Source organism: Podarcis pityusensis (assembly GCF_964106645.2).
Source record: "Podarcis pityusensis genome assembly, chromosome: 1".
Classification (NCBI taxonomy): domain Eukaryota; kingdom Metazoa; phylum Chordata; class Lepidosauria; order Squamata; family Lacertidae; genus Podarcis; species Podarcis pityusensis.
Genome location: NC_138028.1, coordinates 14498758 through 14642936, shown reverse-complemented (window position 1 = coordinate 14642936; position 144179 = coordinate 14498758). Strand labels below are relative to the sequence as shown.

General features: G+C 42.7%; 2 protein-coding genes and 1 long non-coding RNA gene across 12 annotated transcripts; all 3 read left to right on the top strand.

Annotated features, from left to right (window-relative positions):
* The first annotated feature begins 7189 nt into the window (after positions 1–7189).
* Positions 7190–15785, top strand: EIF5 (eukaryotic translation initiation factor 5). Of its 3 annotated transcripts, none has more exons than XM_080989689.1 (12): positions 7190–7341; positions 7777–7999; positions 9987–10266; positions 10401–10482; positions 11057–11229; positions 12224–12335; positions 13067–13209; positions 13374–13529; positions 13685–13846; positions 14324–14488; positions 15050–15187; positions 15393–15785. In XM_080989689.1, the coding sequence occupies exons 3-12, from the start codon at positions 10195–10197 to the stop codon at positions 15483–15485; spliced, it is 1296 nt and encodes a 431-aa protein (XP_080845815.1). In that variant the 5' UTR covers positions 7190–7341; positions 7777–7999; positions 9987–10194; the 3' UTR covers positions 15486–15785. The 3 variants fall into 3 exon arrangements, with proteins under 3 accessions (XP_080845815.1, XP_080845814.1, XP_080845816.1); XM_080989688.1 differs by having other exon boundaries at positions 7197–7341; positions 7601–7999; XM_080989690.1 differs by lacking the exons at positions 7190–7341; positions 7777–7999 and adding an exon at positions 8805–8946.
* Positions 15786–50037: 34252 nt separating this feature from the next.
* LOC308471844 lies at positions 50038–62853 on the top strand. The gene is made up of 3 exons (XR_013983181.1): positions 50038–50260; positions 55128–56396; positions 62485–62853. It is a non-coding gene; the product is annotated as an uncharacterized lncRNA (long non-coding RNA).
* A 347-nt stretch (positions 62854–63200) lies between these two features.
* Positions 63201–132421, top strand: MARK3 (microtubule affinity regulating kinase 3). 8 transcript variants are annotated; one of them, XM_081024105.1, is made up of 19 exons: positions 63202–64271; positions 76105–76143; positions 80437–80628; positions 84813–84866; positions 87776–87824; positions 92956–93021; positions 98567–98637; positions 100138–100194; positions 101913–102149; positions 102275–102394; positions 105184–105283; positions 105511–105623; positions 107421–107574; positions 110730–110947; positions 113271–113374; positions 120609–120866; positions 124285–124311; positions 129955–129999; positions 131814–132421. In XM_081024105.1, exons 1-19 carry the CDS (start codon positions 64209–64211, stop codon positions 132157–132159), a joined length of 2313 nt encoding a protein of 770 aa, XP_080880231.1. In that variant the 5' UTR covers positions 63202–64208; the 3' UTR covers positions 132160–132421. The 8 variants fall into 8 exon arrangements, with proteins under 8 accessions (XP_080880234.1, XP_080880236.1, XP_080880231.1 ...); XM_081024108.1 differs by lacking the exon at positions 129955–129999 and having other exon boundaries at positions 63201–64271; XM_081024106.1 differs by lacking the exon at positions 124285–124311.
* The last annotated feature ends 11758 nt before the right edge of the window (positions 132422–144179 follow it).

Here is a 144179-nt window from a genome sequence, read left to right as displayed (position 1 = left end):
AACCTACCGGTCAAAGGTAAAATTCGCATTGTCAACTTTTGCCTGCGGCCCTCAGAAAGTTGTTCCGAAGGCAATGTGGCTCTCAGGCTGGAAAAAGTTCCCCACCCCTACGGTAAGGAGCCCATACTAGGCAAACCAGACGCCCAAGCAGCACCATACATGGAACATTAGCATCCTGTTTTATTTCTTAAGACATTTCTTTTCACCGTCATCCAGTTCAATATGGCACCCTTTCCCTTCTTTGCTTTGACGCTTGGGAAAAAAGTGTGTGGCTGTTTATTTGCTGCACTCACGTTTAACCTTCTAATCGGGTAGTATTCCAGTAAGCATTTTTATACCGATGCACCAAATGCCTGTTACAGTGGTACCTCAGGTTACATACGCTTCAGGTTACAGACTCCGCTAACCCAGAAATATTACCTCAGGTTAAGAACTTTGCTTCAGGATGAGAACAGAAATTGTGCTTCAGTGGCGTGGCAGCAGCAGGAGGCCCCATGAGCTAAAGTGGTGCTTCAGGTTAAGAACAGATTCAGGTTAAGAACGGACTCCAGAACGAATTAAGTACTTAACCCGAGGTACCACTGTATCTGTGGAGTGTATCTGTGGAGTGTGTGGGCAGAGATGACTTATACAGTGGACCCTCTAGTTACGTACCGCTCTAGATACATAACCTTCAGGTTATGAACGCGGCAAACCTGGAAGTGTATACTTCCAGGTTTTGCCATGCCCACATGCGCAGAAGCACTCAATTGCACCACACTTGTGCAGAAGTGGCACCTCTGCCTACGGACTTTTCGGGTTGCAGACGGACCCCCAGAATGAATTTAATTCGTATCCACTGTACACCGCAAAGATCCACGGCAGAGGAATCCACTGGACACACTGCAACCTACTGTGGGATCTATCTCAGAAAAAAAAGGCTGTGATGGGGGAGGTGAGTTTTTTATTGTTAGCACAATGCTATACACTCGGACATGTCACATATGAAAATAGGGACATTCTTGAAAGACAGAGGAGATGAACATTTTTGGCCTGGCAGGCCAGATTGCTACCTGTCCCCACCCTTGAGGGCCAGCTTTGACAGGTGGATGGGACAACCCACCTGTCAATCACTTGGAATCATTATGACATCAGACAACGGACAGGTCCGTTGTCCCACCCATCTGTCAAAGTTCTTTGCGCTGTAATTCCCAAGCGCCTGACAGACAGGTGGTTGTTGTGTTCGTTATATTGTAATTTTATGTTGTGAACCGCCCTGAGATCCACGGATTAAGGGTGGTACACAAATAATAATAATAATAATAATAATAATAATACAACCATGCGTACCACCTTGAGCTCCTTGGGGGAAAGGTGTGGTATAAATGTAATAACTAAATACTCTATCTGTATTGGATCTGTGTCTATATCAGTGTTGGATTTGACATTGTTTTTAGAGATGTTTTTACTTTCAAACGGCTTCAGGGTATTCCACAGGAAATGATTGATCAATGAAACCAAATGAAAGAGTGAAGAAAGAGTGCAACAATACAGCATTAAACATTAAAAACTTCCCTAAACAGGGCTGCCTTCAACTGTCTTTTAAAAGTAGGATAGTTGCTTATTTCCTTGACATCTGTTGGGAGGGCATTCCACAGGGAGCCACTACATGGAAGGCCCTCTGCCTGGTTCCCTGTAACCTCACTTCTCCCAGTGAGAGAACTGCCAGAAGGCCCTCGGTGCTGGATCTCAGTGTCCGGACTGAATGGTGGGGGTGGAGATGCTCCTTCAGGTATACTGGGCCGAGGCCATTTGGGCTCCTGCCCAGGGTCCAGGTGACTCCCCTCCCAGCAAGGTGCCCGCTGACAAGAGCCATCAGGACCTGCTCGCCTTCTTCACTCCTGCAGCCTTATTGCTCATCTGCCTCCTCTGGCCCAGAGGAGATGGGGAGCTGAACAACTGCCATGGTGAGAAGGAAGAAGTCACAGCCATTATCTGCTTGCTCATTGGCTCTGCCTGGCAGGCAAACGGGTGGTAGTAATGATAGAAGCAGAGGAGTAGCAACAGCTGGCCACTAGTGGGTGGAAGGATCTGTCAATCTCAGCTCTCTCCAGTTGCCCTTTCCCCAATCTTAAATCGAGTTCTCCGCATTTGGCAACAATAGGCAATTTTTTATTTTAAAAAATCCTCACGAAAAAGTCTCCTAACAAACACATTTTTACTAATTTTTGCAATATGGTGCGTTTTCGTATATTATTTTCACTAATTTCTTCGTTTTCACGCACACTTTCCCTAATACGTGCATTTTTCGTAAACATAGCAGGGTTGCAAAACCGCATTGCAAATCTCGCGTGAATGCCGAAAAATAGCAATGTTCTGGTTTGCCTACTGCCTGAAAAAGCACACATATGATAGATTTGGCTTTAAATGTGTTACTGTATTGAATTTCTCCTCCACTCTTTGAGGCAATAACAGCTGGGAGGGGTCCCCCCCCCAAAAAAACCTGGAGCCGGCACTGCTAGTATCCTACAACCAGAATTACTTGTGTAATTGTCTGCTTTGCATGCACGTCCCGGGGTCAGGGGTGAGGCTTTGCAAAGTTCACTGACTCAGCGCCTGCAGTATTCAGCAGGGGCAAGCTTTCCAAAGGCCTCTTTTAAGTTAATACCCATTTATTATGCTGTGGAAGAATGAAGGCTGACTGTATGTTCCAGCACAGCTAAATCCTGTTTTGAAATGCTTGCTCATTGTGTCAAGCAGAGGCAAATGTAGGGTAGCTTCCCCCCCCCCCGCCCCCAGCGTTGCATACAATGAAGCGGACTCTGGCAGGACTGCATTTTTTCGCGGCTGTAATTGATTAACCAGAAATGTTGCCTTACGAAACCGAGGGAGACATTCGGCAAATGGCACGCTGCCTGTATAGCAACTTCCCTTAGCAGAGAGGTTCCTTGATGCACTTTTCTGGACGAATGGGTGTTTTGGCTTGCGATATCGCCCAGGTCTTTGCTTATTTTTAGGAGGAATTGTTCGGGAGCTCGATATAAGTGATCGTGTATCAGTCTCTACCTATGTCATGTAGGATCTCATCACGCATTTCAAGGGTGCATTTCGGAGCTCCCTTAGGATAATTCATTCTCTCTCACACACACGCACACTTTATTCCTTTTTTATCCTGATTGAAACAGCATCGCGTGCATATCTGATAGGCTGGCGATCTGCTGCCTCAAGCACTGGGCTGAAAAGAGATGTGTATGTAGGGCAGCAGTCATGGCGGAGGAGGGTCTCTTGCCTGTAAGCTGCACTGAGAGAGAAAACACATATGCATTCTTTAGCCGTGGCAAAGGCTTCTTCAAGTTGTTTTTTCCCCATCAGGGAGTCCTATTTCATAGTCAGTGCACTGCCACAGACAGCAATGTTCATAACCTGGTTTTCTACTTGCCTTCAAGAACACAGCAGAAAAGCCTTTCAATCTTCTTAAACCTATGCCTCATGGAGTACATGGAGACCTCACCTGGAGTACTGTGTCCAGTTCTGGGCACCACAGTTCAAGAAGGACACTGACAAACTGGAACGTGTCCAGAGGAGGGCAACCAAATGGTCAAAGGCCTGGAAACAATGCCTTATGAGGAACGGCTAAGGGAGCTGGGCATGTTTAGCCTGGAGAAGAGGAGGTTAAGGGGTGATATGATAGCCATGTTCAAATATATAAAAGGATGTCACATAGAGGAGGGAGAAAGGTTGTTTTCTGCTGCTCCAGAGAAGCGGACACGGAGCAATGGATCCAAACTACAAGAAAGAAGATTCCACCTAAACATTAGGAAGAACTTCCTGACAGTAAGAGCTGTTCGACAGTGGAATTTGCTGCCAAGGAGTGTGGTGGAGTCTCCTTCTTTGGAGGTCTTTAAGCAGAGGCTTGACAACCATATGTCAGGAGTGCTCTGATGGTGTTTCCTGCTTGGCAGGGGGTTGGACTCGATGGCCCTTGTGGTCTCTTCCAACTCTATGATTCTATGATTCTATGGTTGTTGCTTTTCTTTCAAAGTAAAAAGAGGCAGACCAGCAAAAACCTACAGGTGAGACTTTCCCCCTCAATAGGAACTTTAATGACCTGATTTTAAGAGGCAACAAGGGCCTCCCTTAAACCAAGAAGGCCCAAATTTTGGTTTATGGACCATTTTACAGTTAAGGCTGACCCATGGCACTTTGGGGTCTGGAGCAGAAAACCCAAATGCACATGTGCAGGCATGCACACACTTCTCCCTAGTTCACAAGTGGGAACAGTCCACAGGGAATTTCCTCAGCCCAAGTAAACAACCGGGGCCTTCAGAAGCACATTATTCCGGATCCCCCAGAGGCATTTGCCCAGGACTTTGCCTTACTGTAGGACCACCTCCATTTACAACTCCTGAACCACCAACTCAATCTAAAATACAAACCAGAAAGTCATAGGGTCACAGGAAGTTGCCTTATTGGTCCATCTAGCTCCATCTTGTCTCCACCAGCTGGTAGCAGCTCTCCAGGGATCTTCTGCCGTATTTATTTAGGGTGACCATGCAAAAGGAACAGGTAAAATGGCTGTGTAGTAATTTATGCATTTTGCATAATATACCTAAAGAGTTCAACTCATACTCTGGACAAATTTCAGGTAGCTGACGTTTGGGCCCACCTCAGCCAACGAAAAAGGCTGGATTCCAGTTTTACCACAAAAGCATGTTTTTGATTGGGCGGGGAGCAAATAAGAACCATTAAGACTTGTGTTATCCAAAGACTTCTCATCGCATTATCAGTCGCCATTTTATAAGCAGGAAGGGCTCAAGGCCATGGGGAACCCAGGAAAGTAACTATGGGCTTCACGTTGGCAGGCGAAGTAGCAAGCAAAGAACTTTCTCTCTGATTCAATAAGTTACTGATGAGAAAGTTGAAGGAGAAAACAATGGGATGGTGAACAGAGAAGGACAAGCAAAAGATGATTTAGAGCAGATGTATGGGGAACCCTGTATCGTTCGAGAGCTGAATTCCCTCATAGCCAACCTCCCAGAGGTCAATGCCAGCAGTGGCCAGGGGCAGGGGCAACCGGTATTCAGAGGCCTCTAATACAGGAGGCAGTTGCCACTGATGACTTCATCCTCCACAATAACATCTGCTGTAACATCTGACGCCACCCTGATTAAACTCAAGAGCGGAGATACAGCAAAAGGGGCAAAGAGGAGTTGCAGCAATCTAAAGACAGGATTACGGGGGTGTTTGCTCAGCAATCTCCCGTCCTCTAGCCATTCCAGTTTCGGTTTCTTTGAAAGGGAGCAAGGTGCAGCAGAGATCACTTCTCCGGGAGAGCAGAGTACTCTGCAGTTGCAGCTAGGAAAGTCTGCTGATTAGTGGGCGGCCTTGAACAACATGGCGTAATCTATTCCCAGCACATGGGTGAGAGTATGGCCTTATAGTATGTCTAAAGCAGAACCAGGCGATATGAGTTTGGTCTGATAATAAGTGCGATCCCTGTGCAAAGGGCACAGGAACCACACATAAATTAGTCCCTTGCATTAGTACATCTTGAAGGTATTTACAGCTGAAAAAACCTTCTCATCTCAGTGCATTTCACCTGTATGTATAGTACATTTCCACTCACAGCTCTCTAGACCTTCAGTAGGTACCAACATGGTGTGTAATAGAACTCCTGAGACGTTGGTATGTGCAAGAAGCTGATCGAGTTTGGCCCCACGAGCCAAGAGGACTGGCAAATGTGCCATGAAAACACAGCAGATGCAGGTCCTCCTATCCAAGCATAATGTGTTCTCATAAAATAGTTTGTTAAGCAAGTGTTTGCATAATAGGTTGGTGATTTCCATCGATTCCTATGAGAAAATTTCTAATGCGCTCCCAACCACAGAATTTTTACCCCAAAATGATGTTAAAAACCAGGGGAACCTTCTGAAACCTTGCAGAAGGCAAACATGGAAGGAAAAATGCTCCAATTTGTCTAATCTCTCCCCCCTTTCTCCATGGTTTTCAGTGAAACGGCTGCTGAGGACCAGCAAAATACAAAAAGCAAGGCTTGTTTAAGGCGGCTTATTTGTTTACAGTACTACAGGCAGGTCCAGCTCTTCGAAAATCTGAATCTGTGGTGTGTATAGCAAGGTTTGTGTACTAATTCCTTGTGTTTGGATAATTGAATTTTCGTATAATAAGTGTTTGTATAGGAGGATCTGCGTCTATGTTCCTGTCATGTGTATATATATACCACAGTCCTCAGGCTTTCCTCAGCAGAAGGGTCAATCTGAGCAGTGCTCACTGATGTACATGGGTTAAATGCTGTGACGCCCTTTATCATAAGCTCTGGTTGTATTTATGATGGCCGTCTTCAAATATCTGGAGGGCTGTCACATGGAAGATGGAGCAAGCTTGTTTTCTCCTGCTCCTGGAGGGAAGGACTTGAACCAATGGCTTCAAATTACAAGAAAGGAGATTCCGACTAAACTTTAGGGAAGCTTTTAATGTTTAATAGGTTATTGTATTTTAGTGTTTTGTTGGAAGCCGCCCAGTGGCTGGGGAAACCCAGCCAGATCAGCAGGGTATAAATAATAAATAATTATTATTATTATTATTTTTATTATTACTTCAGGAATAACTTTATGACGGCAAGAGCTGTTCAGGCGTGGAATGATCTCCCTTGGGAGGTGGTGGACTCTCCTTCCTTGGAGGTTTTTAAGCAGAGGTTGGATGGCCATCATAGATGCTTTAGTTGAGATTCCTGCATTGCAGGGGGTTGGACTAGATGACCCCGGGGCTCTCTTCCAACTGATTCGATGATCCTCTCATCTCAAGTTTTGACCATCTCTTTAGTTTCATGCAGTTACTTTTCATATCAAAATTCAAGAGAACAGAATCGGCACGACCTTTAAAAGGATTTAGAGAGGTACATTTTACGTTCTTGCTCCTTAACATAACTCCCGACCCTCTTATCGCGTCTTCACGTTACGAAGCGAGGCGACCAAGAACCGCACTCCCTCCCCTCCCCCATGTGCCAGGCACTGACTCATTCTTCCCCCTCAGCTTGAACTCTCGCGAGACTCTGGCCCCGTCTTGTAAACGCGATGTCCTTTCGGGCGCTGGTAGTTCTTCGATCGTAGCGGCCGGCCGGGGAGGTGGCGCGTGGGGGGGGGGGAATGTTGAGAGAGAGGGAAGAGACGTGGGGAGGGGGAGGTCACCAAGCGCCATGACAGACAGGAGCCCGGAACCAATGAGACCGGCCGAAGTCAAAGCGCGCAGCCAATACCGCGGCGGGGTGGGCGCGTCCTCGCCGGCGGCTGATTGATCTCAGCCTTGGCGACGGCGTTGTTCAGTCGGAGCGAGAACATTCTAGAGGTAAGTGCTCGGCGGCCATTATGGCCTGCCCCTACCCCTCCTCCCCCCCCCACCGCCCTACGATCGCGCGCGAGCTCCCAGTTTAAAAAAAAAAAAAAGAAAGAAAAAAGCGCCTCGGTTGGTTTTGCCGAGCCTTGAGGTGCGCGCGCGCCGTTCCTCCGCCCCCCTCCGCGGCTTCGCGCGCCACCCGCGCGCGCGCCCCCGCCGCCGACCCCATCTAACAATGCTGCCTCAGCTGACTGTATTTCCCTCCCGGCAGAGCAACCGGCACGGCCGCTCCCGCTGATCCCGCCCGCCTCAGGACGCTCGGACCCCCCCTCCCCTCTTCCTGGCGGTTGCGGCGCCGGCCTCCTCCGCCCTCGACCACCGGACACAGAAGAGAGCGGATATCTATATATATCTATATATTTAAGTAATATACGTCTAATTTGAAAGGACTGCAGGAGGAAGGGGAGCAGGAGGAGGAGAGGAGAGGAAGACGAAGAAGAAGAAACGCCACACCGCCCCCTTCCAGCGTCCGGGTGCTCGGTGGCTACACCTCTCTCTTCCCCCCCTCAACCCCCCGACGTCGCTCATCGTTTCTCCTCAACACCGATTCGGCCTTCGTCACAGCCCCGGGCGAGCAGCGTTGGGTTTATGTCTGTATTGGACGAAAACGGTGAGTCGCGAGGGAGGCGGCGGCGGCCGTTTGAACAGGCGTGGGGGGGGGGGGCTTGAAGGGGCTCCCTTTCCTGAGGGGACGCGGCGGTGGTTTTGTGGAAAGGCGAAGCGGGGCCTCAAAGAGGGAAAGAAACGGAGGTGGGGAAAGGAGCTGGCTGGGGGGTGGGGGACAGCGAGGTCGGCGGCCATGGGGCAGAGGCCTCTGGGGCCCCTTTTCGTAAGGTTTGTCACTTAAATGCGTCGCTATGATAACAATAAGCCCCTCATCTCGTTCTCTCGTGGGGGGGGGGGCGTCTGAGAGCGACGTCGCGGCCCCCGTCCCTCATTCCGCGGTAGGATAGTGGGGCGGTAAGATGAGGCGAAGGAGTGTATAATAAAGACGGGGGTCGCCGCTGCGCTTTTTATCCAGGGCTCTTCTCTTCTCTCCCCCCCCCCCCACGGTCGCGGGTTGCTCCACAAGATGGCGGCTGCCAGGTCTTCCGCGCCTCCCTCCCTCGTGATGCTGGGCGGAGGGAGGGGCGGCGAGGGAGACGCGGTGGTTGGGGAGAGTGCGCGCTCTGTGGCGCAGTTCCTAAACCCGCAGCGCCGGGAGGGTGGAGGAGGGCGAGGGCTCCTTTCTCTCTGTCGGTCGGTCTGTCTGTTTCTCTCCCGATGCCTCTCTTTTTCCCGGGTTCAGAGAGCGACGCGGGGCGGGGGAGAGGAGATCGGAGGGAGGGGGAAAGAGGAGAAGCGCCTGCGCGGCACGCTGCCGCCCCTCGTATTTAAGGCTGACTCAGTGCTTAATTGCTGCATTTCTGAGTCATTCCGACGCCTGGGTGAAGGGGAGGTGGGGTTTTTGGGGCTTTTGTTTTTTGCTTTTTTATTAAACCAAAGGGAGGGAGGGAGCGGAAGTGCTCTTTATACGCGAAGGCCTCGTGGCGTGTGAATGGCTTTTCTCCCCAGCAGGTAAAAGCATCACGTTTTCTATTTCCTCCAGGTTCCAAAGTACTTAGTATAAGGGTTTTGTGTCCCCCCCCCCTATTTTTGTTTCTTTTTTTTTACTTCGGTTTTTTTGGGGGGGGGTCTTTTCATGCTGCTGCAGGCACGTGTTTAGGTCATGTGGTGGAAAGGGTGGGAGAGCAAAGTTCCATGCTTGAAACCGTATCTGCTGTGTTACTGGTTGTTTTGGCGTAAACAGCTTTGATTCGCTTAAATAAGCACAGGCAATTGTTCTTTATGGCAGGGGACTTGTGTAATGAGGTGGTTCAGATAAATTTTAGTGGTGCTGATTAAGTAGGTATGGCCCCACTCCAACATTCGCTTACTAGCACAGTATACCCTTGAGGATACAAGAGACTTAAAATATGTAGGAGGTGCCTTTCATATGAACTCCCACTGAGAGCAAGTGCAGGTTCAACGTTAACATTAACTGGTAAAGGTTTAATGAAAATATCCACCTGCTAAATAGGTGCAGAGTGACTATGCAATGGAATGTGACAAGTTATTACTGTTGCAAAGTAAACGTAAGAGTCAACGTGCAACATAAAAAGCTTATAATTGTACCAAGTTCACTGTTCTTGGCACAAGCAGGCATAATTCATTCGTGTTACTTTTACAGTTTAGTTTTAATATTCTATCTGCCCATTTTTGTCAAGCAGCTTAACAACCAAATAGAGGATTTATATAGATATAACTTAGATAGTGTTTAATATTATAAAAAGTTGTTCTTCGCATATGATCGTTTAAAGATACAAAAGGTTCAGTGGACTATTTAGACTTGTCAATGCTGTGTTTTAAGAAAAAACAACAACAATGTAGCCTTTGCTCACACATACTTTTAATTCTGTCTTGGGTGGCAAATGGAAAAAGTTAACAAATGACATTTTGCTAAAGTTGACCTAGCCCCTAAAATGGTTTCCAAGCACTATCTGTTGGCATTGACTGAGTCTTGCATGAATGTTATCCAAAGTGCTACAGAAACTAAATCTTGCTTTTTTAATTTGCAGAGCTGTTGCGCAGCCATTGGTACCTGTATTGGGGAAATATAGCATACAAGCAAGAACCTCACAGCCTCGGTGGCGAAAAATTTTTCATGTCAGAGACCGAGAACTCTTGCAGTCGTTTATGTCATCACGTCTTCTCCAGACAGAAGATACCAAAAAGTTGCAATCAAAGATCTCTCCATCTTATTGATAAAGCTACTAATAAGCCAAAATGTCTGTCAATGTCAACCGCAGTGTTTCAGATCAGTTCTATCGCTACAAAATGCCCCGTCTGATTGCCAAGGTAGTTGCTGCAATATTTAAATTTCTTAAGGCCTAGCTTGAATTTTACCTTATTTAAAACTCCTGAAACAAAAGAATTATTGCTTGAATTGAACTGGGTTGAATAAGTATGTTTAACAAATCTTCTCTTCCTAGGTTGAGGGCAAAGGAAATGGGATAAAGACAGTTATAGTCAACATGGTTGACGTTGCAAAGGCGCTTAATCGGCCTCCTACGTGTAAGTTGGTGCATAGACATTTTACTCTGCCATCCCTTCTTCTTGTACAAGACACTAAAAACTTGGATATGTCCTTTGTTCTAACACTGCACAAATTTGACTTGCACAGAAAAATCAGGCCTTGCTCAGATTGCTCCTGTGTCAAATTTGTACATTCCAAGTGTACTAGTAATTGCCATGCATCAGCCAACATACATAACCTTGTCTTTTTGTCTCATGAAGTCAGTAGAAGCCCCTAAGGCGAGAAGGCAACTGTAAGGAAACAATGTACCTTGACATGATGAACAGTACTTTTAAGATGACACAATGTTTAGTTTCGTGTTGCCTTATATTTAACAAATACAGTAGCAGTACTGAGCTGGTTATAAGCAGCGCTCCTAAATGATGCTGTTGTGGGGAGGGAATTTTGACACTGGTCTTCAGATTGATAGTGAAACATGCTGTGGTTAAAAAAGAGTTCCAACTTCTTTACTTACTGTTATTAATGTAGAAAGAGCCTGCTAATGTTTTAAACCTAGATTGGGGTGGAAGAAAAGCCATTGCAGAGCCGTAATAACTTTTTTTCTTTTATTAGATCCCACCAAATTTTTTGGTTGTGAGCTGGGAGCGCAGACCCAGTTTGATGTTAAGAATGACCGTTACATTGTCAATGGATCTCATGAGGCGAATAAGCTACAAGACATGTTGGATGGGTTCATTAAAAAATTTGTTCTCTGTCCTGAGTGTGAGAATCCCGAAACTGATCTGGTAGGTACTACTTTTAGAATGTTCACAGGTGTATTTTAAAGACTGACAATATAGTTTGCAATGCATTGTCTGAAAGTTGCTAATGCTGGAATGCCACACATTTGTCTAGTCAGTGCCAGGATAGGAGGCTGCCTGTAAATCCTATCTGCAGTGCCAATAAGTTATTTAATTAAAAATAAGAAATGAAGTAAATATACAGCTGAGCTTTCACTGGAGGTTTCCTTTCCTTGCATAGCTTATGCTTCAGCATTTGTACCAGGGGACACAGTAATGTGAAGTCATTGAATACATGACATTGCAATCCTATAGTTGCATATATAGAAGTCTTGCTGAACTCACTGGGCCTTTTGAATAGACATGTATTAGAATTGTACTGTCAGTTCTGAATTTTGAGTATGCTAGTTAAATTTTGTCAGATTTCTCCTCCTTAAGAATAGAAATCACACAAACCTAGCAAATTATAAGTTAACTGAATTCCTTTGCATAGAACAATTGGTTTTAGCTTGCTGTACAAGGGGCCAGTCCAATTGGAGTAGGGGTTTCGGGGGCGTGTTTGCATGCCTCATTCATGTCTTGTCCTGGAACATTGGGTGCTTGAAAAGTGAAATGCAGCATCTTGAACTGAACCTAAAACTGTATTGCCTTCCCCAACTTGAAGTTCTGCTGAGATGCCTCCTTCTTGGGGGGCAGGGGAGTGAGTACCAGCACTCCCAAAACTGTATCTCTCCATTGACTACTATGCAAAGGAGCTTCTTCCGGTGTGTCACCATTTCAAGGTCTCGGAAACTTCCTGTTTCCTGAACCTCAAGACCTTGCTGGGGTTACCACACAAGAGGGAGAAGGGGCTCTTTTGCAAGGTAATAAGACCTTTGAACGTTGAGTTTTCCTTCCCCTCCAGGCTTTTAGAGTAGCAATGAAAAATTCTTACTTTGCATTTAGTGCCAAGGTAATTGGGAAAATGGCAGGCATTAAAACTACTACTTTTTTTTGACAGCATGTCAATCCTAAGAAACAAACCATTGGTAACTCTTGCAAAGCCTGTGGCTATCGAGGCATGCTTGACACAAACCATAAACTCTGCACATTCATCCTCAAAAACCCACCTGGTAAGTGAATGAATTCCTCTGGTTTTGGTGCACCAAAGGACAGATCATAAAATAGGCTACCATTCTTTGAAACTATTTTATGCAAGCAACACTCTGTGGCAGATAACTAGTTGTCTGCTTCAATTTAAGCTTGCTATAGTAAGCATAGTCTGACCTATTCCAGTGGCCTCTGTAGGTGAGGCCATCTGTTATATAGACTCTTGACATCCTAGCCATTGCTGTTATTCTCCATGAGCAAATTCTGTACATCCTGGTCTACATGAGATGAGAGCACTGCCTTCTAGTTTTCTATATTGTCACACAGAGTACTTTTTCTGTAACTGCAAGTAGCTGGTCAACCATTGTCAACACTTCGGGTTATGCTGGATCTAGAAAAGTTTAGTTCTGTAACACACACACAATTAGTAGCACTCTGAATGTTCACTTAGAGGTGATTGGTTTTGGTATTTCTTTTGGTGTCTGACTCAGAGTCAGGTGTTTTCCATGTGTCTTTTCTAAAAGGCAACCTCACAGTGTTGGCTTGAGAAAAAGCTGTTGCCCCAAAAGACATATTAAGCAGTCTGGTCAGCCCCTGGTTCAGATGAAACTTAAGATTATGCTCACCTGAAAACAGTGAAGTAAAATTTCATAAGCTATATTTAGAGGTGTTGGGACAGCTGTGACTGAAACTGAAACGTCAGATGAAACTGTTTGAAAGCAGCTATTGAATGAAGACTTGTTAATGTTTGCAGAGAGCAGTGAGACTGGTACAGGCAAGAAAGAGAAAGAAAAGAAGAATAGAAAAGGCAAGGATAAAGAGAATGGTTCTGTGTCTAATACTGAGACACCATCCCCACAGTCAGCAGCACCAGAAGAGCTTAGTCCTCCACATGTGGTAAGTACACATGGTCAAATTGAATGAGAGAGAAATGTCTTGATCAGAACATATTCCAGGTCATTGCTTACCTATATATGAGAGGTGTGTGTAAGTGTGTCAAAGTGGTTCTTTGTGTTACATTTATGTTCTCACTTGTTGCATTAACCACTTTTACTTTTCAGGATGATGATGATGATGACTGGGGTGAAGACACAACCGAAGAAGCCCAGAGGCGCAGAATGGATGAAATCAGTGATCATGCAAAAGTTCTCACCCTGACTGATGACCTAGAAAGGACTATTGAAGAAAGAGTTAATATACTATTTGACTTTGTTAAGGTAAAAAAGGATATTAGTGTGCTCCTGTTGTGCTGAAATGACATAACCTTTTAACTAGAGTAGCTGGCTCATTCATTAAGTGAACTAACTATTAAGGAATTCAGGTATAGCCAGCATGGTTGCAAGTATAGTAGCATGTTTTTTTGTATTTTCAGAAAAAGAAGGAAGAAGGTGTCATAGAAACATCTGATAAAGATATAGTGGCTGAAGCAGAAAGACTGGATGTCAAAGCTATGGGACCCCTGGTATTGACTGAAGTCCTCTTTGATGAAAAGATCAGAGAGCAGATAAAGAAGTACAGGCGACATTTCTTGCGTGTAAGTTCTACCAGTGATTTATCATACGCCTAAAACATGGTGAAACGACAGCATTTAGAACTCAAAATTAGAGTGACATACCATCAAGCTGCAAGTTGTATTCTGTTTCAACAATTGATTTATTTGCAAAACTCCAAAAAGTTAGTTACACATACCTTCCCTCGTTAGCCGTCTCGTGGTTTCTATGCTGGGTGATTGGGCAATGGCCTGTGTGTCTGGTATGGAAATACTGTGGGTGGTTCAAATTGGATGGAGTATTCCATGCCTCTGCAGGCAGCCCACTGATTTTCATCACTGGATGCGGAGAAGGCAAAGCATCCTCCAGCCCCAAAGTAAAATTCAAGTGTTCTCTTGCTACAGCTTGCTGATTGGTTTGGGTAAACGCCGAGTTGTGTATTGCAGTCTGGAAAGTGGCTAATAAGGCTCGTGTATGCAAATGGATTTCTGTTCCCTAATCCATCCCAATTCATTTCACAGTTCTGCCACAACAACAAGAAGGCTCAAAGATACCTTCTTCATGGCCTGGAGTGTGTGGTAGCCATGCATCAGTCTCAGCTGATTTCTAAAATTCCGCATATCCTGAAGGAAATGTATGATGCGGATCTTCTGGAAGAGGAGGTCATTCTGAGCTGGGCGGAAAAGGTCTGTATTATATAGCAAGATAAATCTCACAAATAATCAAACTTGTAAATATACACCTGTTTGAATGGCAGTGATGGCCTTTATGAATTGTGTGATTATGCAGCAGGATTTTGCTCTTCAATAGATATCCCAGAGTACAGAGGGAGGGAAGATGGTAGCCTGGGAAGGGGGATGAGAAAACTTGTACATTGGTACATAGGATCGTCCCTTGCAAAGTTTGGGGGTAATAATTCAAACATTAATTTCTCATGCATGTGGAATTGTATGCACTGGCTGACCCGCTCCTCTATGTCACATTTCCAGCCCAACTGCCCTCCAAAATATGGGGAGAAGCAAACCTCAGCAACATGAGGCCTACTGTATTCATAGATATTCTCCTTTCATCTGTTTGGCCCCCTAGCACATTTTTTGTATTCTTCCCCCTGTTTTTTTAAAGAAATGGTGAAGCTCCTACTTTGGATCCCATATGAACTTAAATACATTAAGTCCCAAGTTGTTCATTAAATGTTGAGGTAAGGAAACAATGCAGTGCATAGAATTGACATCAGTCTTCTCTTGTAGGCCTCGAAGAAATATGTCTCTAAAGAGCTTGCCAAAGAAATTCGTGTCAAAGCAGAACCCTTCATTAAATGGCTGAAAGAAGCTGAAGAGGAGTCATCTGGCAATGAGGAGGAAGAGGATGAAGATGAAAATATTGAAGTATGTGTTAAACTCAGCTTTGAAAAGTTGGTTAAATCTATCTTTAAAAATATCCGTAGCAATAACCTAATGGCAACTAAGTCTTTGATTTGAAACAGGATTTTGTACTCCCATGCAGGTATATTTACTGTAGTAGCCATCTACATTTAGAATACCTCAAGCTTGTTGACTTCATTGCACTAATGAAACCTACCTCTTTGTGCAGGTGGTGTACTCCAAGACGGCCAGTGTACCTAAGGTTGAAACTGTGAAGCCTGCAAACAACAAGGAAGAGGACATTGATATTGATGCTATTTAAAGTGAATCAATCTAGTTTCCAGTGTTACAGTGCATATCTCTCTGCATCTCTTACCGGAAGTGCAACATGTGTGCACAAGCTGTAATAGCTAAACATCGTGCTACACTTCTTGAACTCAAAATGTATCTTACCATGACTGGTATTGTAACTAAGTTTAACAGATGAGAGGAGTTAATACACCAGCAAACTGATCAAAGTTTGCTGTACAGCATGTTTCTTTTAAACTTTGTCTTGGACATAAATACTTGGAGCACATTTATACAGTTGTGAAAAATAAAGGATTTGGTTTTGGAATCTTCAGTTATGACACATTCCTGGTAGTTCTTCACGGACAACATTGGGTTAATGTGGCAAAGAAGCACATCTAGAATGGGACTCAGTGGGGTGGGCGTGATCTTGCTTGTTGTATCATTGGATGAGGTTTGGTCTACCTGTACAACTCTTTACTTACATTTGCTGCCAAACCTCCTGTGGAGGAGGAGAACTACGGTTGTGGGTGGAACAAAATTTTCACCACCATCCTGACACTTGAGCAGCCTTCCTTGTGTCATCCTAATTTCAGTTATTGGGCCCATTCAAAATGAATACTTCCAGACTCTTGGAACATTATGTAAAAATGGATTGAAGATAAAAAGGATCAGTGGAAAGGATCACAACTGACATGTAGAAAAAATATAGATCTCTTGAAATGTCTGTCATGTAGCCTGTAAGTAGCTATTGATTTCTCAGATTAGGCAAACAATCAGGCCTGCTACTGTTCCCTTTTTCTTTAAGAATGGGAATAGGTCCCTTTTTGAAATTATTTTCCCTCAAAACATTTCAATGTTAACTGAATAAGGACTCATTCTATGTTAGCAACACAAATCAAGGGTGCTTTTTTAAATGAGAAGAACACGAGTTTCTTGAAAAATACGAATGGAAAGCATAAACTACTTTGCAGCTGCTGCACTCCTAAGGATAGTATTTTGCCCTCTCGGGGAGTGCAAACTTGAGTGCCAGACCTCTTCCAAACATGCAGGATTAAAACTGGCTTCTGGGGAAATTCCTTGTTCTTTAAACAAGTCTGCACATGTCCATAAAACAACACTTTACCTTGAAGTTCTGGTTGTCTCCATTTGTAGCGGGATGGATGATAGTATTCAGTCAGAAAGAAGTTTGTCTTCCTCCTGTTCCCTTCATTGTTGTACAGGTGCTATTTTAAACCCAAATAGGTCACTACAATATGTCCACTAAGGAACACATTTTATGTACTACAAGTATCAGGTTCACATACATCAGAATATGTCTTATTAAAGCTTAAACTAATGTCAATAGATTTATTTAGCATTGCACTGTTAAAAAACATTTGGAGATCCAGCAACTCCTTTACTAAATGTTCTTGCAATTATATATTTGCTCAAAAGTTTTGAGGAAACACTTCATTTAACAAATTGGCCAAAGAGCAATCGTAGAATTGTCCAGTTGGAAGGTACCTGAGGATCATCTAGTCCAACCTTCTGCAATGCAGGAATCTCAACTAAAGCATCCATGACAGATGGCCAGCCAACCTGCTTAAAAATCTCCCAAGGGAGGAGAGTCCACCATCTCTTAAGGGAGTATGAGCTCTTGCCATCAGAAAGTTCTTCCTGATGTTTAGAAACAAACTTTTGAAAATTATTTTTAGCCTCTTGCAAGCCTGAGCTCGTTCTGAGTGTTGGCCCGTCTGACCTCTCTGAAACTTGGCTACTCGTGTATACCCTTCGTGATCTCTCAATTCTTCCATTTCTTATAATGCCTTTAAATCTCTGCTCATTTGTAAGCTGCTTGTGGAACCACACCAGTTTCTTTTAGATGCCTCTCACTTTTCTTTATGGAATTCCCTGCATTTGTGTCTTCAGTATTTCACCTTTAGGGATGCGGGTGGCGCTGTGGGTTAAACCACAGAGCCTAGGGCTTGCTGATCAGAAGGTTGGCGGTTCGAATCCCCACGACGGCAGTTCGAATCCCTGCGACGGGGTGAGCTCCAGTTGCTCGGTCCCTGCTCCTGCCAACCTAGCAGTTCGAAAGCACGTCAAAGTGCAAGTAGATAAATAGGTACCGCTCCAGCCAATAAAGCGAGATGAGAGCCACAACCCCAGAGTCGGCCACGACTGGACTTAACGGTCAGGGGTCCCTTTACCCTTATTTCACCTTTAAGAAACTAACTCCCTTCTCCTGAGCATTTACCATGGAATCTTGCCCAGTAGTTTCTTAAGCTTTTTGAAAGCAGCCTAAAAGTCGTGAGTGCATGTTTGACTATACTCTGCTTTCCCTCGCCTGTGTATAATGAAAACGCATGACATGATCGCTTCCTCCCAAGGTTCCCAGTACAGTGGTACCTCGGGTTAAGAACTTAATTCATTCTGGAGGTCCGTTCTTAACCTGAAACTGTTCTTAACCTGAAGCACCACTTTAGCTAATGGGGCCTCCTGCTGCCGCCGCGCCACCGGAGCACAATTTCTGTTCTCATCCTGAAGCAAAGTTCTTAACCCGAGGTACTATTTCTGGGTTAGCGGAGTCTGTAACCTGAAGCGTCTGTAACCCGAGATACCACTGTACTTCGTTGATCACTTCCTCCCCTTGTTGCTTCTTCCAGTTTTGGGGAAATTGACTAGCTCAGCCATACAAAGTTTCATCAAAATCAAGAAAAAGGACAATTAAAAATGCCTCAAATGAAAATTTCACTGTTCTGGGACTGTAGAACAGTGGCAGGATTCGGCATATATTTCTATCTTTTGCCAAAAGAAAAAAAAAAGATCTGCATGAAATGTGCATGTGCCTATTAATAGATGCAGATTATTGGGAGGGGGGTGTTAAAATAGCACTACAATGCTTACCATAGCACAGGGGTGCCCAAACTTTTTTCAAAGGGCCAGATTTGATGAAGTGAACATGTGCGTGAGGGCCAACCAAAGTTGCTGACCTTTTTTAGAATTGAAGTTGTTGAGCTTTTTGGGGATTTTACCCCAGGAAATAAACTGCCACAGGGGCAGGATTAGGCCCCCAAAACGGACTTTGGACATGCCTGCCATAGCAAGAAAAGCTGTGGCCAGGTGAGCTGTGTACCTGCTCAATCTGCTCTCCATGGAACTTTCTACATTTTTTTTTACCAACACCCAAAACACAAACAGTGAAACCCCCCAGGCGGCTGATACATTGGGTATACATAATCAATGATAACATATTCAAATCAACTATATGTACAATTCTATATACCTTAACACTTGTACCTCCACAAGATTTATTTAACTTTTAACATTTCTTTTCTTTTCTTAAGAATAATTTTTTATTAACCGAACAATCACATCAAATCAAACCAAATTACATAAATTCCAAATTACACAGCCGAATTTTAAATTTTTGTTGGGGGTACCCATATTTCAAGTTCCGAAGGGATCCAATCAACTTCTTGCTTCTTACTGCTGTTTTAATGTCCACAAATCTAAGCTTATGATGTTCACAGTACTATCCAGTCCTTTCTTATTATTTTTCCACATCTCTTGTTGTTATTTTCATATATTTTTCCTTTCTCTTTGTGACCTCTGATAGTCTCCGCAAGCTGGTTAGAACAGTTTGTAATCCTGCGTGGATATTATTTTTTTTATCCAGTAGCCATATCCAGACGTTTTCCATATAACATCACTTCCATACATCAAAACAGTCTTAGCGTCATTAATCTTCACCAATCTGCCTCCTTTCTCAAAACCTCTGAGGAGATTCACTAGGAATGCAGTCTGAAAACAAATCCGTTCTTCCTCCCGGCTGTATATCCTTTGGCAAGATGGCGACTCTGAATTAATTGCTGCGCCATTCCCAAAAGCTCTTATTGCTTCTCGGTCTCCATAAAGCATACTTTTGGTTAAAGTTTATCTCCACACAGACCTTAATCATCCTGTTTGGGTCAGTTCAACCGACGGTTCTAATGAGGAGGGGTTCTTGTAAATCACATACATAGAAGGAAAGTAAAAAAGGTCCGTCCCTTTCTCCAGCCTGTCGTCTTCTTTCGCAGAGGTCACTTAAATTAGCAGACTTCACTCCCCTTCTTCACTTGAAATATGTGCATTTGCTTCTTTTGTAATTAATTATTCCAAATTACTGCAACTAGTGCGCGATCAGAGACAGCGTCCAGGAGAGCCGATGTCCACACGGGGGCATTCTGCCTAGGGCCCTCACCCCCTTCTTTCGAATTAGGGGGTGATTTATGGGCACAGCAGGCAAGGGCAGTGTTCCCCATTTCCTTGGGGCAACAAGGGAGGCTGCCTACTCCCATAACAGCCTCTTAATTACCCCTTGTGGGTCGGAGAGATGGTATTGTCGGCCATCTTCCAATGCGCCCCCTAGTGGCCCCCCTAACTTTTAACATTTTAATTGCCCCAAATTGTTCAAACCTGCCCAAATAATTCAATATTTCTCAAACTAATCCTCCTCCTCACTGACCTTAAACCCTTCCATTTTATGTATCTTCACAGATAGTCTAAGATTATAATATTTTTCAATTTTTCCCTCCATTGGTTTACCCCTAGCTCTTCTCCATTTTTCCAATTACTCGCTATAACCTGTCAGACAGGTTGATAGGGAACTTAAAGACCCATTTTCTCTCCCTTTTGAGGGTCCTTCAAACAGAGGACTGTCCCCCATAAAGCTGGATACATAGCCACTCCAGAGAAACTGTCAAACTAAGCTGCTACTTTTGCATCCTGAAAGAAGACAGGAAACGTCTACCTGACACAGATACACATCTCAAGACCCTCTTACAGCTTTTTGAAGTTCACTTCGGCTGCAAGATAGAATCTTCAGGCAGCTGAACAGCTTCAGATCCTATAAGTGACTGAAGCTTCAAAGAGACCTGGAAGGGGGGAAATCCAGCTGAGCAGATCTCTCTCCTGATTTTTTCCCCCCAGCTAAGCAGGTAACACAGCTATATTTAAATATGCTGCACAGAATTATTTAGACAGGTCTGCCTGAAGCACTAATTAGAACTGGATTTATAAAATGAACTGAGCTCCAGAGAGGCTGGAATAGGGATCTTACTGACCACAGTGAACAGTGGTATGGAGAGAGACTGTGTTGTCCAGTGGATAAAGCAGCCACCCCCAAACTGATGCTCTCCCATGTTTTGGATTGCAATTCTCACTCCAAAACACCAGGAGAGATTGAAGTTGGAGAAGACGAAGCAGAGTATCAGTCAGACTAGTCTAAGAAGACCAGGAGGATTCATGTTCAGTTCCTAAGACATGAAGTTAACTGCTGGCTTTTGGCTAATCACTCTATTTCAGTCTAATCTACCTCACAGGGTTGTTGGGATGATGAAATCCACAGGGTGTGGGTAGAGAGAGAGACACAAGATGTGCCAACTTGAGCTTCTTAGAGGCAAGGTGGGACGTGGAAATAATAAAAATCATGCTGCCTGCTATTCAGCAAAGATGGAAATGCAATGCAAATACAGTGGTACCTCAAGTTAAGTACTTAATTCGTTCCGGAGGTCCGTTCTTAACCTGAAACTGTTCTTAACCTGAAGCACCACTTTAGCTAATGGGGCCTCCTGCTGCTGCCGGAGCATGATTTCTGTTCTCATCCTGAAGCAAAGTTCTTAATCTGAAGCACTATTTCTGGGTTAGCGGAGTCTGTAACCTGAAGCGTATGTAACCTGAAGCGTATGTAACCCGAGGTACCACTGTAGAGTTTGTGATTAATCAAAGTGCATAATCCTGGTTTGAGTGTTGATGGAATACATATCCACTCAGAAGTAAGTGTCCAGTCAAGGGATATCATAACACTGCTCTATTCTGCATTGGTTAGACCAAACCTGGAGTACTGTGTCGTTCTGGGCACCACAATTTAAGAAGGATATTGACAAGCTAGAACAGGGGTCAGCAACCTTTTTCAGCTGTGGGCCGGTCCACCATCCCTCAGACCATGTGGTGGGCCGGAATATATTTTTTTTGGGGGGGGGGGATGAACAAAATCCTATGCCCCACAAATAACCCAGAGATGCATTTTAAATAAAATGACACTTTCTACTCATGTAAAAACACGCTGATTCCAGTACTGTCCATGGGCCAGATTTAGAAGGCGATTGGGCCAGATCTGGCCCCAGGGCTTTAGGTTGCCTACCCCTGAGCTGGAACATGTGCAAAGGAGGGCAACCAAGTTGGCCAAGGGTCTGGAAACCAAGCCTTATGAGGGAGCTGAGTATGTTTATAGGCTGGAGAAGAGGAGATTGAGAAGAGATATGAATATGATAAAGGTAAAGGGATCCCGGACCAACAGGTCCAGTTGTGACCGACTCTGGGGTTGCGGCACTCATCTTGCTATATTGGCCAAGCGAGCCGGTGTACAGCTTCCGGGTCATGTGGCCAGCATGACTAAGCCGCTTCTGGCGAACCAGAGCAGCGCACGGAAATGCCATTTACCTTCCCGCCGGAGCGGTACCTATTTATCTACTTGCACTTTGATGTGCTTTCCAACTGCTAGGTTGGTAGGAGCTGGGACCGAACAACAGGCGCTCACCCCGTAGCGGGGATTTGAACTGCCGACCTTCTGATTGGTAAGCCCTAGGCTCTGTGGTTTAGACCACAGCGCCACCCGCATCCCTATGAATACGATAGCTATCTTCAAATATCTGAAAGGTTGTCACATGAAAGATGCAGCAAGCTTTTTTCTGCTGCTCTGAATTCAAGGCAATGGCTTCAAGTTACAAGAAAGGAGACTCCCACTAAACGTTCAGAAAAGCTTTCTGACAGTAGGAACTGTTCAGTAGTGGAACAGACTCCCACGAGAGGTGGTGGACTCTCCTTCGTTGGAGGTTTTTAAACAGAGGTTGGGTTGGGTGGCCATCTGTCATGGATGCTTTAGCTGAGATTCGGGTTGGACTAGATGACCCTCGGGGTCCCTTTCCACTCTTACAATTCAATGCTTCTATGAGTCCAAAAGTGCTTACTCCTAGGGAAATGGATTTAGGATTATTGAACGGTGATCATGTCTTTTGCCTGTCAGGATAGTGAGATACGTGTGTGGTGCATTTATGTCTGCGCAAAAATCTCTAGTTTTTGCTTTGCTCAATTATAGACCACTGTCAAAAGGTCACAGCCATTGCTCTTGCCCCTTTCAGCCTTTGGCCCTCCCCCCTTTGCTGCTGCCCCTTCCAACTCTGGCCTGCAGCTCCCAGAAGTTGCCCCCACTAGCGAGCAACCTTCAGGCTGAAAATGATTTCTGTATCCTGCTTTGACCACCAGCTGCCAGAATTTAAAAACCTGGAGAAAATGCCAGCCCAGATTTCCTTCCCGCAGATGAATCACGCCAAAGGTGTTAGAAATATAAGCTGACAGGATGGAGAATTTTTACTTTGTACATCACTGCTTGTAAGCTCCACTACGAGGATGCTGGAAAGACTGAGAATGATTACGCCTGAGCTACAGGGGGAAATAGTTGCACCTGGTAAAGGCAGAGCTATTTTTCTAGAAAAAGAGGTACTGGAACTCACCATGAACGCCTCCCCTGTTCTCTTATCACGACAATGGCACCCACCTGAGAGATGCTGGAACTGAGTTGTAGTGAATTATGGCTAAAAAAAGAGGCCTTCTTAAAGGTATACAAGGAGGACAATGAGAAATTAGCAATACAAAAGCCAGCAGAAGACAGAGAAGGAAGAGTTGGTAAACATTTCATTAAGAAGAAAAGTCCTAATTAATATTGTTGAGAAATAATAATAATTGGTTTGTTTCCTTTGACTACTTTCCATAATAAACTGCTATAAGCCAAGAAGGCACTAGGGGGCGTGCGTATGGCAAGAGACTTTTATTTGAGTTTGGAAGATGCATTGGAAGCAAATTTGGGCTAGGGAGATGGGTTTTAAGGCTCACACTCTAGTCTGCTGTTTGTTTTTAAACAATTGTTTTATTCATTTTTTGAATTGCAGTTTCAAACTGCACTTTTCTCTGTACTTACCCTGCTTTTCCTCTTTTTCTTACACATACATAAAAATAATTCCAAGCCACCCTTCATCCAAAAGAATGGATTCCAGGGCAATGCGCTAAGAAATTTAAAATTAAAGAATTGCAATAAGATTAAGAGGGATAAAAAGTATCCAGCCAGCTAAAAATACAGCAATATGAAACGCACAAGGGATGGGAAGGCATTTTATCCCATTGTTGAAAAGAATGCAGGGTCAGAGCCAAGCAAACCTCCCTTGAGAGGGCATTCCAGAGTCGGGGTGCCACCACAGACAAGGCCCTCCATTTTATATATGCACATTGTCCTTCTGCTAGAGAAGAGAAAGGCCTCCTGACAATCTTAGTATGCAGGCAGTTTAGTGCACGAGGTGTTATGTTCTGGTCCAATGCTGGATGCCATAGAAACAGGGTTCTTTGTTTCTTTTCCTTTTGTTTGCTTTTCTTTAATACAGTCATACCTCATGATACGTCCGCTTCATGTTACGTTCTTTCAGGTTCCATCCCGTGGCGACCTGGAAGTACCGGAAAGGGTTACTTCCGGGTTTTGCCGCTCACACATGCGCAGAAGCGCAAAAATGATGTCACGCGCATGCGCAGAAGCAGCGAATTGCAATCCGTGCGTGCGCAGACGCGCCGCTGTGGGTTGTGTTTTTTTCATGTTGCGAACAGGCCTCCAGAACGGATCCCGTTCGCAACCAGAGGTACCACTGTACATCTGTAAGTTTAAAAATCAGTTAAAATAGCCTGCAGATTTATCCATCTTTATTTTTTGTAACGAACTGTGTATTCTGTGGGACAACTGGCCTCAGATAACCAACATGCTTAAGCCTAATTAATGCATTAAGGGGTTAATGCCATAGAGTAAGCTGTCCTGTCAGGCTTAGCTCACCTTGGGAGGAACTAGGTAACCAAGCCTTTGTTCACAGTCTACCTGTGTAACTCAATGTGGCTCTCATCGGCCATTCTTGAGTTCATATACCAATAATTTAGGAACTTTCATCACATTGGAACTAGACTAAATTTTACTCCCTGTGCAACCTTTCTGACTGATGTGTGGGAAAGCACATGTCTCTGACCTTTAGAGAGTTTGTAAGTAAACTATTTTTAACTTACTAAATGTGTGGTCTTTTCCTATCCTGGGGGAAGAGGGGACTATTTTGGAATGATATAATTTAAAGGTTTAACAGCCTAGATTTCCATACTTTGCTTTGCTGCATATTTTGTGATGATAGATCTCTGGTAAGGTTCTCTTACCAAAGGTTACTTGCCCTTGAATCCTGGCATCCAGGGAATTTGCCTTTCTATATTTTTTTCCTTAAACCAACACATTATCTGATTCTTTAAAAAACAGCTTCCCTGTAACAGCCTGTGGCGTTTGCCCTCCTAGGTGTGTGACATCGTACTGGGTTCGTAGGGAAAGGGTTAACTAATTGTAAAATGACTAACCAATGGGAACCCAGGGGGCAGAGTTAACTGTGTATAAGGTTTAAGCACAGAGGGGTTTTTTTAGAGAGTTAGAGTTGTTGAGAAGACAGTCTGGAGTTAGAGACAGATAAGAAAAGTCTGTGGGTTGGGCTAGTCTGGTGGAAGAGAGTGAGAGAATTTGTTAAGAGGAGTCAGTCAAACAGTTGAGATAATCAGTCAGAAGGTATTAGGAAGGTATGAGGAGTCTCTATAGGAGTATATTGTATTTTAAAATGGGGTTTCAGAGTTTTTAGGGGTTTTTGAATGTCTTATGTAGATTTTTCAATTTCATTGTTCTGTATGGGACAATGACAATAAAGATATCGTATCGTATCGTATAGGTAAAGAAACTAATGTTAAGATACTGACAGGAATATTATCTGAGAAACCATCAACTTGTTAATGTTTGTAAAATAAACTTGTTTTTTTGGTTCACTCTTAACAACTGACTGGACTCAGTGTTTTACTAGAGAGTATCTGGTTGGTAGCAGCGGGGAAGCGAGCACAGTGGTGGCACAGGGATCAATATACCATTAAACATCCGGGGACCCTGTGTGATCGCCACACAGCCCTTCAGATATTTGAAGATAGCCTATCTCCTCTTATCTCCTCTTTTCCAGGTTAAACATACCCAGATCCTTCAACCACTCTTCATAAGGCTTGGTTTCCAGACCCTTGATCTTCTTGGTTGTCCTCCTCTGCACACGTTCCAGCTTGTCAACATCCTTCTTAAATTGTGGTGCCCAGAATTGGAAACAGTATTCCAAGTGTGGTTTGGTGGGTGTGAATAGCTTCTGGGATCTTCAAAGTCTTTGATCGGCAGCTAAAGCAGGCATTCCCACCAAAATGTGTATACCTTTGTAAAACTGTGTATCCCAGTCTATAAGTTACTAGACTTGGCGCCGAAGCTCGATTTCCCTGCATCTTGTCTCATTTAACATCTAGATTACAGTATGGCTCATCACAGGCAACTAAAACAGATTGCTTCTCTGCACCATAAAACTGGAAATGAAAGACGATGCCTTCGTTGTTTTAAAGTTCAGCTCTTGGCCTTCCGAATGATGCCAAGTGTTAGTCATGTTTGAAGCGATTGCTTTTATGTGTCGATAATTCTGGAAGAACGGTGAATCGTCTGCTTCTTGGAAAGCAAGTCTAACATCTGCCAGAGGCTTTGATGATTTACGACACACTGGGAAAGGGGTGAGTCTCTCTGAGACGCTTTCTCCAGACCCCAGTGCCCTGGTTTTTCTGCTCCTGCTATGCAGTTTGCAAACCAGCAGTTTCCTTGCTGCCAGAGGTGGGGCCCCAGCAGAAGACCTTTTGCTCAGAGCCCCCTCAGACCTGGAACCGCCCCTGTAGATTTAAATGTCTGGTTGAATTTTTTTAATTTTTATTTTAAACATGGTCAGTGTCTGTTTGAAAGGAACAGGGAATCTCCACAAGGGGAACACCCAAAAGCCTACGTGCCCTGCCTACTCTGGACCTCCCTTCTTCTTCCAACAGGCTTTTGGGAATTGACTGTTTCTCATGAAATAGCTCGTGCTATGCTGGTTTTATTGTAATCAGTTGCATGTTTTAAACAGGCTTTTTGGTGTACAGTCGTACCTTGGAAGTCGAACAGCTTGGTTCCCAAACCCGGAAGTGACTGCAGGAGCTTCCTGCAGCCAATCAGAAGCCGTGTTTTGGTTTTCGAACGTTTTGGAAGTTGAACGGATTTCCGGAACGGATTCCATTAGACTTCCAAGGTATGACTCTATATCGTTTTAATTCTATTAATTTTTGGTTGTTTTTCCTAATGATTGTGGTTTTTTTCTATGTTTTTAGAGATTTGTGTTTTTATCTGTAGGCTGCCTTGAGTCCCATAAAGGAAAAAGGTGGGACATAAATTATTATTATTATTATTATTATTAATAATAATAATACCCATATAATCATCCCTATCTACATTTTAGGTTGTGAACCGCCCTGAGATCTGCAGATGAAAGGAAATATACTACTACTACTACTACTAATAATAATAATAATACATGACATATGGGCTCCATGATCACTGCAGATGGTGACAGCAGCCGCGAAATTAAAAGACGCCTGCTTCTTGGGAGAAAGCAATGACAAACCTAAACAGCATCTTAAAAAGCAGAGACATCACCTTGCCAACAAAGGTCCGTATAGTTAAAGCTATGGTTTTCCCAGTATGTATGGAAGTGAGAGCTGGACCATAAAGAAGGCTGATCGCCAAAGAATTGATGCTTTTGAATTATGGTGCTGGAGGAGACTCTTGAGAGTCCCATGGACTGCAAGAAGATCAAACCTATCCATTCTGAAGGAAATCAGTCCTGAGTGCTCACTGGAAGGACAGATCCTGAAGCTGAGGCTCCAATACTTTGGCCACCTCATGAGAAGAGAAGACTCCCTGGAAAAGACCCTGATGTTGGGGAAATTGAGGGCACAAGGAGAAGGGGACGACAGAGGATGAGATGGTTGGGCAGTGTTCTCGAAGCTACTAACGTGAGTTTGACCAAACTGTGGGAGGCAGTGGAAGACAGGAGTGCCTGGCGTGCTCTGGTCCATGGGGTCACAAAGAGTCGGTCACGACTAAATGACTAAACAACAACAACATCAGGGATAGGAAACTTGTGGGCCTTCGAGATGTTGCTGGACTCCAGCTCCAATCAGCCCTAGCCACAGCTTCCCCAGGGAAGTGAATGTAAAAGGAGGGATTGAAGAAAATGGCATGTTTTCTGTGGTGGTGGCAGACAAAAGTTGGATGTTAAGTGTGAAGGGGAGAAGAAATTACAGAAGATGAGTAAAATCTCCAGGTAGGGCTAGCAGCCTGACATCTTGGAGATCTGTTGCTTAGCTTCCCCGTTCCCTGTGGGATTAGATGTCAACAAATATTTTGAGAAGAAGTTGGAAGTTTCCATTTTGGAGAATCCAATGCATGGAGAGCTGAGGTAAACGCAAACCCACGTTTTACATGTCCCCCAGTGGTGCAGTGGGTCTGGCTGTTAACCAGAAGGTTGCTGGTTCAAGCCCACCCAGGAACAGCTGTGGGCAGGATTCTGGCACCGCAGGGGGTTGGACTAGATGATTCTCAGGGTCCCTTTCAATTCTGAAATTCTATGATCAAGCTTTTCTATCAAGACTCCTCCAGGACCGGCCCTGTCATTAGGCAAACTGAGGCAGGCACCTCCAGCAACTGGTTTTGGGTGCCTTGAAAGGGCAGAAAATGATGAGTTCTTTAATTTGTTATTGTTTAGTTGTATTGTTAGTTCTTTAGTTCTTTAGATTATTATGATTATTTTTACTGCCAGGGAGGAAGAGAGGTACTTATGGCATTTTCTGCATTTGGTCAAAATAAATTGGGCAGCTTTATATGACGGTACAGTGTGTCTTGGCTTCTTGCAAGGGGTGTGTTTGTGGGGGGTACGCAGTGCCCTTTGCTCTTCCGCCTCAGGCAGCAACATGTCTTGGACCAGTTCTGCAGCCTTAGTGAGCTAGCAGATAAAAGAAGAAGGAGAAATCAAGTTATTCAGGTTCATGCTGAGCTCCATCTTCTCTCTAATATGGGGGCGGCAGAGGGGGATCACTGACTGAAGTTTCAGCAAACTAACTCCCTAAAGAAATTACCACAAAATATATAATCATCTTTTGCTCGGGGCTGATTTTTTTATATATACTGTATAAAGAAAACAAACTTGCACTCTTGCAAGGATAAGTACCATGTTGGTCCAGGTGCAATGCAACTTTCTTCCATTCAAAAGCAGTAATAATGATTTATATAGCCTGGAAGCTGGTCTTAAATCACAAATAATTTCCAATTTCATTGCAGAAAATGGGTTTCGGAGGTGGGAGAGGAGGGGACAGAAGTGCAGAGGACTGATGGCAACACTGCAAAATCGCGAAGCTACTGAACTCTAACTTGTTCATTTTTATTTGTTTAAGAAAATCACCCTTCTCTCTCTCTCTCTCTCTCTCTCTCTCTCTCTCTCTTTCTTTCTCTCTCTCTCTCCCCACCCAAGGGAATAATGACTGTGATTCACTTCTGCTTTTAGAAAGAATCTTAACAGTCCAGAATAATTGCAGCAAACCTGCTTATTATCATCCCTAACTGTGTTTATCAGCCTTGCAATTAGATTGGACAAGTGGGACCTGCTGCAGCAAAATGTTGCAGCGTATCATCGCTTCCTAGCTGGAGTGTGCCTACTTGGGTTCCAGCCAGTCAGCTCTGCCCTCCTTCAGGATATTATAAATTATACAGAGATCAAACCCTGTACAGTATTTCCCTCCTTGCACATTTTCCGCTCCCTGCTTCCAAAGATACATTCAGCATTCCAGGGCATACCCAGGGTGGATCCACACACAGGAAAAAATGCTACAAATAAGTCGTAAATTAAATTGTTATAATGAAAGGGGGGGGGGAATTGCTATGTAAAATCGCATATAAAAGTTCTGTGCTCTACAGCGCCATCTAGTAAATAAATAAAAATACTTAACTAAAAGTAGAAATAACCAGAATAATTGGCAGGGGAGCTATGAATGTGTACAGAAAAACTGCATTTGGAAAAAGGAGGAATTTGAGAAGAAAGGTTTTCAGCAAATTCAAGAAAACTTGTTTGAGTTTAGATTTCTTAAAACTAAGATGAAAAAGGCGTGTTATTTGTAATTTTGCAAAATAGACTCACTGACTGCCTGAAAGGTACTCCCTGATGTTAATTTTTTATATATATTTAACTTCCTAGTTTTCAAATGACTGCAGATTTTTCCGAGCGCTTGGGGTCAAAAGAAAGGTCTGTATTTAACTTGAATCTAATGCTCACCTGTTTCGGCCAAATAACATTCCAAAAATTGCGGCATGCATTAGCTTTGATAGCACATTTACATTCGCCAGCAAATACTGTACTTCTTTTGGTTTCAAGGTCCTGAAAATTGAGGTGCATGTTAGATTTGATGGCACGTTAGACTCGAGTAAATACGGTAATTTAAAACAACTGTTGTTGCGACATTTCATTCCAAACCTGCTAGGCAGAGCCAGGCAGAGGAATATCAAGGATGAATATCCATGTGTATCCTGGACCCCTCAGTGTGCTAGAGACCTCTGAATATGTGAGCACAGCTTGGAGACGCCACCCCTAGGGGGTGCTGGAGCCCTGCTTCATCTATTCACAGGCCTCCAGCATGGCAAAGAGGTCCGTGAGGATAATAATAATAATAATAATAATAATAATAATAATAATTTATTATTTGTACCCTGCCCATCTGGCTGAGTTTCCCCAGCCACTCTGGGCAGCTTCCAATAAAGATTAAAAATACATTAAAATGTCACACACTAAAAACTTCCCTGAACAGGGCTGCCTTCAGATGTCTTCTAAATGTCAGGTGGTTGTTTTTCTCTTTGATATCTGGTGGGAGGGCGTTCCACAGGGCGGGTGCCACTATCGAGAAGGCCCTCTGCCTGGTTCCCTGTAGCTTTGCTTCTCGCAGTGAGGGAACTGCCAGAAGGCCCTTGGCGTTGGACCTCAGTGTCTGGGCAGAACGATGGGGGTGGAGACGCTCCTTCAGGTATACTGGGCCGAGGCCGTTTAGGGTTTTAAAGGTCAGCATCGATACTTTGAATTGTGCTCGGAAACGTACTGGGAGCCAGTGTAGGTCTTTCAAGAATGGTTTTATGTGGTCTCAGCGGCCGCTCCCAGTCACCAGTCTAGCTGCCGCATTCTGGATTAGTTGTAGTTTCCGGGTCACCTTCAAAGGTAGCCCCAGGTAGAGTGCATTGCAGTAGTCCAAGTGGGAGATAACCAGAGCATGCACCACTCTGGCGAGACAGTCTGCGGGCAGGTAGGGTCTCAACCTGCGTACCAGATGGAGCTGGTAAACAGCTGCCCTGGACACAGAATTAACCTGTGCCTCCATGGACAGATGTGAGTCCAAAATGACTGCCAGGCTGCACACCTGGTCCTTCAGGGGCACAGTTACCCCATTCAGGACCAGGGAGACCTCCACACCTGCCCTCCTCCTGTCCCCCAGAAACAGTACTTCTGTCTTGGCAGGATTCAAACTTGATGCCAAACCTTTGCTATGTTGGGGACGGAACCAATGATCCCTATCTTTTGGGGGGGGGGGATGCTTGTTTGACCTGGAGGTAGGCTGTATGAATTGTGCATTGCTTTGTAATTATTTTAGGGTCTCTGGACCATAATAAAAATTGATGGATTGATATTGGGGACCCGCAAAGAAGCCAGGCAGGCTTCATCGACCTAGGCTGTCCCCAGCCTGCACTCATCGCATACTGGGAGCTGCCAGAATGCTTTAGGTCTGAAAAGCATTCCAGAAAGGCTTTCACCCCAACTGAACTTGGCCCCGGGAGCAGAGCTTTGCCACTTTTTAGAGAAATTGCAAGGCAGGCGTCAAGAGCTGGCATTCCTGGGCACCTGCTGAGGCCCGCAGACCTATTTCTCTGGAAAGGACTACGGTAAGAAAGGAAAGTGAATCAAGCTCTACATGAAGGAGTGAGCCTCCTGCACGCACTGCGCAGGTTTTGTTAAGGCACAGAACCGTGGAATTGTAGAGTTGGAGGGGACGCTGAGGACCATCTGGTCCAACCCTCTGCAATGCAGGAATCTCAGCTAAAGCATCCATGACAAATGGCCATCCAACCTCTGCTTAAGAACCTCCAAGGAAGGAGAGTCTCAAAACATGTATTAGCAAAAAACCGGTCTGTAGGGGGAAACTATCAGTGCTCAAACGTCTTTTAAAGGGGGTGGTGGGAAACAGCTTGTTTTGGTCATAGTTGCATCTTGAATCACAGGTAAATTTGAAGTGAAATTGACAGATTCATTTATCCCTAGGGCTGGCATTGGATAGAATTCAGAATAGAAGCCGCCCAGAGTGGCGGGGGCAATCCCATCTGGCTGGGTACAAATAATAATAATAATAATAATAATAGCAGAAAGTAAAGGCTATTGGGATAAGTTTATAGAAGCCAGAAAACATGTTTCACCAAGAACAATGCCCCCCCATTGCTCAAGCTGCATTGAACTAAGCAGCACCCCAATATTGCAATTAAACTTCGCAACTGTGAGGACCAGATACTTTGTTGTTTTTGCTTAAAACTTTTTTTCAGAAGCCAAGTTCTGTTCTGGTACTCATGTCCCACAGAGTAGCTGAAATATAAGGCATTTTCACTGCCTTGCATTTTGGTTATCTGCATGGAGCAGTCCCATACCCTCCAATATTTATCCAATGAAAATAGGGACATCCTATTCCATCATGCGGACACAAGTGGCGCTGTGGTCTAAACCACTGAGCCTTGGGCTTGCCGATCAGAAGGTTGGCTGTTCGAATCCCTGCGATGGGGCGAGCTCCCGTTGCTCGGTCCCTGCTCCTGCCAACCTAACCCGAAGTACAAAAGGAAGTACTTCAACATAGCATAATAGCTTATAGCTACTCAATGGTATAATTTGCTGCCATGGGATGTGAGTGAAGACAACCAACACTAATAGCTGGTTGTGTACTACTTCCAGGATGGAAGGCTTCTGAATAGCCATTGCTAGGCAGAGACATCACCTTGCCAACAAAGGCCCGTATAGTTAAAGCGATGGTTTTCCCAGGAGTGATGTATGATTTATACGATCTGAAGAGAAACCAGAGTATTCCCCAGGAGTGATGTATGGAAGTGAGAGCTGGACCATGAAGAAGGCTGATCGTGAAGCTGAGGCTCCAATACTTTGGCCACCTCATGAGAAGAGAAGACTCCCTGGAAAAGACCCTGATGCTGTGAAAGATGGAGGGCACAAGGAGAAGGGGATGACAGAGGGCGAGATGGTTGGATAGTGTTCTTGAAGCTACCAGCATGAGTTTGACCAAACTGCGGGAGGCAGTGGAAGACAGTAGTGCCTGGCGTGCTCTGGTCCATGGGGTCATGAAGAGTTGGACACAACTAAATGACTAAACAACAACAACAACAACAACAGGCAAACTAAGGCCTGGGGGCCGGATCTGGCCAATTCGCCTTCTAAATCTGGCCCATGGACGGTCCAGGAATCAGCATGTTTTTACATGAGTAGAATGTGTGCTTTTATTTAAAATGCATCTCTGGGTTATTTGTGGGGCATAGGAATTCGTTCATATTTTTAAAAAAAATATAGTCCAGCGCCCCACAAGTATTGGAGTCTCAGCTTCAGGATCTGCCCTTCCAGTGAGCACTCAGGGCTGATTTCCTTCAGAATGGATAGGTTTGATCTTCTTGCAGTCCATGGGACTCTCAAGAGTCTCCTCCAGCACCATAATTCAAAAGCATCAATTCTTCGGCGATCAGCCTTCTTTATGGTCCAGCTCTCACTTCCCTACATCACTACTGGGAAAACCATAGCTTTTACTATACGGACCTTTGTTGGCAAAGTGATGTCTCTACTTTTTAAGATGCTGTCTAGGTTTGTCATTGCTTTTCTCCCAAGAAGCAGGCGTGTTTTAATTTCATGGCTGCTGTCACCATCTGCAGTGATTATGAAGCCCAAGAAAGTAAAATCTCTCACTGCCTCCAGTTGTTCCCCTTCTATTTGCCAGGAGGTGATGGGACTAGTTTGCCTACCCATTACCTAATCCAACTTCTTATGTGACACCCCCCCCTAAAAAATAGAGGTGATTCCTGCGAAAGGCTTAAATGCTTGGGGACGCCGCTTCTATGCACTTCCTGCTCTTTGCTCCCTCATCGCTCCATAGAATTGTAGAGCTGGAAGGGACCCTGAGGATCATCTAGTCCAACCCCCAGCAATGCAGGAAAATGCAGCTGTCCCATATGGGGATTGAACTTGTGACCTCGGTGTGATCAGCACCATGCTCTAACCAACTGAGACAATCCAGACAAAAAGCCACACAAAAATCCCGCCAGAGTTCTACTATTCAACCCTTCAAAGGATGTGAAATTGCTATATACACACACATATATATATATATATTGCAGAATAATTCTGCACAGATATTATTGCTACTGCAGTTTGTTTAAGAGTCACCCCCTTCATTCTCCTGTCAGCTGCGGGTTGTTGAACTCGGGTTGTCTTCTTCTTGTTCTCCAAATAGTGACATTTGCAGCATCCTAGGATAATTGCACGGTTTTAACTATAAGGTTCAGCTCCTGCCTGCCAGAAATAGCATTTTCTCCTTTCTGAGGGACACTGTTTACAGTGCTGGAGTTGCCCTCATGTGGTTCTAATTAACAGCCTGCCCCGTTAGCAGCTGCTGCTGCACAGCTAATAGCAAACCTCCCCCCCCCCTTATAGCAAGAGGCAGAAGCCTTGTGTCAACTTGCAGTGTGGGGGCCAACAGCCTGCCCCAAGAAATCCCTTGGCTCAGCAAGCACGTTGGTTTCAGATACATTTATTGCATTTATAAGTCTCACCTTGCCATTCAAGGGCCTCAAAGCGACTTGCACAGTCAAATAAAATACCAAAGGCATTAAGATTAAATTTTAAAAAATGCTCTTCTGGCAATGTATTTAAAAGGGGCAAGCCCTGCCCATACCAGAGCAAAGGTCACTAGCATGTCTAGTTACCTGCCCAATTAAAGAAGAATGGATAAAGAAGAATGGATAAAGAAGAATGGATAAAGAAGAATGTTTTAACCTAAAACCAACCAGCAATGGCACCAGGTGTGCTTCCCTGGGGAGAACGTTGAACAAATGAGGAGCCACCACTGAAAAGGCCCTTTCTCATGTTGTCACCCTTTGCACCTCTCTTGGAGAGGGCATGCTTAGAAGGACGTCAGATAATGCCTACAGAGTCCAGTTTGGTCCATGTGGGCAGATAATAATGAAAAAAGTTCATTTTCAATATTTTAAAAACCAACTTTCAGGGATACCAGGTGTACCCTGTTCAAACTCTAAATTAAAATAAATAAATATGAAAGACACACAAATGCAGCTGGAAAGAAGAATACCTTAAAGAATTAGAGGCGCAGCAACTGAAACAATATCGGCAGGGTAAAACAATATGCGTGCAAAACATGCAACAGAAAACAATTTAATAACCAGCAGCAGTAAAATCCCAGCTTTGCCTAGGAAATACCTAGTGAGGCAACAAAGATTAAGAAGTGAAATCAAATCCCGTTATTATATTTCACATATCCTGATATTCTTTACAGAATGTATTTCATTGTATATGGTATTGTATTGTGCAGTTTATTGTATTATAAAGGTAAAAGGTAAAGGACCTCTGGAGGTTAAGTCCAGTCAAATTCGACTTTGGAGGGCAGTACTCCTCTCCGCTTTCAGGCTGAGTGAGCCAGGGTTTGTCCACAGACAGTTTTCCGGGTCATGTGACCAGCATGACTAAACCGCTTCTGATGCAACAGGACACTGTGACAAGTAGCAGAGCGTGGCATTTACCTTCCCACCGCAGTGGTACTTCTTTATCTACCTGCACTGATATGCTTTCGAACTGCTAGGTTGGCAGAAGCTCGTACCCGCCATCATTTCTCCGATGAAAATAGGGACATCCCATTCCATAAGGATAATTTGACTGTTTATACCCGACACCTTACTGGGTTGCCCCAGCCACTCTGGGCAGCTTCCAACATATATAAAAACATAATAAAACATTAAACATTAAAAAAACCCATTCCTATACAGGATTGCTTTCAGACAGCTTGGGGGTCAGATAGCTCCATACACTCCAACATTTATCCAATAAAAATAGGGACATCCTAAGGAAAATTGGGGACGCGGGTGGTGCTGTGGGTTAAACCACAGAGCCTAGGGCTTGCTGATCAGAAGGTCGGCGGTTCGAATCCCCACGACGGGGTGAGCTCCCGTTGTTCGGTCCCTGCTCCTGCCAACCTAGCAGTTCGAAAGCACATCAAAGTGCAAGTAGATAAATAGGTACCTCCGGCGGGAAGGTAAACGGCATTTCCGTGCACTGCTCTGGTTCACCAGAAGTGGCTTAGTCATGCTGGCCACATGACCCAGAAGCTGTACGCCGGCTCCCCTGGCCAATAAAGCGAGCTGAGCGCCGCAACCCCAGAGTCGGCCACGACTGGACCTAATGGTCAGGGGTCCCTTTACCTTTAAGGAAAATTTGGACATTCCGGGATCAAATCAGAAACCAGGACAGCTTCTCTAAATCAGGGATGTCCTTGGAAAATAGAGACACTTGGAGGGTTTGGGAGCTGGGACAGAGCAACGGGATCTCACCCCGTCATGCAGATGTGAACTGCTGACCTTGCAATCGGCAAGTCTATGAGGCTGGATGGTTTAAAGCACAGCGCTTTATGGTATGGGATTGTATTGTATATGGTCTTTTTGTTACGATGATTGCTTGTACGCTGCCCTGAAATTCAAGAAAAAGGATGGAGGGTGGTATAAACAGGGTTTGGGGAGTGCATTAAATAGGGAAAAGCACAGGACACTTTGCCGAAGGCCTTTTCTAACCTGGAGTTGGCCCTGTTTCCACGTTGCCATCTTTCATGCGAAAGAACAGCTCTTTAAACTCAGTGCACCCTGAGTACAGGCAGCTGGGAGGCCTGATCTTAAAACGTAACCTACAGGGCATCCAGACCGAGTCCTTGATGGGACCCCAAGACACCTGCCCACCAACCCATGAGCCTATTCTGGTGCTGCGAACAGCTGTGTGGATGCCAAACAATCCCCAGGGACTCGTACAATAGCCAAAGCCAAGTGTAATTAGATGTTGCTTGTTGCTTAAGATTAAACGGTAAGACTAAGCTGTTTTGGTACAGAGCAGATTCCGACCCAAAACATTCGCGCAGACCTGCAGGTTTAAATGAAAAATGGACAGGCCGGCTAATCCCCATGAGAAAAGCCAAGGGCAGCTCCACGCTAGGAGTCATTGTTGCGAGTGTGCAAGTGTCGCCTGAGCATTTTGCAGAAAGATCTGCACATATTTCGCCGCACATTGAAAGGAAAACGTTTATTTTTAGCGCAGTTTTGTGGTCGCAGGAAGATTCCAGGGGAAATCCTCCATCGATATAGAATCGAGAAAAGTGAAGGGGGAGTTTCCTGATTGTGTTACATATACAGTGGTACCTCAGGTTAAGTACTTAATATGTTTCGGAGGTCCATTCTTAACCTGAAACTGTTCTTAACCTGAAGCACTACTTTAGCTAATGGGGCCTCCTGCTGCTGCCGTGCTGCTGGGGGACAATTTCTGTTCTCATCCTGAAGCAAAGTTCTTAACCTGAAGCACTATTTCTGGGTTAGCGGAGTCTGTAACCTGAAGCATATGTAACCCGAGGTACCACTGTATTAACAGAGATATGATCTATAAGCTGTTGTTTTTTAAAAAAAATAAAAATACAGCAACTATAAATACTTGCTCCAGCTGTACCAATATCCCCTCATTCCTCTTCCCTTGAAGGCACCTGTTGACGCTAATGCCCTAAGTTAAGATTAGCTCCACAGCAGCGAAGGGGAGGCTCTGAATCTGCAGGCACTTGTAGCTGCCAGCAAGACAATCTGTGCTGAGACAGACACTTGGCTGCCTCATTTCAGAAGATCATGTAAAAGCTACACATATCAGCTGCTTGGTACTGCGGCGCTCTAGCAAATGCAAGCTTCTGGCATTGCAACTCCCAAGTTGAAGCAAAGTCCTAAACTACTCCTCATGATCTACTCAAACCTGTGCCATTTCAGTCTGTGGAGGGAAGGTCATATATTTGACATTTTTCCTCGTGGGGGTGAGGGTGGGGGGACAAGGCTTTTATATAAGAAACAGCTTGTCACAGACCCTCCCTATGGAATGCCCTCCTTTCAGATGTCAAGGAGATAAAGGACTACATGACTTTTAGAAGACATCTGAAGGCAGCCCTGTATCAAGAACTTTGAAACGTTTGATGTTTTATAAATGTTGTAAGCCGCCCAGAGTAGCTGGGGAAACCCAGCCAGATGGGCGGGGTTTTAATTAATAATTTTAATAAATAATAATACAATAATATAATTTTCTTATTATTCAAGTGTCCCTATTTTCCAGAGATAGTTCTGGATGGACAGAAGCTTTCCCGGTTTCTACTCCCATGTATCATATGTGGTAGACATGTAGAAAGATCAAAGTGTTCTGGGGCTTAATTTACGAGGAGTTGAAAAAAATGTTTGGAATAACTTTTTTAAAAAGACCAGAGGCATTTCTATTAAGCATTGTTGGCAGGGACATCCCAAAGGCCTTTAGTAAGGTATTCTTATGTGCAACGGCCGCAGCTCGGACTTTGGTGGTAAAGGGGTGGAAGGAACAAGAAGCCCCGACAATAATGGACTGGCATTACAAGCTACAAGAATTTGCTGAAATGGCTCAGTTAACAAATACCCTGAGAGGCAATTCAAAACAAAAAATTATGGAAAAGTGGGATAGATATAAAACATGTGTTCAAAAATACAGTTAAGGTTTGCTATCTATGCTAGCATTTCATTGACGTTGGAGTGAGACTGAGTTGAGAAATAAGACTAAGAACACATATTGATATAGGAATGTATTAGATAATATGTAAAGAAATATACAATAATAAGAGTACATTCATTTGTAAAAAAGGAATATACAGCGGGAAAAACAAGAAGTCTAGTGTGTTGGTATGTATAAGATTTTGGGGGGAAATTGTTTTTTTCTCTCTCTTCTTTCTTTCTTTCTTTCTTTCTTTCATTTTATTTCTAGGTACAGTGGTACCTCGGGTTAAGTACATAATTTGTTCCAGAGGTCCATTCTTAACCTGAAACTGTTCTTAACCTGAAGCACTACTTTAGCTAATGGGGCCTCCTGCTGCTGCTATTTTCATCAGACAAATGTTGGAGGGTATGGAATTCTGAGACTCCTGAGCCAAGGAAATAAGTAACTATACAACCTTTAGAAGACATCTGAAAGCAGGCCTTTATAGCAAAGTTTTTAAAAGATTATTATTATTATTAAATGGGACATTCCTATTTTCATCAAGTGTACACCTATCTCCTTTCGCATCCACACGGCACATTTAAAGCACACCAGCACATATTTAAAGGCATGGCTTCCTCCCCCCCCCCCCCCGTAACCCTGAGAACTGTAGTTTGTTAAGGGTGCTGAAAATAACTCTATGGGGGTATACTACAGTTCCCATAGTTCTTTGGGGGAAGTCGTGCCTTTTAAATGTGCGAGGTGTGTGTGACCGGATGCAAATGCCTCATGTCTGATGTCACCGGACACATATGTATGTTTGAAAACGTGTACGCATCTCAAGTCCGAAGGCCCAAATCGCATACTCCATTCCCAGGATATTGACTGCACAGTGTGGACCCACGCCCCATGGATTTTACATATATGCATCCCTTTGAAGATTATTCCAAATATGGGTGGCATCAGAAACAGGACAGGCATACCAGGGGGCCATGGAATGGGACTCGCTTTTCCCACACACCCAAAAGGTTCAGAAGCTTCTACCAACCCTCTGGGGCAGATTTTGAGGGTGTGAAAGAGGCGGCAGAGGAGAGGAAAGGGAAGTTCCATTGTGCAAGCACAGGGGTAGGCAACCTAAGGCCTGGGGGCCAGATGCGGCCCAATCGCCTTCTAAATCCGGCCCACGGACCGTCCAGGAATCAGCGTGTTTTTACATGAGTAGAATGTGTCCTTTTATTTAAAATGCACCTCTGGGTTATTTGTGGGGCATAGGAATTCATTCATAATTTTTTTCAAAATTTAGTCCGGCCCCCCACATGGTCTGAGGGACTGTGGACCGGCCCACAGCTGAAAAAGGTTGCTGACCCCTGTGCAAGCAGAAGTGTGTTGCGGCAGTGGAACAGCCACACTGAATCCCACGCCACAACCCACCCCTGAGTATGGAACCATGAGACTTCTTTGTTCTGGCTGCCACATACATGGTTTGTTAAGCTGTGGGCGAACATATCAGACGACACAGCGATTCTTCCAAAGCAGCTCTTTATTTGTAAGCTGGAACAGAACTAACTGAGGAGCTCAGTCAGCCTGCTTATATAGAGCTCCAGAACAATGTAACTGTTGCCATTTTCTAAAACCATCCAATCACTGAACGTCACTTTCGATCCTTCATTTGCATACAAACTATCCAATCATTGAACGTCACTTTCGATCCTTCATTTGCATAACTATCTACAGTATCCCCCTGCTGGCCCAGGGTGAGAACTTCAGTACATAACATGGTTCCCCCTCCACCCCACCCTCCATTGCAGATTCGGTTTTTATTATGATGATTTGCAATACAGTGGTACCTTGGGTTAAGTACTTAGTTCGTTCCAGAGGTCCGTTCTTAACCTGAAATTGTTCTTAACCTGAAGCACCACTTTAGCTAATGGGGCCTCTTGCTGCTGCCATGCTGCCAGAGCACAATTTCTGTTCTCATCCTGAAACAAAGTTCTTAACTTGAAGTACTATTTCTGGGTTAGGGGAGTGTGTAACCTGAAGCGTATGTAACCTGAAGCGTATGTAACCCGAGGTACCACTGTACTGATCTTACTGTTGCTTATTTTAATGGTTTGGATTGTTTTGAGTTTGCGTCACAAGCACAGGACTTATTTTATAATTCGTAAACTGCCTTACGAACGCCCAGTTGAAGTGCAAATAAAATAAACTGAAAAAAGTTCCAAGTTAAGGAGAGGTTAGATGGACGTCTGTCCTGGATGCTTTCGCTGAGATTCCTGCATTGCAAGAGGTTGGACTAGATGACTCTCGAGGTCCCTTCCAACTCTACGATTATATGATTCTTATCACTGGAATTGTGATTGTTTATTTATTTATTTATTTATTTTGCAGATGGATGACGATAACAGTAACCTCAGGATTGCTTTAGGACCTCAGGACAAGGAGAGCAGAAAGAACGTTTTATTGTTATTAAATAAAGGCGGCATATTGGAGGGGTGGGAAAGCATTTCCCTACACGTTTTTCCTGTTTGTTCTACAACACCACTTTTATGCATTGACATTCAGCAGATCTGAAACCATAAGAACAATCTCTCCTTTAACCTTTCCTGTCTCAAGATGCTTCGTCTTTCTCTCAAATTCTCTTTTAACGGTACCTATGCAGAACCGACTCTGTTGTTGTTGTTTAGTCGTGTCCGACTCTTCGTGACCCCATGGACCAGAGCACACCAGGCACTCCGGTCTTCCACTGCCTCCCGCAGTTTGGTCAAACCCATGCTGGTAGCTTCGAGAACACTGTCCAACCATCTCATCCTCTGTCGTCCCCTTCTCCTTGTGCCCTCAATCTTTCCCAGCATCAGGGTCCTTTCCAGGGAGTCTTCTCTTCTCATGAGGTGGCCAAAGTACTGGAGCCTCAGCTTCACAATCTGTCCTTCCAGTGAGCATTCACTGCTGATTTCCTTCAGAATGGATCGGTTTGATCTTCTTGCAGTCCATGGGACTCTCAAGAGTCTCCTCCAGCACCGTAATTCAAAAGCATCAATTCTTCGGCGATCAGCCTTCTTTCTGGTCCAGCTCTCACTTCCATACATCACTACTGGGAAAACCATAGCTTTAACTATACGGACCTTTGTTGGCAAGGTGATGTCTCTGCTTTTTAAGATGCTGTCTAGGTTTGTCATTGCTGCACAATTTGTCAACCGACTCTGTTACATGAACCAAATTAGGGCATCTCTCGCTCTGCTGTTGAGCTTGTTATTTTTTTTCTCCTAAGGTTGCCTTTTCTTGTTAGGACTCCTGTTATCTGTCAGCCAAAATATAAGCTAAATAATTATGTTAATTCTATAAGTACACTTTCCCTTTGTGAGTCACACACCTTGTTACTGCAAGCCATTCCTTGCAGCAGTTGTGCAACCAAGTGGGGGAAAAGATAGGTCGATTGACACAGAGGCATCTATTTTCAAGCCAAGGAGAAAATGATTTTATTTTAGAACCGTGGACCATGGAACAGAAGAGGTAGCATGAGAAGTGTGAGGAGGGCCACATACAACTCAGGGTTTTATGTAACCGTAAAGAGATGTGGGCAGACAATTGCCAGAGTTTTTTTGAAAGAACCAGGCAGAGAGGTGTGAACAGCAAAGAAACTCCTCAGAGCTCTGCAAAGCCTTTCTGTTTTAAAGATTTTGCCAGGGAAGCTAAAATTGCTCACCCATGTAGTGTTCCCCATGACTGCCTTCATGTTTAAATCGGGTCCTCAGCTGCTATGCCTTCAGTAAGGTCACATAAGAGCTGTGGCCCTGGCAGGTGACACTCTGACAATGGTATATTTTGGATTTGGCAAAGGGAAACCAAAATGACCAGATGGGTGGAGCACCACTCCTCCAACATTTGTGGCTTTTTAATATAGAGAAAGGAAAGGGGACTGAGGAAGGACATAATCAAGGTTTATAAAATTATGCTTTTAATGTTTGAGGTTTTATTGTGTTTTTAATATTTTCTTGGGGCAACCCAGGCAGATGGGCAGCATAGAATCATCCACATCATCATTAAACAGGACGTCCCTATTTTCATCAGAGTAATATTGAAGGGTATATTGTTACTCAGATTTTTCTCAATTTTTCATAGCACAGCTGTCCAGGGACAGATTCAAACACATACAGTACTGGAAATTTGGGTGTGCTGTAGATTAAAGTGCTCAGTTGCCCTAGTGAAACAAACATCCTTTAAAAAAAAATTTAAAAAATGAAGATTGGCTTTTGCAGTTAGGAAAGTTACAGGGGAATTCACTGAAAAGTATGATGCACAGAAAAACATATAAATGCTATGCAAACAAATAAAAGTCAACTTTTAATTGCATTCTGACAATAGAATATTATGGTAGAGCAGGAAAGCTGTCTTCTACATGCTTAAGTAATTAGAAAGTCAATACCATAATGATCCAAAGCTGCATGAATATTCCCTCATTTTAACCACACATACCTTCTAGCATGTGGGCACATTATGTCTTCCACCGGTCTGTCTGGTATAAATAGTACTTAATATTCTATTCCTTTTTTGTGTCTTTGAAAAACACAGCTATTCTTCCCTGCATTATTTTCCATTTTCCTTGTTTTGACAGATGCACAAGTCTTTCTTCTCATTTTTCCTTTGCTGCTATAACTTGCTGCCATAAAATATTTAAAGACTAAATACGTCAGACAACAGTCGATGAAGCATAATAAACTATAACATTTCCAGAAAACATTACCTGTTCCTTTTTAGGGAACACAGGGACCTGACCATTCGGTTTCCGGAGGCTCGTTTGATTGAACAATACTCTCATGTTTTTACTCTCCTTTGTCCATCCATAACAGGTAGGGCTGCCAAAAAAATAATAATCAACTTTCAGGGTGTCCTGGTTCTTACTTTTTGAAATATGGCAACCCTAACAGGGCTCCTCAGCTTTGGGGGGGCCTGGGGAGACATTTTGAAATCTAAAACATGGTTGTGGGTCTGCAAAATACTGTTGCACACCAATCTCTGAGCAGTGAGAGGTTCCAGGGGTTCCAGGAGCTTATGCAGGCTCCATGTCTCCTTTTGGAAATGAGGCACAGCAGGGACTATGGTGCCTTTATATGGTTTATTTACACATATAGAATCATAGGATTGTAGAGTTGGCAGCGTCATCTAGTTCAACTCCCTGCAATGCAGGAATCTCAGCTAAAGCATCCACAACAGATGGCCATCTAACCTCTGCTTAAAAACCTCCAAGGAAGTAGAGTCCACCACCTCCTGAGGGAGACCATTCCACTGTTGAACAGCCTTTACTGTCAGAAAGTTCTTCCTGAAGTTTAGTTGGAATCTCCTTTCCTGAACTTGAAGCCATTGGTTCGAGTCCTACCCTCCAGGAGCAGGAGAAAACAAGCTTGCTCCATCTTCCATGTGACAGCCCTTCAGATATTTGAAGATGGCTATCATAAATACAAAGATGGATAAATACAAAGATGTTGGAAAAGATGGAGGGCACAAGGAGAAGGGGACGACAGAGGACGAGATGGTTGGACAGTGTTCTCGAAGCTACCAGCATGAGTTTGACCAAACTGCGGGAGGCAGTGGAAGACAGGAGTGCCTGGCGTGCTCTGGTCCATGGGGTCACGAAGAGTCGGACATGACTAAACAACTCAACAACAACAATCATAAATACAATCAGAGTCTATGATAAAGGGCCTCACAGCATTTAGCCCAAAGAGGTCTTGATTCTCCCACAGTCACAGCCATAGTCACATAATCAAGTCCCATAGTCACATAATCAAGCAGAAATCAGGTATGGTTTTCACACGCTGTCTTCTTCCTGCTTCTAGCCCAGCTCTCACATACTCAACTGCCCTGACTTTTGCTTGTCTCACTAAATACAAAGGATCCAAGTTCTATAAGTGAACTTCAGAGCTGTCATCTAACTAAAGTAATCTCAGCTAATAGATAAATGAGTTATAATCTGTACTCACATTATTTGGGAATAAACTCAGTTGAGCTCGATGGGATTCATTTCATTCAGAAGAGCATGCAAATGGTTGATTTTGATGGTCTTGTTTATTACTTGTGTTATGCACTGGGTTCCGAGTATATTTCAACTTGTATGGGGACTCTAAGAGATATTTTATAGTTTGTTTGTTTTCAATGTTTTAATTTTTTTAAATGTTAATACTATGGTGATAACCAATTATAGGCGTAGTTACTCAACTCCTTTAAGTGCATCTACCCCAATGATGACTAACACTGGAGATTATCCTCTAAGTATTAGACCACTGTTCTGTTACTACAACCAGAGCTTCAGACAAAGATGTGCTTTTCCGAGCCGACATGTCTGCACTCCTGGCTCAGCAACATCTATGCTGGCTTGGTCATGTCCACAGAACAGAAGATGGAAGGATCCCAAGGATGTGCTCTATGGGGAGCTGGCTTCAGGCACCAGGCCAGTTAGCAGACCAACTCTGTGCTACAAATAAGTCTGCAAGCATGACATGAAGGCTGGCAATATCAATCCTGCTGTGTGGGAATCCCTTGCAAACGACTGCAGTGCCTGGAGACAGACAGTCAGGTTGTGCATCCGCAGCAGTGACCAGAGGAGGAATGACCACTGGGAGGAGCCCAGAGAGAAGAAACGCCATGGTGCATCTGAAGCAGCCCAACAGGATGCCTTCATCTGCCCCAGCTGCAACAAAACATGTCTCTCTCGTATCTGTCTCTACAGCCCCAGCAGGTGCTGTAACTCTCCAACGCTTTGACTTCACCTCTAAAGGCGCACTCCTCCATTGTCTCCCAAGACAGATGGGTGCCAATACCTGCTACTACAAAGCAACATGCAGAACAGCTCAGGTTGTCTCTCTTGCTGCCACAGAATTGGTTCCTTCCTGCTAATGTTCAGGTCCATCCATTATTAATTTGCACTTGAAAACATCACACGGACTGGAGTCATCTATTTTCCTTTTCCATCCCTGTGAATGGAGTCTTTGATTCAATATTAACCGCACAGGAAATACAGTGTAGGTGGAACAGTTACATGCCTGACTCAGAAGGCAAAGCATCCTAAAGGAGATGAATCTCCACGGGGGACGTGCTGAGATATGAATAGAAGGCTTCTATAAAACAAGCTTGTTGGTTTTAAAACATGTTGGGCAAAATTTAATTATTAGCATCACTGCACCGCCTTCAAAGAAAGAATACCGGGGGAAGTTTGATCTTCTGCCCTTAGCAGCTTTTGCTTCACAAATTACAAGTGTTTGCAGATTTATAGTACACTAAACGTAAAGCATGTTAAACTTATAGCCCAGTCCTAAGCACATTCAGCTGGAAATATGACCCCTTCCTTTCCTACCATAAATGTGCTTACGGCTGTCAGCTGAGGCTGCTAGCAACAAAAAAACACAGCACAGTCCTCTACGCATGTTTGCTCTAAAGCAGATCCGTTCAAATAATTCCAATGCAGATGTACACTGGGGAAGTTCTTAAAAGGTTTTGAAAGGCTTGTTGGAGGCTAGATGATGTAATTTATCCCATTTGTTTTCATAGAAGTTAGACAATGTTGCCTCAGTCAAATGTTATCCCAGCTTTCCAGTGAATCTGCCCATCACTTTCATTATCACAAGAAGTCCTATTTGGGGAAAAGTCAATTCAAGTAGAATCAGAATGATAGAGTTGGAAGGTACCACTAGGGGTCATCTAGTCCAACCCCCTGATTTGTTATGCAAAAGTTCCAAGTCAACTTTAATTGGACATCCTGAATTTGCCAGGATGTGATGGTAAAAGGTAAAGGTAAAGGACCCCTGATTGTTAAGTGCAGTCGCAAACGACTCTAGGGTTGTGGCGCTCATCTCGCTTTACTGGTCAAGGGAGCTGACATTTGTCCGCAGACAGTTTTTCTGGCTCATGTGGCCAGCATGACTAAGCCGCTTCTGGCAAAACCAGAGCAGCGCATGGAAACGCCGTTTACCTTCCCGCTGGAGCGGTACCTATTTATCTACTTGCACTTTGACGGGCTTTCGAACTAATAGCCATAATCTGGAGACACCTTCAGTGTACAAACCCAGCATAAGATTTGGTTAAAAATACAAGAAGAAAAAACACAAAATGCACAATAAAAGAAGAACAAAAGAAACCAATAACACCGCTTCCCCTACCCACAAACTCAAAAGCCTAGTTCAAGAGGAATGTTTTTGCCTGTAGCTGTTGCTAAAGCTTCTTTTTTAAGAACAGAAGAAGAGAGAAATGGAGAAAAGAGAAGGAGAAACACAAAGGATGATAGTCAACTAAGTTTTACTCATAGCAGACCCACTGAAATTAACATTGCAAAGGGTTCAATGTTCAGTAGGTGTATTACGAGTAAAACTGAGTTGAATACCACCCAAAAACACATTATCATACTCCATCCTAAAGAACTTTACTTCTCCTAGATGGGATACCTTCCCAGTTCGATGAGCCCCATCTGCCTTTCACTTCCCTCTATGGTAGGAGCAGAAATTGTCTTCTTGACCTTTGGACCCATGATTGGTCTTGTCAGCTCAAGCTGCCGGAGCCCATCTTTATATGCAGGGGAAGTACCTCACTCACCGAGGGTTTGAGACCCATCGACTACCCTCACCTGGTTTAGCCAGCCAGTTGAAGCCATTTCCTGGGGTATGGCCATTGTTGCATGTTGGCAGCTTCTAGGAGCTTCAGGTAAGAGCTGAGTGCAGAGTGGAGACCAAAGGTGGACAACCTACCCTGGAAGGAGCATGACATGTCCCCCACCTGAAGTACTACCTGTCCCAAAACACCCCATAGACCCCCAAATAAGTAAAGAAATGGTGGGATTAAAGTCTTTAAGATAAGCAAGCAAGTAATATATTCTTCCTGATATAAGATGAAGGAGATGAAACCTCCCAGTAACACATATTGCTCTGGCTGTTGAATAGGGCCCAATGTCCTTCCCTTTGCATCTACAGGCACAAGGCAACTCGGCAGATATCAAAAGCAATTAACAAAGGGTGCCATACTGCTGGTGGAGGTTAAAAGTGAACACTAGCTTTGAAAAAGCTGAAGACAAATTAATTAGATTGTGTATTCTATTTTCAAATGCCTGTTTTGCACCCTTTAACAATATTCATGTGTTCATACAAACAACAGGTTCAAAGAAAAGGTGTTTTCAGTTTCCCATGAAAGCACCAGATACTGTGAGGATAAAGATAGAGTAGAATTGCAAAATTATTTGCATAATAAAGGGCTGTTTTGTGGAGTTGAAAAACAATATATCTAGACAGGGCAGTGCTCATATGCTATATGTTAGAGTCTCATGGTGAGGAAAGAAAGTCAAATGGAAATTATTCCCTACGGATCATTTTCATTTGTCTTTCTTTCCCTCACCATGTGAGCCTAGAAGCCAAAGAACACTGCCAGAGTTTGAACATGCAGCAAAACTAGATGACAAATGCATAGCGTGCAGGTTTTTCCAGATTTTTTTCTGGAACAAAATCACTTGCCCTGCCTGTTTGTTATCTACACTTGCCAGGTTTTCCCAGGTCCCAAACTTTCAGGTAGTCTGCCACATGAAAAACCGGTATGAACTTTGGGTTGTATCCAATGTAAGTCATACTTAGAGTAGACCCGTTGAAATTAATGGGTGTAACTGAAATAGGTCCATTAATTTCAAGAGGTCTGCTATGACTAGAACTTTCCTTCATATGGGTAAAATCTGAACTGGCATCAGAAGCCTTATACCAAGTCAAACCATTGGCTCATTTTGCCCAATATGGGCCACACTGGCTGGGAATGGTTTTCCAGGGTTTCAGGTGGGCGTCTCTCCCAGTCCTAGCCTTACCTGAGACCGAACCTGTGACCTTCTGTACCCAATACAGATGCTCTACCACTGAGCTACAGCCGTTCTAAGAAGAGACCAGCTGCATTGTCCCCCATTTAGTCCAGCATTTCTGATAATTGCCCTATAGATACCTCCAGGAAGCCCAGTCGCTGCAGCTAAAGGCAACTGACCACTGCCACTGCTGACCTCCAGCAGCTCATACTTGTGGCTGTACCCACCATGGTCAAACAGCCTTATTGTGTGTTAATTTGTCTAACCCTCTCTTAAAGCCACCTAGGCTGGTACACATCACCATAGCTTGTGGCAGTGAATTCTATAAAGGAATTGTGCATGATGTGAAATCCTTACTTTTTTGTTCTAAATCTACTGCCAACAGATTTTTTGAGATGATCCCTGAGGTCTAGTATTATGTCAGAGGAAGGAATATTCTATTCACTTCGTCCACACCATGCAGAAATTTAAATATCTCTATCATGCCCACCTCCACTATTGATTTGTTAATCATATAATATGACTTTTGCTTTAGTTGTGATGCTTAGCTTATTTTTTTGCTGTTGCTTTGTCAACAGTGTTCTATGGATTGTAGTTGTTTTACTGATGATCTGTTAATTATGATTTACGCTGTATTTGTGATGTTCTATCATGTCATTGTTATTTATTGTTTGCAAGCCGCTTTGGGATTCATTTGAATGAAAAGCAGCACAGAAATACAATGAAGCAAATCAAATCAAATCCTGCAAATCATGCCATGGTGGGGCAGCCTAACAGCACAGTAAGCTGCTTTAATGATTATTAAACCATCTAAATCAGTATTGCCTTCACCAGTCTTCCCTAACCTAGCATTCTTCAGATGTTTTGGACTACACATCCCATCAGGCTACACAGGTATGGCTGGCTGAGGCTAATGGGACATGTAGTCCACAGCCAGTGGAGGGCACCAGGTTGGGGAAGAGTAGTGCACACCGACTTGCAGTGACTCTCCAGAATTTCAGACAAGAGGCTCTCTCAGACCTTAAATCCTAACCTTCATGTTCCCGCTTCCCCAAGCAGTAGGACTTCCAAGGACAGCCTTTCCCCAAGTAAATTTCATTATGATAAAAAATAATAATGGAGCACTCACCCATCTGATAGACACATAGTGCTAGTGTTTATCAAAAAGAACATATTACTGAAGCCCAGTTCTCCCACGTTGCTTTCTTGCCAGGTAACTGAAAAATGCAGTATTATTTCTCATTCACTAGCTACCTTCCAGCTGATAAATTGCTCCTTTAAAGCCCACCTCAAGCAGGTGGGGTGGCTCAATAGCTCATAGCCCTGAAAGGCTTTCTTCATTAAGGAAGATGCTCACATAGCAAACTGTACAAAAACCATGACATAGTGGTTTGGAAAATTCAGACAGGATGCTTTCAAAAAATACTTCCATGGTGTGTTAAGACAAATGCCAATATCAGCTTTGCAACTGTCATGGTTAAAAGAAAGGGGGAAGTGAAAGAACACTCAAGTTCCCTAAGGGCTAATTCAAACACCACTTTTAGCAGGTACTTCAGTTCCTAGAATCACTCACATATTTGCATAGTGGCATGTGTGTGTGTGTTTGTGTCTTTATATACCACATTTATATATACATGCAGGACCTTCTTGCCCATGGACATATCCGTAGACTTCATAGAATTGTAGAGATGAAAGAGACCCCAAGGGTCATCTAGCCCAACCCCCTACAATTCAGGAACCACAGCTAAAAAAATCACTAGAAGGTGGTCATCCAACCTCTGTTTAAAAACTTCCAGTGAAGGAGAGTCCACCAGCTTCTAGGTGGTCAGAAACTTCTTCCTTATGTTTGGCTGGAATCTCCTGTCTTGTAATTTGAACCCATTGGTTCAGGTACTACTCTCTGGAGCAGCGGAAAAACAATCTTGCTCTGTATTTCATGTGACATCCAAGTCATTTATATAAATATTGAACACCACTGGTTCGGGAGGTGCCACAGCTTCTTCAACATCAGCCAGCTTCTTACCATAGCTGTCAACTTTCAGATTTGAAAATAAGGGACCAGCAGCCTCAAAAATAAGGGATCAGCAACCTCACCTTTTCCGGGGACAGTCTACGGGATATCTAACAATCCAGGATAGCAGCGGGAAACAGCGCTGGTGTTATGTACTGAGTTGAATAGGATCCAAACTGTAGCAGTCTGATTGGTCCTAGAACAATAGGATCCAAAAGGCAGCAGTCTGATTGGTCCTAGAACAATGCAGCAGTATGATTGGTTGGCAGGAACCACCCAATCCTGCTCCAGATAGAAGTGAATCCACAACCTGATTGGCTTACAGTAGAATTCCAGAATTAGCCAATCATGTGCAGCCCATTGTGTAAATAATGTATATAAAGCAGATACTGTGAGGGGACAATTATTCATTCCTCCTCACCACTATGAGCTGAATAAAGAGCATGAAATCACTTTGCGACTCTGAGTATATTTCACTGGCGACGAGGATGGGATCCCGCTGAGCTGACTGCCACACACAGCACCGCAGCACCGCCAACTGCCGCACCGCTGCCTCGCACCGTGTATCCAGGCTTCAGCTCCGGGGCACAAGGAACTCAGAATGGCAGCCAACAGCAGCTTCTCGCCATTCAACCCAGCATCTGGAGACTGGGAAGCGTACGCCTCCCGTTTCACCTTCCTCCTAGAAGCCAAAGGGGTCACCGACGAAGAAGACGCCAAGAAGAGGGCGATATTCTTCAGCGTCTGCGGAGAGGAGACGTTTGAAATCGCCCGGGCTCTCCTTGCGCCTGAAGACGTCGCTACTGTTCCATACAAAACAATAATGGAACAGCTGAAGGGGCACTTTTCGCCGCAGCCCTCAGTGGTGGCTCGTCGAAATGCCTTCTACGCAAAGCGGCAAGCCCCTGGGGAAACCATAACTGGGTTTGTGACCTCTCTCCGCCAAGCCGCCCGGTTCTGCAACTTCTCAGAGCTGGAGAACATGCTTCGTGACCGCCTCGTCGGTGGCCTGAAGGATGAGAAGCTGCAACGACGCCTCTACGCTAAGAAGGACCTAACGTTCCAGGTCGCTCTGGAGGAGGCCCTGGCAACAGAAGCTGCCGAGAGGTCGACCCAAGAGGCACGGCCGAGCCTGCCATCCCAACCGAGGGTCCACCATGAAGACCTCACCGACGACTCAGGATCCGACAGGGAGGAGGTGCACCGAGTACAGCAGCGCACTCAAGCAGCGCACAGACCACAGCTGCCTCGACGAGAAGGAGGGAACTGCGCAAGCTGCGGGGAGAGTCACGAGAGGAGGACCTGCCGTTTCCGCAACACAGAGTGCAGGCAGTGCAGAAAATCGGGACACATCGCCCGGGTGTGTCGGGCTCGGCCCACCCGACACCAGGCATCAGATGACCAATCCAAGAGCCCCAGGTCCCAGGGCCCAACGCACCAAGGCAACTCGACGGAGCTCACGGACTTCCAGGTATACCAGTTGCCCCACCCCAACGTAGAGAAAATTTATGTAGAGGTACAGATAGAGGGGGCCCCATGCCGCATGGAGCTTGACACGGGTTCAACTCTATCCATAATCTCGGCAAGGACCTTAAGGAAACTGTGTCCCACTGGGGGTCCCAAACTCAGGCCGGCCCCATTCACCCTCCGGGACTTCCAGAAACGTAAGGTCCCCACAATGGGGGTGGGGACCTTCAGGGTGCAATACCGAGGGCGGACGCGGCAACTGGACTTGCTTGTGGTCAAGGGCCCCTACATTAGCTTACTGGGATTGGCATGGTTTGGACCACTGGGGCTAGCTGTCACCGGGGTGAACCACACTAGCTTACAAGTGGACGTGGACGCCATATGCAAGGAATTTCCAGGGGTTTTCGATGGGAAATTGGGACAGTATACGGGCCCCCCCATTGCGCTACAGCTTGACCCCGCAGTACGACCGGTCAGGCTCAAGGCCCGCCGGGTCCCGTTCGCCTTGAAACCCCGTATAGACGAGGAATTGGACCGACTCGTAGAGCAAGGAGTGCTGGAGCCGGTGCCTAATGCTCCCTGGGAAACCCCAATCGTCACACCCGTCAAGCCTAATGGTTCGGTCCGCATCTGCGCAGACTACAAATGTACCATAAACAAGGCCCTCACGGCCCACGCATACCCAGTGCCAGTGGTCAGCCATGTCCTTGCCACCCTGGCTGGGTCGAAAATTTTTGGCAAGCTGGACTTGGCCCAAGCATATCAACAGCTGCCAGTAGATGAGGCCACAGCAGAGGCACAGACGATTGTGACGCACAGAGGAGCGTTCAGGGTAAAGCGGCTGCAATTCGGTGTCAGCGTGGCACCAGGCATATTCCAGAATATAATGGACTCTCTCCTTAAAGGGATTCCTGGCGTCACCCCCTTCTTCGATGATGTGTTGATTGCCGGCCCCACACCAGAGGAGTTTGAGGACCGCCTCCGCACCGTTCTGCACCGTTTCCAGACGGCGGGTCTCAAGGTGAAGCGGGAAAAATGTCTACTAGGAGTGCCTCAGGTGGACTTTCTGGGATTTATGGTGGACGCAGAAGGGGTCCACCCGACTGGGGACAAGGTACGGGCCATTTGTGATGCCCCAGCGCCCAAGAGCAAGACTGAACTTCAGGCCTTCTTGGGACTATTGAACTTTTACCATTCCTTCCTTCCCCACAAGGCGGCGGTAGCGGAGCCCCTACACAGACTCCTGGACAAGCGGGCCCCTTGGGTGTGGGGCCAGCGCCAGGAGGCCGCATTCCAGGCAGTCAAGGACTTGCTTGTCTCAAACTCGGTCTTGGCACACTTCGACGAGAGGCTGCCGGTGGTGCTAGCATGCGACGCCTCACCCTATGGCATTGGAGCTGTCCTGGGGCACCAACTCCCGGATGGAAGAGAGGTACCGGTGGCGTACTTTTCCCAGACACTCAACACAACCGAGCGGAACTACTCGCAAATCGACAAGGAGGGTCTGGCAATCGTAAAGGGAGTAAAAAAATTCCATGATTTCTTGTACGGGCGGCCCTTCACCGTGGTGACTGACCACAAGCCGTTGCTTGGCTTGTTTGCCCCCGAAAAGCAGACCCCCCAAGTGCTGTCTCCTCGCGTCCTCAGGTGGTCAATTTTCCTTGCCAGCTACCAGTATGCACTGATTCACCGACCTGGGAAGGCGATGGGCCATGCGGACGCCCTCAGCAGGCTACCACTACCGGAAACAGGCCCTGACCCAGCACCTGCACAAGAGGTTATGAGCCTGGAGCTGCTTCCCGACCGCCCCATTCAGGCACAAGAAGTTGCACACCATTCCAAGAAAGATAGGGTCATCTCCCGGGTCCTGGACTGGGTGTGGAGGGGATGGCCCAGCAGCAGCCCCGGGCCAGAATTCGCCGGCTACACAACCCGCAAACATGAACTGTCGGCCCACAAGGGGTGCCTGTTATGGGGAAGCAGAGTCGTTGTTCCCCAGCCCCTCTGCAAAAGGGTCCTCACAGCCCTACACGAGACACATCCAGGGGTAGTAAGAATGAAGGCCCTTGCCAGGAGTTATGTGTGGTGGCCGGGGATCGATGGAGAGATAGAGGCCTGGGTCAAACACTGCCAGGCCTGCCAAGAATCCCGCCCAGATCCCCCAAGGGCCCCAGTCCAGTCCTGGGAGTCCGCCCGAGCACCATGGTCACGCCTGCATGTGGATTTCGCTGGCCCCTTTCAGGGGAAAACATTCTTCATAGTGGTGGACTCCTACACCAAATGGCTGGAAGTCGCACTGGTACCGTCCACTTCCACGTCCGCAGCCATCCGGGTACTACGCAGGCTGTTTGCAACCCACGGGCTCCCTGACACTCTCGTCTCAGACAACGGGACTGCATTTACGTCAGGAGAATTCCAAACCTTCACAGCGCAGAACGCCATCCGCCACATCCGTTCGGCGCCGTTCCACCCTGCCACCAATGGCCAAGCAGAACGCATGGTGCGGACCACCAAGGACACCCTGCGCCGCATGACGCAAGGGGACTGGGAGTACCGCCTTGCCACATTCCTTCTAGCACAGCACAGCACCCCCAGCTCAACGACTGGCCGGAGCCCCGCTGAACTACTAATGGGTCGGCGCCTTGCAATCAGATTGGACCGCCTTCACCCCGATAGAGCTCAGGATGAGGTAGTGGTGGGGGAAGGCAGGAACCCCCGGACCTTCGAGGCCCAGGACCCAGTGTACGCAAAGAATTTTGGGGCAGGCCCAGCATGGGTACCCGCCACAATCACCAGGGTCACTGGCCCCGTGTCGTACGAGGTGCTAACGGATGGGGGGCAATGCTGGCGCCGCCACTGCGACCAGATACGGCGACGATTCCCGGGAGAAAACCAGGAGGAGGACAGGTCAGAGGAGTCCCAAGGGAACAGCGGGGCAGTGAGGCCCATAGAGCAGGAGGGGCCAGCAGGAGAGGCAGAATCAGTAAATACAGAGAGGACCCGTGAGGCCGAAAGGACACCGGAACCAGAACCACGACTGAGCGAGCCGGTTGCACCAGACCAAACAGCCGCATCACAGCCAGCATCCTTGGAACACGAGCCAGAACCCGGAGCCCGGACCAGGGAACACCCCAGGCCACAACGCACACGTAGGCCGCCGGCATACCTTGAGGACTATGAATGCGACCTCCCGGGCAGGACTGGAACTTAGAGGGGAGGGGTGTTATGTACTGAGTTGAATAGGATCCAAACTGTAGCAGTCTGATTGGTCCTAGAACAATAGGATCCAAAAGGCAGCAGTCTGATTGGTCCTAGAACAATGCAGCAGTATGATTGGTTGGCAGGAACCACCCAATCCTGCTCCAGATAGAAGTGAATCCACAACCTGATTGGCTTACAGTAGAATTCCAGAATTAGCCAATCATGTGCAGCCCATTGTGTAAATAATGTATATAAAGCAGATACTGTGAGGGGACAATTATTCATTCCTCCTCACCACTATGAGCTGAATAAAGAGCATGAAATCACTTTGCGACTCTGAGTATATTTCAGCTGGAATAAGGGAATTTCCTGCAAAAAAAAAAAAAGGGAAGGTTGACAGCTATGCTTCTTACACATTGGAACATAAGAGAATCTGCCTTGCACCAGGTCAGACCATTAGTCTATCTAGCTCAGTATTGCCTACACTGACTGGCAGCAGCTCTCCAGGATTTCACACATGGGTTTCTCCCAGTCTCTACCTGGAGATACCACAGGGGACTGAACCTTTTGCATGCCAGGCAGAAGCTCTGCTCCAGACCACAAAAGCTTTCGCCAGAATAAATCTGATTTAGGGAATTTGGTTTTGAGGTGCCACAAGCAAGCCTTTCTTTTTCTTGACTGCGACAACCCCATACTTTAAGCATGCCCTACTCTGAGAGGAAATGGATTTCTTTTATTATTATCATCAATATGTATGACTACTGCTGGGAGGTATAATATATTATTAGCTGTGTGTGAAAGGAGGGCAGACTCTTCACTATTATTGCCATCTATTAGATTTCCATACTGAGGATCACAGGGCGGTTCAAATATGAAAATACAAAAATAGATGCTCTTCCTCAGCAGCCTATCAGAAACATTTCCCTATAACCAGGCCTTTGGCTGATTATCATTCTGTGGCCCTTTAAATGTGTTTGTCAGAGGAGGGTTATGGGTTTGTTTTTATTTTCTTATGTATTTTGTGTTTTCATTTTGTATTTTTATGTTGTCAGCTGTCCTGTGGTCTTTGGATGGAAGGTGGTATACAAATTTAATAAATAATAATAATAATGTTCTGAGGTGCTTACCCAGCTTCCATCCCTTTGATCTTCGGATGAAGGGTGGTATGCATGTTCAATAAATAAGATTATTAATAATCTTGTGAGGTGATAACCCAGCCTCCAGTCTTTGGATGAAGGGTAGTATACAAATTTAATAAATATTAATAATAATAATAATAATCTTCTGAGGCAAGAACAGATCCTCCAAGTGTCCCTATTTTCCAGGGATGTCCCTGATTTACAGAAGCCGTCCTGGTTTCTGATTTGACCCCAGAATATCCTGCTTTTCCTTAGGATGTCCCTATTTTCTCCCTGTTGGAGAAATGTTGGAGGGTATGGAGTTATCTGACCCGCAAGCTGTATGAAGGCAATCCTGTATAGGGAAGTTTTTGTTTTTTTAATGCTTAATGTTTTAGTATGTTTTTAATATGTTGGAAGCTGCTCAGATGTGTGAGGTATAAATAGTCAAATTATCCTTATGGAATGGGATGTCCCTATTTTCAACAGAGAAAAGTTGGGAGTGTATCTATTTTTTTTTTTTTTTAAAGCAATTTATTAAATTTTACAATAAAAATAGACATAATAAACAATATAACATCGATCTTAACATATTTTCACATTTTCTTTGGACTTCCTCACATCTCCCGCTCCCATTTTCATCGTTGAAACATTTTGTCAGCAATTTCTCATCTTATTTAAAATCTTATATCCCTTCTATATTTCATAATCATATAATTCTCAAAAGGAGCTAAATTTTCACAGTCTTACTTAATTTCTTAAAAAACTTCTAAATTTAGTGGTGCTCAGTTGTTTTAGTCTAGCATCTTATTTAGCATTCACTCAAATTACAATGTTTTTGTAAATAGTTCTTAAATTTCTTCCAATCCTCCTCAATCCTCTCTTCTCCCAGGTCACGGATTCTGCCGGTCATTTCAGCCAGTTCCATGTAGTCTATCAGTTGTATCTGCCATTCTTCCAGTGTGGGTAGATCTTGAGTTTTCCAGTGTTTTGCGAGAAGTATCCTTGCTGCTGTTGTTGCATACATAAAAAATGTCTGGTCCTTCTTTGCCACCCCTTGGCCGACAATACCCAAAAGGAAAGCCTCTGGTTTCTTAGTGAAGGTATATTTAAATACCTTTTTCAGTTCATTATAAATCATTTCCCAGAACGCCTTCACTTTAGGGCAAGTCCACCAGAGGTGGAAGAACGTTCCCTCACACTCCTTACATTTCCAACACTTATTATCAGACAGGTGGTAAATTTTAGCAAGTTTGACTGGGGTCATATACCATCTATAAATCATTTTCATTACATTTTCTTTCAGGGCGTTACATGCAGTAAATTTCAATCCATTACTCCACAACCTCTCCCAGTCCTCAAACATGATATTATGCCCAATGTCCTGTGCCCACCTTATCATAGCCGATTTAACCGTTTCGTCTTGTGTATTCCATTTCAACAGCAAGTTATACATCCTTGAAAGTACCTTAATCTTTGGTTCTAACAATTCTGTTTCTAGTTTCGATTTCTCCACCTGGAACCCTAATTTCTTATCATTTTTAAAAACTTCTTTGATCTGAGCGTAGTGTAACCAATCTCGCACTTTGTCTTTCATTTTCTCTAGACTCTGCAATTTCCATTTGTCTCCATCCTTTTCTAGTATTTCCCAATATTTTGGCCATTTAGCCTCCATATTGGGTCTTTTTCGGGCCTTGGCTTCCAAAGGTGAAAGCCACCTTGGTGTTTTATTTTCCAGCAAGTCTTTATATTTTGACCAGACATTAAACAATGATTTTCTGACAATATGGTTCTTAAAGGCCTTGTTTGCTTTAACCTTGTCATACCATAAATATGCATGCCATCCAAAGGTATTGTTAAACCCTTCCAAATCCAACACATCAGTGTCTTCAAGAAGTAGCCAGTCTTTTAGCCAGCAAAACGCTGCGGCTTCGTAATACAACTTTAAGTCTGGCAGGGCAAAGCCCCCTCTTTGTTTTGCATCGGTTAATATCTTAAACTTAATTCTGGGCTTTTTGCCCTGCCAGACAAATTTGGAAATGTCTCTCTGCCACTTCTGAAAGCACTCCGTTTTGTCCAAAACCTGAAGTGTTTGAAATAAGAACAACATCCTTGGCAATACATTCATCTTGATAGCAGCAATTCGGCCTAACAAAGAAAGTTTCAATTTTGACCAACTATCTAAGTCTCTCTTAATTTCTGTCCAGCATTTTTCATAATTATCCTTAAATAGACTTAGATTTTTTGCTGTTATGTTTACCCCTAGGTATTTTACTTTTTTCACCACATTAAGTTCCATCTCATTCTGAAACCGTTCTGACTCTGTATTAGTCAAGTTTTTCCCCAAAACCTTAGTTTTCTGTTTATTTAATTTAAATCCAGCCACCCGACCAAAATCATTAATCAGTTGTAATGCTCTTTTCATACTGGGCTCTGGCTTCTGCAAGGTCAAAACCAGGTCATCTGCAAAAGCTTTTAATTTATATTGTTTCTGACCGACCTGAATTCCTTCCACCAACTGGTCCCTTCTAATCATGTTCAATAGCACTTCCAGAACCGAAATAAATAACAACGGGGAAATAGGGCAACCTTGTCGTGTCCCTTTTTCAATTTTAAACTCTTCCGTAACCACATTATTAACTATCAATTTAGCTTTCTGTTCTGAATATATCGCCTCAATCCCATTCTCAAAACCCCGTCCCACTCCCATCTCTTTTAAATTTCCCATCATAAATTTCCAGGAGATATTGTCAAAGGCCTTCTCCGCATCTATAAAAATTAAAACTGCTTTTGTATTTATATCTGTTTGCAAAAGTTCCAAAATGTCAATAATGTTCCTTGTATTAGCAAACAGATGTCTTCCTGGGAGAAAGCCAGCCTGGTCCTTATGAATTACTTCATTTAAAACTTTTTTAAATCTATTTGCCAAAATGTCTGCAAATATTTTGTAATCCACATTTAAGAGAGAGATGGGACGGTAGTTCTTAAGTTGTGTCTTTTCAGCTTCCGACTTTGGTATTAATGTGATAAACGCTTCCTTCCACGACTCCGGTGCCCTCCTCCCCTCCATAATTTCATTGCTGACCTCCATCAAAGGTTGTATCAAGTAGTCTTTCAATGTCTTATAGTACTTGGAGGTCAGCCCATCTGGTCCTGGAGATTTGCCAAGTTGCATGTTCTGGATAGCTTGTTCGATCTCCTGTCGTGTTATTTTAGAATTCAGGATTGTCCTATTTTCTTGTGACAATTTAGATAATCCGTTTTTTGCCAAAAATTGTTTAATCTCAACATCATCTTGCGGCCCTTGGGTGTATAATTTTTTGAAATATCTCTGGAAACACTTTCTAATGTCCACTGGATTCTGGATGTTTTTTCCATCAACCTCTAAGTTTGTAACAGTATTTAATCTTTGTCTTCTCTTCAACTGCCAAGCTAGCAGTTTTCCACATTTATTCGCCGACTCAAACGTTTTTTGTTTCATTAATTTAACCTTCCATTCAATTTCCTGATTTATCAATTTAGAATATTGTGTTTGATAGAGTTTAATTTCTCTCAGAGTTGGCTGTGACTTCGGATTCACTCTTAGTTTCTTCTCTAATTCTTTTATTTTATCCAAGATCTTATCTTTTTTCTCATTTTGTGTTCTTTTCTTCACTGCATTCTGTTGTATCAAGAATCCCCTCATTACAGCTTTACTTGCGTCCCAGATTATTCTTTTTTCCACCATATTGTTCATGTTTATCTCAAAATAGTCCTTCAAGACTTTTTGGGCCTTCTTGGTAATTTCCTGATCTCTAAACAAATTGTCATTCATCTTCCATCTAAAGGATCCAGTTGGTAATAGTGTCATATCCATCTTTACTGCATTGTGGTCGGAGCAGGTCTTTGGGCAGATTTCCACTTTTCTGACCTTAGGTGCCAGGCCTCTAGAAATCCATATTTGGTCGATTCTTGTCCAGGTCAGTTGGGCTTCAGAAAAGAATGTTCCCTCTCTTCCTAGTGGGTTCTTTGTCCTCCAAATATCAATCAAGTCCATATTGTCAGTCATTTCAAAAAAGGTTTTAGGTAGTCTGCCGTCTTTTGTAACATTTTGACTTTGTGACTTGTCCATGTTAGTTGATACGACCCCGTTCATATCTCCCATCATTATGATGTTGTTGTAGTCTAGATAATCCAGCATTGTCTCCTGCAACTTCTTGTAAAATTCCGATTTCCCTTCATTTGGTGCATAAATTCCTAATATCAGCAATTTCTCTCCTTGATATTGTATCTCAATGGCCAAAATTCTTCCATGTTCATCTTTAAATAGGAATTTAGGTGACAGGCTCTCTTTTGCGTATATCACTACGCCTCTCTTCTTAACTTTGTCCGAAGATACAAATTCCTGGCCCAATCTTTTATTTATTAACACTTTTCTGTGGAGCCTCGTCACATGTGTTTCTTGTAAACAAATAATGTCCAATTGTTCTTTTTTTAATATATGGAATATTTTCTTCCTTTTTTCCGGAATGTTACAACCATTAATATTCCAGCTCAACAGTTGCAGAGACATCCTGAATTATCTGGTTATTTTTCAAGGGGTGGTATCTTCTCAGGGACTTCAGGTTCCACAGGTGCTGATGTTGGTGTTGGCGTTGCCTCAGGCCCGGCAGGTAGTTCAATTCTTTTTTGAAGGTCCTCTCCGTGTGTAGACAGGAATTTGTCTCTCTCCTCCAGTGTTCTAACTTTAACCTTTCTCCCTCTAAAGGTAAAAGATAATCCTTGAGGAAATTCCCACCTAAATGGAATTGCGTTGCTCCTTAGTAGTTTAACAAGTTCAGAATAGGCGGTTCTAAGGTCAAGCAGTAATCTTGGGATATCTTTATAAATTTCAATTCTTCTGTCCAACACCTCCAGTGATTTTACAAAGTGTAATCCCAGAATCTTATCCCTTTCCTCCTTTGATCTCAATGTTATCAAACAGTCTCTGGGCCTCTCCTTCTTTATGAATCTTCCAAGTCTGAAAGCTAACACAATTTTAAAGTCCTTTTCTTCCAAGTTCCAGAACTTGGAGAATTCTTTAGTCAAAAACTCAGTTAGATTTCCTTCTTCTGCCTCTTGTAGTGATCTAATCCTTAAGTTATTCTCACGATTTCGCAGTTCTATCATCGAGAGATAAATCTGGTGTTCCCCAACTTGTTTAGTGAGTGGTCTTACCTCTTGCTCTAAATTTTCAAATCTTTGTCTAGTGTCCTCAGTCAATTTCCGATTTTCTGCTGAGGCCTCAGTTAGCTGTCCAATTGCTTGTGCATTCTGTGTCACTTGTGTGGTTAATTTGTTTAAACATTCTGTATTTTTATCAATCTTTGCTGATTGGGCATCTGCTTTCTTGTCCAAAGCTTCCAATTTTTCAAAGATTTTATCTAGTATAGAGGCAGATGCTCCTGAGGCCATATCTTCCAATTGTAACTGCTCTGCTTCGCCCTCACCCTCCACTTCTGAGGGCAAAGCAGGCACAGATGATCTGCGTGTCTGTAAAGCTGAGGTTAGAGTTGTTAGAGTTGTTTGTTTAGCTCTCCCTCTTTTTCTTGTGCCACTCATTCCAACGTTATCTATCAGTCAAGGTCACACTGAGTTGTTCCCATGGGAATGGAAAGGCCCAGGGCAAGCAAACAGCAAGGGAATCGAAAGTAAAAAGTGTATGTAAAATCACTGTTATAATCCAGTCCTCTAGAGGGAGCTTGATCTATCTTTCAGAGTCTAAATTAATGTCCAAGAACCTTCAAATACAAATACTTAGCAGAGTTTATAAATGGTTACCTTGTTGCAGACAGTGCTTATTTATTTCCAAAAAGAATGTTTCAAATTTAAAAGGTATCAATACCCTCAGATTGTTTCCAGTTCCAATATGCTGTATCCAAATCTGCAGTACTGACAGCTCCCTTAGTACTCAGGCAGCTCCTGACTCTGGGTTTCACCTTTAAATTTGTAATCCAATAAGAGGAGGAAAGTCAAGTACAAATAGAAATCCCAAATCTTTAACTTGAAGTCTTTACTTTAAAGTGCAAGTTCAAATAGATGCTTAGATCTGTAAGACCTAAAGTCTCTTTCTTTTCAGCCTCCACTCCTCCAGCTGATTGCTTTTTTTCAAGTTCAATGGCTGCGGAAGACGGACTTCCTGCTTCCACGTCTCTCCGCTCACAGCCAAGTTCAAGCCAATTTAAATTTCCCTTTTAAAATCTCAAATTCCGAGTGATTCAGTCTTTTACTCACAAATTAGTTGCTTTTTCGTCCGGATCCGTAATTTGGCAGGAAAAGGGATCAGCGCTCACCGACAGCAGCAGCGCGGCTTCGCTCCTCAGGCTGCGAAACAGCTCACAGCGCCGCAACCCCCCTCCGTGCTCCGGAGCCCCTTACGGGGTTCCTTCTGCACTTGGAGGGTCGCTCTAGGCGCCCACCGAGCCTCAAGACCCCAGGCTCTTGCCGCCTGGGGTTTTCCGATGTGGGTCTCCGCTTCGCCGTAGCGGACGACCCGTTGCCTGCGGAGCCTCCTCTCCCGTTCAGAAGAGGACCGCCATTGTCGTTCGCGCCGCCCCCGGAAGTCCTGGGAGTGTATCTAATAATAACATAATAGCAATCTTCTGAGGCACCAACTCAGCTTCCAGCCTTCTGATCTTTGGATGGAGGGTGGCACACAAATTTAATAAATAATAATCTTCTGAGGCACTAACCCAGCTTCCAGCTCTGTGATCTTTGAATAAAGCGTGGTATACAAATCTAATAAATAATAATATTAATAATCCTCTGAGGCGATAACTCCGCTTCCACCCCTGTAATCTTCAGATAAACAGTGGTATACAATTTTAATACATAATAATATTAATAATCTTCTGAGGCGCTAACTCCGCTTCCACCCCTGTAAACTTCGGATAAACAGTGGTATACAATTTTAATAAATAATAATATTAACAATCTTCTGAGGCGATAACCCAGCTTCCAGGATAAAAAGTGGTATACATTTTTTAATAATAATAATAATAATAATAATAATAATAATAATAATAATATATTCTGAGGCGAGAATACCCCTCCCCCCACCTCACGACGCCCCCCCCCCGCGAGAAAGCCAGAGCGCGCGCCCAAATCAAAGCTCCTCCCCCTCCCTTCCTTCCAGGGGACCTTAGCAACAAGGGAAGAGGGGAGGGCTGGGAAACGCAGCACGCGCGCCTGCGCCTGCGCCCTCTTCCACAGTCTCCCTGCCTCTCTCCCCGCAGCCCCAGCATTAGGAGCCGCGGCCTCTCTCCGTGCAGGGGGTGGTCTCTTCCGGTTCACGCCGGAGCAGAGGAAGCCGGGCGGCCATCTTGGATCATCCGGGAGCGGCGGCGCTGCTGCTGCTGCTGCTGTTGCTTGTGGCTGAAGCGGGCTGGGTGGTGGGGAGGAAGGAGGAAGCCCGCTCGGTGGCGGTGGAGGCGGCGGCGGGTCTCCTCCGCGCTCGGTGTTGTCGGAGAAGGGAAGGCTCGGCGCCAGACCCCTCAGGCTGAGGAAGGAGGGCCCGCTCTTGTTAGCACAGCGGCGGCAGGAGGAACCGGGACTTTCTCTGGAGGAGGAGGAGGAGTCGGGGCGGGGGGCGAAAGGCATGAGCGCCGAGGGCCGGTGAAGCGGGTCTTGGGGTCCTTTGAGGCGGACAGAAGCCTCCTCTGGGCAGCTCTGAGAGGGGGTTCATCTTCCCCGACTCCGGTTTATCCCCCCCCCTCTCACTTGGACTCCGTCTCTGCAGCGCCCCGAAACACCCCCCGCCCTTGCTCGCCCGCAGCCCCGTCCCCTCCCTCCTCAGAAGCGGCTCTGGTCTCTCCTTGTCTCCCTCCCTGCCCCCCCTAACCCAGGCACACACTTCTCTTTCTCCCCCACCCCTCTTTTTTGTGCTCCGTGAGAATCCCCGTCTTCTTTAATCCGCCGCCGCCGCCGCCTTCGAAGGATCCTAATCTGGTCTGTAGGATGATCCCTGAAGACTCCCGGGAGGATACAATGCTCCATTATCAGACTGGAATATAGATGAGAAACGGGGGTCGTGGTGGAGAAGGGGGAAGCAAGCCGGATTTCCCTCCCCACACTCCCCTTCTTTTCCCACCCACCCCCACCCTTGATGGTGGTGCTTCGTAACCACTATCATGCAGTAAAAATGCGATTTTTTTTGTAAATATATATATATACATATACATATATATATATATATATAAAACTATTCGGGGGGGGAGGGTGTTAGGATTTTCTATATCTGTATACACCATACGTTAGCTGGATTTTGCCATTGCAAACGGTGCTTCAGCGCAAGTGGATGAAAATGTCCACTAGAACTCCGCTGCCCACAGTGAATGAACTGCCCACCGTGAATGAAAACGTGAGTGTACTTCAGGATTGTCCATTGTTGTAATGAGAATTTTATAGTAAGCTGAATGCCTTTTTTTTTTAATGCCTGGTGTTAAATTTCACAGTATGCAGCACAGTATATTTTGCCTCCATCTTAAAAGATGTATCATGACATGGGTTATTAAATAGTGGGTGGAAATGGGCCGTTTTCTATGAAAATACGGATGTTTGAAGTTCGGATGAAATTGATAATAGGGGGTCAAATTGTGATAATTGAAATCCTTTCAGAGGACATCTTGACATCACCTAGGGCATCCATTGCTCTACTGTTATGACATTCATTGTCTGGCAGCTGGACATCTGGTGACAGATGTTGTACAGGTTGTTGTGAAGAATGTTATCAGTAGGGAAGCTCTTATCAAGGCCTGCCTGCAATAACCTTCTCTTTAAACTTGGGATCCCTCTCACTTCTACTTCTCTTTCTAAGTCCCTCACACTTTAGTCTTATGTCTTTAGAATGTAACATAATCAGAACACATGTTCTTGGGCATAATATATGCTAATCATTACAAGTGGATCATGTATAAACTTAGAATGGTAAAAAATGATTCTTTTCCTCTGACAAAGATTGGATTGAGTGACCTAGATAACATATATTTCAAATCTGATTTGTATATCTCATAAGTGACCGAGTAAGCCCTTGTGTTGGCAGTCACTTAGGTGATTTTGAAAGACCCCCCTCCTTTTGATCTAGATGTTATATTTACCTTCATATATAGCATTTGAAGTTGGTTGCATAAATGCTAAAGAAAACTGAATTATTTTCAAATGAAATATGTGAATTGAGAGGTATTTATGCTGTATTACAATAAAGGTTTGGACGTTTGGTGTCTCTGGAATTTGGAGAGAAAAAGTTGAATATTTTCTTTAACTTTTGGAACACCAGGTTTGCTATCAATATGATTCCAAATGCAGATTCCTTCTGTCAAAGCAATTGGCAGCATGTCCATTGATACAGGACAGAAGACACAAGTGACAAATCTGTGTGTGCTGCTTATCAGATAGCCAGTTTTACTGTAAACTTAAGAATCTCTGATAGGCTCCAAGAAAGAAGGCGTTTTATTTGTCTCATTTATGAATTGCCTCCCACAAAAGATCCCAAAGCAGTTAAACAATTAAAAATATATAAAAACAATTTCAAGTTCAGTACACCTATCTAGATGGGAATACAAATCTCCATTTAAAAGGCTCGTTGGAAAAGGAAGATCTTCAATAGGCTCCATCCACTGTTGAGAAAAATATACTTAGATGCATATTTTTTGTTGTATGTGTGTTAGCTGGCCTATTCATTGTGATTGACTGAGGATACTTGCAACAAGCTTAGATACAGAGGTGGAAAATATGCTTAGCGGAACAATTGTTGCATTGTCAAGTCTCTGGATTTATTGACATAGTAGATAAAACTTCTCTATTCTTTGTTTACTTTAGTTTACAGATTATAAAAAGAACTAAAGACTATATTCAGCCAGAGTTAATTAAGTAATTCAATTATAGAATCTTTGTGGACTTCATTCCAGGCCTCCAGAGTTGTCTTTTAGGGAAAATTGTCCTTTGTTGGACACTTCTGTAGTTCATTGTCAGTCTTGAGGTTTATTCAGTAGGTTTGATCCCTTAACTCTTTTACTAACTGGATCACTCTAGTATCAGCAAGTTCATCAGGCTTAGAAGTATTTGGTGGGAAACTGTCTTAATACCATTTTCCAGTGTGTATATTCAAGTTCTAGATTAGATAAATTCTTAAACTTATTGTGGATAGCCCATTTGTTAAAAATATAAAATTAAAGCAGTATGCTGTTAGATTTTTTTGCTTAGTTGCATTGCCTCTTTGATCATGTCCCAGCTTGCAAACTAAGCTGAATTGGGTTGGTTGGTTTCGGAGGATGCACGTGGGTAGTAGTGAGTTTTAAAGTATCATTTATATTGAGGCCTGCACTTGACCATGCAAGTACTAGATTGCAGGAGGATCCTTAGCGTTAGATTACACAGCTCAGTGCTTCCTGGTTGCATTTTAAATTTGATAATTTAAATTTTACACCTGTAATTTCTTCAGGTTGAAAGAGTCTTCCATTACAAGTGTGGTGACAGTGCTTAGTGGGGGAACAGGTAGGTCATTGGTTCTCAAAGGATGTGGTGCACCACACTGGTGTGGCAGGATAGGATAGGAAGTGTGGCAGGAAGATTCAGTGACAATCATGAGTGATTCATGTTCTAATGTAGCTGCATTGTTTTATACATTCCGGATGTTCCATCATCATATTATAACAGTGTTTATCAAGCTTGAGTCCTCAGCTGTTGTTGGGCTATCACTCCCATCATCCCTGATCACTGGTCCTGCTAGTAAGGGATGATGGTAGTTGCAGTCCCAGGACCCAGGTTTGAGAAACACTGCATTATAAAGTAGTTGTGCACTTTGTTATGAATCAAGCACTGATAGGAGTTGTGTCTTCTTTTATCTCCAATGTATTTTTTACCAATAAAAAATTAGGTGTGGCATGAGCAAATTTTCATTCTGAAAGGGTATCCTAAAGAAAGAATGAATGAAAACTGGGGCTTAGGACCCAAGTATTGGTTAGGCTGCCTGCTCTCCTATATGTTTACCCCCCACCAATCTTTGAGGTCAGGTAGGACAACAGAGCTGTACTTGCTGATGGTGTGTTAAGTAGCAACATGTGAGAAGGTGTCTTTTATAGTAGCACTCTGATGGTGGAAAGCCCTCGTCTTGCAGATTTGGGTCGTAAGTATTAGACACCATGTAAATACATTTTTAATTACTCAGGCATTTGTTTTGTTGACTGCAAGAGATTTTTGTTGCTCCCAAAGTGCTATAACAGAATTTGATCTATTTTTGTGCTTTACTTTTTTCTATTGCTTTGTTTTCGTATGTCCTTTACTCTAGGATTGATTTTAATGAAGAACAGATTATAAGCCACCTAAATAAATTACGAAATTGCTCTTTGGTTTAGTCATGCGACTGCCATCTGAATTTCTTTATACTAAATTTTTAAAGCTTATTTCTGTTACCTGGGAGGGATGTAATTGAGCCAATGCTGAACTTTCCAAGGTAGCAATCTACAACATTTATTGGCAAAGACAGATAATGTTTACTACAGTTTCGTATTAGTTTCTAGAAAAATGCTGAATGAGCATTGTTCTTGCCTGTGCTTGAAGTTGAACTATATTTAATTTTGAAGACATATCCTACAAGTCAGTGCAGAAGCCCATTTTTCTTTTGTAAAACCATTAGGCACAATGACATGCTCCAAAATCAATTTAAACTTTACAAATATATATGAATGTCCAAAGACAGCCTTTGTGCTCTGAACTCAGATAGCTGATTCTGAATCTCATCTTGATTCTTGAATTCTGACATTTATGGCTACTTCATGTGAACTTAAGCCTTCAGTTTCTGCTTAGAGTTTATCTAGCTCAGATGTTGGGAACATTTGGCCCTCCAAATGTTGCTGAATGATAACTCCCATAAGCCCCAGCAAATATTAGCAGTAGCCAGAGATGATGGGACTAATGGTTCAGCAACAACTGGAGGCCCAAAGGTTCCCCACATCTGATACAGTTGCAGCTCTGAGATGTTGTGTGCTCCTCTGTTAACGCTTCTTCACATACCAGCAACAGCCTGTCCCACATGTCCCGTCCTGTCAGAGACTGTAGCCTCTTGGGAATGTTCACACTTGGAGCTGGTTCACACATCATATTATCCCATAGTTGCATGCTGATGCATGCTGCTCATAAGTCCCTGAGTTGCCCTTCTCCTGCTTCTTCTACCATGCTAGGGAGGCAACACCCCAGAGGCTAGCTTTGTTATGTGTGAACTAGCACTTGTAGTTTGCTTCTGTTGAAGGATTGAGAGGCCAACATTTGTTCTTGGTTTAATGTAATCTTTGAGCCAGGCCTTCCTACAAGCAGTAGCTTTGAGACAAGGAAATGGGCATCTTCATGGTTTTAACACATGATGTAGTGCATGGGTGTATGTAACTTGTGTGAAGTGATTATTGAGTTTTGTAGGTTAGATAATGTTAGAGTGTTAGAAACTCAGATATACAGTGGTACCTCGCAAGACGAATGCCTCGCAAGACAAAAAACTCGCTAGACGAAAGGGTTTTTTGTTTTTTGAGCTGCTTCGCAAGACGATTTTCCCTATGGGCTTGCTTCGCAAGACGGAAACGTCTTGCAAGTTTGTTTCCTTTTTCTTAACACCTTTAATACAGTTGACTTCGAGGAGCAACTCATAGAACGCGGTATGGTAGCCTTTTTTGAGGTTTTTAAAGACTTTGGTGATTTTTGAAGCTTTTCCAAAACTTTCCCGACACCGTGCTTCGCAAGACGAAAAAAATCGCAAGACGACAAAACTCGCGGAACGAATTAATTTCGTCTTGCGAGGCACCACTGTATAATCTAATCACCAAATGGCACCTTAAATCTAGTTTATAATCATCGCCACAATGGAATCTCTAGGTACATCCCCCCCCTGTGAAGTTTGTTGTTGTTGTTCCTCATTTCATTTTTATATCACTCTATATTTTAAAGAACAAATCTCAAAACAGTTTACAACACATTCAAACATAAAATAAAACAATCCAAAATAAAACAAGTTCAAGCTTCAAGGAAAATATTTCAGATCCTTTCTAGGTGCTTTCCCCAGTCACCAACCTGGCATCCAGAGATCTCTGTGTGGTCACTATTGGACCTGCACCAGTCGCAAAATGTGCATGGCACCTAGCTAATTTCTGACACTTTTTGCAAGACTGACTTTATTTAATGCTGAAAATTAACGCTCAGTGGCATTTGAAGCTGTCTTTACACTACTTCTCCAGCAGAAAATTGGATTACTTTAATTTTAAAAATAATAATAATATTGAGGTAGTTCAGGAGTGGCTCTGTAAGCTGACTTGGAAAGCATTGTTCTAAGGGGGAGGAACTCCTAATGCTTTCTGTTTGAATTGCATTTTTCTGAGTGCTATTTATTTAGGAACACAGGAAACAGCCATAGCAAGTCAGACCACTGGTCCATGTAGCTCAGAAGAATCTCTGCTTCCTGGTAGTGTCTCTCTAGGATTTCAAGTGGGGTCCTCTCTCAGCATTACTCAGAGATGCCAGGGATTGATCTTGGGAACTTCTTCACACAAAGCAGATTCTTTACCCAGAGCTACGGTCCACCCTTTGTTTGTATTTCTAGACTACCCATCATCCCATAGGAAGTACTATCAAGGTTCCTGGAAGATATTACACATTTTGTTCAGTCATTTTGAAGGCATATTTATGGTGTGAAATGAAACCCATTTTCTGTACGGTCCGCCTGTACAGTGGCCTTGAGGATGTCATAGTGAATTCTGCTGTAATAGCTGATCAATGAAAAGATACTGCATTGCCTTTGCTAATAGGTCTGTTTATATAGCCTGTTCCGTTCTGTAGTAACACTTTTTACATCAGCAGTGGGCATTGCAATGAAGTCTGGTCCACATATCTGCTGCTGGGCTGTGCATCGCTACTCTTTTCACAGTATGGTCTTACACATTTTTATGTGGAGGTAAATTCCACTGTGTTCATTATTCCCTGGTTAGTTTGCACAGTATTGTGCCATCAGTCAGAGACATGTACCTGGAACTGCACTGTGGAATCAGAGATATCTACTGCATCAAAAAAGGGCCTTTTGTGGCCATTCTTATCTTACAAAATATGCATACTTTGATAATCTGAATATGGATCTGCACATTTTAGATCACTTGGTATGTATATCCTTGGTTATTTCAAGGCAATGGAATAATTGAGGTGGTATTATGTATCCCTCTTAGATTTGGAGTTTGACCTTTACGATACTGAACTCCCAAAGCTCCTATTATAGCTAGCCTTGGGGATCAAATCTGTAAGTGAACTTTTTGGCCAAAAATTGACTATTTAAAAATAGCACGACACTGAATCACAGGATAAAAATCTGAACAGGGGCTTTCCAACATCAATCTCAGATCTTTGACCATTGGGTGTCCTTCTGGCTTCATACATAATTACTAACAATAGCTATATGGGAATTGGACTTAGTATGCAGTTTTATTGATGATTCAGGCTTGACTACATCTTGCTCTTCAGCTGCTATATTTACACTTCAGTGCTGAGGTCAGTAAAAACTTCTTTTGATCAGTGAACAAAGTCAGTGTGACTTGGATGATATAGTAAATCTCAGATGCATGCTACAGATTCTTCCTTTTCTTAAAAACAAAATCCATTCTGAATGTTCCTGCACTACAATAAAGCTGTTGTGCTATTGCTGGATAATTCCTTATTCTGGATGTGTCACTTCTTTCTAGTCCACACCCCCCCCCCACACTTTATGCACCTTTATCTTTTTATTTTGTGATTAAATCTAATGCCACCTTCATATAGGCACCCAGATATTTGGGGTTATGCTGTTGCACGGCTCTAGCATTAAATTTGTGTCTTCCATAATTAATAGCAGCTAGGTTGTACTCATTATTAATAACATCACATTAATACAGCATTCTTGCGGCCCAAACTAATGATTACTTCTGCTTACGTAACTAAGCAGGAGCTGAGAAAATAATAGTGCAAGTGAGAGGCTGAATTTTGGCATTTTAATAGTCCTTGGCCTTAAAGGCCTTAAACTCTTTTGGCTGCCAGGCTGTTCCCATTTCTAGCTCCTTGGCATGATGATGCCCGGCTTTGTCAGTCTTCCCCAGTCTGCAGGTTGGCTGCAGATGGGATTCTATATTTAGAGTATGTGTGCTTGCCTTTGACCTACACGGTTAAACTGTATGTGAAATGCAGTTACACTGACACATGAAAATGTTACAGTAAGAAGAACTCTGTTGATCACATGTGCTGGTGATCCAGTGAGTCATGTAGGCCTTGACAGAGCAATATTGTTAGCTTTCTATTGGCTACTTAATGCACTACTGTCCTTGAATTATGCCCTTTTTGTAGGTTTAATAATTTCGCACTAGTTGCCTTTGAAGGCTTGATTTGTTAGGGTGTACTTTTTAATGTGGAGGGAAAATTAGGATATGTTTTAAGGTGGTCATGGTATTTCTCGTAAAGATTATACTTTGTCTGCTGTCAACTTTTAAAACTGATTATTATTTGGCAGGTATACCTGGCCAATCAGTTTAACAGTCTTAGGAGCTGTATGATTGGGAAGGAGAAGAAGCTAGTAGCCAAGAGAACATAAAGGATTGCCTTTGCACAATGAAATATTTTATCATTTAAATTGGAGTGTGACTTTTGGTTACAATCTTCTGGCTGTCCTGTTGTCTAGTTCTTACACAAAATCGACCTTGCATTCAGTTCCCATTGAAGTAGAGCACAGTTGCTCAAGGTGTTTAACTGCAAAATATGTTCCCTTGAATCTATTTTTAGGGACTGGTTTGTTTACAAAAGAACACTTGCCCCATCCCCAGGATTTAACACCATATGAAAGTGAGTTTGTATAAAATAATGGAAATTGTAAAATAATTGTAAAAGAGCAAAGTCTGCACAGATTCTCTATTAGTAAAAGTTTTCACTGTGATTACATGATTATTGTAGACATGTTGCACTTGATGTCTAATATATTCATAACAAACTAAGTGCTTTGTGGATTCTGTGTTAATTCACTTGCAGAAATCCCACATGGTTAAAACAACCTTGCAGAAAATGAGCATGTGAAAATGAGTATAGGAACAGAAATATAAATTTGGGCAAAGCCACAGTCCAAAGAAGACCACAAGTTCTTTACTTACAAAATCTTACCAATGCTTTATCCATCAGTTTTTGCTGACCTCTTAAAAACTATCCACAGCCTTCCCCAAACCTTTTGGAGGGACCTTGCATAGACTGAAATCAGTGTTCAAAATTAGCCAGGCGCCAGGCACGTTTTGCGACTGGCACAGCTCCAATTGCAACCATATGGAGATGGATGCTGGGTTGGCGACTGGGGAAAGCATGATGTCACTTTGAGAAGGATCTGAAATATTTTCCTTGAAGCTTGAATTTGTTTTGTTCTGCATTGTTGTATTTGATGTTTTAATGTGTTGTCATCCACTTTGAGATTTGTTCTTTAAAATATAAAGCGGTATAGAAAATAATAATAATAATAATAATAATAATAATAATAATAATGTAGTCCATTGCGAAAACAAACAAACAAATGAAAACAGTGCCTAGACATTCCATTGTGGAGACTGTAACCCAGGTTTAAGGCACCATTTGGCAATTAGATTATATATCTAATATAGAGAGAGAGTGTGTGTGTGTCCCCTTGAATTCAGTACATCTTGCTTCTGTCTGCACTAGCCATAGGCTGAGCTGCTCTAAATTCGTAGAAGCCAAGAGGATGAGTTGGGGACTTCAAGGGTAAGTGGATGAAATAAGATAGAAGGTGAGGCTGAGTGTCAAGGCCTTAAGGACAAAAGGCAGCCTGAAAGAATATCAAAGCTGGAACAGTACTACTGAGATTGAATTTTTCTATACAGTATAGCAAAGACCCTGTTCAAGGACAGTTTGTATCATTTTATGAACTTGTTCTACTATCCCAGCATCACTGTGTATTCATGATATGAAGTGAAAATAGGTTTCCTTTAGCTGTTCTATAACTAGCTACATTAGGAAACAGAATTCTAAAAAAGGTTGGGATTTCAAATAAATTTGTAATTTTGCAAGTTTTAAAAAAATAGTTTTGGCAAGTATGTAACAGATTACACCTAATTGTATTTGGTGCATCCGAGAGTGATAATTTGCATTCTTTGTTGCCCAGCAAATTCTAAATAGCAACTGTTGAAACTAGGAAGAGTTGAACAATTTGCACTCTGAAGTAGGTTTTCTTTTCTTTAAGTGAAGAAAATGCATTTAAAACATTAGGGTTTGTTGAACATAAGAAAGTAGTTCTGTAACTGTTGTTGAATATAGTTGACAGTTCTCAGTTATGTGTACACTTCCATTCACACACCAAACACTATGGAGCACTGTGTTGTGAATAATACATAGACTGAAATGCAGCTCACAGTGTTAGAAGTTGAGCTCAGGCTGGTTTAGGACAGGGCTCCCAAGTTTGAGTCTCCAACTGTTTTTGGACTACAACTCCCATTATCGCTAGCTAGTAGGACCAAGTAGTCAGGGGTGATGGGAACTGTAGTCCAAAAACAGCTGGAGACCATGGTCCAGAGCTTAACAGTAGTGTTTATTTTATTCTCCTAATGACCTGCCATGCCATATCATTTTTTGAAAGTTAAATTATAAATTTGAAAATGCCATTAGGCTGACCTAGAAAAATCTCGTACTGATCTGAGTCACCTCCAAAACCCATGAGCCACGGCCAGCAGTTGAAGGAGGTATACAACCTTCAAGATAGCATGTTCTCTCTCAGGATCAGTTAAACAATCACAATCTTTCTCTCCCCACCCCCAAAGTATTTACCCAGGCTCTTATTCCACCAGTTAGTGCACTTAATCCTTACCAGTGCTTGGTCTGGCATGAAACTTGTACGGTAGCTGTGCATTATTTCCAAGTTATGGAATTATTCTGGGAAGAGGGGAAACTACAAACAAGCTGTTACCTGCATACATTTTGTTATTATTATTAATTATTTAAAATGTGTCCAGATGAACAGATATGGCCCTCTTTTGTTCAGAGAGGCTTCTGAGTATTCTGACACAGGATTGCACTATATTCTTTAACTTCCGTATCCTCCTTGATCAATGATAACCTTCTGGCAGGCAGACTCCCTTAAGCCTCAAAAATTACTCTTGCTTCAGATGTTACTTTGTTCCTATCTCCCCCTCAACATGAGATTGACAACAATAAATATATGGTGGGGGGAAACGGGTTCCCATTTGGCTTAATGGAGCAGATGGGGGGGGGCATGGGGAGAAAATAGGAGATGGAGGAGAAATTCCATTGCATAAGTGGAAATCTTTTTGCTAACAGAACTGCTTTGTTGGATATCACTCAGGGTGTTCATGTGTTAAATTATGTGGGTTTGCGGGTGTGTGTGTGGAGGTTTCAGTGTGGAGCAGGAGTCAGTATGGGCAGGGTATTTGCGGGTCTTGCTGCATGGGATGGGGCTCTGTAGTGCACGTAGCAGTGTTTAAAATTAGCCAGGCGTATTTTGCACCTATTGGCCACTTGCAACCAAGTGAAGATGCCTGGGTGCCAAGATGGCACATGACATCTCAACCCATCTGGAGGTATGTGTCTGGAGATCATTGGATCTTGACTATTTTCACACACTAATACAACATCCTGTAGAGTTCTATCAGTTATATTTTATCTGCACAATCAGAATGAATTTCAGGAACCAAAATGCTTTTTTTGTGCAGTCGTTATAGTTATGAACGATTTTATAATTAATTGTTGTAGCTTGACTTCACTTACCCACCCCACTGCCCAGGAATATTCCTATGTTATGAATGGTCTGTGTCACCATTAAGAAAGAGAGGTAGGAATAGGCCAATATATATGTGGACTGTCCCTGGATAAAGTGACTTTCCTTATTTAAATTCTCAAAGTTCTTAACCTAACTCAAGGTTGCCATATGAACTAACCAGATATTTAACCAATCACAGGCAGGCATTCCTTTGAAAAATAGGACCTTAGAGCGGCTTTGCCCCAAAATGGCAACTAGACATTCTGCTTTGGCGATAAATGTGAAAAATAATGTATGCAAAGTTTCAAGTTAAGTAGCCCAACAGATGTCATTTCTGTATGCTGTGGAATGACAGAACCTTGTTTTTGATGCTCCTGTAATAGAGATGCTTGACTACTCGAATGCTGTTGAGCACAAATACTTGGGTGTTTCTGATCTGAAATTTAACATATTCCCTTTATTGTGTTCTATTTCCAAATCAAACACATTTAAAGAATTCCCAAGAAATAGTGGTGTTGTTGGTTGGATGGGGGGGGGGCACAATTCCCTTTTCTAGAGAGATCACTTCCCACCTATTGACTCACGACAGCATCTCTCTGGATGGAGCAGGTTGCTGCCTACACAACTCCCTGTCTAGACTACAGAACATGGGTGTAGCCAGGCTTTTTGTTGTGGGGGCATGCTTGGGAGGGCAGAACCTTATATTTGTATTGATTTAGGGGAGGAGCAGCTGCCCCTACCCGCCCGCCCCCGGCTATGCCCATGCTACAGAAGTGTGTTCATGCAGTTAGGGAAGGGAATTGTGTAGAGTGCAAATACAGATTATGTGGTAGGGTAAAACTGAAGGCATGTAAGATGTATCCTCAATTACTCCTGCACACTTGCTCTTAAGGTTTATTGCTTTATAATTTAATCATGTACTGCTATCCGCTATCTGGGATCCAGAGATATATCTTAATGATGATTCTTTTTACTATAGCTGAAATATTTCATAGATAGGTTTAGGCTGCTGTGCATTATTCAACTTGAACATAGGAATTATTTCTGTTGCCTTTCGTGCTTAGGTAAGCATTTGCACTTACAACTTCCCTGCAGAATACAATAAATAGAGGTTTCCTTAAATAAACTAATTCTTCTAAGCATGCACACGGTTTATATTATAAGATTTTTTCCCCTTCAGTGGGTGTAAAATTTCATATGACAGGTTTTTCATTTTCAGGTTACTTTTTTAGAATAGTCAGTCATGAAATTTTTAACCGGTTGTTCTTTGAGTTGCTGCTAATGTTTGCAATGTGTTAACTTTTTTGCAATATGTACAAATTGAAAGTTGGCACAAGTATCTCCTTAAAATTCCAACACCACACTTCCCAGGTTTTATTTTTGTTCATTTTTCTTTTCTTTTCTTGCTTTCCTTCATGCTTGTTTCTTAATGGGAAAGGATGCCGGAACATCAGTAGGGGAAAGCTTTTCTGAAAAGGTGGGTTATAAATTTTGTTCAAAAAGCTGGCTTGTTTCTGCCTTTTTTCTATGTATGCATGTGACGCAATTTATTTCTCTCTCCTTAGTTTGCTGCTTTATTCCTGTCCTTCCAGAAGATAAGATCTTGCTCAGTCGCTGACAAGGAAGTAGCTTGTGAAATCACAAACCCTGTCCATAAGCATTTTGTAGACTTTTAAAAGTTTTTTAAACTGGAGAACGCAGTGACTCCCATCACAAGGACAAAATCTAAGCCCCTTCTTGCTTTGTCAGGATAGTTTCGTTCAAGCAGGGCTTGTCAGCTTTTATCTGTGCTACTTTCTTCCTGTATACTGCTGACTTCTCAGTGGCTGCCAGCTCTTAAATCAGATTCTGGATCAATTTTCCACAATGAAGGATTTGAATACACATAAATGAAGGCTTGACTATTTCTATTAAAAAATAAAAAGGTTTCCTCTTCTTGTTTTCTGACCTGTACTGTGCCCTGTTCCGTATTTTGACTTTGAGCACTGCAGAAGTTTTGGTGGGATATCCAAATGGCACCACCATTATCTTATGTGGTGGGCAGCTTTTGCCTATTTAATGGTACCCCAAAATCTGTTACTTGAGAAGTAAATCCTAAGCTGCCTCATTGTGTCTATTGGTAGGGAGCCCTGAAGTGGGCTGCCCAGGAACACAACATAGTCTTCATGCAATGATGTTTCTAGGGTTTACTTTTCCACTAGCTTTTGATCCATTGGCTTCTTCACTTGGCATTGAAATACAGAGAACTCAACACAAAGTTTCAGCCTCTGAACAAAGACTGCTGATTATATTGCACACATTATGTAACACTCTGTCTTGGTTTTTTTATTAGTTCTTGAGGCCCTCCCACTGCTTCCATCAGTAATTAAAAACCAAAGCTCTGCATCTGATGGAAGGATAAGCTGGTTGGGTCAGGGCCCTTCAGGTTGGAAGTGATGGATAAAATGATGTAAGGATAGTGGGGAGAAAAGATAAATGAGATGGGGTGGCATTTGGATATAAATTGTGAAGTATGTTGGAAAAGATAGAAGAAAAATGAAAATAGGAGAATGGCTGAAGACTGAAGCGAGGAAATGAGAAAATGTGGTTTCTAAAGGGAAGGGAACTCTTCGCATGGTTTTACATTTTATCACCTTTATGTGCTAGTTTACCATATTTTTCCACAGAGCCTTTCACCTTGTTGAGGCATTCTCAAGCACAGGACTAAAGAAAAAATGCTGTAAAAGTCTCAAAACAACACAATATTTTCCCTTTATGAACAGTGTAGGAGAACCTGTTGTGTGTGCACAACCTAAAGCTGCTTGTCTAGGTTATTTAGAATCTTGTAAAATAATTATTTCGAATTCAGAAGGAATGCTACTGTTCATGCACAACATACTTGATGTTTAGAATGAGAGGGATTAAATTCATCTTACATTGGCTGCAAGTTCTTTTTCACTTTGTTTTGCCAGCTGATAGTCTTTGAGGTGTTTTTGGCAAGATGCCACAACTACTAAACTAAAATGAAGTCTCTACAGTTGTCTTGGTGGCCAATATTTACTGCCAATGAGATGATCCTTAACATAGTAGAAACTAGAAGTGCATCAGATTTGAATGAATCCCAAAGCAGTAACTGAAATAGGGCACCCCAGACAGATTTGTGGCTTGTCCAGGACAAAGCAAGAGCTTTCAGAAGCATCTTGAGCTAAAATATGGATCTTGAAGTGATCTGGGGCAATTCAGAGATACGGATGTGTAAAAAAGCCGTGCATTGTATCTGCAAAGTTTTAAACATTTCTACCAAGCTTGCCCTATAAGAAAAGCAGGTGGGTGGTAGGAGGGAGAGCTCTTTTGTCAATGACAGGACTAATTTAAGGGGGTTAGGTTTTATTCAATGAAAACATCCCATTGGCACAAGGACTTACACACAAAAACTTCCTCTCTGCTCTCCCTGTGCCTCATGGCCCTCCAGATCTGCTTTGAGTGGCGGAACCTCCAGAACAGATTGGTGGGGGGAGGTTGAGAGGGAGGCAAGCAGTGCTGTGCAAGATAAGTTCTTGTGTGAATGGGCTGGCTTCTCTACTCTAGATACAATAGCCAATGATTTTACCAAAGCTTTTTAATCACAGCTCTTTAGCAAAGGGCTTTTGGTTAGTGCACACCCTTAGTAGAAAGTGCTGTGCACTTTGAGTGTAGAGAAACAATTTAGGTGCATGTTTGTAAGGTAACCATATCACAGTTTGCTTATTTTGTCTAGCTACTTGGACCAGAATGTCTTCTCAATGACCTGGTCATTTTTCTCATCTTCTTTTTCCCTTCCTGTGTGTGTGTGTGTACACAGATGCACATCCCATAAATGTCAGAGCAAATAGGCCAGTTTAGGCTTTGCCGAGCGCTACATCATCCTGTACAATTGCCACTTCCCCTTTAAAAACAAATAGAACACGACACACCATTTCAGTTGTCTTGCCATTCAAAACCTTCTGCTACTTTGTTTGTGCGTCAGTCACTTCATACATTTTCACACACTTCTTCAGTACTTAATTTCCCTTTCTTTGGGACTTAATAGTGAAAAAGGCAGAATGAAGAAGCTTTTGTTATCACTGTAGGTGTGGCTATTCTATGCATTTCTACGTGTTAGTCAGTTGGCTTTTTATAGCAGTTGGCTTACGTTATTATATTTCTTTATCATTTCTTATACGTTAGCACTTCTGCTACTTCAGATTAAGCAATTTTAGTGTCAAGACCTTTAAAAATTGTGATAGAATTAGATAATTCAGCTATGGTCCTCTGGATGAAGAATATAGTTGGCATCATTGATGTTACTGAGTTTGTCTAAAACTATTGCCTGCAGTTCATCATGTCCTTGTCTTGTAGTTAACAATGTAGAAAATTCTAGGGAACTCTTTTTATACCCTAAGCAATGTTTTTGTAGATATTATTAGTAACATATTTTAAAGAAGATTAGAAAAGAGATTTGGTGAAAAATGTAGGAAGTTGCTCAATACTGCATCAGGCCCTTGATTCACCTAGCAATTGTCTTCTCCAGGTTTAGCCAACATGTCAATGTCCTCCAGCAGTTGTTTGACTCCCAGCACTCTGCCAGTGGTCAGGGATGATGAGTGTTGTAGTCCAACAGCATCTGGAGAGCATGATGTTGGCTACCTCTGGTCTACACAGGCTCTCTAGGTTGTCAAATAGATGTTTTGCAGCCATATCAGGAGATACCAGGAATTGAACCTGGAACTTCCTGCATTTGAGAGATGTGCTCTGCTACTGAGCTACAGCCCTTGTTGAAAGAGGAACAATGATTCACTTCCATTTTGTTATGTTCTACAGCTTCATCAGTGTGCACTGTGAAATACAAGAAAAGCTGGTCTCTGCCTCAATGAGGTTACCACCTGCATTTGGACAGTGTGGAGAGGGGTGGGTGGAGAGGCCAGAATAGCTGAACAAATGGAAACAGGAAAAATGTATTAGAAGAGCTGGGGAAGTGAAGGAGGTGTGAGCAAATAGATTTACACATGCTTGGGCTCTGTTTCTATTGGATTTTGTGGACCAAAACAAAGCCTAACAATGCAGTTATATACACATCTACTCAGAAGACAGTTTGGTGGAGTTCAGTGAGGTTTACTCCTAAGTAAGTGGGTATGACTGTAGCCTATATGTACGTGGCTGCATCTGCACACATTTGTTCTATGTTAATGCCAACTCTCCTGTTTGATGATTCCTTAAGACACATTTGCCAAATCCTGAAATGCACTGTTTAGAGGGTGGAGCTAATAATCAGTTCCTTGGATGCCACAAGAGCACTACAGATCTAATACAGTGGTACCTTGGGTTACAAACACTTTGGGTTACAAACTCCGCTAACCCGGAAGTAGTACCTCGGGTTGAGAACTTTGCCCCAGGATGAGAATGGAAATTGCGTGCCGGCGGCAGCAGGAGGCCCCATTAGCAAAAGCACGCCTGGGGTTAAGAACGGACTTCTGAAACAAATTAAGTTTGTAACCCGAGGTACCACTGTACTTGGATAATACTGAGGAACTGTTGATGGGCATACAGCATATTATTATGTATCATGGTTTGTATCCCTCCATGAATTTGTTCATTTCCCTTTTATGATGACAAAAGTCGCTGTGTGAAACACTGTTCGTCTGCCCTGATCTACTGCCCCATTAATTTAATTGTGATCGCCAAGTTCTAGTTCATTGGAGTCTGTTCTCTCTTTGATTTGGAACAATGTTTTCCAAAGTACATTGTCTTAAATATGTGTGTTTCTTTGTTACAGCATACCTCTCATGGCGAAGGACGGCAGGAAGCTCCCCCTCGACCTAGTCGGTCTGGTGCCCGCTGTAGGAATTCTATAGCTTCCTGTGCAGATGAACAACCCCATATTGGGAATTACCGGCTTCTTAAAACGATTGGAAAGGGGAATTTTGCAAAAGTCAAACTGGCCAGACACATTCTTACTGGCAGAGAGGTACAGTGTTGTTCATGTTTCGAAAACAAAAAGCTATTTTAAATATGCCTAAGCATAAAAGAGCAGCCAATATATTGTAAACCTCCCTGTGATCTTCGGATGAAGAGCAATATACAAATTTAATTACCATAATTAATGCTGCTACTACTCATATTTTGCCTTTATCAAGAAGTCCCTAACACAGCAATTTCCAGCAAATGCAGTAATAGTGTGAACTTAGCACATAATCATGTTACCTCAAAACTGTGCATGAATACTCCATCTTTATATTGAATAAAAACCCCCAAAAGGTTTGATCCAAAGAAGATACTTTTCCAGATTGAAATGTGTGTAAACCAGAATAGAGAGAATAACATTTATTGCAAAAATAAAAGAAATAAATAGCAGTCCATGGGTTTCCCACCTCCTGACTCAAATGAATTTCTGTGCTTCATAGGTATTCCTAGCAATATTTTGCCAACACTCTTTAAAAAATCTTTTTTTAGGAATAGAATTGAATCATCAGTTTTGAATCATCAGTTTTGTAGATTAGTGTCACCTGGAAAAACCAGCTAGCTAAATATAGTAGTGGTTCAACTGGCTCTGTTCTGTGGAATAGTATTTCTGCTGAGATGTAACAGGTGCTCACTATCTGTACTTTCCAGTTCTAATCGAAGACATTTTTGTTTTGACAGGCTTTCCCAGCTGAGTAAATGGGTCTTTGCCCTGAGGGTCTATTTTGTATTGTTTTAGTTTTGTTTTAAATGTACTGACTGTTGTGCCTTTTTAAAAGGTCTAGGACCAATTGTAGTCCAGCTTAGTTTTCAGTTTTGATAATTAATCTAAAATTGAGGTTATGTTCCTTTGGTTAACCTGGATCTGCCATGCTTGAGTAGGTTTGTGTCATACATTCTTTCATCGTAAACAAAAAATGCATCGCTTTACATTTTGTATAAACTCATGATCTGGGTTTCATTTATGCAGCATGCTAATGTTACTGTAATCCTACTTGGGTGTAAGTTGCATTAAATTCAGAGAAACTTGCTTCTAAATTCATTCAGGATCACGTTCCAAGAATAAGAAATAGCTGGCATGTGTGGAATGTAGTTTTATTTTTGAACTGAAGTGTGAGGCAGACCTTAATAATGGGGGAGCACAGAAACCATTCAAAGCTAGTATGTAATTTTGGACAATTGGGAGAAATGAAGGCTCTGTTTCCCTTGCAAATGGACTGGACTGAACGCTGACATTTTTTGGGAGGGGGGAGCAGGCTTAGCAGAAAAATTACTCAGGTTGTTGCTTTGTGCTAGTCACCAGCACCCTGGGAACTGGTGATAATATGTTTCTCTAAGCCACCTTGAACTTGTACCTGATTAAAAGATGCAGACTGCTTAAAAGATATGGCCATTCCTTAATCTCTCTTGCATTTGTAAATCTGGATGGCTTGGTGGCTCACTTTTTGATAACTTCTGGAGTTCTTGCTGCTTATGGTGCTGCCGTTTTGACTTGGCATCATTGTGAAATGCATTTATTCTTATTTTATTTATGTACTGAATAAAATACTAATTCCTATAGACAAAGATAAAGGAACTCAAATATGTGGACATCCTCTTGATCCTGCTGTGTCCCACAATTTTACATTCTCCACATGCACTTAACAGTGAATATGCTATTCGGTCACATATTTGCTTTCATATTCATGGAAAGGTGCTGCCTTCATCTCCAGATACTTTTCAGAAAGCTACTTCAGAAGTAGATGGATGACTTAATCTGATAAATTTAAGGAGTGTCTGTCCAGAGGGTACTCGAGATAATATAATATAAAATACGTTTGCAAATCCAGGCGAACGTATTGTTTTAAAGAAAAGATAGGGTTGGATAATAGGCATGACCTATTGTTTCTGCTCAACTGCTGGTCTTTGCTTTTGAGGATTCCTAGCATTTGAAAAGTTACCTTTTGAAATGAGCTCTTAGAAGTGCAATGGAATTCAATGTGGATCGCAGGCAAGTGTGATAACACTAGCTACAAAAGGAAGGCCAATCTGCCAACAGACAGCTGTCTTATACTAGCTGATGTTTGTGAGTAGCTTTGCAGCATCCCCCTAGTATACGGTGCTACAGTTAATCTGGTCTGGAGGTGATAAAGCTATGGATCAATGTGCATCTGGTGAGTCGCAGAAGGGGCTTGCAGCATTGTGTCGTCTTTACCAGGATTGGCTGGCGCTGCTGTGTATACGGATGATCTGTGTTGAACACATTGTTGAAAGTTGAATCAAGGCAAAGAGGCTTATAGCTCAGTGTAACGCTTGTGTAGAAACTTCTGTTAAAGTTGATTGTCTGAGATGCAGCAGCCGCTTAGAAAGGAAGGAAGGAAATTGAAATTTCATCATCTGCAGATAGAAAGTTCAGTGTACACTGTGAGAAGCTTTTAAATCTTCCCTGGTATTAAAACTTTCATATTTGGTGTATGCCAAGGGGTTTAACAGCCCTTCTTGATGAAGAGCACTGTAAAAATGCTTTAAATGATTGAGATGTGTGAATAAAGAGAATTTTTCTTCCTCTCTCATATGCTGAGCTGATCCACAGATTTCTTCTTATGTGCGGGACAACAGGCTGAATTTCTATCTATTAGGAGTAGCAGTCACTAAACATGGTTAACTGAACACCTCATAAATTTGCTGAGGTGACATGCCCTTGGGACAAAACTGAATTGCCTTAAATTGCCTTAAGGGTACCTTTGAGACTTTGGCATTTTTTCAAAGGCTGGATTCATAATTCTTTTTTCTGTTTGAGAATTAGACCTGCTCTGCCAGTGCTGTTGCCTCTAGTATATAGAACAGTCATATGATTTGTCACCTCCCTAGCTGCTGCCGCTGTACCCATTGCTCTTTCTCTTTTGCCGAAATATTTCTCTGAGGCTGAAATATTGAACAGAGCTTCTGAAAGTGGCGTGATCTGGCACCAGGAATTAAATTTAACTCAAAACAACTTCTGAAAAAATTGATCTTGTATTAGTTTTGCAAACATGGCTTTTCTCATTTGCCCCTCTTTTCCTAATGTAACTGTCTGTCTGAGTATGTGTAGCAATTTCATTTGATTGGTTCCAGTGGACCAATCAAATGAACCAATCATGGCTCAGTCCTGGAAGGACAGGGATTTGTTCTTCCTGTTATTTGCAAATCACCATATTGCACTATATCATCATTCTGTCTATATCAGATGTCAGGTGTAAGTGCTATTGCTTATGATGCCAGAATTGACCTATGCACACAGAGGAGGGAAATAATAATAATAATAATAATAATAATAATAATAATAATGGTATTTACTTATACCCTTCCCTTCAGACTGGGTTGCCCCAGGCATTCTGGGTGGCTTAGGTATGAGCAGGCTTAGGGAAACCCCTGTTTTGCAGAAATACAAGAAATCTTTAGGGTTTAGAGAGATAATATATTTAATAGTTAAAATAGAAAATAAAATAAAATACCATGGAGATTATTGTTTTCATTTGTTACTATGTTATGTATTTTTGTGTTTTTATATTGTAAACCGACCTGTGATCCTCAGATGAAGAGCAGCAGAATAAAAAAAGACATTCCCAGAGTGGTCTGAGCATGTTTAGTGACCATGGAATAATGGCTGTTAAAGAGGGAGGGAATGGCATGTCATAGAGGGCTTAATGGACTGATGAGAGCAGTGAACAGGAACACGACTTCAACATATTTTTGTGCAGATCCCAAGCAGCAATATTTAGAACCTCTTTCAGATCTCATTCATGATAAACTAATGTGAGCCCTGAATTATTTTCTATCCAGTTTATTTCTGTTTTGTTTTGGTGGGCAAGTTGCATGTTTGCTTTTTGAGCACCAACTCCATTTTCTAGGATGCTGATGACTGCCTTCAGGTTAGGTTCTCACAAATACAGGTGCCACATAAGTTGCATGTGATGGAATGCAGCTTGTGATTGATTTTGGATAAAGATTGTCTGATACTCCTATGAAAGTTCATGATAGATTCACAGCATCCCCGATCCACAGGTTTTAAGTACTAATGCTTGAATCTTCAGATCATGTCAGATGTGTTTGTCATTTTGTATTGTGCAGTCTGTGCTCAAAGGGTGGTGCACTTACCATCACCAATATCTCTGAACTGCAACACGAAATCATTTGTTAACAAATATTAACTGTGAACCATTTTCTCTCTAGGTTGCAATAAAAATAATCGACAAAACACAGTTGAACCCAACTAGTCTACAGAAGGTAGGTTCACTTAGCTGTTTAGCCATTCAGGTATTTTAGTTCATATCCCTTTGTAGTATTTTTCATGTTAGCCCTGACTTAGTTTTAACTTTGTGTTGGCATTTTTCGGTGAAGTCCACAGTTCATGGCGGTTTCAACTTAATGCTGACTTTTTCCTGCATTTTGCAGGGGGTGGGAGAAAGTGCACAGTCTTATCTGACGAATTTGATCCCATTTGAACTAGGAATTTACATATGAAAAAAGTCTGAAATAACACCTATCCGTCTTATTTCCTTATTCTAGTACTCCAAACTGCTGCATAAACTGAACAAGAGCCTCTGTTTCTTCCGCTGTTTTGTCTCATGGGCAAAATGTATTAAACATTAAGCATTTACTGGGATGCACTTTCTTAGACTGGAGCTGCACATTTGTTTGTTTATTTTACTAGACGCCTTTCCTGCCCTGCACCATGTTTCAGGGCAGTTTACAACTGTGGAATATGCAATTATAAAACAGTTGTTACCATAAAACATGTCTAAAAACAATTTAAAACATTTCCATATAAAAACAACACAAACATTTTGAAAACAGTTCCACATATAAAACCAGTTAAAAATAGTACCAACACAGATACAAAGTGAATAACAGTTTCATGTCTGGGAACCCAACTCCTGTGGAAAAACTGAAAAGCAGCAGGATGGAGTTGGGGCTTACCCTATCCCCTTCCCTCACTGCAGCCCATCTCAATCCAATTGGATTTTTCTTGAAATGCTGCAAGCCCAAGCCAGGAATCTCTACTGGTGAAAGCAACCTGGGTGTGGCTTTCAGGTGAAAAGTGGGGTGGACTTAGTACTCCACCCTCCCCATGGTTTTTCTCTTGGATATTGTGCACTTTTCCCGGCTTCCTTTCAGCTATTCGTGGTAACCTGGATTGTTGCTAGACTTTCAGACTGTAAAATTATGCTGCTTTCCTGTGGGTTAAACTACAGAGCCTAGGACTTGCCGATCAGAAGGTCGGTGGTTCAAATCCCCGCGACTGGGTGAGCTCCCGTTGCTCGGTCCCTGCTCCTGCCAACCTAGCAGTTTGAAAGCACGTCAAAGTGCAAGTAGATAAATAGGTACTGCTCCAGCGGGAAGGTAAACGGTGTTTCTGTGTGCTGAAGCAGCTTTGTCATGCTGGCCACATGACCCAGAAGCTGTACGCTGGCTCCCTCGGCCAATAAAGTGAGATGAGCGCCGCAACCCCAGAGTCAGTCACGACTGGACCTAATGGTCAGGGGTCCCTTTACTTTTACCTAGTTTGTATGCTGACTCACCATATTTTCCCACCATACTATTCTAGCAATGCCCTAATATATCTCTAAGGAGAGTCGTTGGTTTAATACAAAACCACTTGATTGCTCTCCCTCCTTTAGCATTAAGGGCAGCTTTTAGAAAATAATCAAGAAAATGCTTGAGAGTATCAGCCATCTGGAATCCTGGGTTTCTTGAAAGGATGTGAGAGCAGAACACTCCTTTGCAGAGAATTGCAAGATTACTGCACTTCCCAGGAACCAGACTTTTCATTCTTGGGGACCCTTCAAAAGATGGGCATCCACACCCTCCAAATTATACGTGCTGTCTATCATGTACTTTATTTGTCAATGCTTCAATGGAAGTTGCATTGTTGGTGAGGCAAGAACTAAAAATATTTAAACATGGATTCAAATTTGCTAATTAATGAATGTGCATTTAGTATAAGGCAAATGGCCTAGCAACATAATGCAATAATAGACTTTTTACACACAAAGGAAAGGAAAGGAAAGGAACGACAGATGGATAAACTTTTGTATGTCCCACTTTTTCTTCTGTGTAGGCCTCTCTGGAAACTTAAGAGGACCAGAGTTCTCTCCTCCTCTTTGATATAATTTTAAACCCCAAAGGAATCCTTTTGTGATGTTGCCCTCTGAGTGATTGGCTACCATCAGTCTCAGGAATAGATGGAGCAATTTGCTAAATATATACATGAGGAGTTTGGGAATTTTTATTCAATGTTATCTCAGACTTCGAAAAAGAGAAGTTTTAATATAGTATATATATTTTAAATCCCTTACATCTGCCAGGTATCCCAGGAAGTGCCCCATACAGCTGACATTTGACTTAATCCGCTGCCAACTCTTATGATTGCTTTTTGTTTATCTTGCAATATGAAAAAGCAGATTACTGTTAGAGGTCTTGAGCTGCACTGTTAAATCTGTAGTGTTCTGGGAGGTTTTATTACAACCTTTTTTTAAAAAAGCAGTATTTGTGGGAAGGAATTGCACAGCCCTTGTTTAGAGCATAAGCAACTAAATTTTGGGGAGTTGTCTTAATTAATTAGCAAGACCTGTGGGTTTTATTCAGACATACACAGATCATACAGTCTCATTTGAACACTGCAAACTGGGCCATTCTTCTATACCTTGGATGTCACCACTAGGAAAGCATACAGCAGTGAAATTTCTCCTTCGCGTCTGCCCACTATTCTTATTAGATACTTGTGCTAGCTTGTTGGCACAGTCACAAAAATCATTGTGAAACCTTTTGAGGTAAACATTTTATTTTGACCCAGAACTGGACAGATTCCAGATACATATCAAACTCTATAATTATTCCTGGAATGTTCATCCTTTGGCACTTGGAGCACTAAAGTATTTCTAGAGTTCAGATTAAGAAGACATGCAAAGAAGCTTGAATGTCCTTCTGAAATCTCTTTAGCATCAGCTTGTTACAGCTTTGTGTCCCAATATGTGCGGCTTGCTTTTTGCTGGGGTGTTTCTTAAACCATTTTCAGATATAAGAACTCTTTTCCAAGTTCCTAAAATGTGATTATACACCCTTTAAAATAAAAAGAAACGGCTGATGATATTTTTTTTATCATAAACGGTTGTATTTTTTTCTCTCCGTTCCAGCTGTTCAGGGAAGTGAGGATAATGAAGATTTTAAACCATCCCAATATAGGTAAGGCATGTGTTAAAGCCTTTTACTTTTGAGGGCTGAGAAGTGGGAATAACTATATTTATAAATATATATTCATTAGTTAATTGACTAAAAGTATGTGCGTGTTTATAAAATATGAGCGGCATCCAATGCTCCCATTCCACTAGTATAAGGCGTGTGTGCTAGTGGAACAGAAATCTCTCCTCTCTCATGCGGTGCCCTGCTCGCCCTCAAAAATCAGCTCTGAAGGATGGGGGACCGACTGAAGAAGATTTTGGGGGTAGGCAGGGGATGGAGGAAGTAGGTGTGTCCCTGTCTCAGTACAACTCTGCTAGTGCTACTTTTGATGCATCCCTCAGAGATAGAGAGAATATGAAGGTTCTCCATTATCCCAGTAATTTTTGATGGGGTTCATGTTTTTGCTTTAGGTGAACTTAGCTAGCTTTGTGTATTTTAAACTTACACGTTACCCCATGTGATAAAATATGTGAAGGCTTCTGTTTCTATTATTCCATACATGTACATGTCAATCACAGAGGTGTTGCTCTAAATTTATATTTGAGTGTCCTCCAACTGAAATTAATGGCTTTTTAAAAAATTATTTTAAAAAATACGTTATGTCTCTTCAGCCTATGGGGCTTTTGTACACAATACAAGATTTCAGTGGCTGTCCCGCACTGTGCTGCATTCAAACTGCTTTTGCAAATCCCACCTTTCCACAAAGTTGTGCAAGAAACTCCTCATGTCCAATTAAAAAGAGGGGGGAAATCAAAAACCCTGCTGGCAAGATGGACTTGATCACAACAACATCTGTGTAGTATTTATTTAGTTTATTTGCTTGTTGCTTTCTACAGAAGTTGTAAATTGATGTACAACAGTAAAGCCCATCACTTGTTGCTTAAACTTGCCTTCATTGAATGCCTCTCCCTTGCTGCTAGGCAAAATAATGTATTCATCATATGAACCCTCAGGATATAGTGTACCATAAGCAGAGAGCCTGAATAACAAGTTGGTTCTTGATAACTCAAGAAATAGAGGCAGTTGTTTTCATGGTTACTAGCCAGCCTGTCCTAGATGAATGCCTATCCATTAGCTATCCATTGCCACATATTTGGGCACAATAAGTCCAGCAGCTTTCTCTCAGAGGACATTTTTGGGCAACAAACCCAGTCCAGTTGATGTTCTAGATGTCTTGTTCTGGAGAATGTTAAAGAGGAACATTAAATTACAGTATTTTACTTAATTTTGTAGTATTAAGGGGTATATTGGTTTAAAGATACATTCCAGTTTTGAAGTTCCCTTTTGCTTTTCCTGAAGAGAATAGGGATAGTCAGAGCTTAAAGAGATGCATGCTGTTGCTCAAACATGTTTCTAAGCTTATAAAATAAATCCCATGTCTCCTAAATAAGCGATTCAGCTATTCCCTGACTCAGCACTTTAAATCTCCAGTCGACTCAGGTTTCTCTGACAGCTTCTACATAATCCCCAATACCTCTATCACATTTACTATGAAAATTCAAGTCAACCTAAAATTAAGCTCAGTGTAAAAATAAGTGGTAATTGATACTGTCATTTATAAGTGTGGTTTCTGAGGGAATTCCATTCCTATGCAGTTCAATATTCTTGATACAAAGTTCAGACTTAATATACAGTATAGAAAACTAGTATCAGAACTTGTTAGCATTTATAGTTCATGCAGAACCCAGTGACACATTCACATGCTGTTTCTAAAATTGAAGCAAACATATCTTTTGCAAAAGTGATTTAATTGTGCTACCTGCATCTAGCAGTCAGAAGTAGCCAAGATCTCTTCCAATTAACATTGCTTAGATTTTGCTGTGTACATTGGGTAGGCTTTGTAGCTTTGACACCTATTCATCAGAGAGAAGAAAATAAAGAGGAAGCTAGTCTTCAACTGCCAGGAAATAACTGTTCTTAGATTAAATCTGAAGTCCAGTCAATACTGATCACATTAAACTTCTGGAATCCTCTAGGACTATACTGTAATAGTTTGAAAGAGTTCTGTTTTTTTAAATGCTTTTGACTGTCTTCACATAACGCTAGCTTATTTCCTCAAGATTCCTGTTATTACTTTACGTATGTATGTATGTATGTGAGGGGACAACTAATTAAAAATCTAATTAAAAACAAAAATAGACAGCCGCCTTCAGATCATCTTGGTTAGCAATAATTTGCCACTTTCAGACACAATTGGCTGCATTCAGATGTTGCATTGAAACGGTAGTTTAGCGCAAAGTGAATGAGCTTGGCCTTCTTGCAGGCTTTCTCTATCTAGTTGCTCCCCTTGCATAGCAAGTAAGAGGAGCTTGAATGCTTTTACATTTGGTTTCCCTTGAACAGGATTTCTTTGTGTCATGGTTTCTCAGTAATTCTGCTCAGTTTCAAAATATTCCTTCTTCAGAACAAGGGATATGGACCTTTCTTATTAAACTTCTTATAGTTAGTGACAAACCATTATCCAGATAGCATATCAAACGGCATCTAAGGGAAATGGAAAGTAAAGGCTTCTGTCATCCTCTTCCCAGTGGATGATGATGATGATGATGATGAATTCAATTTCTATACTGCCTTTCATAGGAGCATCACAGGGCGGTTTACAATATAAAAACACAAAAATACATACCATAATAACAAATGAACAACACCACCCCCCACAGTTTAAAAGACCATAGATTAATTTGCCAAAAGTCTAGGACAGGGATGTCCAACCGGTCGACCGTGATCGACAGGTCAATCCCCATATGATCGTGGGATCCCTGTCGATTGGAGAAAGAGAAAAACAATGGAGTGAAAGTCCCAGTCCCCCCGCCTCCCTTGCTCTGTTCCTCCGTCATGTCAAATGGGCGGTCTTTAATTGTTTTTTGCTGATGAGTTTGGATACGGAAGTAGTCATTTCCGCTGCGTTGTTGTTTGAGGTGAGCGAGTCCCACCCTTAAAAAAAAGCTAGACATCTGTGGCTCTCCCCCCCCCAAAAAAACTCAACAACTTTGGCTCCCCCCCCCCATGGGTAGATTACTTCCAGTATTTTTATACTGGGAGTAGATCACAGTCTCTTGGGAGTTGGACGTGCCTGATCTAGGAGAAGAGGAATATTTTCACCTGGCATCTAAAGATATTTAATGAAGGTGCCAACTGAGCCTCCCTGAGCAGAGCATTAAACAAGTGGGGAGCCACCACAGAAAGGCCCTCTAGACTTCATGGAGGAAGCACACAAAGAAGAGCCTCAGACTATGATTGCCTGGTCTGGATTGGTTCAGATGGGGAGAGGCAGTTCTTGAGGTATTATAGGGAACACACGAGACCGGGGGAGAAGGCTAGTCTTGTTCATGTCATGCTAAACTATGTTCTAGTTTTACGTCTGAATGTTGCCAGTGACAAACTACAGTTGATCAGAGCAGGAATTAAGCTGTGCATATTGCGGCGTGGCTACACAGAAGATTGAAGCTAATTCTTGAGTCTCCACACAGTAGTTTGACATTTACAATATGAAGTGTAATTTACTATCAGTTTCTGCATTATCAGGTTTTTGGAGGGAATTTCAGATTGATAAGCATGGGAATTTTTAATATATATAAAAATGTGATCCAGAGATAACAGTGCTAACTTAAAAAGGGAGATGTCAAGATAGGACTTGGAAGTGATTAGTGGTTCTACTGTAACACTGAAAGTCAATGTAGCTTATTCCCATAAATCTCTTCCAACAGCTAGATGAGCACTTTTCATCCAAGTCAATCTATAAATACCCACCACTTAGGATTTAAGCACAAATCATACCCTAGCATGAATAATTGAATAATGATGTATGCATGTATTATGAAGCTGAGAGCTTCTTCATAGTTCTTCGTGTTCTGTAAGAAAATGGCAATTGGAAATAATTTTTAAAATATTAGCGACAACGAGCTCTTGTCTTATATTACGTTATTACAACCATAGGAACATGAGAATCTGCTTTATACTGAGTCAAACCATTGGTCCATCTAGCTCAGTATTTGTGTACACAGACTGATAGTGGCTCTCCAGACTGGAATATCTCTCCCAGCACTGACTTTCTGAATGGAAAACAGATGTGTGATTGCCAGGCTGCAGCCCTTTCCCTAAACGTTGTGCCCTTTGAAACAAGGGGCACTTTCTGGTAAACTTTTCAGAAGCAGTGTCCTGGGAACAATCAAGCTATGCTTATCATACACAAAGCAAACTATCTCCTAATGAAGAAATATATTACATGACTTATAAATATGATACTTTGGGAGCAGGTCTGGTAGTTTCATAGATGATGTAAATGGCTTATTTCAGATTCTATTATTAAATAATTATTTATCAGATATGGTTATTTTATGCCTTTATCCAGTTACATTTGAAGAGCTGTATTTTTTTTATTCTTCAATTCTTCAATACTATTACTTTAATGTCTAGTGTAGATAGTCATATGAAAAAGCAGGATGTTTTTGCATTAGTCTTTGATGTGTGTGCCTAGGAAAAATGTGATTTGTCAGTTTTCTAAAACACAATCAATTGATGCTTCCTGAAAGCACTTAGAGGACCTGCTTCATTGATTTTGTAAGTGGTCTCAATACTGCAAAATTTGTCCTGCATCAACAAATACATAGCAAATACTTACAGCAGCAGTCCAGGGAGCTCCCCTTAGGTTGATGTTCATTGCTGCTTCTGGTATTTCTATTTTAATACTTATTCCTTACTATATACTGCTTTAAAATCCCCCTATGTTTCTGTTGCGGCTTATCATGCGGTTTGGGGTCTGAGTTGCTCAAGGGGGAAATCAAAAGCTTTGTTGTATATTGCAGCGCTAGGCAAACAGTTCTCCGGGTTGTGACTCAGGGCTTCAGCTTGGGGAGAGATTGTAGCAGAGAACATGTTTTGCAGATTCAGCCTTTAGCTGTTCCAGTAAAAGGATATTTGGTAGACACTTGACCTGAGTGTCTATAAGGCACCAGTGTGTAATGTTCATGTGCCTGGCAGGGAAAAATAGATTAAAAATATGTATTGACCCTGCCTCCCCATGGTGTTTAAGGTCACTATTTGAAATGGTAAATAAAACTGAAGTCCAGTAACAAATATTGTCTATATAGGTAAGACTGATGTTAATCTCTAAATCAGTTATTGTCTCTTCCAGTTAAATTATTCGAGGTAATTGAAACCGAAAAAACGCTCTACTTAATCATGGAGTATGCAAGTGGAGGTAAGTACAAAACTATTTCAAACCAAATAGGATTTTAAAAAATCAAGTGATAAACTATATATAATGTTTATGTTTGGGAAAAATAATAATAACATTTCAAAACCACCACTTATACTCTCCGCATAATAAATGTAAGCGCATGTAAATATTTGCAGACTTCAGTAAGAGCTTACTGCCCTTCTTGTTATCTTGAAGCAGTAAGTTAGTCATACGGTCAGACTCCAAAAATTCCAGTTAATTGCCTTGTACCTTCAGTGGACACTTGTACTATTGATTTGCTTTTCTCAGTCTAAGTGTGTGTGTGTGTGTGTGTGTGTGTGTATTCATGTTTTATAAGCTGGAAGGCCCTCAGAGTGGTGTACAAAATAAAGCAACACAAAGTGTTCCACATTGAAGACAGATATATCAGTTTTCTTTTAACATAAGGTATACATTTTCCAAAAACATAATATACATATGCAAAACTACACGGACCATAGTGCTAACTTTACCATCTGCAGACATGTTGATGTCAATATATATTTTTTCAGCATTTCTTTCACCGTTGCATAATTAAACAATATGAAAGGGACAACAAATCAAGATCCCTTTATGTTTCCTGGATGCATGTATCAGTGTAAAGTAGAGGCTAGCACTTTAAAACAACCAGGTGAAAAATACAAAGGTTTTAAGGGAACAGAAAATGCAGAGCACTGCTGCACAACGTGACCTACCGAGCCAAACACAGCCCTCCAGCCATATGTTGTGACCTTCTAAGTGCTTAACAATTGTACTATTTTTGCCACAGCAAAATGGGAGGAGGGCTGTGGCTGATGGACTGTATTTAGCTCAATGGGTTGTGAGTTAAAGAAACTTGACATAGAGTTTCTCTCTTTCCCCTCCCCCCAAAAGAGAGGAAAAAACAAGTAAAGCTTCTGTGCATCATTTCACTGTTGATTCAAAGCAGGCCTTTTGGCATCTAGGGAAACCTGGAACTGTTAGCCTTTCCCAGGCCAGATTCATGCCATCTCTGTAATTTTTAAAGGCAATTTTGACTTACCTTTGGCACTGGAGAGGAATTATGTAGTGAATAGGTGTGCAAACTGCTGCCCCCTCAGTTTGATGGAACTAGACTAAATAGTGAGATCTTATTGCATGAAGCAATCCAAAGACCTTTAAAAAACCATTGGAGAAACTGCATTTGGTCCAAAATGTGCTGCTAGAATACTGACGAGATCAGACCGTATACCTCCAATCTTTTACCAGCTACATTGATGCTTGTTTCTGGGCTCAACTTTAAGAGTGGTTGCAGACCTTCAAAATATTTAATGACCTGGGAACAAATTATCCCAAGGTTGGCCTCTATAGGAACCTGCGTAAGTCATGAGGTCAGCTTTAGAGGCGGAAGGATGGACAAGAGAGAGAAAGAGTGTGTTCTTTGTTATGGTGCCAAAACTGAGGAATATTATTGCTGCCTGGGGGAGATCCATCAGGCCCCTTCTCTTCTCGTGTCTAGATGGGTTTTGAAAACCTATTTTAAAAGGCGTTCAGTGCTTTATGCTCTGCTTAAGTTTTGTTTTAGTCATGCTGAGATTACAGTTTTTAAAATTAGATTGTTTTTACATTTGCTATGTTTGTTTTGCATTTTGTTCTGAATTATTTGTGAAGAAACAGTTATTTGATACATGATGCAAAAACTGAGTGTAAATGATAAAATCATGTGATGATACAAGCAGGGTATAAATGGTACAATTATTTTTTATCGTATCAAATTAATAATAATAATCATATGCTGCCTGTTCTCGATCAGGTTACACTCCCTCTGAAGGAGTGGGTTCGCTGCTTGGGGGTACTTCAGGATCCTATGCTGTCACTTACGGGTCCAGTAGCCTCAGTGGTGCAGAGTGCTTTCCATCAGCTTCCGCTGGTGGCCCAGTTGCACCCCTACCTGGAAAGGGATAGCTTAATCTCTGTTGTCTCTGCTCTGGTAACCTCTAGGTTAGATTACTGCAATGCAGTATACATAGGGCTGCCTCTGAAGACGGTTCAGAAACTTCAGCTGGTGCAGAATTTGGTGGCCAAGTTGCTCACAGGGGCAAGGTGGTTTGAGCATGTTGTTGTTTAGTCGTTTAATCGTGTCCGACTCTTCGTGATCCCCTGGACCAGAGCACATCAGGCACTCCTGTCTTCCACTGCCTCCCACAGTTTGGTCAAACTCATGCTGGTAGCTTCGAGAACACTGTCCAGCCATCTCGTCCTCTGTCGTCCCCTTCTCCTTGTGCCATCCATCTTTCCCAACATCAGGGTCTTTTCCAGGGATTCTTCTCTTCTCATGAGGTGGCCAAAGTATTGGAGCCTCAGCTTCAGGATCTGTCCTTCCAGTGACCACTCAGGGCTGATTTCCTTCAGAATGGAGAGGTTTCATCTTCTTGCAGTCCATGAGACTCTCAAGAGTCTCCGCCAGAACCATAATTCAAAAGCATCAGTTTTTCGGCGATCAGCCTTCTTTATGGTCCAGCTCTCACTTCCACACATCACTCCTGGGAAAACCATAGCTTTAACTATACGGACCTTGGTTGGCAAGGTGATATCTCTGCTTTTTAAGATGCTGTCTAGGTTTGTCATTGCTTTTCTCCCAAGAAGCAGGCGTCTTTTAATTTCATGACTGCTGTCACCATCTGCAGTGATCATGGAGCCCAAGAAAGTAAAATCTCTCAGTGCCTCCATTTCTTCCCCTTCTATTTGCCAAGAGGTGATGGGACCAGTGGCCATGATCTTAGTGTTCTTTTATGTTGACCTTCAGACCATATTTTGTCCTCTCCTCTTTCACCCTCATTAAAAGGTTATTTAATTCCTCCTCACTTTCTGCCATCAAGGTTGTGTCATCTGTATATCTGAGGTTGTTGATATTTCTTCCGGCAATCTTAATTCTGACTTGGGATTCATCCCGCCCAGGCTTTCGCATGATGAATTATGCATAAAAGTTAAATAAGCAGGAAGACAATATATAGCCTTGTCGTACTCCTTTCCCAATTTTGAACCAATCAGTTGTTCCATATCCAGTTCTAACTGTAGCTTCTTGTCCCACATAGAGATTTCTCAGGAGACAGATGAGGTGATCAGGCACTCCCATTTCCTTAAGAACTTGCCATAGTTTGCTGTGGTCAACACAGTCAAAGGCTTTTGCATAGTCAATGAAACAGAAGTAGATGTCTTTCTGGAACTCTCTAACTTTCTCCATAATCCAGCGCATGCTTGCAATTTGGGCCTTCTCGGTAGTGGCGCCCTCCCTGTGGAATGCCCTCCCACCAAATGTCAAAGAGAACAACAACTACCAGACTTTTAGAAGACATCTGAAGGCAGCCCTGTTCAGGGAAGCTTTTAATGTTTGATGTATTAGAGTATTTTAATATTTTTTTGGAAGCTGCCCAGAGTGGCTGGGGAAGCCTAGATGGGCGGGGTACAAATAATATATTATTATTATTATTATTATTATTATTATTATTATTATTTGGTCTCTGGCTCCTCTGCCCCTTCAAAATCCAGCTTGCACTTCTGGGAGTTCTCAGTCCACATACTGCTTAAACCTGCCTTGTAGAATTTTAAGCATAACCTTGCTAGCGTGTGAAATGAGTGCAATTGTGCAGTAGTTGGAGCATTCTTTGGCACTGCCCTTCTTTGGGATTGGGATGTAGACTGATCTTCTCTAATCCTCTGGCCACTGCTGAGTTTTCCAAACTTGCTGGCATATTGTATGTAGCACCTTAACAGCATCATCTTTTAAAATTTTAAATAGTTCAGCTGGAATATCATCACTTCCACTGGCCTTGTTATTAGCAGTGCTTTTAAGGCCCATTTGACTTCACTCTCCAGAATGTCTGGCTCAAGGTCAGCAACCACACTGCCTGGGGTGTATGAGACATCCATATCTTTCTGGTATAATTCCTATGTGTATTCTTGCCACCTCTTCGTGATGTCTTCTGCTTCTGTTAGGTCCTTACCACTTTTGTCCTTCATTATGGTATAATAAAGGTCTGAGCATATCACACCGATACTGGCCTGGCTGCCAGTTAGTTTCTGGGCTCAATTCAAAGTGCTGGTTTTGACCTATAAAGCCTTAAATGGTTCAGGACCACAATACCTCAAGGTCAGCCTCTCCCCAAATGAACTGACCCAGATCCAGATCTTGTGATCATCATTGGAGGGTCCCTCTTTGTGTGCCTACCCCATGAAAGATTGGAGGGTGGCAAAATGAGAACGGGCCTTTTCTGCAGTGGCTACATATTTGTGGGATACTCTCCTGGTGCCTTCTCTCTCTCTCTCTCTCTCTCTCTCTCTCTCTCGCTCTCTCTCTCTCACACACACACACACACACACACACAAAGATATAGATACATAGATATACCAGGTGAAACATGCCTATTCAACTAGGCTTTGGGCTGATTAACATTCTGTATCCTTTTAAATGTGTGTGGGAGTCAGAGTTATTAGTTTGTTTTTGTTTTATTATGTATTCTGGTGTTCTCATTTTGGATTTTTGTTTGTGAACTGCTTGTGCTTTTCGGACAAATGGCAGCATACAATTATTTATTTAGTAAGTAAGTAAGTAAACAGTTGAGCATAGAATCTGTGAAAGGGCTCATATTCACAAATGGTCTTATAAGTTGTTTGTATGCCAAAGTACACCAAATTCCCATTTCTACCACCACCCCAGTTTACACTGTTTTGATTATACCCATTTAAATCACATGAAGAGATTGAAATGCTGGCACAGAGTTATATATTCCATGAGCATTATAGGTGTGTGGATGGAACCAGTGTAGTGTTATATCTAATTCCCATGCCACGTCACTATTGCAAAAGAGCTAAAATCATTCTGCAGAGATGCTGAAAGACAAGCCTGCAGGGTGAGTTGTCAGGGGTTACATCTAATATCACTGTCTGAGAATTTCCTGCCTTGGTTGTCTGATTTGGAATGAATCACTTACTGTGTACTGTGACTGTAGTCTTTTAGCATGTATTTTTAATTGGTTCCTCTGACTGGTTTCATTAATTAAAAGCCTTAGAAATAGAATGTGTGATGGTTGTGTGTCACTGATAAAAGCTTTTTAAAAATTCTTTCTGAAAGTAATAATATTTATCATATGTTTGTTCCTACAAATCATCAAGCAGTAAGGTAGCCCTCCCTGTCAAACAAGATTTTAATAAGATAATGTTTTTCTTCCCTGTAAAAACACATGCTGCTCTGTTGACTACTTGATTAAAATTTCAAAACTTGGCAGCTATGTTAATCTTGTAATTTGCATATATCATGTGTTCATGCACACACCAATTTTTTTTTCCAAATTCTTGTATGTTTTGTTTCCCCTCATAAACTGCTGCTGCTATTAAGGTTCTGTTGTTCACAGTTGGGTAATATTGTCATTTGGGCCAGCCTAAAAGTCACAAAAATATGGCAGGCTTTTGAATTCTCCAGAACGTGAAAATCCAATTGTCACAGTCAGAAATAAATTAGTTATTACTTAAATGCTCAAAAGATTTCACCATTCATATATCTCAATTACAGGGGAGGTGTTTGACTATCTAGTTGCACATGGAAGAATGAAGGAAAAGGAAGCAAGAGCTAAATTTAGACAGGTATGTATGGACTATTCTGTACTAGACTTTTAAATGTTTTAAGTTAATTGACATTTTCCCCAGTCAGTGATTGCTCTCCCTCCTGGAGGGAGTGTTGATGTTGGGAAATACTAGCAAAATTGGCCCAATCAGCAAATACTTTCACATTCATGCTGAATCCACATTGGATTATCTATCACTACAGGGAAGTAGCTCCTACATTTTTCAGTCTGTGTATGAAAATGAAGCCCTTGACTATTTTATTGTGACACACACACACTTCCTGGGAAGTAAGTTGCATTGAAATCAATAAGGATAAACTCCAAGTAAAGGTGTTAAGATAGAGGTGCTAAACTTTAGTCTCAATCTTGGTTTCGAGGGCAAGCACAAACCATAGTTTGCTGGCTAGTATGTATCAACAGACTATGGTTTGCACAAAAGGAAGCAATTTAATCAGACTGTGTAAGGGTAGGCACATGAAAACGAGGGTAATTCACATAGTGCCAAGCCATGGTTTGGTGTTATGTCTGAAGCCATTGTTTTTTATAACAAGTTTGCAGTGGAATAAAGGGTCATGAATTGGAAACTGCTCAAAGAAAGCAAGTATTGGCTGCAGAACAGCTTGTCCTTGATTTGAGTTCCTCCTGTTTCAAACTGCAAGTCTGCTGTTCCTCTTTTCATCCGCCCCCTGCTCCTATTCTCTGTTGTGATTCTCACTGTTCATCTTGCAAACCAATCTGCTGTGAAAGCGCAGAGGGAAAGTAGCTTAACTTTTGATCTATTACTCAGACAGTTGGAAGCAGAAGAGATACCTGTTACAGTTAGAAATGAACCTTTTCTTAAAGAGATTTGAGATTCTTGTGAGATTGGCTGTCTGGATGTTAACTTACCTGTCTGTGTCATTATGTGTGTTCTGAACCCTGATGTTGAGAACAGGCTTCTGATTTAGTGAAATTTATTGGTGAAATTCACCTTTCATTCTGTTTGTGTCTGGCGGCACTCTTATAATATCTTCAAGTTGCATAGCAGAGTTTTGGCATATGCATGGAAATGGGCAATAATTGAGTGCTGCAGGTAAGCAATAGGGCATGCCATGTTTTGAGTCAACAGTAAGAGCTGGAAAAATCTTAGGGATTTTCATAAGCATCACTTATAAGATGTCTATAACTTGTCGCATACTGTCTGACTGACTGTTAATCTTGTTTACCATACAGAGAAACCATAACAATCTGCTTGAAGGGTAACAGTAGCCTAAGTAAGTAATAGGCTTGCCTTCAATTGTCACTTTGACTCTTATCCTAAATGCACTTTTTTGAATAATTCTTATTGATTTCAGTAAGAGTTACCCACAATTAAGTGTGCTTAGGCTTGGAGCTTTTGGTAATTTTGTTACTCATAATGGGCATTATATTGACTTTATAATTGCTTCCCAATTTTAGCAGCTCCTACCAAAACCTATTATTGCAATACTGTTTGTCTGATATATGTCACTTTATATAATTGAGCCTGTTTTCTATCCAGATAGTATCTGCAGTGCAGTATTGCCACCAAAAGCATATTGTTCACAGAGATCTCAAGGTAAGAAGAGAAACACAAGATTTTGTATTTGAACATTATTAAATATTTTTATACTCTGTTCTGTTCCCAGATTAATACCAATTTTCCTTGTTCTTTACTGGAAAAGTAAAGGATGAATTTCTGTGATGAATTTTGACTACTAGTTGGCATGTGAAGAGTAAAATACCTACCATGTTAGTTACTGCAGGCTAGTATATTATTAAGGCTGAGGGTAATAGTTTGAGAAGTAGAAATGATTTCTGGTAGTAAATAGGCTCTGCTGTAAGTACAGATTTTGCTAGCTCAATTCTCACTTTCAGGTTTGCATGGGTCATGGTGAAAGAGAGAATTATTATTATTATTATTATTAATTAAATTTGTACACTGCCCTTCTTCTGAAGATCACAGGGCAGTTCACAACGTAAAAATGCAAAATAAGAACACAAAATACATAATAAAAACAAAAAACAAATCAATAACCCTCCTGCCAGAAACACATTTAAAATGACATAGAATGACGCAGGACTGCAAGGACCGCCTCTCTCCATATGAACCTACCCAGACCCTGAGATCATCCTCTGAGTCCCTTCTTTGTGTGCCTCCTCCATGAGAGGTCCAGAGAGTGGCAGCACGAGAACAGGCCTTTTCTGCTGTAGCTCCCTGTTTGTGGATTGCTCTCCCCAGGGAGGCTTGCCTGGCAGCTTTGTTACGTATCTTTAGGTGTCAGGCCAGAACATTCCTCTTCTCCCTGGCCTTTGGCTGATTGACTTCTAATGCCCTTTTAAAACGGGTTGTGGAAGGGGGGATTATTGGGTTGTCTTTTTACTTTTTATTTTGATTTTATATTGTGATTTTATGTGGTGAACCACCCTGAGATGAACCCCCATTTCATGGGATTATGTTAGTTGCTTACTTCCCTTGGTTCACAGCTCCATCTTCTTTGGGGCTTGCGCCAGTTCTTGGTGTATCACAAAATCAGTTTATTTGTATATTTGAACCAGTTTGAACCCACTTTTCATTAAAATCAATCCCAAGAACAGGTTGCAAGGAAAACTCATAAACATACCCAATGATACAAATCTAAAAACTAATCAAAATTATCACAGATTGATCAAAATGAGGGAGGACAGGCGCCACTTCCAACCAATTTAACCAAATTCCCAATAGAATAGAATAGAATCGTTTAAAGGCACCCCAAATCCACCAGAACCTGCACTGATTAAATATGTGAGCGTAGCCTCTCATAGCTCCCCTTCCCTTTTTCAAAGGTTGCTTTTCAAAAGTTGCCTTGGCTGTTTCACTGTCTCACTGCCGAATGCCTCCATCGCTTCTGTCTGCCCTACACATTTAGTTTCCTCCCCACTGCCGAACACCTTTGCCATCATGAACAGTAAACCCAGTTTCCACAACTGGAGCAGGTTGAACTGTCTATAACAATTTTGTCTAACTCACTGTCAAATTTCTACTTAAAAAAAGAAAAAGAGCTCTGCTTACTATATTACAATAAACCGGGTTCCTTACTAAAGAGAAGGATCTGTTATAAACAAAACTTTTCTTTTCTTTTTTTGTCTCTTCTGAAAAGCTGGCTGTACTTAATATAAGTGAGCAAATCAGCAAACTCTTTTAAGACACGTGCTAATATGCCTGACTGTATGAATTGGATCTTGAAGGACTTAGACTAGAAGAAACTGTTCGTTTCCGGGGAGGGAAATCTCACGTCTTACTCTGTTCCCCTCCAGGCTGAAAATCTGTTGCTTGATGCAGACATGAACATTAAAATAGCCGATTTTGGTTTTAGCAATGAGTTTACAGTTGGAAATAAACTGGACACATTTTGTGGCAGTCCTCCATATGCTGCTCCGGAACTCTTCCAAGGCAAGAAGTATGATGGACCTGAAGTAGATGTTTGGAGCTTAGGCGTCATTCTTTACACTCTTGTGAGCGGTTCTCTGCCTTTTGATGGGCAGAATCTAAAGGTAAGCACCTAATTTATGCTTAAAGGGTGGGAGGAGGATGGGGAGTTCCTGTACTGTCATTTTTTTTATGGCAATACTTAATACCACACCTGTAATTTCCTATTTGGTGTGTGTTTTGATTAAAGGAACTTAGAGAAAGAGTGCTGAGAGGGAAATACAGGATTCCATTCTACATGTCAACGGACTGTGAAAACCTACTGAAACGTTTCCTGGTGCTAAACCCAACTAAAAGAGGCACTCTTGAGGTAGTATTATCTTCCTCACCATTATAATATTGTTTCTCCCCTCCTGCTTCATTGAAAGGAATTTACACATTTTGAATTTTAAAATTGCTTGTGCATCCAGGTAATTTTGGCCTTGTTGTTGTTTTAAATAAATTATGCGCCACTTTATACAGTAATTTCTAAGCAGTGTACAATTAGGGGTTTGCGAGGGACATAATAGGGATAGTTATGCCTTTTACAGATGACTTATTTACTCTTGGTCCTCTCTAATGGTTTCCCCCGGATGAAAGAATGGTACATTTTGGAATTGCAGGGAAATGGTGCCATTACCTTGTGGAATACTTCATTCCAAGTGCATTAAGCCTCATCTGCGGTGGTCATACAGTGACTTGCTCAAACCCACACACAAAAGCTACCTTGACATTGCCATTGGTCTAAATGGAAGTGTTCGTAGCATCATCCCATTGTATTGTACTGAAGAAGCACGTCATGCTTCAATTGGATAGAAGTCAGGATATTGTAATGACTCATGATCTCTCCTCTTGGGGCAACTCGAGGCTGCTGTGATTGTTATGGAGGTGTGGTGCTCCACCTAGAGGGCGTTCTTCACGTTAAGCAGAACTTGGAAGTCCCACTAGCTCTCTTTCATTAGCAGATCATGAAAAGTACGTCGGTGTCAGTACACACTTTATGAATTGACATTTTGGCTACCAACCACATTCTGGGATTTCTGATGCTGCCTTTTATTACCAAAATTATATATAAAGGTAAAGGGACCCCTGACCATTAGGTCCAGTCGTGACCGACTCGGGGGTTGCGGCGCTCATCTCGCTTTATTGGCCGAGGGAGCCGGCGTACAGCTTCCGGGTCATGTGGCCAGCATGACTAAGCCGCTTCTGGCGAACCAGAGCAGCGCACGGAAATGCCGTTTACCTTCCCGCTGGAGCGGTACCGATTTATCTACTTGCACTTTGACGTGCTTTCGTACTGCTAGGTTGGCAGGAGCTGGGACAGAGCAACGGGAGCTCACCCCGTCGTGGGGATTCGAACCGCCAACCTTCTGATCGGCAAGCCCTAGGCTCTGTAGTTTAACCCACATACATATATTTATATTTGAGAAAATAAATTTTATTCATTAAAAGTATTTATATGCCACGTTTGGGGCCTAGTCCACCCATGGTGACTCACATACAAAGCATCATATCAAGTGTTTGAATAAAAGCCATATCCTTTAAAGCCAGGTTATTAAGATGAAGAACAGTTTAGTATGGGCTGTTGACTGAATAATAGTTAATATTAAGTTAGTAATATTTAGTATTAGGTATAGAAATGCTTTAAACATGTTACTCCTTCTAGTGTGTGTTTTCTCATCTATGGCTTCTTTTGTTAAACATTTTTACATTTTAATTTTTTTGAGCACTCTTCCTAGTCCTGGTCCCAGTAGAGCACTCCCCTCCATCCTCAGATGTCCCCTAGAGTTGTTTTTGACCAGGCTGACAGCAGATAGGACGGCTTACACAGCACTTGTTATTCGCTTAGTTATCCTTTAAAAAAAATAATCATGTTTTTGCATACTGCTCTTCATCAGAAAACAAATCAGTTTTCAAATGAATTTTTAAAAAAGGAAAAAAAGAAATGTGGAATGTTGGCCAGTATTAAACTAAATTCTTGCTCTAATGCAAGAGCACTTCTGTGGCCTCTCCTGCCACCGTACACATGCGTCCTGTGTTGTTCCCAACTCTTCCCTGGGGGGTTGGAGCAACCCCCAGAACAGATTTAGGCATGTGCAGAGGGAGCAGAGAACCTAACGTTGCACAAGGTGAAATCTTTGCATTGATCACTGTAGCACTACATTTGAGTACAAACCCAATAAAAACAAAATGCAGTATATGAAACATCAAAGTCTGTAACACGGGATTCCACTCAATATTCACATGAATTCCACATCTGCTAGCACACCTGTTCCTCAGTCAACCTGCACATACACATCCACTTACACTGTCACCCAGGCACAGCACACAGACTTCACGGGTACCAGTCCTAACAATCTCTCAAGTACATATACAAGAAACCACACTAGGCCACTGACAGCCCAACACTGTGAGGCTAAAACCACACTTAATCCAGGACTCCACCAGCCCCAATAAAACCTCACACTTTTCACCCAAACACTCATCCACAATCAAGCTCTCTCCAGCCACCAGCTCCTACCCGTGAAATAGTCAGATTTAACCTCTCTACCAGCTGTTCAACACAGTTATCCTGAACAGCATCGAACATCACCATACTCCGTGAACACAACCATAAAGTGGGGTTGTTGTCCCCATAGTGTCTCAATATGAGAGAAATTATAGGGGTTTTAACAAACAAACCTTCCCCCCCCCCCCCCTTTGGTAGAGGCAGAGTAAATAAGGGGTGGAAAAGGCAGGTTTCTTTTTCATACAAGGTACTGTATTTTTTGCTTTATAAGACTCACTTTTCCCCCTCCTAAGAAGTAAGGGGAAATGTGTGTGCATCTTATGGAGCGAATGCAGGCTGCACAGCTATCCCAGAAGCCAGAACAGCAAGAGGGATTGCTTCTTTCACTGCGCAGTGATCCCTCTTGCTGTTCTGGCTTCTGAGATTCAGAATATTTTTTTCTTGTTTTCCTCCTCCAAAAACTAGGTGCGTCTTGTGGTCTGGTGCGTCTAATAGAGCGAAAAATATGGTAGTTTATTTGCCTTCACTTAAGCAGCTCAAAAATCTTAAGCTTTGGCCTTGACTACAGACCTTTGTTACTGGTAATACTCATTCAAAACCTATCTTTGCAGCAAATTATGAAGGACAGATGGATCAATGCAGGGCATGAGGATGATGAACTTAAGCCTTTTGTTGAACCAGAGCTAGACATCTCGGACCAGAAGAGAATAGGTAAGCAGAGGATGAAGGATCACCAGCATACATACCTAATAATGACAGATGATGTGGATTGTGGCTCAGCACCTTATTGCTTGCTTAAATGCTCAAATTTAGATCTTGGCTAACGACGTTCCCCATAGCAAGGTGTTAAATTTGTTCCATTATTAAGTAGTAATTTTGTATGACTGCTCAAGCTAGTAAAACATTGTATATTTAAGAAAACTTTCAATTTATTCTAGACATTATGGTTGGAATGGGATATTCTCAAGAAGAAATACAAGAATCTCTTAGTAAAATGAAATACGATGAAATCACTGCTACATACTTGCTACTGGGGAGAAAATCATCAGAGGTGAGTAAAATGCTCAAACCATGGCTGAGAACTGGCTTGTACTCATGATAACCAATTCTCTATCATGTTGGGAATGAGTTAATAGCAAGCACTGAGCCTCACCTTCCCCTTTCTTCGTTCATCACAGATGCAAGGAGGAAGTTAGAAGTAGAAGCTTCTAATCTCCTTGCAGCTGCACTGGAGGATGAGAGGAGCAAGTATCTGAGGCTTATTGTGGCCCACTCCGATCATGGTAAACCATGGTTTATTATGATGTCCACATTTAGCCCACAGACCTAGATGTAAAGGAGAAACCTGGTCTGGCTCTTCAAGCATCTTGATATACATGAGGTAGCTTATTATTGACTCTTGCAGTCATCTTACCTCTCTCGTCAAGCTGCCAGGTGATTGTTTTCCCATTCTTCTATTTAAAGTATTAATAATATTAATTTGACCTAGGATCACTCTTAATGCTTCCGTTCTATTTTAAGACTATTTTAAGACTTGTTCAACCTAGTTGAACAAGAACTTCTCGCCTCTAGGTTTGGCAAGGTTAGGGCAACTCTTGCACCATAAGTGTGGGTCCTCCGAATTTATGGAACTCCCATCAAGCATGTTGCTGGCAAACTGAAGATAATTGCAGTGTCTGTGGAAGGAAATGTTCAGACTTCCAATAATACGTACAGTCTTGGGCCTGGAGTGACTGGGTCCAGATTCAGCAAGCTGCGTTGTCAACTTAGATTAGAGGCAGTGAATATATTTAAAATATTTCTGCTCCATGTTTTAGCATAACTCCAGTGAGGTGCTTTACAGGCTTTCTCAAATTGTATTTACTTCAACTTATTGCTCTTGCATTCTTAGGTTTGAAGAGAGTTGTTGCCACAGGGTAACCACTATAGTAATATTTTAGTTAATGTGACTTGTAGACTTGTGTAAGTGAAGGCAATAAATGACACATGCTCCTTATTGGAGGTATTGCTGTTATGGCCAATTGAAAGTTACACATCATTTAAGTGAGTAGCGTCCATGACTTGCAATATTTTGTTTAGTGGTGACTGGGCTGCAAGACAAAGCACTCTGACAGATGGTTCTTTAGAAGCATCCTTTTATTGATTAAGTTTCAGCCAGTTAGAGAAAAATGCAGTACATCACACTTGATCTTAGCCAAAAGGCTTTCAGGCTAAAGCAGTGCCACATACTTTGCCTTGTTCTTCAGTACAGCGAAAACATGGTGCCCAAGTTCTGAAAACCAACCCTATTTTTTAAACCTTTTTATTTTGTTTCTCTTGGTGAGTTAGCAAACTCTGAAGAATGTCAGATTGACTAGGTATATAGAGAGCTGCTTTCTTCTGAATGAGACCAGTGGTCAACATGCCCCATTGCTGTCAACCCCTAAGTGCAGCATCTCTCCAGGGTGTCAAGGAAAGGAATTTCTTATCCATGCTCTTGAAATTCTTTAATGGGAGCTGCTAGGAGGTTAGCCTGAGACATCTGAGATGCACACAGTTCTCATCGGTGCTGCTAAGATGCTCCCCCCTATGCTTCATGGGCAGGGAATGTTCAGTTGCCTCCTGTTACGAGAAGTTTTAAAAGAATCTGTTTGCTCATGCCTTTAGCTCTTCCCTCCCGTGTGTTGACTAATTTCCTCAGCTCATTCATCTTCCCATTCAAATCCACAAAGCAGGTAACTTTTGGTTGTGCTTAGCCAACACACCCTGTAGGAGTGTTGGATTTCAAGCTCCCTTTATAAATCCCTTTGTTATGTTTGGGGCCACAGAACTAATAATGCAAACTTTTCCCCTGTCTGCTTCTGTTCAGTTGGATGCCAGCGACTCAAGTTCCAGCAGCAACCTTTCGCTTGCAAAAGTCAGGCCAAGTAGTGATCTCAACAACAGTACTGGACAATCTCCCCATCACAAAGTGCAGAGAAGTATATCTTCCAGCCAGAAGCAGCGACGGTACAGTGACCATGGTGAGCGGCCTTCTCATTATTTGGGAACTCTTGCTGCAGAAAGACGATTGCAAACTACCTTTTGAGAGAGTCTCTCTAAAACAGCCTTTCCCAAGCTTGGATGACCCATGATTGGGGAAAACTTCTCAAAAAGCTAAAGAAAAGATTGTGTTGAGGATGAAGAGTTCAGCATATGCTGAACCATGGGAAGTTTTAATTTGGTATTGAGAGACCAATTCTATGCCCCAATCTTATTTCAGATCTTGGTAATGCTTTGAGATAACCAGTTTCAAACATTCTCACCGTGTAAATTCTAAAGTGAGACAAAGGGTAGCCAGTTAGATACTTGGTGTGGTCCTGTTCTACTGTGATAAGTATTTTGGCTAGTGCATGTTAGTTATGCCACCGCCACTTGATCAAATACTCATGGCAAATTGAAAGGACACTTGTTACAGAGAGTGATGGTTCTTTCAGAAGTTAAGCTATCAGTCCTCTCCCAGTTGCCCATGTCATCTCTAGTTTCACTTCAGAGAGCTTTCCCCTGCCAGTAATCACTATCAAAGAAAATGTCTACATTGTATTTACAGAGATATTTCATAGAACTATGAAGAGATGCTAGACATATATTTCAAATATCTAGGAGCTATCTTTAGATACTTCAGCAACTTCATATGTGGGACTTATTCAGATGTATTTGTATGGGATTTGACCCACCCAGAAATACTTAAACCCTTTCTCCCCTCACCATTCCACAAATTGAAGAGCCCTAAAGACCTCCTAGCATCTTTTTGAGTGTCCTGGTAAAAGGGAGACCCTATTACTTCTCATAGGTTTGGTTTCTGTTGGTGACTCTGACTAAGAAACTTGTTTGGCAGGCAATAATTTCTTCCAGAAGAGACAAGTTCATTGTTTTGTTCTGCCATGTAGATCAGTTTCATTGAGACCTTTAACTAGGTGGTTTCAGTATGGGTTTTTTTATTTTATTTTACATAGAAGGCTCCCTCACCTTGATAGGAGCCTATCATTAATAAGTTACTTTTAGCCAGCTGCAGCAGGTTTTTCTGGAATGCTTCACTTTATATTATACATTGGTGGCAAAGATGACACCCAAAATTTGTGGTAATCTACAAACCTACCTAGGGGATATTTTGTAACTCTTCCAAACAAAAAATCAGAATGTGGAGTGTCACAAATAAACTTGTTAAATTACTCCTAAGTATGTAGTGTTAAAATATTCATTTTAGACTTTTCATTTCCCCCACATTGCTCAGTGCTTTCTGGCAAAAATATTTATATCACACAACTACAGGTTTGGCTGGCTCATGGGTTGCTTTTCCTTATCAGTTTAATCACGTGTGCTTGCTTTGCCAGTACACCCCCTGGCATTCATAGTTGTTCTAGAGAAGACTTAATTAAGTATCTTGTGAAATTTCTTAGAAAAAGCACAAAAGCCCCTTCTTTCTATCCTACTGTGTTTGTGTGTGTTTGTCTTTGTTTTCTTTTTGACACTATTAGGTCAGCCTGTATTTAAAAGAACTTGGGGGACTGGGTGTTCAACAGTATTTCTTTGAATTTCCTCTCTCCTGAGCGGCTGTCATCTCTTCAACAAAGTCTACTAGTTATGCAGAGCAGCAACACACAGGCGTTTGCCTTGTGTGACCTAGTAAAAGCAACCTTCTACTGAGCTGAATGCACCGCAAAGTTTAACTGCAACCTGAAAAGGGGCAGATTATTCTCATGGAGTCTGGCTTGAAGTAGGCAAGCAAAAGTTTAAAGTTTCAGCTTTTTATGTTAGTGCAAAGATAAAGGCTAGCAACATGGACCCGGGTGGCGCTGTGGTCTAAACCACAGAGCCTAGGGCTTGCCGATCGGAAGGTCGGCGGTTCAAATCCCCGTGACGGGGTGAGCTCCCATTCCTCAATCCCAGCTCCTGCCAACCTAGCAGTTCCCAGCGGGAAGGTAAACAGTGTTTCCGCGCACTGTTCTGGTTTTGCCAGAAGCAGCTTAGTCATGCTGGCCACATGACCCGGAAAAACTGTCTGTGGACAAACATCGGCTCCCTCGGCCAGTAAAGCGAGATGAGCGCCGCAACCCCAGAGTTGTTCGTGACTGGACTTAAGTCCTTTACCTTTTTTAAAGGCTAGCAAAGAGAACCAGAACTAAAACAGCCATCAAATGTACTAAAACATCATACACAGAGACTCAAAATCAAATCTTAAAAATCCTGGGAGAACAAAAAAAATCTTAACTTGGCACCAGAAGGACAACAATGTTGGTGACACATGAACTTCTCAAGAAAGAGCATTGCATACCTACAGGGATTTCTCTCTTGTAGACACCCTCTGAACTTCAGGTGGAGGGGACCACATGATGAAGAGCCTCCATGGATCACCTTTGGGTATGGATAGGTACATCCAAGAGGAGGTGTTCCATTTGCTATAAGCCATATAGAACTTTATACTCAATACCAGCATCTTGAATTGGACCTGGAAGCTAACTTAAAGCCAGTGCAGGTCAGAACAGACCAATGAGATGTGTTCATAACAACTGCTTTCCATTTAAAACTTGCTGCCTTACTTTACACCACCTGAAATTTCTGGACTTCCAGCCCTGTGTTCAGCTCACTACAGCAATCCAAACGCCTATCATGGATCATTGCAGCTAGGTTATCCAACGCCAGATAAGTTGGTAAAAGACACTCTGAGCCCTCAAGGCCACTTGAGCCTCTAATGAAAAATGATGGATTCAAGGGCGCCAAAAGCTACATGCCAGATCACTCAGAGGGAATATGACCTTTACTATACCTTGAATCTCATGCAACTGGACTGCAGAACTTCCTACTAATAGTGTCTCCGGCCATATTCAGGCATTCTTCTGAAAACATGAGAATTCCTCCTCGCAGGAGGGTTTCTATGTGTAATCAGTCAAACATACTTTAAAACCCTCTTCAGACTTTGCACTACTTGTGCAAAGGCCTGAAGAGCAGCCCACATTCTCTTTACTCTTTATACTGTCAACGTTGTATAAAACCGTATCTGTTAAACGCTTTTGATCATCACCACTGAGCTTCTTCATTGTTCTTTTTCATGGGTGGATCAAGGACACATACTGTTACTACTTTGCCTTAAGATATCTTGGTATCAAAATGTCTAATCCATTCTCTGTGTGTTTTTCAGCTGGTCCATCTGTTCCTCCAGTAGTGGCATATCCAAAAAGAAGTCAAACCAGCACTACAGACAGTGACCTCAAAGAAGAAGGTATCCAGTCTCGGAAATCCAGCAGCAGCACTGCTGGAGGAAGAGGAGTTGCTCCTGCCAGCCCTATGCTTGGGAATGCCAGCAATCCAAATAAGGCTGATATTCCTGAGCGTAAGAGAAGCTCTGCTGCACCCAATGTAAGTCATGGGATTTAAAAAAACCAAAACCATAAAGAGCTTGTTTGCATGCACATCTTTCTCTTAGTTATCTCTTAGGCTTAATGTATCAGAAGTAGTTTATGGCATAGCTAATTTACAAGGTGTCCAACCATCAACTGTTCATTGAACATTTTGGAAGCACTGCACAGTGGGCTTTTCAAAGTGCCTTTTGGCCTAGCCCCACCTGCCTCGCACCTTGATATCAGGTGTGGGACGAGTGGATGTACCTTGCCTGAAATGGCCTCATGCTTGAAATGGAGAGGTCTGGCAGATCAGATATTTTGCCCTCAGAATTGTATCTTGGGAGAGACTGGAATCAAGCTTCTAGCTTGCACACTCCCTTACCTTCCGACCTCACTGTGGAGGGAAGTGAGCAATGTAATGGGAGGTCTCTCATTCAGATAGTTGTGGTCGCCCATTTCTCCCTGCAGTGGCGAGAGTTTGTGAACCATTCTGATTCCTGGTCTTTCTATGTCCCTCGGAAAGGTCCAGGGCAGGAAGTAACATCCAGAGAAGCACAGTATGTTCCCCCAAAGGCTCCTGAGGACAGCCTTACATGTGGGATGAGTCTTCCCTCTTACTGGATAGGCAGGGTCACATGCTCAAAGATCCTTGCTTGGGGGAGGAGCCATCCTCCGATCTCCAGTTTAGCCATGCCTTCCGTTTGGAAAGAAGAGTCCTGGATACTCAGCGCACACACATGTTCCTTTGTTGTCTTTTTCTGTGTGTTTTCTGTGTTTTTTACCTTATTTTCCTTGCTTGGATTTATCGTTCAGATCTCAGCAGAAGCATCTGGAAAGTAACACCCAGAGAAGCACAGTATGTTTCTCTGAGTCTTTTCTGACTCAACCAGTCAAATCTATAAAGATATATGACAGCAAAAGTATTTTTCTTCCCTTTGAATCTGGCATAGTTTTGTGGATTGTAAATTCTGCGAGATGTCTGGGATCTTGATAAATTTAGTCAGGGGAAGTTGTTTAACAAGCCTTTGCTTGTGCCATATTGCAGGCAGTGGAAGACCCTATCATGCCTGAATTCCCCCCTCCCCCGGTCTAAAACAAATAAATTACATTCTACCACCATATGCCCCATACCAGTTTTTATCTAGTTGCATTTTATATGTGTGTGTGTGTGCGCACATACACGTGTGCCCACTACTATAGTTAATGGTGTACATCCGTTATATTTCCCTTTTCTGTTGTAGTACTAAATCTTCAAAGAACATGCACAGGATAATTGAGCATGTCCCATCTGTTTTTCTTTACACTTTTAATTAGCCGGCTTTTTATCAAGGTGTTTTGCCTAGCCCTAGGACTTAGACAGAGACAACAGCTTTTGCAAGATTTCCCTCGCCAGTGAACGCTAGACTCTGTGACCTCCTTTCTTCTTGCAGTATTCCTTGAAACTTAGAGTGGGGGGAGGGGGGATGGTAATGGAATTGCCTGTTGCGTTACTTGTCCTTATTGGGATTTACCCCACTCTACATTCACTGCACTATTCAGGAGGGAGAGAGATCAACCCTTTCAAGCTCTCCCTGTTCCCTCTAAAGCCTTTCTCCTGATCATATGCTTTGTCTGTTTTCACTGCTTCTTAACACTTTTTAAAAACCATTCTGTTATCCACTAGCTCTTCTGTCATTCCTGGAAAATTGACCACCGGCTTGGGCATATCTCCACACTCTTTCTCTGTAAAGACAGAGGCAAAGTAATTATTTAACTTTCTTTGTGCTCCTGCCCCCAAACAAAATGTCATTTTTGAGTGGGCTTGTGGTTCTCTTCCTCTGTGCGTATGTGTACATATTTGAAAACGTTTTGTCCAACTCTTCTGCTGTATATCCTTTCTATTCTTTGTTTTAACTGTGTTTTCCTTCCAGCCTTGCTTTTTTGTGTTAAGTTTTTGTTTTTGTTCCCAGTGAACCTAATAATAATATTTAAGAGTTGTGCCTCAGCGTCTGTTAGCCTCTGAATTGTATTCTTATTTGGCACATAGTTTAGTTGAAAAATCTTTTATTTCGGAAGAACCATAAGATGTATATAAATAATTTGCATTTCCTTGAGTTCCAGTTTCCACATGAGTCGAGAGCTTATTCTAGTAAAAAACTGAATTTGAACTGACCCTGTTCAAATTCGTAATAATATGTAGCAGCTGAAATATGAACACTGGAACATCTTACATTCACAAGTAGCTGTAAGATAACTTGGAGCCTAAGCATAATCAAATAAACCTGCTTTATTCTAATAAGATCCTGGGTGACCCTTTCTTTTCTTTCTGGAAATGGACAAATGTGTTCTTTCTTTTTTAGAACAACACTGCGCCTGGGGCCATGACGCGGCGAAATACATATGTTTGTAGCGAAAGAACAACCGCAGACAGACATTCAGTCATTCAAAATGGCAAAGAGAGCAGGTAAGGGTATTTTAGGGGGAAAGCTTTCCATACTACAAAAGTCAGTTTTTCTCTTTATGGTACTTTTCAACAGACCTTCATCCTGCAGGAAAGCAGAGAGGCGCAAAGATAATAAAAGCAAGGCAGCTACATAAATGTTAACCTCCGTTGAATTTTTTCCCGGGTACCATTTAACACTGGGAGCATGTATGCAACTGTTTTTCTTCTGCAAATAGTAAGCATGAACAAAAGCTTAAACAGATGCGGTGAACCTTTGGCCCCTGAGATGTTTCTGAACTACAGTGCCCATCAGCTAGAGCATGCACCAGATAAGCTCACTACTTGACCTTAGAATTACCTTGATAAATCCTAACTTGACGTCCCTGAAAATAAAATGCAAAATGCATGATCCAGCCAATGCGAAGCACTTTAAATTCAGCAGATGTCAATAGAGATTTACACCGCAACCCTATTCATGTCTATTCAGAAGTAGGTCCCATTGAGCTGAATGGAACTTATTCCTGGGTAAGATTATATTTGACTGGATTATGCTGATGATTGATTGTGAAGTCTGCAGAATCTACATGTAATGTTGGTATGCTTGCTTCTGTTCAAAGCTCCCACTCAAGTTTTCTTTTAGCGTTGAGGCTTTTCCTGAAGCAGAAGGAAAGGAGGACAGCACCAAATATATATAATTTTAGTTTTCAGCACTTGTCCATGCTGAGAGATTTCTCTCCTGGCTTACAAGTCCTAAAGTAGGGTAGAGATCTAGATTCAGTATCTATGAAAGCAAAAATTACTTCTATGGAAACGAGTCAAAGCATGGAAGATGCTGGAAGAAAATGGCACGTTTTATTTCTGAAAGTACTCAGGTGTGTATTTCAGCTGCATCCACTATTGCGAGAGGCAGTAATTCATTATTTGTCTCCCAAGTAAGGAATGCTTTTGTCTTCTAGAAGAGCAACATACAATATGTCATGTGTATTGTCTGCAACATGTGTGCATTGCTGCAATAAAACAGGGGAATTAAGACTAAGGGGTGGGTTTTTTTTGCCTCCAAAGAAGAAACACATGGGATATGTTCCACATTGCAGTAATTTTTTAAAGACTAATTTATTTAATAGCTATTTTGGGGGTTTTTTGCATTGAACCCAAAGAAACATCTGTGTGTATTGTGCGTGTGTGAATGCACACACACACACACACACACACACACACACACACGCTATGTGCTGCATTCTTAAATCCATGTTTCTTTGGCATCTCACACCCCACAATAAATTTGCAGTTTAAACCATATTCACCTGCAAATCTGGTAAATACTCACAGTACTGCTGCCTTGGAAACAAAGGGTTGTATCCAGTGGAGTCATCCCATTCACACAAAGATACCCATTTGCGCAACAGAAATTCCCCCTCCCTGCACGACCCTTTCAGATCTGATCTAAAGGGTTGGGGGGGAGCCTGAAAACACTTTGGGGGGGGATTGGTTTCCACTGCACAAACAGACGTCCTTGCGCAAATAGGGCAACTTTGTCAGAAACAGCACAAATGCATTTCTGATTAGTCTCTGATTGCAGGCAGCCTCTCGGTTTTCTCAGCTTGGGATTCACTGCTTTTCCCCCACCAAGCATTTTTTTTTTTAAGGCTGAGTTGTTGCTCTGCAGTGCAGTAAGACACCAGCATGACATGAAGAAACATTATAGGAAATAAATTAGCTCATTCTTGTGGATGACTAAATTGCCTGTCGTCTCCCACCAGGGCCTGTAATCCACTGGAGAATATGCAGCTCAGACAAAGGAGGCGGTGGCAGAAAAGAAGCAAGAAGGGCAGTTCACTATGACAGCACAGTGAGAAGTAGATTTTAAGATTCCTGGAAAGGCCTGTAGTTTCACCCACACACGTGGAGGATTTTGTGTGTGCGTGTTTAACGGCACAACTGCTTTGAGTGTCAGTTGTGAATGTTGATATAAAATCCAGTGTGCAGAGTAGTTCAAGGTAAACTACTTACATTGTGGCAAAGGTCCTGCAGGGTAATAATTTGTGCAGGACCTGTGTAGTCACATAAGACCCTTGGAATTTGATATTTTACTTTACTAGTTCCGAATCGTGCGGCTTCGAACCTCTCAAAAGAATGATATCTGCCCTGTAATTTTTCACATTGGGGAAAAAAAGTGGATGAAATACAACTGATTGTTTTTGAACTGGCTTTGGCAGGTCACTAGATAGTTCAATAACGGAGGTTATTTGGAGGAGAAAAGCCTGGTATATTTTTGTCTCTGAGGCTGTGCAAAGTAGGTCGTCTTTTCAAATTGTACACACTTGTCATTGATTGTGTATGCCAGAGACAGAATGTTTTATTCCAGTGAATAAGGATAGGAAGACTGGCACGATTGGAAGAGCCTGCCTTTTAGACTCGCTCTTGTCTCTGGCCACCCACAACCTTTTTGTTTCTGTAGTTCTTGGCTACCTAGAACACCTGGTGGCACTTGCTACAGTTTACATGAAGAACGATGCATATTGCTAAGGCATAAAAAACTTAGACGAGTCCTGCTGGATTAGACCAAAGGCTTATCTGGTCCAGCATTCTTTTTCGGCACCCAGATGCCCAAGGGAAGCCTATAAGTGGAGTAAAAACGCAATAGCACTGCCCTACTCATGATTCCCAGGAATGGGTATTCAGAAACATAGTACCTTTGACACTGGAGGTAATATAACCATCATGACAGTAAGAGCTGTTTGACAGTGGAACAGACTCCCTCAGGAGGTAGTGGACTCTCCTTCCTTGGAGGTTTTTAAGCAGAGGTTGGACGGCCATCCATCATGGATGCTTTAGCTGAGATTCCTGCATTGCAGGGGGTAGGACCAGATGACCCCTAGGAAGCCTTCCAACTGTACAATTCTGTGATTCTCTGACTCTATTACTACTACCCATCAGTAGTCTTTTTCTGCATGAATTTGTCCAATCCCCAAGTTGGTTGCCATCTTTCAGTAGTGAATTCCATAATTTAACTGCGCCTAAGAAGAGTCTAGTGGGACGCGGGTGGCGCTGTGGGTTAAACCAAAGAGCCTAGGACTTGCCGATCAGAAGGTCGGCGGTTCAAATCCCCGCGACGGGGTGAGCTCCCGTTGCTTGGTCCCTGCTCCTGCCAACCTAGCAGCTCGAAAGCACGTCAAAGTGCAAGTAGATAAATAAGTACCGCTCCGGCAGGAAGGTAAATGGTGTTTCCGTGTGCTGCTCTGGTTCGCCAGAAGCAGCTTAGTCATGCTGGCCACATGACCCGGAAGCTGTACACCAGCTCCCTTGGCCAGTAAAGCAAGATGAGCACCACAATCCCAGAGTCAGCCATGACTGGACCTAATGGTCAGGGGTCCCTTTACCTTTAAGAAGAGTCTATCCTGCTAATTAATCACTGTAACAGGCAGTAGCTAATTTAGAACATTAACTATGAACTGGAAGTTCTTGGGTGGAATCTTAGCCATCCATGAACCTGGCAGGAAGTCCCATGCCATCCGTCCTCCTCCGCAGTTCTACACTTGTAATATGGCCCTGGATTAACATGCCTTAGTCAGGATGTATTTTGTCCTCTGCTGTTAAGGATCATAAACAACTCCTTTCTGTGACAAGCTAATTAAAGAAGAATTGAGCTTTCATATCTTTTTGAAGACCATGTGCTATTTCGGGTAGCAATGGGGTGCCCCCCCCCCCACTATCTCAAGCCCTGCCATCTGAATTCCAACCTCCCTTCAGGTGCAGGGTAGGAGGAAGGGAGCAAGAGCATTGCAGAATATGGGACTGAAGTGAGCAGTGCTTGATTGATTGTGAGTAACGCAAGAAGTGAGGGATATGTGTGCAGTTATAAAATACATAACTTGTGGGGTGTGAAGATTTGGCCGGAAGCACTTGGTCTAGTACCTTTTTCCCCAAGCGGGGGACTCATAAACAGCATTTTCAGTCTTGTTGTAGTCTCCTTTGTCTTACACCGTCAGGAGAAGACGGCGTAGAGACTACAGTTGCATGTATCAGTAAGCCATCGTTTAGCAGTGTGTGTATTAAGGAACAAAGTGAATGCTAACCACAGTTCCAGTTCTGTTACTTGAACATAGCCGGAAAAGCTTCCAATCCACTCCTTGTTCTAAATGGTTTAGTTTCAGCATTGCATGCAAATGTGGTCAATGAGTTCCCTTTTGACTGGAAAAAATATAGCAGATTGCATAATTTTTAATTGGCATAGGATAAGTATTTGCTTAGGTTTCACTACTGCAGTAGTGAAATGGCCTTATTGTTGCTGTTGTTGTTAATAATTTATACCCCACCTTTTCTCTGTTTACTCAAGGCTGCTGACAGATTAAAAACAAGAACTGCTAAAAACATAAAAAAGCAATAACGAAAAACAGTTAAACATTGGTAAAACTAAAACTATATACATATATGAAACCTGTTTAAAACATGCAAATAATTACAGTAAGAACAGTACGGGACCAGCCATTTGCATTGTTGTTGTTGTTGTTGTTGTTTAGTCGTTTAGTCGTGTCCGACTCTTCGTGACCCCATGGACCAGAGCACGCCAGGCACTTCTGTCTTCCACTGTCTCCCGCAGTTTGGTCAGACTCATGTTTGTAGCTTCGAGAACACTGTCCAACCATCTCATCCTCTGTCGTCCCCTTCTCCTTGTGCCCTCAATCTTTCCCAACATCAGGGTCTTTTCCAGGGAGTCTTCTCTTCTCATGAGGTGGCCAAAGTATTGGAGCCTCAGCTTCACGATCTGTCCTTCCAGTGAGCACTCAGGGCTGATTTCCTTCAGAATGGAGAGGTTTGATCTTCTTGCAGTCCATGGGACTCTCAAGAGTCTCCTCCAGCACCATAATTCAAAAGCATCAATTTTTCGGCGATCAGCCTTCTTGATGGTCCAGCTCTCACTTCCATACATCACTACTGGGAAAACCATGGCTTTAACTATACGGACCTTTGTTGGCAAGGTGATGTCTCTGCTTTTTAAGATGCTGTCTAGGTTTGCCATCGCCTTTCTCCCAAGGAGCAGGCGTCTTTTAATTTTGTGACTGCTGTCACCATCTGCAGTGATCATTGAGCCCAAGAAAGTAAAATCTCTCACTGCCTCCATTTCTTCCCCTTCTATTTGCCAGGAGGTGATGGGCCCAGTGGCCATGATCTTCGTTTTTTTGATGTTGAGCTTCAGACCATATTTTGCGCTCTCCTCTTTCACCTTCATTAAAAGATTCTTTAATTCCTCCTCACTTTCTGCCATCAAGGTTGTGTCATCTGCATATCTGAGGTTGTTGATATTTCTTCCGGCAATCTTAATTCCGGCTTGGGATTCATCCAGCCCAGCCTTTCGCATGATGAATTCTGCATATAAGTTAAATAAGCAGTAAGACAATATACAGCCTTGCCGTACTCCTTTCCCAATTTTGAACCAATCAGTTGTTCCATATTCAGTTCTAACTGTAGCTTCTTGTCCCACATAGAGATTTCTCAGGAGACAGATGAGGTGATCAGGCACTCCCATTTCTTTAAGAACTTGCCATAGTTTGCTGTGGTCGACACAGTCAAAGGCTTTTGCATAGTCAATGAAGCAAAAGTAGATGTCTTTCTGGAACTCTCTAGCTTTCTCCATAATCCAGCGCATGTTTGCAATTTGGTCTCTGGTTCCTCTGCCTCTTCTAAATCCAGCTTGCACTTCTGGGAGTTCTCGGTCCACTTAGAGAAGGAAAGAGGCTAATAGTTCAGAGGTAGAGCACATGTTCGCATGCACAAGATCCCGGATTGAAGCCCTTCCATCTCTAGTTAAAGGTTTTGGGTAGTAGGGCTAGGCATGAGTTCTGCTTGAGACCTTAGAGAGATTCTTGACATTCTGAGTAGACAGTACTAAACTGGATGCACGAACAGCCTGCCCCTCAATAGAAAGCAGCTTCGTATGTTTGTGACCAGCAAGGAAATGTTTCCCTAACCCGTTGTGGACGTGATTGTGCATATGAGCATTCAGTCTAAATTGGAAGATGTTTGTGGGAGAAAAGGTGTTCGCTTTTGAGTTTGCATCTTTGTCATTGGTCCATCATGCTATTCTTTCTGCCTCTGCCTGAACCCAACCCCCCCCTCGCAGCCTGGCTGAAATGTTCGCTTGTGCAGCTAGCCCTGATACAGTTTATACTACATCCTCCACCAGTGTTCGGCTGCGATACCAGAAGTCGATGTCCATGTCTGCTTCTGTGCATGCGAAGATGATGTTACCTCCAGTAAACAATGGTGCAGATAACTTCAGGTCTATGTAAGAAATGCTGGCATTGTTGTGAAACTAACTGGCACCCATTGTTGCTTAACTCTGCGCTAAGGAAATTCTAGTTCTAGATAGTGCTAGAAATTGATGCTACCTAGAAGGTGTGTTCTCTCCCTGCCCTCCCTTTATCTTTTGGTGGTCAAGGTTGTTTGTGCTGTGATCCCTTAATGAACATCTTGAGTGTTCTTTACTGCTGTCCAAATTCCTTCAGATAATGTAATATATGTTGTGATTTTGTATAGCTTCGGAAAATATTAGAATTAATATTTTCGATTAGAGTGATATTCTGGAAATCTATTCTCAGATTATCAACATAGAAAATGCTCAGTTCCTTTCTTGCAGTAGGGGTTTTCTTTTTGCCCGGCAAACCCAGGTTTTTAGATCTCCTGTTTGCTTCTAGAGTGTTTGTGAGTTTTTTGTTTTTTTTAATGAATCATTTATGTGCTGCAGTAATGCTACCTCTAGATTGTATTCTATAAACTTTTCTCTTAACCGTATTCTAGAGGTACCTAATGCTCCTTGTAAACATGTACAGGCAACTCTTCATTTACTTGTGATCTATTTGTGTGCAAGACCCACCCCAGGGTCTCCTCACTCTTTGGGCTCCAGGGGGCTTCTCTGTGTGAGCTGGAGGGGCAGTGGGACTGTCTCAGCTGACTCTTGGGAAGCATTGTTGCTGCTGTGCTACCCCGCACTTCAGCTGTTAGGCAGTGAAGCTGAGCAGCTCAACAAAGTCCTGCTGTCCCTCTGGCTCATGAGTAGACCTCTTCAGGCTCTGAGGTGGGTCTCCTCGCAAGCCATTAGGACTCTCCAGGGTGCTCCCCATTTTATGCGATTTTGCATATGCATACAGGAGTCTGGCCCAGAACAAAAATGGGGAGTCACCTGTACTGTGTTAGCCTTGTAGAGATTTGAGTTTCTGTGGTGGAATTTTTAACATAACCTGTGATCTTGTTCCAGCGCTATTCCTGATCAGAGAACTCCAGTTGCTTCAACTCACAGCATTAGCAGCGCAACAACACCTGACCGTATCCGTTTCCCAAGAGGAACTGCCAGTCGCAGCACTTTCCATGGCCAGCTCAGAGAACGGCGCACTGCCACTTACAATGGGCCCCCTGCATCACCCAGCCTGTCTCATGAAGCAACCCCACTTTCGCAGACACGAAGCAGGGGCTCCACTAACCTGTTCAGTAAATTGACTTCAAAGCTGACGAGGAGGTATGTATTTTTTTTAAAAAAAACAAAAACATAATTTTAGCAGAAATTTGCTTGGCACAGTTATTCTCCATATCCAAGAACTTAATCTAACCATGCACTGCAGTTCAGCTTTTACAAGTTTAATATTCACCTTCCAAGTAGTGGGAGTTTCAAGTGACATACATAGAACTTAGCTTTTAGTATTTGCCTTTTCTTTTATCAAACCTATATACACACTTCTCCAAAAAGCAATGTGGTTGCTCTGGTGCTGCAGAGAGGATTATGGTTTGCATCGGTAATCTACAAGACTGTTTACTTAAATTGTGAGGGGCGGGAAAGCTAGCTTAAATCAGCCCGTCTTTAGAAGGCTAGACATGTCAAGAATAGTAGCCTGCAGTAATGATGAACAATGTAATTGGCTAATAACTGAAGTTTTCCCTTGGGAAATCTAATCAACAGAAGCTCACTTCAGCCCTTTGCAAGAAGTGAAATTTTCTTTCTCGCCCACTTGCTAGTATAAGCTAGCTGAACTTTTCAGGAATCCTGACACTTTGAAAGCTTAGCTACTCTGTAGCTTCACATACTGTTGGTTAACCGCTGAAGTATACCCAGGAGAATGATTAGTCAGTATTCCATAGGAAAAAACCCTAAAACCCTAGCTTTAGACACCTCAGGATTTAGTGATGCAAAGCTTCCTAAAGAAAACAGAAGCAGATGGATAGCCTAGGTACTGGTGTGCAGGGTTGCGACTGCTAGTCCCAAAACAGGAAACTGAGAAATGTAAAATATAGTTCCAAACTTAATCAGATTTGTATTTTGCAAGTAAGCTTTCACTTGCTTAAGAGTTACAACTTTGCTCTTTCCAGGACATGCTCCGGAAGCAGGAATGGCCTCATAGACATCTGTCTGTGCTCAGAACAGTGTTCTTAACATGGGTCTCTTAGATGCAGTTTCCTATAACAGATTTATGCATACCACTAATTAACTGAAGGGTGCAGAAAGCCTTGTGGTTGATCCAGAAGCTGCAGCTGGTGCAGAACCTAGCAGCTAGGTTGCTTGTGAGTGCAAACTACGGTCAGCACGTAACACCTTGCTTGTGGGATTCGCACTGGCTGCCAGTTTGCTACCAGGCCAAGTTCATGGTGTTGGTACCCACATATAAGCCCCTGTACAGCTTGGGACCCAGTTATTGGAGTGACAGCGTTAAATACCCAGTAGATCACTGCAGTCTGCAGGAGAGTCTTTCCTGCAAGTTCCGAAGATCTCAGAAGCCCACTCTGCAGTAACTTGGAGCAGGGCTTTTTGCGTGCCAGCCCCTCTCCTGTTCAATAACATTCCTGTCGAAATACGACAGGCACCCACTATCCGGAAAGAGTGGAAGGCATTTTCATTCCAGTAGGCTTTACCAGTAGGATAAATTGATCTTTTACAATGGTGTGTCCACTTGTTAAAGAGTTTTAGTCTTGTTTTAAATATATATATATATTTCTATTTTTCAACTGTTTTTAATTATGTATAAATCCCATTGGGGCAGTGGTTTAGAAGGGGTTAAGAAATTTATTATAGTAATAGTAGTAATAATAGTTTGGTTTCAGAGGACATCGTTTTTATGTAGAGAACCCCAGTCCTCAGCATCTCTAGCTAAAAGGGGTCTCAAATAGCAGGACTGGGAAAGAGATTGAATGGAGAACTTCTCCAGGCTCTCAGGCCAGATGATGTGACAATGTCGAATAATTTTTGTGTGTGCTTTGTTGTGACACAGCGCTCATTCAGGAAAAAGAGATAAACACTGAGCTGTCTTTCTGTAAGCCACTGTTGTTGGACCACTGAGACATATATTTTGCTCAGCCTATTTTAGTTAATGTTGTTTTACCATTTAATACAGACATATATATTTCATCCTTGTCCACGCTTCACAGATCTTGCAGCCTTTGCAGGTCTGGTGTCTGTGTGTCATCTGTCATGCATTTTTTTGCGAGGGGCGGGGTTTGATGAACTCTTAAGGCTCACTACCCAGCTTCACAGACTTTCCACAACATTCAGAGACTTCACTTTGGAAGCAACTTAGCTGTTTCAACTTAACATGATTTTTGCAAGGGACTTCAAGTGTTACAGTGCCTTGCCTAGTTTGTCATTATTTCCTTTTGCACTTAAGACACGTAAGCGATAATTGGCGCTGTAATTATTTGCTTTTCACACCTTGAATAAGCTGTTTCGTTGCATCAGCAGTTCGCAGTATTTGTGTCCTTTCACAATGTGATTATAGACTGAAGTTTTCAAACGTCCATTCTAGTTCCACTGGAAATTTTGTTGTCACTAATAGTTCTGTTTTAGGGCCTTCTGGCTGCTGTAGAAATTAAGCATTTTCCTTGTCTGTGAGCACAAGGTCTTGCAGTCCTATTTTTCCTGTGTGCATTAATTGGAAAGGGTTATGAAGTCACATTCAGCCTAAGCTCTGAGTCCTGTTCCTAGAAGATACTCTACTTCTATTCTGGGTTTTGTTTTGTTTCTTGGTAACCCCAAGGGCTTTAAAAGTCACCCTTTGCGCACAATGCTAAACAATGGTTTAGTGTAACTTGCTGGACAGTAGAGATTTGCTGCAAGCCTCAGGCTTGGGTACTCCATTTCCTCCTATGCAGCTGGGAAAAAGGAACTTAGTCAGAATTTAATTTAACTTCCCATGAAACCTAGTTTGCTGCACTAGTCAGTTTCTTTTTAAAAACTAAAAGCCAACTTAAAGCCATAGGTTATGAAGTAGGTTTGCTTAACTACAGTTTGCTTTAAACCATTACCACTAGTTCGTACATAACAATATCAAGTTTTATGGAAAGCAAAGCTAAACTTTACTGAAGTTCTCCCCACTGTCCAGGAGGGGAAGAGGAGAGCATGCATGCCCAACAGAACTGTTACTTACTCGTGAACATACAGTGGAACCTCGAGTTATGGACGGGATCCGTTCTGGAGGCCCATCCATAACACGAAACGGATGCAAGCCGAAGTGCTGCGTCTGCACATGCGCACGGTGAAACCCGGAAGTAACCTGTTCCTGTACTTCCGGGTTGCCGCAGGACACAACACGAAAATACATAACCTGAAGCGGACGCGACATGAGGTATGACTGTAGTACTAAACCATGTATCTACTGTACATAGACAACTGTAATATAATTTGCCTTTACTTGGCTATCAAATTCAGAAAGCAGAAATGATGTGAAGGATTTATCTTATGTGCAGGGGAGTGACTGAGGAAGAAAGTGTTGAATTCTCCTTAACACTGAAGATCCATCCATCCATTCCAATAACCATCATGTATTTCCAGAGTGAATTTGAAACTGTTTCCGTATTTCATTGAGTTAGTCTTATGTGTCTCGCTTGTTGAATGGATTTTCAAATTTCATACCAACACATTTTAATTATTATTTTGGCTTAATTTCTTTTAGAAACATGTCATTCAGGTTTATCAAAAGGTAGGATTTTACTTCTATTTTCAGAACCAGCTCTCGCAATTAACATTGAATTTGGCTTTCTAGCCTTGGTTTTTCTTTAAAACAAATTGAAACAAAACTAAACTTTCCGCTGAGAACTAAATACTCTTCACATACCCAAGATAAGTAAAGAAATTCATTAACCAATGAATAATCCCTATGGATCTCTGGCACCTGAATAATAATGAAATGCAAAGCATGTCTTATGCGCTCTACTTACTTTGATAGTACCAAAAAATAATTTTGTTCTTTATACTAATACACTTAGCATGCTTATGGTTGAAAAATGATATGTTCAGTAATATTGATTAAAAGTGTAATACAAAGGTAAGTAATTCTCTACTTGCTTTATCAATCGTAATTTCAGCTTAAGAGCCATTTTAGTTTATTTGCCACTCACTGGTGATAATATATTTGGAACCTAGTCCTGGGTTTTTACTTTTTTAAAAATACAAATAATACCCTGAAGATCTATTGAGACATAGTCAGAACTATAAACACCTCTCTTGTTAGCAACATGCTTGGTTGAGTTTGCATTCATGGTTCTGGAATGGAGATACGCTTCTCAGCTGTTTGATGAAAAGAGCATTGTTAGGCAGCACTGGAGGTAAGGATCTCCACTGTTTGCTTGGTATTCATAGAAAAAGTAGAAGTAGTTACATTTGGCCTGCCACATTTGAGAGCCAGCTAAACAAGAGAGAGACGTTTGTATGTTAAGATAACAGTAGACCAGGCAGTATGAAAGAAATTGAAGTGCAAGAAATGGGTCAGTTTCAAGCCATCCTGCAGAGATAGCATTGCGCTTGCCACACATGGCTTTTGGCATGTGAATTCATAGCTTGTGGCAAGGAGGGAAAAATGGTCCTGTTTCCCCCCCCCCTTCACATAGTTTTTGGTTTCTAAAAGATTAATGCGCACCCCACTATGCATACAAGAGTTGGTCAATTCAGTGTGTCTCTGCTATTCACAGCGCTGCTGGCATTAGAGAAATGGCACAGCTCAGTGGTAGAGAATTGGGCCCAAAGTAACAAAAGGAATTTCAGTAATGGGCAAAGCTAAGGTTCTGCACTGTAAGCTTTGGCAGCACAATTTAACAAAGATATTGACAAGCTGAAAAATGTGCAGATGATGAAGGGTCTGTAAAGCGAGCCTTATGAGGAACAGTTGAAGGAGTTGGGAGTGTTGAGCCTGGAAAAGAGGAGACAGAGGAGATACAATAGCCATCTTCAAAGAGCTTAAGGGCTGTCACATGAAGGATGAAACAAGCTTGTTTTCTCCTGCTTTGGGGAGGTAGGACTCGGAACAGTTACAAGAAAGGAGATTCCAGCTGGAATCTGTCAGAAGAACTTTCTGACAGTAAGAGCTGTTTGACAGTAGAACAGACTCCTTGAAAGGTTGTGGACTCTCCTTCCTTGGAGGTTTTTAAGCAGAGGTTGGATGCTCATCTGTCTTGGATGCTTTAGTTGAGATTCCTGTATTGCAGGGGGTTGGACATGATGACCCTTGGGGTCCCTTCCAACTCCACCAGTCCATGAATCTAAGGAACACAAAAATGTGTTTGCCCACATCTGGAGTGGAGCCTTTAACCAGGGCGCAGTAGTTTTCCAGATTAAGCTGGAGTTAAAGTGTACGATCTTTGGGACACATTAATAGGTTACCCAGTGGCAAAAAAATGAGCTAGACCCCAGGCAGTTTCCGGAAAACCTGTTGCTGTATCATTGATTGTAAGTGCCTGGTTGCGTGTTTCATCAGCTGAGAGGCAGTTAAATGAACCGCAGCAGTTCCTAAAGTGTGTTGATCATTATTCAGAGCTTTGAAAGTACAGAAGTGTCTTTTGATGTCTCTAAATAGATAAAATCCTATTTTGTCCTCTAAGGCTAGGTAAGACATCTCCACAATGTCAATGCATTTTCAGATGTATGGTCACTTATGGAACTTTTTAGAGTTGGACTGTCTCCAGTGACCACCTGTGGTTGCTCCCATGCTTTTAGGCATTTCCCCCCTACGATATCTGCTTTTTCTGTAATGGATACATAACATTTGTGGTACCCTGGTGTGTGATATGGCTGCATTGAATGTTTTATCACTTCACTTATTTATGTGTATTTAACCTGTTCTGTTAAATATTTTGAATCCCCTGAAAGCACAACCTTAGCTGGACTGCTCGACATCCTTAATTTAATTTTTAATTTAATTTTTAATTTAATTTTTTGATATTAGTGCACTTTGTCAAATTTTCTCAAGCAAGCACATGTCCCCATCCCAATAGCTAGCAGATTATGAAACCAGCGGTTTGTTTACAGTACAGTAGACCTGCAACATATGTGGGGGTTATGTTCTGAGGATAGTACATAAAGCCAAAATAGTGTATCGTCAAAACACATTGGGTGCTAATGGCAGGCAGGGTGCCAAAGTTTTTTCCCCCCAGATGACCACCCCCTTTCCACTCCCTTTTTAATTTTTTGAAGAATAGTTTTGCCAAGTCCATAATGCTGAATGCACACAAGTTAAATGCTCATCACTTGTAGGCCTACTGCATTGCTCTTTTTAATTTTGAAATATTTATATTGTGCCTTCCCAAAGAGTGCCAGATGGCTAACAAAGAAGAATGCAATATGTAAATAAAAAAAATACAATCTGCCAGTCAAATTACAGTGAAACACAAAGGTATCATCATAACAGGGCACCAAAGGTATTGTTATAACAGGGCACCAAAACCATCAGGATAGGATAACAAGATCAGTAAAAAAACAAAGTTCACTAAAACCCCTTCCACCACCATCCTAAAGATGTCCATCTGCTTGTGCAATGGAAACCCACTTGCATGGATTTTGATTTTTCTTTACTGCTCAGCAGGATCCCTAACCTTCCAGAGGACATCGGGGGGGGGGGGCGCTGCAGGGACAAGAGAAAAGGAAGCACAAGTAGATGCCCACTCTCACTAGGTTGGCTTTCACCCTGTATGGCCCAAATGTGACGTTCACTTTTTGAATTCTTCAAGAATCCTTTTTATTTCAGAATGTTAACATGCATATGACACTCTCACACTTTCATGCATGCAGGGGAATAATTGTACTGTATAAGTGAATCACAACTGAATTATCAGATGAATTTAATTCTGTAGCCCTCTCTTTCTTGAAGCCATCCTGTTTGTGCAACTAGAAAGTGTCTCATGAAAGCCATATGTTCTTCTGGGGACTCATTGCAAATATTTACCGTATTTTTCGTTCTATAGGGCGCACCGGCCCATAGGACGCACCTCGTTTTTTGGGGGGGGAAATGAATAAAAAAAATTATCCCCCCCCCGCGGCTGCCACCCCAAGCCTCGCGTGCTTCGGGCTGCAGGCTACCGCCCCAAGCCTCGCGCGCTCGGCGGGACCTCCTGCCGGGCGCGCAAGGCTTGCAGACACTCGCTCGCAGCACAGGGAGCCCTCCGGAGGGCTCCCCGTGCTTTGGGCGACAGGCTGCCGCCCGAAGCCTCGCGCGCTCGGCGGGACCTCCTGCCGGGCGCGCAAGGCTTGCAGACACTCGCCCGAAGCACGGGGAGCCCTCCGGAGGGCTCCCTGTGCTTCGGGCGACAGGCTGCCGCCCGAAGCCTCGCGCGCTCGGCGGGACCTCCTGCCGGGCGCGCAAGGCTTGCAGACACTCGCCGGGGCTGCAGGCTGCTGCCTGCAAGCCTTGTGAGCCCGCGGGAACTCCCACCGGGCTTGCAAGGCTTGCGGATAGTTTCCTGAAGCCTGGAGAGCGAGAGGGGTCGGTGCGCACCGATGCCTCTCGCTCTCCAGGCTTCAGCGAAAGCCTGCATTCGCTCCATAGGACGCACACACATTTCCCCTTCATTTTTGGAGGGGAAAAAGTGCGTCCTATGGAGCGAAAAATACGGTATGTGCCATGAATTCTGCCGTTTTAAGAACGTCTCGGTCACTCTTAATCAAGTGGACAGGGAAGGGCCTTAGCTCAGTGACGGATAATCTGCTTTGCATGTGGAAGGGCGCATGTTCAATCACTGGCATCTCCTGACACCCGTCTAAAATCCTGGAGAGGTGCTGCTGCCAGTTGGTATAGATAATACTGAGCTGAATGGACCAGCGGTCTGACTCAGTAAAAGGCAGCCTCCTACATTTCTGTGATTGGGTGCTTAATTTTTATCTTGAAGCATGGTCAGTTCTTGCTGTTATGAAAAGATTTTGAACAGTTGGTGCATTTACTGGTACAAATTCCCTTTATATAACTGGTTTGACAAATCAATGGATTGTGGGATAAGATGACAATTCAGTTTTTCTTACTGGATTCTGACTATTTCCGGTATACCTCGACTTTCTCCATGCATTCGTATTGCCATTCAGAAAGTTCAGTCTGTGTTCTTCCCCTCCATTAGAGTTCAGTAGCTCTATTGCTCCAATCTGAAGTAGTCAGTGAAGCTCATTTGGAGATTGCAGCCAAATTCAACATACCACATAGTCGTTTAAATCCCTTGAATCCGAGTTTGTACCAGTTGCTTTCTGTGCAGTGGTGGAGAAAAAGGAATAAAATAGAATCCCTTGCAGATTCTTTCCTCCGTTTAGCATGTTCTGCTGAACAGATGAAACTACAAATTGCAGAGATGAGCAGTAAACTTTTTACAGAGGTGTGGATATACTGCAATTTGCTGGATTTATAGACGGCTTATTGTGAATATCCCTGGCCAGAAGTTTTTGCAGAACTTCTGCATTCCAAGCTAATCAGAAGTCTGTATCAAATTAACACAAAACTCTGTAGAGGGCAACAAGGGTGGTGCTGAAATTGAGGGTTGGGGTAAGGTCTGTGTGAATCCTTCTAAGTGCTTTCAGTTCAGCATTTGTGATCAAAGCTAAGGTGTTAAATGGAGCAGAACAGTGTATAGGAAGGATTTCCCATTCTTCTGTTGCATACCTACCCAACTGCTGAAAATCATATGTATCGACAGAAGTTGGTTTTAAAGGTCTTCACATTTTCTTCCCACCCTTCTCTGCAGCAGTTCAAAAGTGCCTTGCACTATTTCTGTTTCTTTCTAAAGGTTTATTCTTGACAGGTAAGGCAGAGGAATGCTAAGTGAATGGAATTATACAGTGGTGAAATTTCTAGCTGGAAATTTTCTTAATATAGGGGAAACAATTACCAGCTGATCATGAAATTCGTCCATTTATATATAAACTGAGAGATGACAGGCTGGAGAGTCCTGAAAATATATTATGATGGGCCTTGTCTGGTATACCTGAACTGAATTTCTAGTGTTTGTAATTTATTCTTTCTGCCTGCCTAACAGTTATGTGAGCAGCCCAATGCTTAATCGAGCACCATTGTTGCAAGTCCTTTCTTTTGAGGATCTTCTTTTGAGGATCACACATAGCTGTCTTCTTGTAGATCAATGTACAGCCCTAATAGCAAACGTTTGAGGCTTCCAAATATATTTTATTTGGACAAAGGCATGTTTGATATTCTGAGTCTACTAATCATTTGAATGTTTAAAGCCAAGCATCTAATTGCAAATGTAAATTGTTAAGTGAGATGTTGCTATGCAGTGTTCTGCCAACTTTTACCCATACTAGTGTAAGATTTGTCTTCTCTTTCCTGCTTTCTTTGTGCTTCGGCATTGTTTTCATTGAGGCTCCCAACTGAATATGAGAGGAACGGGAGATTTGAGGGCTCAAGGTGAGGGTAACTATTTTTTTGCTTAAAATGTTAACCTTAGATGTTTTACACTCTTTCCCCCCCTCCACTCCTTCGAGGGATCTAAGCAGTAGGACACTGGTGGTGGTATCTGTCCAACTTAACGAATATGTAAAACTAAGATTGCCTCCTATACTCAAAGCTGTGATTAAATCACTTATATTACATGATTCTGACTTTTCATGCATACACCCTGACCAAAATCTAGCCTCTCGGAGGCATGCAGTGACTATTCGATTGTAGCTGAGAGAGCCAGCAGATTTCGGGACAGTTCAGAAAGGAGACTTCCCCAATTAGCCTGAAATTGTCATTGAAAACTCTCTGCCATTGTCAAGTAGAGAAGGGGAAAATATAAGAAGAAATGTTTTTTGCCTACAGTAGAAGGCTTTTCTTTTTTTATTACCTTTCAGCACAAAGGCCAGATTCATGTGACTAAGAATTAATCACAGAAATGTCTATAAGAGAGCCTTGGTTTTGAATGGTGGGCTCGTTTTCCTACAGAAGTTCTAGGATTTCATTAACAGATATGAAAACCTGGATTGAATTATGCTGAGAGCCTGTTAGAAAGACTCAAATACTGGATCATGGAATAAAGTGCTGCTCCTGTCTTTGGACACCACTTGAAACAGTTACCTCTGGAAGTGTCTTTATTATGTCTGGTTCTGATTCCATACACAAAGCTTAACACTACCAGATGCCTTTCCCCCCCAAAACTTGATATCTGCCTGCCTTCAAGGCGGCAGGGCTGCTAATTCACAGGTTGAAGTAGATATGAAATTCTAGAAATGCCTGTGACTTCTAATTTTTTTCATAGCCCTTCCAAAAAGGATAGGGGAAATTGGGACGGGAAGGCAACAATATGGGGAATTTGTCTTTTTTGTATATTTGATACAAGCGTGTTTTCACCCAGAAGTGTGCAGCCCAGGGAACTGTTGGCAGCATTCATTCAATGGCTGCTGGCGGAGTCATGCTTGCTGCTTTCACTAGATCACCAGGTTTGATAGTATGCTTCAATTCTAATCACCGTAGTTGAACATTTTCCCGTCACTTACAATCCCTTCCAGTTTTGTCTGCAGAGTTTATTCATTTTAAAATAAAAGTAGAGGTTAATTCTATGATCCTTCCTGGAACTAAACTTAAAGGGCAGTTTTTAAAACATCGTTATTACTACTTGAATGTGATAGTTTTAAAAAAACTGCTCTCAACTTGTAGGAAAGTGGGAAGTCAGTCTGCTTCCAGCAAAGTTAGGGGGAAAGGGGTCCTAAGGGATCTTTCACATGTAATTGATAGTGCCCCATGTTGGGAAGACTTAAATCGTGACATGCAGAGTTTGCATTAAAAGTCCCCAGCACCAAATTCTACATTTAGTGTATTATGTATATTTGGCATTCCCTGATGATGGGAAATGAAAGATGATTTGCAGCAGAGAGAATCAGTGTCCTGGGGAAAGGTTTCATCACACCCACACATGTGAGACTTCTCTATTTCACATCTCCCCCTCTGAAACCTGTTTTTGTAAGGGGAGGGGAAGGAAGCCTTGGAGGTGAGCGCCACGTATTTTCATATAACACCTCGTTGGCTTGAGCTCTATTGGGCTTTCCCCCTAATTCAGATGTTGCTAGGCACTAACAGGAGCTTTTAATCGCAGCGGGGCTTGGTAAGCAGTTGCCGAGAGAGCATGCTTAATAATGCATGCTGCAAAGTCTTTTACTAACATAATGGCTTTCACTGACATAACAACTCGGAAAGGAAATGGGCTCATCTGGTATGAATACTAAGGCTTTGTTTCCTTTCAGCCGCAACGTGTCCGTTGACCAGAAGGATGACAACAAAGAAGCCAAGCCCCGCTCACTACGATTCACCTGGAGCATGAAGACCACCAGCTCCATGGACCCTAACGATATGATGAGGGAAATCCGCAAGGTCCTGGACGCCAATAACTGTGACTATGAACAGAGGGAGCGTTTCTTGCTTTTCTGTGTCCATGGAGACGGCCACGCAGAGAACCTCGTGCAATGGGAGATGGAGGTGTGTAAGCTGCCAAGACTGTCGCTGAACGGAGTTCGCTTCAAAAGGATATCGGGAACATCCATAGCTTTTAAAAACATTGCTTCCAAAATTGCCAATGAATTAAAGCTGTAATGGGAAGAGCAATCAAGTTTGTAAATTTAAAAGTAGCAAATTTCAAGTGGTTTTTTTGTTTTGTTTTGTTTTGTTTTTTTGAGAACACCAATGGAAATGTATAGAATAATATTTAGGGCAATAATTTCTGCATCTTCTGAATCATGATATTAAAACTGTTGAGACAAGCTGCTGAGCTGGGAGGGAGAATTGGACTTTTTATATATATACATATATATATATATATATGCACTACAGCATTAAAGTTGCCTACTATGTAAAATATTATTCCCTTCTGCTTTATTTCCATTGCTCTGAGTCTTGGCGAACAATCTGAAACACACAAATATATACCTTTGAATATTCCTCTTGTTTGTGTGGATGTGTGAATGTACCGTATGTGTGTATAATTATAATATAAAAAGTATTATATGTAAACCATTTAAAGCATTAGAGCTGTACTGGTACCTCTTTTTTGGGCTACTTTTGGTGCTAAAATTGAAATGGCCAAGATGGAGACACTTAAGAATACGTTAAACAAAGCTAATGAGCTCACCAGTAAATTCAGGCTTTGCAATTCACTGCTGTGTTTAAGAATAGTATGAAGGGTTTGGGTTTATGGTTGTGAACAGTATTCCTGTGGTTTCTTATTTGCTCTCATGAGGTAACTTAAAACTCGTGTTTTTTTTCCCCCTCAAGTCTTGCAATCTTTCTCCCACCTATTTATTATTATTTAAGTCTGGAATCAAAATTAAAACTACACATTTGTGATAATTAAAACTGTGGAGAAATGCTTCAAGTTTTTATTTTTCCTTGCTAAGCAAAAGTTGAGCATTTTATCTTCTTGATCCTTTCTCCTCAAGGTTTTTACTAGAACAAATTGCATTTTTTATTATTTTTTGTCATTTTATTTTGGGCCACTTTGCTCTTGCATTGCTCCTGTTCACTCCAGTGGGGCCGGTTCAGGGAACATTCCTGGGGAATTGTGCCCGTAACGTATCCTTTTTAACACAGATGGGCAGTATCCAGCACTCCCCTTCTGCTACCGCAAGACAGTTGTGCTAGCAGAACAGAACTTTCCCCACCTCTCCTCCTCAGTCCCCCACGCACCGTCGAAATCAGCTCTGGAAAGTTGGGGAACCCTCCCAAAAAGATCTGGGTGCCATGCGCAGGGATAGGAGAGGAAATGGAATAGCCACTGTTCCAGAGGAATTCCACTGGCGCTGTTTTGGATGCAACCCTTTTTGTTGAGGTAGAAATGTGTTTATCAGCAGGCTTACTGGAACATGTCTTTCGTTGGGTGTTATCCTGTGGTAGCTTTGTGTTATAGAAGCTCTTTCATTAGCACAAGGCGAGGCACCCCGATTTCATCAACCTCCATACCAATTGCAGTCCTCTATACCATAACCCGTACTATTCAGGGGTTTCCTCCAGTGTTAGAAACTGAGATATGAAAGCTAGGAGCTAAATGGCACCTTAAACCTAGGTTATGGGTACAACAACGGAATGGCATGCTTAACAACAACAACAACAACAACAATTTATTATTTATACCCCGCCCATCTGGCTGAGTTTCCCCAGCCACTCTGGGCGGCTTCCAACAAAACACTAAAATACAATAACCTATTAAACATTAAAAGCTTCCCTAAACAGGGCTGCCTTCAGATGTCTTCTAAAAGTTTGGTAGTTATTTTTCTCTTTGACATCTGGTGGGAGGGCGTTGCACAGGGCGGGTGCCACTACCGAGAAGGCCCTCTGCCTGGGTCCCTGGTTCCTCGCAGCGAAGCCAAGTTACAACAAGTATACAAAGCTGAAAATGAATGAACTGCAGCTAAAACATTATGTTCATTTTTCACATGCTCTAGTCCTTCCCCTGCCCGCCCACCCTAATATTCTTAAGAGGGTCTCTTCTCCAGTCTTCAGAGAGTAACTGGAAGTGAGGAGGCAGAAAAGGGTCCTCCTTTCCTTCCACTCTGCAGTTTTAATCTGAAATCTTAGGTGCAGTACTGCGCCCAGAGCTGAGAAAAGGCTCACACTAATGAAGTTCCCTGTTGCAAAATGAGCCTAAAGCAATGGGAGTTTCGAACACTGGCTACCCCAACCCTCAGGAGGAGCTTTTGGGGGACAGAGGGTAGGAGGGACCAGAAAAAATCAGCTACCCCTCCTTGCACAAGCTGAAGCATCTCTGCTAGCAGAAAGTCACCATGGGATGGAACCCATTTTCTATAGGACAGAAGCCAGCCAAGAAAGGACAAGAGCGGGAGAAGTCTTGAATTCCAGTTAATGGGAGAATTGTCCCATGACTAAAATGCTGACTGTCTTGACCATTAATGCTGGGGGTGGGGGGATTACCAGTGCTTGCAAAAATAAGTGAGGAAAGTACTACCTCTCCCTGTCAATTTTTCTGTTCTATTCTAAATTGGCCTTCCGCAACCCTCCAGATACTTTGGACTCCCATCAGCTCCAGCCAGAATGTTTAATGATAAAGGAAGGTGGTAGATTTAGTGGTTTGTTTGTTTGTTTTTTGTTGGAAGCTGCCCAGAGTGGCTGGGGCAACCCAGTCAAGTGGGTAAAGTATGGAATTTTTTTTCATTATTATTCTTTAGTGCAAAACAATTGGAGGGATACCAGTTTGTACTAAATCAACCTAATAGCTGCCAGGGCAAAAGCCAGTGGCCACTCTTCCTTCGCAAACTGTTAACTTGTATACAGGAGATTTTGTCCTTAAAGCAAAAAAAAAAAAAAGTGATTAAAAGAGGGCTGCCTTTTGCCTGCAAGTGTAAAGGCAGTTGGGGCCCTCTTCTTGATACATATCTAAACTACTAAAAAGATTCTGCACATGCAGACACAAACACCAAGCATATTTTGAGACGTGGAAGCAATTGGAACAAATCTGTGTGCTCACAGAATCGGGGTTTGCAAGCTTCGTATCTGAAACCTTTTCCGTTCCATTGTATCAGGAAAAGGGACAGCGTGAGACAGCGGTTGTAAGGTTGTTGGTATGAACTATCACGCTGAGTAGCTAAGTCTGGTTCCTGGGCCTTTATCCATACCTCTCTTTTCTTAGTCATTACCAAAGAATTGGGGGGGACGCGGGTGGCGCTGTGGGTTAAACCACAGAGCCTTGGACTTGCCGATCAGAAGGTTGGCGGTTTGAATCCCCGTGACAGGGTGAGCTCCCGTTGTTCGGTCCCTGCTCCTGCCAACCTAGCAGTTCGAAAGCACGTCAAAGTGCAAGTAGATAAATAGGTACCGCTCCAGCGGGAAGGTAAATGGTGTTTCCGTGTGCTGCTCTGGTTCGCCAGAAGCAGCTTAGTCATGCTGGCCACATGACCCGGAAGCTGTACGCCGGCTCCCTCGGCCAATAAAGTGAGATGAGCGCCGCAACCCCAGAGTCGGCCACGACTGGACCTAATGGTTAGGGGTCCCTTTACCCTTACCAAAGAATTGCACACCATCTGTGAAATCATCATCACTGAAAACCTTTAATCAAAATAATAAAAATAAAAAACCTGCTGGGATCACTGCATTGCAGAATATATTTTATGATTTGCATTGTATAGATTCTCCATATCTGTTGGTCTTAAGAACCCAGAAGTGACCAACCTTTTCTATGAGACAACACTTCTAGCGACAGCTACCAAAATGGATATGTCTTCTTTGCATCAAAGCACAGAACAGCATCATCTTGTTCGTTCTTCTGGTTATATGAAATGTCCTTCAATACCTAGATTTGATATGGGCTTAATTACCTAACATAATTTTCATGTGGGTCCTCTTGTGTGATTTAGTGCTTGTGGCCCCCAGTCCAGCAAAGCACAAGCGTGGAAAGAGCTTTATTTTACATTACTTTTAAAACATACTTGATGCACCTGTCTTGAGTTCAGCCTAGGAGGCCAATACTGAATGTTTCACATCCAATTTTACATCAGTGTAAAACTTCCTTGCAAACATTCTATACTAGTTAAAAGGGACGCGGGTGGCGCTGTGGTCTAAACCACTGAGCCTCTTGGGCTTGTGGATCAGAAGGTTGGCAGTTCGAATCCCCACAGTGGGGTGAGCTCCCATTGCTCTGTCCCAGCTCCTGCCAACCTAGCAGTTCAGAAGCTCACCAGTGCAAGTAGATAAATAGGTACAGCTGGGGCGGGAAGGTAAATAGCATTTCCATGCACTCTGTTTTCCGTCACAGTGTTCCATTGTGCCAGAAGTGGTTTAGTCATGCTGGCCACATGACCCGGAAAGCTGTCTGTGGACAAACGCCAGCTCCCTCAGCCTGAAAGCAAGATGAGCGCCACATCCCATAGTCACCTTTGACTGGACTCTTTACCTATTGGTTAAAAGCATCCTAAGCCAGCCTTAGTGTTTTCTATAATCAACTCCAGTTGCTGGTGGCTGAGATAAAGGTTATCATGACTGTAGAAGAAAGTATAAAATGTCTGGTTTTTGAAACTGCTTGGTATGTATAGATATTTGATTGTTGAACAACAGCTGTAATGGGCATTGCTTCTCCCATTTTGTTAAAGCAGTAAACATTTCAAGGCACAAACTCTTAGGTGAGTATCTAGATCTCTAGTTTAGAATTTTTTAAAAACTATTTAGGCCTTTTTTGTGCAGCTACAATAGGTTATGAGAATTCCTTGTAGAAGCACATAAAGTATGACCAAACCAAAGGTCTAAATAATCGGTGCTTTTTCATCACAAATTATTTTCTATTGTGTTTTAGGTCTCGCTTGCGTGCTCTCTCTCTCTCTCTCTCTCTCACACACACACACACACACACACAAACACAGAGAGAAAGATAGACTCAAAATACAAGTTATAGAAAATACTTGGTGATGACAAGAGCACCATTTATTTAGAATGTACAATAAGTTTGCTGAATGGTACTTTTCCATATTTATGGTCGCTGGTACGGTTATTCTAAAACACACTTTCTATAAGACATTTGATGAAAGCTTCTTAGTAAAGTTGCACTCTGCTTCTGTTTACCAATTCCTTCAAAACATGACATTATCGTAAGTACAGGAGAAGAGCCCGGCTGGATCCAACCAAAGGTCCATCCTGTTCCTCACTGTGGAAACTTGCAAGCATGACGTGAGAGCAACTGCCCTCTTCCCACTTGTGATTCTCAGCAACTGGTATCCAGAGGCTTTTTGCTTGCGATACTGCAGGTGTTATGTAACCTTCATGGGTACCAATAGCCTTGTTCTCAGTTGAATTTGTCCTGCATATTTTTAAGGTGATCCAAGTTGGTGGTCACTGTGTGAAGTGCTTTCTTTCCCCCCTAAAACTTCCCTACATTCATGTTGTGAACCGCCCTGAGATCTACACATGAAATGGCCGTATGCACGTTTAATAAACAATAAAAAAAAAATAGCATTCAGTTTCATTGGTCAGCCTAGAGTATTATTATGAGAGAGGCTGAAAAACATCTTGCTCTCTGCTTCCTCCTCACCATGTGTAGTTTTCTACGTTTCTAGCATGTCTCCCTTCCCCCCCCCCCAAACTAAAATGTCACAAATGTCATAACCTTTCTAGCTGACCTGCCATTGTGGTTTTGAATACCACCTGCAGCATTCTGGAGAGCTTTCACCCTCTTGACTTGACCTTTCCGATTTCCTTTTTGCCAGTTCCCTCATTTTGGGAAATTTTTCTCTCTTGAAGTCAAATGTGTTGGAACTCACCCACTTACATATTGTGTCAAATCTGTTTGGTCATGATCCCAACCAATCGATTCCAGTCAGTTCCAACACAACATTTTGCATTACACTAAAGACAAAGTCCAGGGTAATGTCTTCTCTGGTCAATTCCATGACCAACTGTTCTAGGATACAGACATTAGGGTATCTAGAAATTTTGCCTCTTTGTTGTTACTTTGGATCTGTGTGCTGGCCTGATTTTAAATCAACTATTTGAAATAAGATGGGACTTCCTGACCTCCTTTGTGAAAGTACCTCACCACCTGCTCCCCCACCCCAATTTATTTATTTTTCAGATTTATAAACCAGAAGTTGCCAAAGTAGCATACACTAAGATAAAATACAAAAAGAATGCACTCTAAAAATAATAAAACTATTTCTAACAATTCCTAAAGCAATAAAAACCCTTTTTATGGTTGTGCAATTAATATTCCCGAAGTTGACTGGGTCCCACTTCAGGGAAAGGCTTCTTAAACTAAAAAATCTACAATCTACAACATAACAACGCTTGGCACCTGTTAATTTCATCTGGTGACTGATTCCAGAGGGCTGGAGCTGCAACACTAAAAATCCATTTCTTCCATTGGTGGTTACATGGAGAACTCTTCCCACAGTCCTATGCATGCAGCCCACCGCTATTTGTGCAAAGGCTCAGTGCCCCGACACATCCAGCGATGCCCTCATGTTTGTTTTATAAAAAATATTTATACGCCGCTATATCATAGAAAGCCAAAACTGTTTACCCACAAGAATGTTTATATACAATAAAATAATATTGGAGATACAGGCTGTTGTTTTTTTTACTGCTTTCTGCTACCAACGCCCAAACCCAAGCATTGCACAAAAACTTGCCTGGGCCCCTGCCATAGTTTCACTTTCAGGGCTCTCAGTTTCAAATTTTGACTCCTAACTCTACTGTATTTAGCTGATGATCTTACACCACTGAACCTTTTTCCTGATTATGAGGATGTGCTAATGTTCAGTACACTCTTGAGTGACTTTTTGCTGTTCCCCCCTCCCTTCTGCACCCCAGTGCCCCCCTCCAAGGCTCCAGAGAATTGGAACCTCGCAAACAGGCTGGAAGCTAGTGTGGAGGACTTTAGGGGAAACGGAAAGCTTTCAAATATTGCTGCCTCCTCTCTTCCATTTGCAGAGGTTCTCCACTCCCTAAGCTCGCCGGTTCCCTGTTGGCACTCACAAAGATCTCAACTGTATAGCTAGCTCAGTTGGGTAAAGCATGGCGCTGATAACACGAAGGTTGCAGGTTTGATCCCCGTATGGGACAGCTGCATGTTCCTGCATTGCAGGGGATTGATCAGAGGGTGGGTGGGTGTGGGGGACTCCCTGGTCCTGAATGGGACAACTGTGCCCCTGAAGGAGCAGGTGTGCAGCTTGGGAGTCATTTTGGACTCACAGCTGTCCATGGAGGCACAGGTCAGTTCTGTGTCCAGGGCAGCTGTCTACCAGCTCCATCTGGAATGCAGGCTGAGACAACTACCTGCTTGTAGACTGTCTTGCCAGAGTGGTGCATGCTCTGGTTATCTCCCGCTTGGACTACTGCAATGTGCTCTGAATACCTGAAGGAGCGTCTCCACCCCCATCGTTCTGCCCAGACACTAAGATCCAGCGCTGTGGGCCTTCTGGCAGTTCCTTCATTGCGAGAAGTGAGGTTACAGGGAACCAGGCAGAGGGGCTTCTCGGTAGTGGTGCCCGCCCTGTGGAACGCCCTCCCATCAGATTTCAAGGAAGTAAACAACTATCTGATGTTTAGAAGACATCTGAAGGTTTAGGGAAGTTTTTAATGACTGATGTTTTAATGTATTTTTATTCTTTTGTTGGAAGCTGCCCAGAGTGACTGGGGAAACCCAGCCAGATGGGTGGGGTATAAATAAATTATTATTATTATTATTATTATTATTAATCCTCAGGGTCCCTTCCAACTCTACAATTCTGTGACTTGCAGAAGCTGATTCTCCTGCTGTGCCTTACATATAGCTTTAATGTTGTTTCCAACAGCGTAGCTGAGACAAACTCGGGCAAGGGCAAATTGAACAACCTGTTCTACTAAAGTTTCTGTTTCACACTCAAGAGATAAACCTCTTAGAGCTCAGTAGGACTTGCTCCCAGGGAAGTGTTTACGGGATTGCTGCCTAAAAATTTCATCTGAAACTCTAAATTTCCAAGCTGTGTGACCATGACGCCCCAGAATCCTCAAATTTACCTGCATGTATATCACAATGGCAAGTAACTTCCCCTGAAGGGGTTCTGTAAATGTGGTGTGTGTTTTCATTTGGGGGGCAAGGGCTTTCCAACCCTACTCCTGCCCTATGCATGCAGAGGAAGAAGAAGAGTTTGGATTTGATATCCCACTTTATCACTACCTGAAGGAGTCTCAAAGCGGCTAACAATCTCCTTTCCCTTCCTCCCCCACAGCAAACACTCTGTGAAGTGAGTGAGGCTGAGAGACTTCAGAGAAGTGTGACTAGCCCAAGGTCACCCAGCAGCTGCATGTGGAGGAGCGGAGAACCGAACCTGGTTCACCAGAATACGAGTCCACCGCTCTTAACCACTACACCACACTGGCTTCCTCAACCTCAAGGTTGAGCAAGCAGCTCAACCTTCAGCAATCTAATGCCCTCCATGCTGGTTGGTGGCTGACGGAGGTTGTTATCTAGATCACCTGGAGGGCAGCAGCTTCGTGAAGTGCCTTCTGCAGCATGCAGGGCTCTGGGCAGAAAAATCGGCACAGAAGGGTTTTCCCGAGGGCAGGAAGCTCTGGGAAACATTGCTTGCCCTTAGGACGCACATGGATTCTCTGCAATACAAAGTGGCTGTGTTGACAGTTGCTCTGGAAACCAAAGCACTGGCCGTTCCGAGTCCAGCAGCTTAATGTCACAACCACAGAGCGGTTTGTTCACTGCCGAATGCCACCAAGCCATCACACAGTAAGAAGTGCAGCCTTTAGTGACCAGATTTGGTCACACATTTCTTTGAAACCATTGGGACCCAGGGCCACATGTTTTCCCCCCCTGGTGACGGAGAACACAGGGTCTTATTCATAGTGAGCTGCTAGGAAGAGCGAGGCCATCTCTTCCCTCTGCCCGTTTTGGGTGGGAGGGGGAAGAGAATTTACTACAGTTAAATTGCCATTTTAATTTTACAAATTGTCTTCATCTGCCCGCATTTGAAAAGATAGGAAACATGCAAACACCCTTTTAATTTATCCGTATCTTCTTCCTTGGCGATCTCTTGTAGCCTAGTAAGATTGTCTTCCATAAATACGGTTTTAACAATGAGTCCGTAAGTGACTGTGGAGGCCATATATCACCGGTTGGATCCTGCCTCCTCCAAGACCATGCGTAGAAATAGGACTAACACGTGGGTTCTGCAACAAAATGGTGCAGCGTGGGCTGTTCCTGTGCTCTTTTATTAAGGGCTTTTGATATTTTTGCGAACCTTGGGCTGCAGCTCGGTGGTAGAGCATCTGTTTGGCATGCATAAGGTCCCAGATTCTATCCTCGGTATCTTCAGGCAGGGAGTGTTCTCTGTCTGAAACATCTGAGTTTTACTGCCACTCAGTGTGTAACAGTACTGAGTTAAATGGAACAATGGCCTGACTCAGTTTAAGGCAGTTTAATAATAATAATAATAATAATAATAATAATAATAATAATAATTTATTTATACGCCGCCAATGTGGATGAGTTTCCCCAGCCACTCTGGGTGGTTCCCAATCAAGTGTTAAAAACAATACAGCATTAAATATTAAAAACTTCCCTAAACAGGGCTGCCTTCAGATGTCTTCTAAAAGTCTGGTAGTTGTTCTTCTCTTTGACATCTGGTGGGAGGACGTTCCACAGGGCGGGTGCCACTACCGAGAAGGCCCTCTGCCTGGTTCCCTGTAACCTCACTTCTCACAATGAGGGAACTGCCAGAAGGCTCTCAGCGCTGGACCTCAGTGTCCGGGCTGAACGATGGGGGTGGAGACGCTCCTTCAGGTATACTGGACCAATGCCATTAAGGGCTTTAAAGATCAGCACCAACACTTTGAATTGTGCTCGGAAACGTACTGGGAGCCAATGCAGATCTCTCAGGACCGGTGTTATGTGGTCTTGGCGGCCACTCCCAGTCACCAGTCTAGCTGCCGCATTCTGGATTAATTGCAGTTTCCGGGTCACCTTCAAAGGGAGCCCCACGGGTCACCGTAAAAAAGGTAGTTTTCTATGTTGGGTTTATTATTAAAATCATTTCTATACCCCTTTTCATAGAATCACAGAGTTGGAAGGGACCCCTCAGCTAATTCATCCATGGCCACCCAAATTCTGCTTAAAAACTTCCAATGAATATTTATTTATTTAACCCCTCCCGTCTGACTGTGTCTCCCTAGCCACTCTGGGCAGCTTACAGAACATATAAAACATAGTAACATATCAAACATGAAAAACTTCCCAATACAGAGCTGCCTTGAAGGAGAGTCCACAAACCTTCGAAAAGAAGTTTGCTCCACTGTCAAAACAGCTCTTACTGTCAAAAAGTTCTTCCTGATGTTTAGTCGGAATCTCCCTTCTTGTGACTCGAAGCCACTAGTTCGAGTCCTACCGTCCAAGGCAGGAGAAAACAAGCTTGCTCCCTCTTCCATGTGACAGCCCTTCAGATATTTGAACATGGCTATCGTCTCTCCTCCCAGTCTACTCTTTTCCAGGCTAAACATACCCAGTTCCCTCAACCGCTCCTCATCAGGCTTGGTTTCCGGACCCTTGATCATCTTGGTGGCCCTCTCTGCAAACATTACAGCTTGTCAACATCCTTCTTAAAGCGTGGCACCCAGAATCGGACACCATATTTCAGGGACTGATTGTTTTGATGCTGCTCTGTAGCTCCTCCACACAGCATTCATGTGGCAGTATTGGAGAAGGACGCCTTGCAAGAGACCCCCAAACTGGAGCCTCCCCACCCCCACTCCCAGTTAACAGGACTAAAGGTAAAGGTAAAGGGACCCCTGACCATTAGGTCCAGTTGTGGCCGACTCTGAAGTTGCGGCGCTCATCTGGCTTTATTGGCCGATGACTAAGCATGACTAAGCTGCTTCTGACGAACCAGAGCAGTGCACGGAAATGCCGTTTACCTTCCCACTGGAGCGGTACCTATTTATCTACTTGCCCTTTGACGTGCTTTCGAACTGCTAGGTTGGCAGGAGCTGGGACTGAACAACGGGAGCTCACCCCCTCGCGGGGATTCGAACCACCGACCTTCTGATCGGCAAGCCCTAGGCTCAGTGGTTTAGATCACAGCGCCACCCACATCCCTATAGTTAACAGGACTACCACTCTGGAATTTATAGCAGGGCTAAAAACTAGCACAAAGTGAAGGCTAGGAAGTGGTAATGACTGCAGTGGCCACAAGATGGCGCTCAGATGCAAAGACGCAAAGAAAGATGCTGCTTTTTTTGTCTTGCCATAGACAGCACCTCAAAATACCACAGCAATTTAGTAACAAGGGAGGGAATGCCAGGATTTAATTTGGTTTGCTGATAAAAGTGTTGGTTGGTTTAGGTTTTTTGTTTTTTAAACATATTTTTAGCCTTTCCTTTTCCCTGGCAAAGCCCCAGAACAGCATTCTGCTATCTTTACAACACAGCAAAATGCAAATTAGCAGTCAAGTAAATATTAAATGATCTGTGAAATCAAAACAATCGTGAGAATGAAAGCAGCAACAATAAATGGCACTGCTGTTGGCATCGGTGGCTTCAGATAGCTGGGGAAGAACAGTGCTGGTGGAGAGACAACAATGGCTGAAGCCAGCCAGCCAGCCCCCAGACTAGTGCTTTAGCCAGCCTTTGCCTGGGGCTCTCCAGAGGTTTCGGACTATGGCTGTGTCCGTACTACAGTGTTGATGCATTCATGGGTTGCTGGTTCGATGTGGGTGTTTCTCTGCCTTCATCCGCACATGAGTGTTTTTAATTTCATGCCTCTAAAATTTCTCGCTTCCTGGCCAAAGGTATCTGATTGCGTTCGTGCCGATGTGGTGTCCAAACTTTTTTCAAAGAGGGCCGGATTTGATGAAGTGAAGGGCCGTGAGGGCCAACCAAGGGGCCAACCCAAAGTTGTTTGAGCTTTTTTTAGGATGGAAGTTATTGAGGGTTTTTTTAAGGATTGGAGTTGTTGAGGTTTTTTAGGATTTTACCTCAGAAACTAAACTGCCACAGGGGCCAGATTAAACCAACTGGCGGACCGGATTAGGCCCCCCAAGTGGACTTTGGACATGCCTGACAAGAGTTAAGACCTGGTCACCAAGGGAACAGACTGCCGTGAGAGATGGTGGGCTTTCTTTCGCCTGAAGTAT

What these genes read in the sequence shown, in the direction of transcription:
- EIF5 (XM_080989689.1), top strand. Translation starts at nt 10,195, where the DNA reads ATGTCTGTCAATGTCAACCGCAGTGTTTCAGATCAGTTCTATCGCTAC. An exon ending in GCTTAATCGGCCTCCTACGT is followed by an intron (nt 10,483 to 11,056) that starts GTAAGTTGGTGC and finishes TTCTTTTATTAG; the next exon opens with ATCCCACCAAATTTTTTGGT. An exon ending in ATGAAGATGAAAATATTGAA is followed by an intron (nt 15,188 to 15,392) that starts GTATGTGTTAAA and finishes CTCTTTGTGCAG; the next exon opens with GTGGTGTACTCCAAGACGGC.
- MARK3 (XM_081024105.1), top strand. Translation starts at nt 64,209, where the DNA reads ATGAAAATGTCCACTAGAACTCCGCTGCCCACAGTGAATGAACTGCCC. An exon ending in GGGAAAGCTTTTCTGAAAAG is followed by an intron (nt 76,144 to 80,436) that starts GTGGGTTATAAA and finishes TCTTTGTTACAG; the next exon opens with CATACCTCTCATGGCGAAGG. An exon ending in TTGATGGGCAGAATCTAAAG is followed by an intron (nt 102,150 to 102,274) that starts GTAAGCACCTAA and finishes TTTTGATTAAAG; the next exon opens with GAACTTAGAGAAAGAGTGCT.